The sequence below is a fragment of the Brassica napus genome, chromosome C8, assembly GCF_020379485.1.
Source record: "Brassica napus cultivar Da-Ae chromosome C8, Da-Ae, whole genome shotgun sequence".
NCBI classification, from domain to species: domain Eukaryota; kingdom Viridiplantae; phylum Streptophyta; class Magnoliopsida; order Brassicales; family Brassicaceae; genus Brassica; species Brassica napus.
In genome coordinates this window covers 33,992,145-34,099,420 of record NC_063451.1, presented here as the reverse complement: position 1 = coordinate 34,099,420, position 107,276 = coordinate 33,992,145, and the positions used below count along the sequence as shown (strand labels likewise).

The 107,276-nt window shown below is 33.5% G+C and overlaps 4 protein-coding genes, 1 non-coding gene and 2 pseudogenes across 5 annotated transcripts; 5 read left to right on the top strand and 2 right to left on the bottom strand.

Moving 5' to 3' along the window:
• The first annotated feature begins 9,123 nt into the window (after positions 1-9,123).
• Positions 9,124-14,596, top strand: LOC106379947 (annotated as a pseudogene).
• Positions 14,597-16,558: 1,962 nt separating this feature from the next.
• On the top strand, positions 16,559-19,298 carry LOC106382427 (UPF0481 protein At3g47200-like). The gene is made up of 3 exons (XM_013822447.3): positions 16,559-17,436; positions 17,524-18,056; positions 18,698-19,298. The coding sequence occupies exons 1-3, from the start codon at positions 16,781-16,783 to the stop codon at positions 19,120-19,122; spliced, it is 1,614 nt and encodes a 537-aa protein (XP_013677901.2). The 5' UTR covers positions 16,559-16,780; the 3' UTR covers positions 19,123-19,298.
• Positions 19,299-19,644: 346 nt separating this feature from the next.
• LOC106382428 (small RNA degrading nuclease 1) lies at positions 19,645-22,121 on the bottom strand. Its single transcript, XM_013822449.3, has 12 exons — positions 21,984-22,121; positions 21,723-21,905; positions 21,586-21,643; positions 21,404-21,477; positions 21,175-21,318; positions 20,987-21,103; positions 20,866-20,929; positions 20,681-20,781; positions 20,452-20,583; positions 20,256-20,363; positions 20,071-20,172; positions 19,645-19,984 (listed from the first exon to the last, which is right to left on the bottom strand). Exons 1-12 carry the CDS (start codon positions 22,014-22,016, stop codon positions 19,883-19,885), a joined length of 1,218 nt encoding a protein of 405 aa, XP_013677903.2. The 5' UTR covers positions 22,017-22,121; the 3' UTR covers positions 19,645-19,882.
• Positions 22,122-43,280: 21,159 nt separating this feature from the next.
• LOC106378822 lies at positions 43,281-44,596 on the top strand. The gene is made up of 2 exons (XM_013818888.2): positions 43,281-44,436; positions 44,517-44,596. The coding sequence occupies exons 1-2, from the start codon at positions 43,281-43,283 to the stop codon at positions 44,594-44,596; spliced, it is 1,236 nt and encodes a 411-aa protein (XP_013674342.2).
• Positions 44,597-52,318: 7,722 nt separating this feature from the next.
• LOC106382429 lies at positions 52,319-55,363 on the top strand (annotated as a pseudogene).
• A 32,325-nt stretch (positions 55,364-87,688) lies between these two features.
• Positions 87,689-89,290, top strand: LOC106382430 (cyclin-D3-3). Its single transcript, XM_013822450.3, has 4 exons — positions 87,689-88,296; positions 88,385-88,586; positions 88,674-88,804; positions 88,901-89,290. Exons 1-4 carry the CDS (start codon positions 87,814-87,816, stop codon positions 89,150-89,152), a joined length of 1,068 nt encoding a protein of 355 aa, XP_013677904.1. The 5' UTR covers positions 87,689-87,813; the 3' UTR covers positions 89,153-89,290.
• Positions 89,291-106,283: 16,993 nt separating this feature from the next.
• On the bottom strand, positions 106,284-106,390 carry LOC125592114. The gene has a single exon (XR_007327964.1). It is a non-coding gene; the product is annotated as a small nucleolar RNA R71 (small nucleolar RNA).
• Between the last annotated feature and the right edge of the window lie 886 nt (positions 106,391-107,276).

The window sequence follows — 107,276 nt, the reverse complement described above, 5'->3', positions numbered from 1 at the left end:
TATATATTTTTTTAAAAATAGTCGTTTTATGAAAATATTTTTTTAGAAAATGCAAAATTTTATAAATTTTTATTATTTAGTAAAATTAAAAAAAAATAATTAAATAATTAAATTTTAATCTTGTATAAGAGATAGACTTGTAAATGTTTCGATCATATCACTATAAAACCCTTATAAAAGTTATATATGTATTGTAATTATTCAAATTCAATGCTAGTATTGCAGTCGTGTTACTTTCAATTAATTATGGTTGTGTTTATTTAAAAAAATTATGATATGTTAATCTAAATTCTTTAAATGTAAATAACATATTCATAATTAATTACAGTTGTGTTTATTTAAAATATTTATGATATGTTAATCTAAATTGTTTAAATGTAAATAACATACATACTCATGATTAATCAAGAGTACCACATGGCAACAGAAGTATTGAATTTCATACATTACAACATATATAACTCTTATAAGGACGGTATTATGATATGATCGAAACATTTATGGATATATTTCTTATATAAAATTAAAATTTAGGGAAAATTTCTAAATATGACTCACAACTTGATTTCAAATGCAAAAGTAAATCCAAACTTGAATTAAATGCAAAAGTAACCTAAAAGGCTATTGAAATTACAACCAGCCCCTAGTGAACAAACAAAAAAACCGAATTTTTTTTACGTTTCTAACCCCCGTAAGTTGTCTGTCCAGACGACTTTACAGTAAGTCGTCCAGTCTAGTTCTACTTAGAAATAATTTAAAATTTTTGTAAAAAATATTTTGATAAGTGAAAAATTGAAATCATGTAATTAACATATGTTTTAAGAGATATAAATTAAGATATAACAAAAGTTAATTGTTTTCAACATAGATGAGTGAAAGTAGTGAGTCATGATATTCTTTGGTTTAGGTTTTGCCAACATATGTTGTAGTATTGTATGTATTCTCAGGGTTAGATTTTGGAATGTATAAATGTTTTTTTTGAAAACTTTAAAATCTACCTAAGTGTGTTTATTTCTGTGTATAGTAAACACTATTTAAGTATAACTACGGTTTTATAACGTGGTTAGTTTGTTAATTTAGTCAATTTAGTTTAGGAGTTAAATTTAGGGTCTGGGACGACTTACTAGTAAGTCGTCAGATGTACAGTATTCAACAAACGACTTACTAGTAAGTCGTCCAAACCTGACCGAACCTTTAATTTTACAATGTACTTTTAAACTAAACCGGATTATTTACCGGCCACATATAAGGTGTTTTTATTCACTTTTTCGCGAAATTCAGAAAACCTTAACGCTGTTTCTCTCAAAGGCGATTTTCGTCGATTCTCTCTAATCCATCGTTCTCACCGCCGGTTATCTCTCTGCCGTTGTCACCGTCATTCTCACCACCGTTCTCACAGCCGCTTCCTCTATTTAAGATCAGAGAGAAAACCCTAGCGCGCATTCTCTCAGAGGCGTCTCATTGAACTCCGCCGCCGGTAAGTTATATCTCTTACTGTCGAGTGATTGATTGAGGAAAAGATGATCATAAAACGTTGTCTCTATCAATTTATACACTCGTTCTTTTTTTCACGTCTATTTTTGCAGATATATGACCGCTGTGTCGAAAGCGACTATATCTTCTCCGAATTTTCAGGTCGGCTTTAAAATGTTCTACTGGAAGTCTTGGAAGACTTATAATTAAGTCGTCTAGAAAGTCTTCCAGCTGGAAGACTTTCCAGATGACTTAATTATAAGTCTTTCAGCTGGAAAACTTGCCAGACGACTTAATTATAAGTCTTTGATTGTTTTGAGATGGTTGTCTTTGATTATTTTGCAGGAAAAAAAATGGATATACCAGAACTCCCCCGTAGGATACATATATTAGGGGAAGAGCCCCCCGCAATGCATATCATTTCGTATCATTCTTGTTCGACGTTGCATACTTCTTTAAAGAAAGCTCTTCATGATGACGAATATGAAGAGCTGAAGGAGTCGAAGTTAGGAGTTTTCATCAAGTTCCAAGAGCTGGGATTTGATTGGGCTTCAAGGCTGGTTCACTACATGCTCGGTTTCCAGCTGGACATAAAGAAGAAGTATGAGCTGTGGAGTCTCGTTGGTCCACAACCTGTGAGGTTTTCACTGTTAGAGTTTGAAAACCTCACTGGTCTAAACTGCGAGTACATCGAGGACCTTGAGAGACCTCACTGTGTTGTTACAAAGGAGTTGACTTCTTTCTGGGAGATGTTGGGAGTTCATGTCGAAGCTGGGCCATCTACTCAGGAGATAATAGCAGCATTTGAGAGATGCGAAGGGTGGTCTCGGGATGATCGCAAGCGGCTCGCGTACCTTGCCATCTTCACTGGATACATTGAAGGGAGAAAGTATTCAACGCTTACACGGGTTAGTCTGGCAAGGCTAGTGATGGAGATATAACGGTTTGAGAATTATCCATGGGGGAGAGTCGCGTTTAAGGTGCTGATGGACTCTGTGAAGGGCAGAGATATTTTGGGTTGTTGCACTATTAATGGGTTTGCGCAAGCTCTCCAGGTCTGGGTGTACACAGCTCTGCCGGAATTGGGTGCTAATTATGGTAATCCTCTCCCAAACAATCCGTCTCCACCGATACTGGCTTACAAGGGTCGCAAAGGACGCATACAGTTTAAAGAGGCTATCCTCAGTCAGGTATTTACTTCAATCTGGACAACTTCGCAGAAAACTTATAATTAAGTCGTCTGATAAGTCTTCCAACTGGACGACTTAGTAGAAGACTTATTATTAAGTTGTCTGGAAAGTCTTCCAACTGGATGACTTAGTAGAAGACTTATAACTAAGTCGTCTGGGAAGACTATCCAGACTACTTAATTATAAGTCTTCTACTAAGTCTTCCAGCTGGAAGACTTTCTAGACGACTTAATTATAAGTCGTCTACTAAGTCGTCCAGCTGGAAGACTTTCCAGACGACTTAATTATAAGTCGTCTGTGAAGTCTTTTCTTTCCATCTTTCTTAATCCGTCAAATATCTAAGTTCATATCTTCTATTTACTGCAGACTAGGGTGATCAACTTTGTTCAAAAGGACATTAGTTTAATGTTTCCAAAATGGGAGTTTGATGTTGAGGACACGCCCGCGGAGAACATAATTAAACTCATGTTTGTGAAGAGACCGTGGAAGTGGACCATGGATTGCTGGGAAGTCACCGGTACTTGGGTCAATACAAAGCCGGCGGTTGTGAGTCCAGCGAAGAAAAAGGTAGTGAAGGAAGATAGTCCAAGACCTCAGAAAAAAGCTCGTAAAGAGGCACCTGCAGAGGCTAGTGAAGAGGCACCTGCAGAGGCTAGTGAAGAGGCACCTGCAGAGGCTAGTGAAGAGGTTAATACAGTGGCTCGTTCAGATGTGACTACGACTGTTGGTGGGTTGACCAAAGAGGATATTAAAACCATGTTCAAGGACATAGTTGATGCTATGAGGGAAGAGTTTGGGACGTGCCTTAAAGAGATAAAGTATCTGTCGGAAAGGGTGGAAGCTATGGAAAAGAAGGTTCGTATCACCACAAAACAGAAGGGGACATCATCTTAAAACACTACCTCTCCACCTAAACCGACGCTCGAACCTAGGGTTAGTAACGAATCCTCTCCCAACAAGAGATTGACTAGACAAAATCTTAAGAATAAGAACTGAAAAGTTGCATTTTCTTTGTTTCTTGTATGTCAGAACATGTGTGCTTTGTTTATAGTGTATGGATTTTGTATATTTATTTTGTTTCATGTTTGAAGACACTCATTGGTTATTATTGTTTGAAATGGATCTTTGGTTATTATTGTATAAACCCATCTTGTATATTGCAGAGTGAAAGTGTTAATGGGACGAACGCGGGAAGGAAGAGCTTGCCGGAGGATAAAGGTCCAGATGTGCCCGCATATGCTAGTTGTTCGAAAGATAAAGCTCCAGAACCGAGCCTTGTTCTAGTGGACAAAAATAAACCCACTGTCTCGGATTTACAGAAGGAGGATGCTAGATATCAGGAAAAGAGGGATGCTGCTTTGGCACTTTACCGTGCAAAGAGTGATCGAACAAGGAAACTTGCTGCCTCACAACAATCTCCTTGTACGGCAAACAAAACGGCCAAAGTGATCATTCCAAACAAAAAGCTTTATCCAGGCTATAATCCTTTTGCACCAATTGACAAGAAGAAGTTGAAGGAGCTCGCTGATTGGTTGAAAACTTTTCCGTAAGTGTTTGCTTTTTCCATAATAGTTTGCTTTAGTCTACAAAAACTTATTGCTTTTCAATATTTTGCGTTTGCAGTCATTATAGAACACCTCTCGATAAAAAACCACGTACAAGTAGAACTTGGTGGTATCACATCCTCCGGACCTCTTTAGAGTGGCTGGAGGACTGTGTAAGTCTTCTGCTATGACTTAGATGACTTACTGATAAGTCTTCTTTGTAGACGACTTAATTCGTCTAAGAATTACTTGTAAGTCGTCTGGTAAGTCTTCTACATAGACGACTTACGAGTAATTCGTCTGATATCTTCTGACTTGTACCCTATTTTATATGCATCATATTGATGTTTGGATTAATGTGCTGAGGAAGACGTACGACGCTAACCCACAACATTTCAGGAGCGAGAGAATGTACTTCCTTGATCATCTCTTTGCTCATCAATGGAGATTCAACTACAAGGATTTTAAGGACTCGGTGCCCGATCAGAACGGTTTAGGAAGAAGACTCCCTGGTGGGGCGTGGAATTATTATGCAGGCACTATACCATCATTTTGCCAATCGAACAAGGTTTGGGGGACATATATTGATGATGTCTATGCGCCCGTGAACTACACCGATAGTCATTAGATTGCTATGTGGATATCGATCCTAAAGAGGCACATAGTCGTCTGAGACAACATTTGTTCCAGTATCTCCTCAGAAGAACTCGATGTGGTAATGAAGCTTTTTCTCTACATGGTCCCTTATCTGCTTGTTGAGTGCGCTTCCTCAGACGAACAACGTGCCCAATACAGCCTGAAGCCATTCACATATGAGAGACTGACAAATTGGTTGTCCATGGTGGTTGGGGTATTGATGATAAATGCAATCTTGTAATTACTTGAAGATGATGAGGGTGAGAGAGTAAAAATGTCATTTTCGGAAGAAAAAAATTGATGGCATTTTCGTGAATTATATGAACTTGTGGGGTGAATAGGGCAAAACCAATTTCCAAAAAAAAAAAGAGGTTAGTTTTGTGTATGACTTTGAGTTCTAGGTCAATTTTGCAAAAAAGTCCTAAAATTTAATTATTTAATTAATTTTTGTTAGTTTTACTAAATGATAAAAATTTATAAATTTTACATTTTCTAAAAAAATATTTTTATAAAATGATTATTTTGTTTTTTGAAAAAAATGTACACATGGCATCTTCGTTAGCAAAATTAGCTGACATAGTATATATATAAGCAAAATTAGATGATGTGTTAGCTGATGTAGCGACTGAAGTATGATTTGGCCAAAAAAATAAAAATTAGGTATGTTATTTGAAATTTTTGAAAGTTTAGGTATGTTTTAGCACGACCATATAAGTCGGGTATGAATTGAACATATCACGATATGTTGGGTATAAAATTACTCTTTTTCCTCATTTCCACACATAAATTTTTTACTATTTAGGACCTGACTGGTTTTCCCACTACGATACGCAAACGCAGTTTCTGCGGTTGATAGCGCTTGACAGCGTTTCGAAACAATCATACAAACCGCTACAAATCGCTCCAAACCGCTCCGAATCTTTAAAAATCAAAAGCTGGTTCTAGCTAACGTTTGCGGTTGTGGGTGGAAAAATAAATATAAAATTATTTTCAAAAATATTTTAAAATTAAAATTTTAAAATGGAAATATTATAAATAAAAATATATACATATTTTATATATTAATTAAAATTTACAAACAGTATCATAATTTGTTTTATAAAAACTTTAAACTAACTATTTATTAGAATTTTTAAACATTTTTATACACACATATATAAAGATATACACATATATAAAACGAAATAAAATATTTTTTAAAAAGTTTTGATATAAATCTTCAAAATTGTTTTTATTAAAATTATAATTTTCAACTAATTTAAATTTTTTTATAAATAAAGATAATATTTTTATTAATCATATAATATTGATAATTATTATATTTTATTACAATAGTATGTTTTTATATTTTTATAATGTTATAATATATATAATTTATTATTAAAATGCTGCAATATCTTATAATCAACCAGTCACAAATATTTCGCAAACACAAAAATTTTCAAACGTTGTACTAGTCATACAAAACGCTTAATAATGTTTGAAACCGCAATCACCCGCATCTGCACTCGCGCACCCGCAACCGCTGCGTTTAAACCAGTCGACCCCTTAATTTCTTTATAGATCATCCTTTTGAAACTTACTCGATAAAGCTACTTGCACATTTCACTAACAGCTGCCTAAAGCGATAGAGAAATATTTTTTTATGAAAATGTGTCTACAATAACCAAGGCTAATGTAATAGAACCATATAACAAAAAACATTTGTCACCTAAAATGTATAGATAAAATCTCTTTATTTAGTTATTTACTAGTTTTGAGAGGAAAAAAAAATTGTTTCCATATATTGTTTGGTTTCTTAAAAAACCATGTTTTCATTCTAATATATGTTTTTACTTATCCATGAAACTATTAGCCAGACTAGGTGTTTATAGTTGTTTTATATAAGATCCAATTAAATGAAATTAATCATTAAAATGCGTTAAATCTTTTTTTTATAAAGATGCTCTAGGCCAATGTTTATTTTTTTCTCATGTAAATACGACTCTACATGGATTTTGACAAATAATATATTTGCTTGAATTATTGATAATGTAGTATATAGCTCGAGAAAAAATGTATTTCTGGAGATAGATCATCTGATACCTAGCTAATTGTCGTCAAAATATTCAAGTTTCAGTTTTTCTTTTCATTTGTATAAAATCAAATTTATCTACAAACACCTCTGATAAAATTCCCCATAAAAGTTACAAATCATACCGTCTCTACTCATCGTGTATTTTTTAGGTACCAAATCACATCTCCATTCTTATAGATTTCGAACAGTGCATTTTGATTTTGGAGGATTGTTGATTAAAATACTAGAAATAGTGAAAATTGGTCAATAATTACACATAAAAGCCAATGATATAGTGACACTGACAACTGTTTTATAACAACGATACCTGCTAGACCAGCTGCACCTGTAGCACCTGTGATGCATCCGAATATGAGAGTTAGTGACCTCATTAATCAGGAATCGAAGGAATGGGACGTAGGGCTACTAGAGGATTATGTCCACCCTGATGACATACCACTCATACGTAGTATGGCCATAAGCTCTACTCATCGCCGTGATACTTTCTGCTGGAACTACACGAGGAATGACCAATACACAGTTAAATCTGGATACTGGGTTGCTCAAAATCTGTTGAAGCCAGAAGAGGAAAAGTAAATACTGGAACCAAGTATCACTAAACTTCAAGCCTTTGCTTGGAAGTTGAAAGCGCCAAGGAAGATGTGCCATCTTATATGGCAATTGATAACGGGCCAGGTGGCAGTAACGAAGAATCTAGTAAGTCGGAATATGAGGTGCGATAATTATTTCCCAAGATGTGGAGAAATAGAAGAATCTGTAACTCATGCAATATTTGAATGCCCTCCAGCTCTACAAGTATGGTCCTTATCAGCAACTCCTACAAGCCCATGTATATTTCCAGTGTCAAGCGTCAACACAAACATTTACTATCTATTATGGAGGAAGAACGATATTTTAGAACCAGACCAAGAAAGGGATCCTTATCCCTGGATAATATGGTATATTTGGAAGGTTCGTAATGAAAAAACTTTTTAAGGGAATAGACAGAGACCCCTTGGAACTAGTGCGATACGCAGAAAGTGAATGTCAAGCCTGGTTTGATGTAAACGAGATGATACCACCAGTAGTACATGCCAACAATAATGAGGAAAGCCAAGTTTTAAGTTTGGGTTATATTTTCCTGTTAGATGGATCTTGGACAGCTTCTGATCGCTTTAGTGGATGTGGATGGGTCTGGATGGATAGTGGGGAGAACATACATCTTTTGGGAACACGGAATTTTATTCGATGTGAATCAGCATTGCATTCGGAGGTAGAAGCACTGCGATGGGCGATGGAGAATATGCTTCAACACTCGCCATGCCAGAGTTTTGGAACAGACTGCAAAGAGCTGATTGCAATGATAAAGGAACCCCATGAGTGGCCAAGATTCGCGACAGAATTGGAAAAGATAGAGACGCTGCAGATTTGCTTCACGGACTTCAAAATCACCCATGTGCCACCAGTGCGCAACAAGTTTTCTGATTTTTTAGCTAAGACTGCTAGGACCTTTCGTAGGGAGTTACTTTCATTGGTTGTTCTATTCCGGTCTGGTTACTCAAACCACCTCAAGCTTGAGTAATAGAATGGCCGTTCGACGTTAAAAAAAAAGACAACTGTTTTATAAAGGTCGATAGATAATTCATAAAACTGCAAGAACATAATATGATTTGGAATTTTTTATTATTATTTTGTTTCCTTTTAAAAAACTAAATATGAAGTGACAAACTATTATGATTGGTGAATCTACAGGTTCACATCCTAGGGGGTTGATATATGATGTTTTGACATATTCTAACAATATTTTCCAAAATGTTTTGAGTCTTTATCGATTCCTTTTAGTCTTTTTCGAATCATTATAGTCTTTTTCGAATCATTACATGTCTAGAGTTGTATTGGATGAGAGATGAAAAAGTTGGAGCAAAAGAGGCGGAAAAGAGTGAAATTTAAAAATTTTCACAAAGAGCAGCCTGATGGCTGATCCCCGATCGCGCGGAGCACACGAGTGCATGCTCCAGCGGCAAAATCTTTTAAGAAAACTTCTAATATTTCGCAATTTGCCCTAATAATTCCAATTTTCTCTCCGAGCCGCCAGCAACACTGACATATAATCTCTTCCTCTTTTCTATTATTTTCTACCCTAGTTTTTGAGAAGAAAACTAGACTTTGGAGCTTTGTACCTTGGGATTTGCTAGTTTGTAAAGGGAGAATGCCATCTCTCTCGATTTATAGAAGAACCCCCTGAACCAAATCTCTGCTTATTTTGCAATCATGTCCATGTTTATTTCAGTCTCTATCTCTGTATTTTCTTGCTTCATGGCTGAGTAGTCAGCTTGTTAGGTTTAGGGTGTTAGGGATCATGGATCAATGAGGTAGACACAAATATGATTGTTATTCTTTGATATCTCTATCTATTGATATACTTACTGCTTGTGTTAAACTGGCCATTTAGCATCTTAATATAGGTTTAATCTAATCACCTAAAGTGTTTTAGATTGCTAGAAAAAACATAGATAGACGATTTGTCCTTAGCCAAGAAAATTGATGTTAAGGCAAATCGTGATCCAATTGAATCCGAACTTAATGCTTGTCATCATTCTCTAATTAACCCAAACGACAATTTATGCATTAGGATTGCTTGATAAATTGGTAAACACCACATCAGTAGGTTTATCTGATCTTGTTGTTCAAGTTGTAGATTGACTCGTATTGTCTTCATGAATAGTTGTGTGGCTCATGGTCCTAAATGTCCCAATGAATCATCATAAACCTAGCTCTTTTATAATTTGAAACCAAACCAACTTTGGTATTTGTTTGTTACGATTTTTCAATCTTTACGATTTTTCAATCCTTAAAAACCATCCATTGTTTTAGATTGATATTGATCCCATAGAAATAAAATGTGAACTGGTCCTCTGGAATTGAATCTAAATTACTATACTGTTAGCTTGCGGTAGAATAAGAAAATTTTAGTGTATCTGGGGTGGATCCCAAAAAAACTCATTAGAATATATTATAATTTTTTATGTGATTTTAAATATTTAAATCGTGAGATATGTAAACTTACCGAAGTCTCTTAATTTATAAGAGCGTCTCCACATTTATACAAGGATTGTGAGGTCGCGCCATGTGCCGGTTTCCGATGATTACGAATTATTACTTCTTAGTTTGATAACGGGCTGCGCCTAATATATAACGCAGAACCTCAGCTAATTCTCTGAAATAGTGAGAGAAAAAAAAAATTCGTATAGTAAGTTAGTAACAATCGTTGGGTCTGAGGCCTGATTAATGTTCAGACAAGTGGCGGTAACACTTTTTGTATCAAGGAGGTCAAGTGACCCATATCATTTTGTTTGCGTGATTATATAATTTACATTTCATAGATAACAAGTTATTTATTGATATATATTATAAATTAAATACCACCATATTAATTTTTTTTTGAGCCACTTTAATTTTCTCCTATTTTTCTTTCTTCTGTTTCATCTTCTTTTTAAAATACTATTAAATTTTATAAGATTATGAGAAAACTAAGTAAAGTAAGAAAGTAAACTTTCATCTTTTTAACTCTCGTAACTTTTGTAAATTACCTCTTTGAACTAACAATATACATGAAATTACCCAAAAAACTTTCAAAACTCAAAATTTAAATAAAACAATTTTTTAAGTTTAATTTAATTTCGAAAAAAAGTTGAGATCAATTATATTGCAAAGACTAATCTTACTATTTTATAAATTTTATTTTTCTATAAATAAAAATAAATAGTGATTATCATTAGTTAATCAAAACACAATATTTTTTACATCACGTATCGCTTATTCATTTTTTTTTTATTTTTATTAATTTTTTTTTATGATCAATTATATAATGTAACATAATTCATTAAGGGCAGTAGTGACTTTAAACGCTCCAACTTTTAATGTGAGAACTCGAATGCGAAAAAATAACTTCGCAAATAATAGTACATATTTGGTTTATGTAAATAAAATTGACCCTTATGAATTAAAAGTTTAAATCTTTTTGCACTTCATTGATATTTTTTAATTTAATATTTGATTCTTTCTTTCTTTTGATATTATTATATTTATAAGGTTTTCAGCTTTCATCTATTTCTTGTATATTAAATTTCATTTATCTTTTCCTTATGTTAGAAGTTTAAAAGAATCTACTTTAAAAAATAAATAAGTATAAACCTAAATATATTTTTGTTAAAAACACATTTTAATTTATTTACAAAGAATAATTATAATCCAGGAATTTACAACAAACACATAGCTACTAGCAAAAACTAAAATATTTAAATAAAGGGAAATTCTCTCAAGTAACATTTTTTAAGTTTTTGTCACAAAAATAGGACTCAAGAAAGAAAATGGCCAAAATAGCCCGTATTTATTTTGAAAATTTTAATATTTATCTTTTATTTTTTAAAAATTTGAAACCTTATCTCCAAAACTCCACCCCTTAACTCTAAACCCTTCGTCTAGATTAGTTAACCCTTTAATACAATTTATTTTGGTTTTTTTTTCATTAATGGCTATTTTTGTGACAAAAACTTAAAAATTGTATCCTAGATAATTTCTCTTAAACAAAAGTAAAATTTTATTCTAGAAAGTTATTTAATATTTTTATTTAATTATCTTTAAATTTAATCATTAATTAGTTATTATAAATTAGATTAACATTGATCTTCCGAAAATATATCTGTAGCTCCAGCACTTGTTTAGAGTTAAGACGAATATTATTGTTCCTCATACATCAATATTAACTAGACACTGGTTTACGTGTCTAAACATCATTCCTGTTTGTCATTTTCCGTCATAATAGTGAAATAAGATCTGAAAATTATGAAAACAAGTCAAAGCAGCGTATATATATATAGTCATTTTGATAAAAGTTACACAGTCTTTTTTAATTCTAGTTTTGATGTTTCAGATCTCAGACCATGTTTATCCCTAATAAATCCATTTGGGTTTCTTAGGTGTTTGTTTTCAAAAAAAAAAAAAAAAATTAAAAAACAAACCAATCGCGGACTGCCACGAATCAGTGGAGCCCGCGAACAGTGTAAGAAACTCACTAAAATCGGTTCTTAATTAGTAGTTTTTGTAACCGATCCTTAAGAGTTTTGTGGGGGTCCACACACTAAAAGCATCACTAAAAACCCCGGATAAACATGCTCTCACTAGTTGACTATATATATTTATATTGGAGGCATTTATGATAGTCATGAATAATAGATTTGTATGCTAACAAATAAACAAAAGGTGGCCAGATCACAACTTTAACCAGTACTACATGGTTGCTTTGACATTTGTTAATTACTGTCTCTCTCTTTCGCTCTTTTGATTTCCCTAGCTTCAACCAAGAGAAACAATGGTTGTATATCAGTCCAATTCCGCCAACAAAAGATCCAGAGGGTTCAGAGTCAGGAGCCTCTCTCGTTTCGCTGAAAGAAGGGTTCAAAGCCGAAAGTTGCCGAACCACGAGGACACTTACCCGGAGCCTGGTAAAATCAAAGTGACTGAAGATAAGCCAAGAGAGACACGAGAAGAATGGGTGATCTCTATCAAAGACAAGGTGGATAAAGCATGTGGAGACGTTCCCGCATCTAGCTGGGACAAGCTCTGTATCTACCGAGTTCCACATTACCTGCAAGAAGATGACAAGAAGTCCTACTTTCCTCAAACTGTATCGCTTGGTCCCTACCACCACGGCAAAGAACATCTCCTGCCCATGGAGTGTCACAAGTTGCGTGCGGTCCATATGGTCTTGGAACATACCAAGAAAGATATTGAAACATATATTGATGCCATGAAAAATCTCGAGGAGACAGCTCGTGCTTGCTACCAAGGTCCCATTTGTATGAGTAGTAATGAGTTCACTGAAATGCTTTTTCTTGATGGATGTTTTGTTCTTGAGCTCTTCAGGGGAACTAAAGTAGGATTCACCGAAATCGGGTAAGCGTGGATCAATTTTCTAATATTTTTACCCGGTTATCTCTTAACCAGTTTGATTCCAGATCTGGTGGCTATATAAATCATGTTTCTCTTCTATGATATGAATGTTTTTTTTTTCGGGACAACTTATCATATTAATGTTAATTTCATTTATGAAAGGGTTTGTAGTTAGTTAAAAAAATTACCTAACCGGCTAAGAGATTTTCTTTGAAAAAATAAAAATAATAATTAACCTAAATTGTGGACTATGTTGTTTTTTGTTGACAAGATATGCATCCACTGACCCGGTTTTCGCGATGGGAAGATTGATGCTTTCCATTCAACGTGACATGGTAATGCTAGAAAATCAACTTCCTTTGTTTGTTCTAGACAAGTTGTTAGAGCTACAGCCCGACACAGTGTACCAACCTGGTTTGGTGGCACAACTAGCAGTTAATTTCTTTGCTCAACTAATGCCAACGGGCGAGGAGCTGCCTAAAAGGGACAAGGTAGAATCCGTTGACTCAGTAAGTGACAATGGGGAGTTGCATTGCTTGGATGTTTTTCATCGAAGTCTTTTCAAGTCTACTTGGACACTGGATAAGAAAAGTCTAAAAAAGTCCATATCATCTCGAAAACAACAGTTGATACATTGCGTGACAGAACTAAAGGAAGCAGGAGTCAAGTTCCGGAGAAAGAAAACAGACAAGCTTTGGGATATTGAATTCAAAAAGGGTTATCTAAAGATACCCAAACTACTAATCCATGATAGTGAGTACTTAACCTTTTTTTCTTCTTTCTTAGCTTTGTGTGCCTTCCCTACAAATAAATGTTTTGCAGTTTTCGTTTCTTATCCATTATTTTAGAAATATTACATTTTAGAACTTGCTTCTCGTTTACACGGATTGGTCATTATTAATATATGTGTTCTAGCTTCAGAAAAATGGTATTTAAAAAAAAAATTTCCTGCACTTATATTTGATCAGTGGTGAACTTCCAACTCAAAAATAATTGGCAATGTGTAGAGAGGAACATACCCATTTTATACTATGTTAGATATAAACTTCTCTTCTGATGGGAACATTCTAACATCTCTTTTTCAAGGTTTTCCTTGCATATAAACCATATTTATCAAGTTTATCTATCAAACCCACTCCATAAACCTAATAGAAAAACAATGTCTCATATTTTTGTAGGTACCAAGTCTCTCTTCTCAAATCTTATAGCCTTTGAGCAGTGCCATGCCAACTCGAGCAACGACATAACATCCTACGTAATCTTCATGGATAATCTAATAAACTCTGCTGAAGATGTTAGCTACTTGTCTTGCACCATTGTGGTATCATCGAGCATTGGCTAGGGAGTGATTTTGAAGTTGCAGATTTGTTTAACCGGCTATGCAAAGAAGTTGTCTTTGACCCAAGAGATAGTTATCTATCTAAACTTTCGGGTGAAGTAAACCGTTACTATAGTCGTAAGTGGAATTCTTTGAAGGCTACCTTAAGACACAAGTACTTCAATAACCCATGGGCATATTTCTCTTTCTTTGCTGCACTTGTTCTGTTAATTCTCACATTACTTCAAAGCTTTTTTGCTGTCTATGCTTATTATAAGCCATCTTCTTAACTTGTCATTGTTATTTTCCTTAATTTATAATGTTTGTGTTTTCTTGTTTTTTTAGTTGTTGTATTTTTCAATTAAAAACACTGATTTTAGACTATGTTTTTGGAAGCCATGCCAAAGAAGTAGTTCATATTGTTCAATCACTACAGAGCAACAAAAAGAAACAGTATGATAGTGTACTGGATAGTGTTACGCATGGTTGTGAGAATTACGGAGTTACAAATAATTGTCATTAAAAAAAGAGTAATTATGATGAAAAAATTAATTGAATAATAACAAAAAAAACTAAAGTAACACATCAAGGTCGTGCCATGAGAACAAAACTAAAGAGAACAACCGCAACACCTAACTAGAGACCGGGAAGTGAGAGTAATCAGTTTCCGAGCTACGTACATAATATCAGACCAGACATGGATAAGCTAGCATCCTCAATACCGGATTACAAGAACTTGTTTTGTTTTTATAAGAGTTTGAATATATAGCTAACGAAAGAAACAGATAAAACGTGTCCCGGTCAATAATAGATCTATACGAAAATGGTGAGGTCGTGCCATGTTCCTCACGAGGTGTGTAATGAACATGTTCCGTTATGCTCTCACTATTTCTTTTCATTTATTAACATTTTCCTAACAATAACTTACGTAACATTAGATGTTAGATATCAAACATCTAATGTGAATCGATTCACATCCGTATTGGGATCATTATCCAACTGGTAAATAATCATTATATTGTACATGTCACATTACCTATTACCTTTGACATAGTTATACACAATCATATATACATATATTGATATAGTTAGTTCTCATAGTTTGTTCTCACAAATTAACTTAGTCCTTAGAAATGATGTTTTGGGTTTTATACTTTTTGCGGTTCATTGCATTGGATCAGCTTTTAAAGCAAGTTGTGCGGAATGAACATTATATATAAAAATTATTTTCTGTATTATATGTTTTTACATATTATGAAATAATAAATATATATTAAACAATTAAAAATAAGTAATTACTACATATTTAATTAAATGGTGCAAACATATAAATCAATTTTATTAATCCAAACAATAAATTCTTTTCTATTTGACATGATATATAATTAAATTTAAATGATATTAACATAATATATTTTTAATATTAATGTCTATTAATATATGTTTTCTACTCATATGGTTTTTTTAATCATTTTTTTCTTTTATAACAAAAACTTTAAATTAGTGATAACAAAATTTTCATTGTGAGATTAATAGTTTTAGTAATTTACAATTTAGAAAAAAATAAGTTGTTAATGTTTGTTCAGAGCTATTATCAAAAACAATTGTTCAAAACAAATTTCGAAATTAAAATATTTGTGTATTTTATGTGGTATATAGTTTAATTTAAAGAGATATAAATTATATATCTTTAATCTTAATAATGAATTAAATTAGATTTTTTACTTATATGATTTTATAATCATTTGTATTTTGTCATTAAAAAATTTAAATCATGGATCACAAAATTTGAATGTGAGACTTTCAATAGTTTTAGTAATTTATGGTCATTTTTAAAAATTCAAAATAAAAAATATACAGAAAAATCTAAATTTTTATTATATGGTTAATGTGAATGTTTAATTTATTTTAATAGTTTAATATTAAACAAATATAATAGAAGATGTACTAATTTTATCAAATCTTTATTATTTAAAATCATTAATTGTCATATATATACTTTAGCCACATTAGACAATTCCGTAACTTTTATTTTAGAAAATAATAAATACCATTAATAATAAATTTATGGTTAGTTTAATAAAAAGCTTACTATATAATTAGTGGACAAGCATATTTCTCTAATGATTATAAGAATCATCCTAGTATGACACATGACTACAAAAATAAGTTGTAATGTTTCTCAATTAATATATAGGAGATAAGATTGCAGCTATTTGTAATCAAACCTTCGTTAACTAGTTAATGATATTTACACATTTAACCAAAATAAAAAATATTAAAATAGTTTTGTTTAGGTGGTTTTCAATCATTTGATTATTCATAACTGAGAGAAGCGAACAATTCTCTTCACGCCGGAGGATTCCAGTTAATTGATTTATTCTTACAAATAGTCAAAAGAAAAATATATTCTTTTGTTGTTTTCCAGAATTATTTGTGTGTTTAGATGCATCTAATTGTGGTTGTTGTCGTTACAGATCAATTGGGCCCATGAGTACAATAAGTAACCAATTACAGCTTCAAATCATTTTAACATATAGTTGCTTCTTATATTTAACAACGATAACTTCTCTCTTCCCCTCTCTTCCTTTCTCTCATTCGTCCGAAAAAAATGGTGGCTGTCTTCTACAAAGACATGTTGAGCTGGTACTTGCTCACCCTCAAGATCCGAGAAAAACTCGAAGCCGAGAACCAAGGACAAGAATCCGAACCGATTAATCCAGGCCAAAACCTCCCCGCGTTACCTGAAGTCACAAGATCCGATCAAGATCAAGAACAAAGCAATCATAACCACGACCAAACTCTGTCCCAAGCCAGTAAGATCGAGGTAACAAAAGGAAGTCCAAAAGAGCCACGAGATGATTGGGTGATCTCAATCACAGACAAACTAGAGCAAGCACATAGAGACGACGACACGACGATATGGGGCAAACTCTGCATCTACAGAGTTCCGTATTACTTGCAAGAAAACGACAACAAATCGTATTTCCCTCAGACCGTGTCGCTTGGTCCGTATCACCACGGTAAAAAACGGCTCCGGCCTATGGACCGTCACAAATGGCGTGCCGTCAACAAAATCTTGAAACGTACGAACCAGAACATTAAAATGTATATTGACGCCATGAGAGAGCTTGAAGAGAAGGCTCGAGCTTGCTACGAAGGTCCTTTCGGTTTGAGCAGTAATGAGTTTATTGAAATGCTTGTTCTTGATGGTTGTTTTGTGCTTGAGCTCTTCAGAGGAGCCGTTGAAGGATTCACAGAACTCGGGTAAAATTCCGGTTATCTCAAATAATTGCTAAACCGGTCTCAATCATTTTGATTTTGAAATTATTGTTTTTTTTTGTATTTGTGTAGATATGCACGTAATGATCCGGTTTTTGCAATGAGAGGATCGATGCATTCAATTCAACGTGATATGATAATGCTCGAAAATCAACTTCCCTTGTTTGTACTAAACCGGTTATTAGAGCTACAGCTTGGTACACGCAACCAAACCGGTTTAGTGGCGCAGTTAGCAGTACGGTTTTTTGATCCACTAATGCCAACAGACGAGCCAATGACCAAAACCGACCAGTCAAAACTCGAGAACTATCTGGCAAGAGATAAAGCGTTTGACCCATTCGCCGACATGGGCGAGTTGCACTGTCTTGATGTTTTCCGTCGAAGTCTACTCCGGTCTAGTCCTAAACCGGAACCAAGGTTATCAAGAAAGAGATGGTCTTCTCGGAATACGCGCGTGGCCGACAAGCGCAGACAACAGCTGATACATTGCGTAACGGAACTGAGAGAGGCCGGTATTAAGTTTAGGAGAAGGAAAACCGACCGGTTTTGGGATATTCAATTCAATAACGGTTATCTAGAGATACCAAGGCTACTTATTCATGACGGTACGTTCACGTTTTCCACACTACATATCTCCTTTTACAATCCCTGCCCCATATTCGTTAGGATCATATATAATGTGATTAAAGTAATGTTGTCACGTTCTTCCCTTGTTTATTCATCATATATCAAACGGCTAAAGTTAGCAAGGGGATGTATTCAATTGAGAGTTTTAGGTGATTTGTGTCAAAACGACGAATCCACCGTTATTGAAACATGAATTTTAAAAACTCATTTAAAATCTAGTGTTATTGAAAATATTTTAAGTTGTGGAGTTTTAAAGTTTTCAAGTGATTTTAAAGTGTTTGGGTGGAGTTTCTTAGTTAAAAAAATCAAAACTCAAATCCCATGGTTTTAGGTGATATTCTAGAGTAGTTTAACAAAAATCATTTTATTCTCTGCAATTCCTTAAAATCATCTAAAACCCTCATTAAAAATTAAATCACTTCAAATTTTAGATTGAATACACCCTCCTAACTGTCATAGATTATTCCTTATATATTGACTTATTCAAAATGATGTAAGCAATGTAAAAGAGCTTGATTTGATTACACCAACAAGAAATCTAGATGATGTAACAAATAAAAAAAAATTAAAACAAGAAAAGTTACATGATTCCTTATTTCCTTGCACTTTTGTTTTGTAGGTACCAAATCTCTTTTCTTGAACCTTATAGCTTTTGAACAGTGCCATATTGACTCGAGGAATGACATAACATCCTACATAATCTTCATGGACAATCTAATAGATTCTCACGAAGATGTTAGCTACTTACACTACTGCGGCATTATCGAACATTGGCTAGGAAGTGATTCTGAAGTTGCTAATTTGTTCAACCGGTTATGTGAAGAAGTTGTTTTTGATACCGAAGATAGTTATCTATCTCGTTTATCTGTTGAGGTTAACCGTTATTACAATCAAAAGTGGAATGCTTGGAGGGCGACCTTAAGACACAAGTACTTCAATAATCCATGGGCAATTGTCTCGTTCTGCGCTGCAGTTATTCTACTCGTCCTCACATTATCTCAAAGTTTTTATGCTGCTTATGCTTATTATAAGCCACCTTCCTAACTTTCATTATTTATATAGCTTTCTTTAAAAAGGCATTTTTGTGTTTTTTTTGTGTTTATTTATATGTATTGTTTTTTAAGCTTAAAATAAGAATGTTGATATCGTAACATGGGTTTTGAAAAGCTACGGTATAATTTTTTTGTGATATTTAAAAATTCATAAAATATTTATTGGTGTGTGATTATCTACTAACATAGAAATCATCTAAAAAAAATGTGCAATATGAAACAAAATAACTAATAATAATGCTAGTGAAATTTTTATATTTATAAAACTTAGATCCAATCAAAATATCTACTAAAAATTTAATGTAGATGAACTAAAATATTTAGAGATGTGAATTTGGGTGGGAACAGAATATAGATGATGTTAGTTTTTTTTTATCTAAGCTCTTTCTTAAATTTGTATGGGAAGAAAAATATTAACGTCTCCAACTTTTATATTAAAAATATATTATATTTGGAAATATGATTAATTATTTTAAAATTTAAAATGTTGAAGATCAGGTCTTCACCTTTAAAATTGCCAAACTAATTCTTTAAGTTCACATTCACTTTGCAAAGCAATTGTTAGGAGAATATTCATGTTGATCTTCTCTGATGCAACAGGAACATTGTTAATAGCACTATTGCCATTGTTTTCTATTCCTAAATTGTTAAATAGAGAATCTTAATCAAAATAACAAATATTTTAGCCTACTCCTGCACTGCATAACTTTTTTTCTCCAGGAGAAGTGTCTTTGTACTGACAGAGGAGATCTCTACGCGGAACCATCTTCAACCATTTTACGGACATATATACTAACTCTTGAACCAGAAGTCAGCTTAAATATAACCAGTTTTTGTGGCAAACCAAATGAATCCTGCAGGAAAAAAACATAGCACATAAAGATTTGTTATTGTCAGTCTCAATCAGAGAGTTTACAAGAAGCAGAGATTCTTAAAATACCTGGCCTTGGTCTCCATCAACGTTTTCAAATGCTTGATCTGCTTCTTCTGAGCTACGGAAAATAACAAACGCACAATAGCAACCTCTCGATGTTTTTGCTGGCTGCCAAAATAAGAATAGATCAAAATAAGGTTAGCCGTTAGTGATCCTTGGAGAAAAGTGAAATATAATGGCTTGGTTTTTACCTTAACATCAAGTGTAAACTCTCCAGAAAGAACTTGCTCCAGCTCTTCAGATGTCACATTGTGAGGGATTTTATGTATAAAAAGCTTTGCTTTCTCAACCTCCAACATCTATTGAAAAAAGTTGCAAACATTTGTAGCTAATAAAATTAATGATAAAAGTTAAAAGTTTAGGTAAAAAATCTTATTTTCTACAAACCTCTTTAGATGGTGGGATTGTTGTGTTGGCTCTTTTCTCAATAACAGCAAGTGCAAGTTTCATCGCAGCTGTTGCGTCGTTTACACAATCATGAGAGACTCCTGCCTTTCTGACTTCATAACCCAAAATAGACTGATAAAAAAAAAAAAAAAATTCTAGAAAATGTTAATCTTTTGGTGATATTGTCTCCCAAGACCAGAGAAGAAAACCCATTGATAATAGATTTTACCTTGCAAAGGTTGTTAAGTGAAGCTCTTCTGGGCTTTCTTGCATTGGGATACTTGAATACAAGTGCGGTATCCATTACTTTTGGATGATCTATCTTCAGCACTGTGATCAAAATAACAATAGTATTTGTAGCTACAATCCAGTAAAAACAACACACACTCAGCTGAGGAACTTTTTAAAGCTTACCTTCCAAATCTTTGTTGTGACCAACCAAAATCGCACCATTTGATAGAAAGGGCTGCAAAGTTTCCTGCAACATTTCACAAGATCAACAAAACACTAGTGTAGCTTAATTGCTGCTATGTACCTGAATATCTACGAGGGAGAGGGTAGCTTTTCCGATATCTTCAGCGGTAATCCCTGTAATGTCTGTCCTATAGTCAACCACAGGTTTGTCCGGTTTCACAAATTCGTCAAGAATCACCTGAAACCATGAACCACAGCATTTGATCACCCGAGTCAAGTAAACATGTTCATATCAATCTATAGTAATACCTTTAAATCACGGTCTACAACACCAACTCTGACCAAACCCTCAGTTCCATTGTCGCAAAGAACCATCTCACAGTCAACAGCTACCAGATCGGTTGATTCCATCACCTTGGACGTCTTCACTCCAACATCGGATACAAACCAGTCCTGTTTTAGCAAATCCCAAACTCTTGAAAGAAAACAAGAAAAACTTGTAAGAGCTGCATTGTTGTTCAAGAGAGGAAACAAAAACCTCGGAGTGTGGCTCGAATGAATAGTCTACTGAGTAAGCAGGATGCTCAACAGTCAATCGAACTAGACTCTGTACTGTCAAACATATTCATATCAAACTTGTACACATACATCTCTTTAGAAGATAAAAAAAAAAACATGTCTTTTTAGTTCAGTTTTCCGCCTGCTCTGGAGTGTCATTACCAGGACATTCCTGCTCTAACTTTTCAATTAGAAGAAAATTGGCGTGACATTTCAGAACCTAAGCCAAAACAAAAACATAAGAGATTATTACTTAAAACACACACAAACTTTAGTGGAAAACAGGTTGTGGGTTTAACCTGCAAGTCTTGTTTCTTCTTGAAGGTTGTCAGAAACGCGACAAGTTCGTCATGGGAACGCTTCGAAGGGTCATTTGGAGATCCAATCTTCTTTTTGTCTTTAGCATCTAAAAACTCCTTCCATCCTCCGTTTTCGCCGCACAGGCCTCTACTCTGCACTAGCTTCACCAACTCTTCAAGCACCTAAACAGATTCGATCTCAAGAAAGATAGGAACTCGGTCTGTGAAATCAGAGCAACCAGATGAGGAAAAACGACGAACTTGTTTCTCGGCGGTGGCTAGTTTAAGCTCCATAGTATGAGAGAGAGAGAGAGAGACAGTGTCGTTGAGTGGGCGACTCTGCTAGGAGAGTGAATGTTGGCAACTGTTTGCGAGGAGAAGCACAATCACAGTTTACTTTTAGGTTTTTTTTTTTACTGTCAGTAAAAATTGTTTAAATTAATATTGGATAAATTAACAAAATATTTCAGGTTTAAATAGAGTGAGTCTTAAATGAGATGAGTCTAATTTTATAAATCTTGAATTTCAGGTTTAATAATTTTATATGGTAACTATACATCATTATAAAACATTTGTTCACAAAAAGAAAAGAAAAACATAAAATATAATTTTATAAAACCTTTTCTAAGAAAAATATATTGTTATAAGCATCTAAAAATAGTAACAAACAATACTGGATTTAAACTAACTGATGATAATTCTACCTAGATGGTAACATGCACATATTTATAGATGAAATATTCACAAAACAAAAAAATATTGTTATCATCATTTACAAAATGGTAACAAACATAGGTCAACCCATTTAAATAACTAATCGAAGTTGAATTACAATAATTTAAAATTAATTCATATGCTCAAATATAATTAAAATGATTTACTATACAATTAAAAAGCCAAATATTAGTTAACTCATAGATATAAAAAAGTATAAATTATGAACTATTTTATTTACAACAATAAGTTATTTATGAAAAATGAATTAAAATTTTAAACTAGAAAAATCATGCACTTTTAAAGTGCTGATCAAAACCTATATATATGGAATGTGGAATGAGAGGTTAGTTGACATGTGTCCTCTTTTTTTGTTTTTTTATATTTTAAATCCTTCTTCTTTTAGATTATTTCAATTTGGTTCACTATCTTCTAATTAAGCACTATTTAATCATTCTCACACTAACTATCATCATTTGAAGTTTGATAATCTACGAATAAAGAAATAAGTAAAAAATATAAATATATTTTAAATATTTAATTTATTCACAACTAAAAATAACATAAACTTTCACTATTTAATTATTTTTTACTATTTTCTATTATTTCATTTACAACTATATATTTATCTTAGTATTAAACAAACTAAAGCAGAACACATAATCTAAACATAAAACCTCCATAATTACAGAAAAAATGCTAAAGTAACACTGACTCAATAAAGGTCCAGAGCTCAAAGGCGATCAAGAACGAAAACTAACTTACTCCACTTTATCATAGAGTGTCTTGGCCAAAACAATCAAAAGTCAACTGTAGAAAGATAATCTTGAGATAAAACAATCCCTCGAATACAAAGAAGCATGATCAAGGACCAATGCAAAGAACCAAGAAAACGGGTTAGAAGAAGAATAATCAACAGAAAGCCAAAATCACCACGAAGCAGGAATAGACATTCATAACGAACGATAAGCACAACCACCAGCTAAGAGGTAAAAAACACCTCACAAGCTAAACAAGCACAAACAAGACGCCTATGCCGGTGAAGAACCACAAAGCTCTGGATAGAAGGGACCAAAGCTCCAAGAAACTAATACTGCACACTTATACTAAGGGAAGCAAGGGAAGAAGAGAACAACCTGAATGAGGGAGAACGGAAGCCAACCCTAGAGAAACCAGAGCCCAGACTTGAGATCCGAAACAATCTTCCAAATCTACAGAGCATACTCGGAGAAGAACACTATCCAAACCTGGAGTGGCTAACATGGCGAAAGGGAGAGTCACACAGACGCAAGCAACGATGAAAGCTGCAACGAGATGAGGGAACATAGATGGAAGGGTAGACAAAACAAAATCATCAAATCGTGTAGCCGTCCTCGAGCTATAGAAGTCAGATCACCAAAACCCATATCTTGAAAACCAAGATGAGAAGGGACTATCGATGGTAAGCCAGCGACGAGAAAAACAACTTTAAAAACGACTAAACTCGACCCAACCCAAGGAGATATAGTTCCTAACAAGAGCCGAAATCTAAGGAAAAAGAGGAGAAAAAGGTGAGGAAGAACAAGAGCACATATGTGAGTCTTTTTCGGTGATGGTGAGAATCACATCACACCGGAAAGGTAAACGAAATGCATAGATGGTGACGGCTCAATGTAAAAATATAGAGAGAGAGCACAAAACATCTTTAAAAAGTAATGTTCAAATAATTGGAAAAGTATTAATTTTTACTCTGAAATTATTAACCTTAGAATCAAAAAAATGCCTAAATGTAAAATTATTGAAATTCAATATGCATTACATCACAAACTCACTCCACCACTAATAAGTACTCCCTCCGTTTCACTTTATTTGTCGTTTTAGACTTATGCACACGGATTAAGAAAATGTTTAATTTTGTACATTTTCAAAATAAAAACATCATTACCCATACACCTAACCGTATTTCAACCAATGAAAAAATAAACAGAAGAATCTTATTAATAAATGTTGCATTGAAATCATAAAACGACACTTATTTTGAAACGAAAATTTTCTTCTAGAACGACATTTAAATTGAAACAAAGGGAGAATTATTATACACACAACAACACACTATTAGAAAACAAACACATAATATGTTAGCATATCACCTATTACTACATAACATAATAAAAATACCAAATAATGCTCTTAGCAAATAAAAACGATCACATAATTAGTTAACTATATCATCCGAAAAATAATAATTAACAACAATAAAATAATCTTCGGCGCGACATGCCCCTAGTTGTATATATAAATAAGGAGATGAATTATTTAGGGGACTCTTCTTCCTGTCAGGAGACGGTGATCTAGATTTTGATATCGATCTTGAAAGGGAACGTCTTGGTACTGCAATACAGTTTTGATAAACACAAAGTTCCATTTAATGATATTGCTCGAAATGAGATATATATATATATATAAATATACAAGGTTCAGTGTTAACAAAGGGACCTCAGATCCTTTTCTGGCTCCTGCTTCTACTGACGCAGCGGCTAGGCTGCGACCGCAGAGGCTCCTGCTTCTACTTGGGCTACGTGACTGAGAGCTTTCGTATTTCTTAACCTGTATATAAGAAATACAAAAAAAAACAAATCTAATGGATTACAGTCTAAAGAAGGCAAACATATATTAAGGTAGACCATTAAGACTGTAAGGAGAAAATGGTACCTGGAAGATTGTTCGTAGGTCGCAGATTAGTTACTCATGTGTTTCTCCTATGTGTGCAACATCAACTCTCTTTAGAATGCAACAAGCAAAGATCTTAGTTTTAGTATATTTGCATGTTTTGGAATGGACAAGACTAAAAGCTTTGATTTTGTATAATCTATCTTTTCATGATTTGGAATGTCTTACAGTATCATTTTAATAATTAGAAATGTAGAGTTAAATTGAATGTCAATCTCGTAATAAATAGTCAAAAGGAATGGTTGATGCTCACAAACAAATACCAAAAAAGGAGAGAGAGAGAGAGAGAGAGAGAGAGAGAGAGAGAGAGAGAGAGAGAGAGAGAGAGAGAGAGAGAGAGAGAGAGAGAGAGAGAGAGAGAGAGAGAGAGAGAGAGAGAGAGAGAGAGAGAGAGAGAGAGAGAGAGAGAGCTATAGAAGGCTAACTATCGGTTAAATCATATGGTTATTTTGGAATTACCGAACCAGAGTAACCAACCTTGGAGGGGAAGAAAGTGGTACTGGTCCACACAATAACATTTTGACCGTCCAAAACCAAATCAACCGTCAGATCTCTCTACATGTACTATTTTACACCTCTAAGGTCTATAAATCCATTGCTCATATTTGCCTACTACACACATATATTCGGTTATCTTCAAAAGAAAAAATCGCTGAGTCTCTCTCTCTTAGCCGCGACAAAAAATGGGCTTCAAGAAGAAGTAAGGATGATGATCTAACTTTTTGTTTTGTTTTCTTCTTGCTTGGTAACTATTCGATTGATTTATGTTTCTTGTCTCATGCACGCCAGAGGTGGTGGCAAGAAGAAGCAGAAGGCTCCGATGGAGATGGTTTTTATGTTTCTGGGTGATGTTGCCGATGATAAGAAGAACCCCACTTTTCCCCCTGGACCGCCACATACCTGCAAATATATCTTTTCTTATTATTTTTAACAGACTGCCATTTTTTAGGGGGATTTTTGAGAGATAAAACTTATAATCTTGTTAAGGGAGAAGGATCTCTACATACTCTTGAGAAGATTCCTAAACCCTATATTATTATTCCTGCAATCTATCCTCATGTTTTCTTCACCTTTTTCTATGTGTTCTCTGTGGTTATGGTTGAGTAGTCAACTGTTAGGTTTAGCATGTTAGGGATTATGGATCAATGAGCTAGACACAAATAGGATTATTATTCATGATATCTCTATCTATTGTTAATCTTACTGGTTTTGTTAAACTAGCCATTTATCATCTGAATCTAGGTTACACCTATCCATCAAAAGTGTTTTAGGTTGCTAGAAAAAGCATAGATAGGCAATTTTTCCTTAGCCAACGAAAGCTGATGTTAAGGAAAATCTTGAACCAATTGAATCATACAATAATGTTTGTCATTATTTTCTAATCCAAACGACAGTTTTGGCATTAGGATTACTTGATAATTTGGTAGACACCACGACAGTGGGTTGATCTAATTTTGTTGTTCAAGTTCTAGATTGGCTTGTGGAAGATGTATCGTCTTCCATGAATAGTAATTCAGTTGTGTGGCTCATGTTCTTAAGTATCCTGATGAATCACCCTGAACCGAGCTCTTTTATAATCTGAAACCAAACCAACTATGTTAGTTGCTTTATTTTAATTGTTTTGTTTGCATTCAATCGATTTATCTTAGCTTGATATCAAGCTCATAGAAACAAAGTGTAAAAACACTCTTCTAGAATTGAATCTCAAATACTACATCTATAATGTTAGCTTGCAGTAGAAAATACACAATTTTAGTGTATCAAATAGAAGGGCTAGGAAGAGGTACAAGATGAAAAAGTGGGTTAAGAAGCATTGTGGTGGTGGTGACGGAGGCAGCGATCCTTGTACAGGTGGTGATGGAGGTAACGATCCCGGTACAGGAGGTGCCTGTACCGGAATCGCCGCTTGAGGAGGTTGGAGTTTCATCTCCCTTCTTTTTATATAGTGCTTTCAAATAATGAGAGAAAGAGAGAGAGAGAGTGACATTGATCTGTTCTGACATTGATCTCTGTGGTTTTTTTATCATATGCTTATCTTTAAGTTTTTACTAGATTTTGATCCGTGCTTTGAAAGCACCGGATTTATATTTAATTTAAAAAATAATTGTTAACTTCTTATGTGTTTAAATTTTTAATAGCCTATCTATATTATTAAAAGAGAAGTGCCCATTTCAAAATGTTCTTACTTCATTAATTAAACTCCATTTTTTTTGCTTGTCTTTTTCAGTTGCATTTATAAAATATCCTAAAACGAATAAAACTGCCTAATTTATTACTTGTCTTTTCAGTTACATTAATGAAATATGCTTAAATAAATTTAAACTTCCTATTTTATTGTTTGTCTTTTTTAGTTACCTTAATGAAATATCCTTAAATAAATTTGGACATAATGCCATTTAATCAACCAAAAAAACTCATGAGTTATCCGTACGTGCATAATTTTAATAATGAAGATTTTTAAAAACGTGCATCATTAAAATGTTACCTAAAACATGCAGCACTAATATATAACATGCATCAATAAAACTAGAATTTGACTCACACAATTGTACGGATATTATTTTCAGTTGATTAAATTTAAAAATAATTATTTATTCAAAAAATATTTAAGAATGACTATGTTTTTAAAAATTATATGGTATTATTTGCTCATAACTCATTTGTCATTTGATAAATTGTTAGAAATAAAATTTTAGCATAAAATAACTCAGTTGTCATTTGCTAAATTTATGGTTTTTATTTATATTTTTTATTATTTAATATAATATTTTCATTTTATATTTGAAAGATAAATGAATTTTCTTTCAAACAATATTTTTGTAAATGTATTTTTTAAAAACATAATCAATTAAAATTGTTATTATCATTGAATATCATTATTTTTGACATAATTTGAGTTTTCGTTTACATAAAATCTTATCATATTTTAGGATAATCTATATTATTAAAAGAGAAGTACGCATTAAAAAACACCCCTAAGTTTTCTAACTTATTTACACTTCCATGCCATTGAGAATTAAATTAAACTACATATTTTAATGCTTGTCTTTTCCAGTTAAATTAATGAGTTTTCCTTAATCAAATTTAAACGTAATGTCATTAAATGAACCTACATATTTTAATGCTTGTCTTTTTCAGTTAAATTAATGAGTTTTCCTTAATCAAATTTAAACTTAATGTCATTAAATGAACCTAAAAATAGATCATATTTAACGTAGCTTATTACGGACGAGTACAGCCCAATAATGAACTTGAATATTATTTTTACGAAAACGTGAATCACTTGACGTATGTAATATTTAAAATATATTAACTACAATATAACAAATGCATATAACCTTCCTATACTTTAGTTTGAAATGATCATGCTCAAGTTTTATATAGTCAACTTACATCATGCATCGATCGATGTAAAATATTCAAACCACTTATAGTTTTCGTTTTTCTTATAGGATGTATCAACCAACCAATCATCCTATTGATTTTCTAAGTTTTATAAAAAATCAAATCAATAAATACAAACTCAAAATCCAATATCTTCTATTAATCAAAACATAATATCTTCAATGTCGTATCTTTAATGTACCTATTAAATATAGAAACTGTAACCATAATTACACTAATTATAAGAATAGATTTGATTACAACCAATTGATCTATTACTCCGGTAATTAATTTTCATGCAGAAGAGGAACAATAAATTTAAAATTTGTAAGAATATAAAGATATAGAGATTCCAACCAATTGCCTATATTTGCGTATGATTTTCGCATAATAAGCTTCAAATTGAACATTGAAAAAAATATAGAGATTTTTTAATCTTTTACCGACACAGAACTTAAACAAAATGAAGAGTTAAATGTAATTTTTTTTTGTTACACTTCCCGGAAAAAAACGGTTACAACATGGACTTTCATAATATGGTCTTTTAACATATTAATGTTATGGACATTTAATAATTATCTTGACGAAAAACAGAAACTATAAATAATTTATTATTAATAAAATTATAAAATTATTTACAATTTGATGACTAATTCATCGCCCTTTTTTATATGTTAAATTTTTCATAGAAGTTTAAAAATTATTGTATTTTCTTTAAACATGTATAACTAATTTATAATCTTTTATGCCATATTAAGTCATAATATAATATTTCTTCATATTTTACATTAATAACCATTGCTTTTATATATCGTCTACAATTCTCTAATTACGTATGTTTGTTCTATTTTTTATATGATATCGAATATTCGTCATAAATAGATGGTTTAAGATGCCAAAAAATTATTTACTTGGTGAATATAATACATCAAATATTACAAATACATCATTTAGTTAAATAAATAACCAAAAACCGAAAATTCATATCCGCGCTGGCGCGCGGATCAGGGCCTAGTTCTCTTTTATAATCAGAGTACTGAATAGGATTGGACCTGTCCTGAATATCTTCTTAGGTTCATTTTTGATAACCCAAAAAACTTATACGTAGCCCGACCCGCACCGAAAATCAAATGAGTATGCGAACATTTCCGAGCATATATATATTATTTATAATAGTATTAATATTAATACCTAAAATTAAAATTACATATCAAATATATTAATTATTTTATGTATTAATGGATAGAAATAGATGTTTTGGATACAAATTATTCAAATCAGTTTGTGTCCATGGTTACTTTCGAATAAAATAACGGATTTGAATCGTATCTACTGAGAATTTTGGGTTTCTAGTTATTATGGGTAAATTTGGATAGTTTAGATATAAAATATCCAAACTAAATAGGGTACTATGATTATTTCGATTAAAAATGGAACCTACTCAGGTCCAAACCAAACAAAATCCAATTTGGTTTTTTATAATATCTGAATGTGGTTTTTTTACAAAACCCATGGAATAGATCCTACCCATATACGAAGGGATACTCGAAAATTCATGTACAGCCTAATATTTTTAAAATTGTGTTGATTGTTTATGTTTCAAAAATATTTATAAAATTTGATAAGGGATTTAAAATGTGGTATATTCTAACTCATTAAAATTAATTTTAAATAAATTACAATGTTCATATGATTAACATTTTAAAACTATTCCATTATAATATATTTAATATTCTGTAAATATCCTATAGAATGGAAGAGAAATATTGTAGGTAAATAAGATTATAATATATAAGATACATGAACTTGATACAAATAAAACATTTTTTTTATAATATAGTATAAATCATATCACAAATGTCAAAATCGTGCATATATAAATTATTTAAAAAAGTGTAGATTTAGGAAGGTGTAGATCTATACTATTAAATAAATCCAATTTATAATGTTTATTAGATTTTTTAGATGGGTATTAATTAATATGTTAAATTAAAATTAGAGAATGACATGACAATGAAATTATTTCACAAAATGAAGGGGATAATCCTAATAGGAATTTTGATTTAATAATATAGATCATCTTTAACCACCGGCCAGTGGTGGCCTATCTGGAAGATAAAGTGGTTAAAAGGAAAGGGCAGTTAAGGTTTGATAAGCCCTGGATCGGCCAGGAAAATCTTATGGAATCAATTCCTATAGGTTGGGCATAGGACAATGATGGACATGTGGGGGACATTGTTACAAAAATTAGTAATTGTTGTCATGAGAATGCCAAATGATGGAAAAATAATCCACCGTATGGGAATGGAAAATAAATGATCTTCAAAAAACATCTCGAGGAAGTACAATCAGATAATAATAGATCACAGGAGGAAATTTTAGAGGTATCCCAGAAGTTACAAGATGCCTATAAGGATGAATAGGATTATTGGCATCAAAAAAGTCGCAAAAATGTGGTACACAGTAGGCGATCTCAATATAAACTTTTATCATGCTTTGACGAAACAACGACGAGTTCGAAACATGATTGTAGGATTACATGATGAAACTGGCAATTGGATTACGGAAGATAAGGGAGTAGAAAAAGTGGCGGTGGACTATTTTGATGAATTATTTACTACTACTTCCCCATCAGAGTTTGATAGCTTTCTGGTGGAAATAACACCTGGTATAACGCTACAGATGAATCAACGGCTGCTGTGTATTGCGACGGAAGAGGAGGTTCGACAAGCTCTATTCATGATTCATCCGGAGTAGGCCAGGGCATCCGGGTCCTCGGGTCGGGTTCGGGTCGGGTCTTGTCGGGTCCGGGTCCTTCAGGTCCTAGAAATTCAGACCCATATAAGTACCTATAATTTTTTGGATCGGTTCCGGGTCGGATCTTGTCGGGTCCGGGTCGGTTCGGGTCTATAATTTCAATACCCGTAATTTTCGGGTATATTTCGGATCCGGGTCGGTTTGGGTTTTTAGGACCCGAAAGACCCAAAATGGACCTGAAAACTCTAAAAATACCCGAAGAACCGCAAATATACCCGAAAATACCCGAAAATACCCAAAACTTTATCCAAAATCAGACCCGAAAACCCAAAACATACCCGGATACTCGAATTGTATTTTCTAAAAATCTAAAATTTTACCTGAAATCTACAATTATACCCAAAAACCCGAACCCGAAACTTTAAAAAAATCCAAAATACCAAAAATATATCCAATCACCCAAATATACCTAATATATACAATTATTTGTGGGTATTTCGGGTACCCGAACCGAGACCCGCGAGTCCAAAAAGACAAGACCCAATAGGTACTTTAACATGGACCCGGACCCGAACCTGTATTTTCGGGTCGGTTCTGGTTCAGGTCTTCGGGTTCGGGTAAAATGCCCAGGCCTAATCCGAAGAAGGCTCCAGGGCCGGATGGAATGACGGCTCTCTTCTTTCAACATTCTTGGCATATAATTAAAGGAGATTTGGTGGAAATGGTGAATAATTTCCTGTTTTCAGGAGTAATGGATCCAATGTTAAATATTACTAACATATGTATGATACCAAAAACGGAGAGACCTAGGAGGATGACAGAATTACAGCCAATAAGCCTTTGTAATGTAGGGTCAAGATCATATCTAAGGTTCTGTGTCAACGCTTAAAACTATGCCTACCTTCCCTCATTTCGGAAGATTGATATCGGATAATATTCTTATTTCACAGGAAATGTTTCATGGTTTACGAACTAATAAAGCATGTCAAGGAAAATATATGGTCTTATTAAATGATGGAGTGTATATCGTCGGTTCAGTATCGGGTCTTATTAAATGGTCAACCGCGAGGTCTCATAATTCCACATAGGGGCTTACGCAGGGAGATCCTTTGCCTCTTTATCTATTCATTATGTGTACTGAGGCGTTAATTGCAAACATAAAAAAAGCGGAGAGAGAGAAACAATTAACCGGAATGAAAGTAGCCAGAGCATGTCCATCGATATCTCACTTGCTCTTTGCAGATGATAGTCTTTTTTTTCTGGAAGGCACAAAAGGAGGAATGAGGCGATATCGGGGCAACTCATAAACTTCCAAAATCATTGATTCAATTTGGACACAAGATCGAGGAATCTAGCAGACAAGAATTGATGGATATCTTGGGTATACAGAATTTAGGGGGAATGGGGTCTTACCTAGGACAACCGGAAAATTCGGGCGGTTCGAAAATACAAGTCTTCAGTTTTGTGCAGGAACGTTTAAACAATAGAATAAACAGATGGACTTTCAAATTTTTCTCTAAAGGAGGAAAGGAGGTGATTATCAAATCAATGGTTACGGCTTTGCCAAATCATGTTATGTCTTGCTATCGTCTACCAAAGGCTACAGCAAAGAAACTGAAGAGTGCGGTAGCACAATTCTGGTGGAGTCTAGGGGGAAGCACAAGAGGCATGCACTAGAAATCATGGGACAAAGTATGTGAAAATTAGGATGTAGGGGGTTTAGGGTTAAAAGATATTACAGATTTTAACACGGCGATGCTTGGGAAGCAGTTATGGGGCTTGATAGAAAAGCCAAATACACTTTTTGCACGATTTTTCAAAGGACGGTACTACATTAATGCTTCACCCCTGGAGCCGATCCGTTCAAATTCTCCGTAATATGGATGGCGGAGTATTGTTTCCGCTAGATATGTGGTAAGCAAAGGACAAATTCAAAGGGTGGGATCAGGATCATCCATATCAGTATGGAATGACCCATGGCTCCTAACCACTCGCCCGAGACCAGCAAATAAAAATCAACAAAATAGTAACCCAGACCTTACAGTGGACGCTCTTATAGATCTCGTTTCGCGAACTTGGAATTCGCAGGCAATTTGGGCACTGGTGGATCCCCAGGATGCGAAAATCATAGAAAGCATCCCACTTAGTAAGACCCAGATGGTGGATAGGGATGAATGGTATTTCACAAAGAATGGAAGATATACGGTGAAATCAGGATACAAGCTTGAGAGGGTTTATCCAGATAAGGAAAAACAAAGATGTATTCGGGCCCACAGTTGATCTTTTAAAGGCTCATTGTTGGAAAGTACGGTGCCCGCCAAAGATTAAACATTTCTTATGGCAACTGGTATCAGGGTGTATTGCGGTAAAGAAAAATTTAAGATCACGAGGAATACAAGGAGATATATGTTGTGCTAGATGTGGGGCTCCAGAGGAATCGATAAACCATGTGTTTTTCGAATGCCCTCCAACGATTCAGGTATGAGCCCTATCGAAGATACCATCGAATCCGACTATTTTCTCAACCAGCTTCCTCTTTACAAATATGGATCATCTTTTTTGGCGAGTCCTTCCACAGATGGATGATCATCAGTTTGCATGGATACTATGGTATATATGGAAAGGGATGAATAATAAAGTTTTTAGTAACTTGGATATGGATCCCAGACACACCCTTAAATTAGCAGAAGTTCCAACACTACCGTCAATCCCAGGACGATGGTGATTTGCAGATGGCTCATGGAAGGAACATGACGTTTTATCTGGACAAGGTTGGTATAGTACTTTGGAAGGTTTTGATGGTCTGATGGGCACACGAAATTTCTGGGCTAGTCTTTCTCCTCTTCATGCAGAGGTGGAAGCACTAGTTTGGGCAATGGAGTGTATGCAGAATTTACGTCAAAATTATGTCACATTTGCAACAGATTGCTCTCAATTGGTGAAGATGATTTCGGAACCAGAAGAATGGCCAGCTTTTGCAAGTTATTAGATATCAATCTCCTCAAGGAGAGTTTTCTCAGCTCAGAGATCATTCATGTACCAAGGACGCAAAACACTAAGGCGGATAGCCTCGCACGCAGTGCTAGTAGACACCCGTCTTTCGTCGTTCACCTGGATGCAGAACCTCCAACATGGTTTTCAGAGTCTGTTTGAGTCTGTTAAGTTGATGACAAAAAAAGTATAGATCATCTTTCAAAATATCCTACAGTTTTAAGCTTTATCTGTTCGTTATGGCGTCGTTGTTGTTGTGGGTTTTAAATAATCAATTAGGTGGCTGTCCACTAATTTGTAGATATAAATATTGTATGAAAATATATATTATATACATAATGTCATAATTTTTGAATAATAATTAGAAACATTAAATATAATTTTTAACTTCAAATAGTTTGAAAATCAGTTGTAAAGTTTCTTTAAATTTGATGTAAAAATAACTGATGAATATTTAGCAATAACAAATGCTTGTGGAATTATATATGTAATTATCACATTAAGTTTAGGAACACATATTATGCATCTTCTTATTTTTCTCTTTATCATTTGGTTCTTTTTATTAAATTTTCCTCATTTTTCCTAACTTTTTACATATTTTTGCTAAATATTTATTTCTCTCTCTAAATAGTAATACAAAACATACAATCAATAAACAAAAACAAATCCATCTTAGAATTGTTTTCAATCATAACATTACCTTTCAGTATATTATTAACTTAATTGCAAAAAAAAAAAAATCAAAGTTCTTACATGTTCCGTTAAATATAATCTGTCCAATTTTCAAAGCCTGATTATTTATAATGCATATATAGACATTAATAATTATTATAAATACAATTATATTTTCATATGAATATGAAATCATTTATCGATTTCTATAAATTTTTTCTATTCATTATTTTATGTAGTATATAAAATAATTAAAAATTATGTACATTTTCGTTCACTATATTATTTAGTTGATAAATATAAAATAATTGATAAAATTATATTATTCTTTATGTAATTCCAGCAATTAGTTTCATAAATAATTATTTGTAATATTAATTAGTTCTATATTTATTTTTTATTTTAAATCTAAACTAAAATAAATTAAAATTTATCGACCAAGCAAATCATAACAATTTTCTTAAGACTTCACAAATGATCGACATGTAAGAAAAAATCACTTAAGCGACTTCTCGTTTAATATATAAGAGAATTTTATTTTTATAAATGTTTTATAAATTCATATAAATAATTTAAAATTTTGTAAGCCATGATAGATAATTTTATAAATGTTTTATTATTTTATAAATGACTTATAAGACATAAATGGACATTATAAGACATTAATAATATATTATAATTTTATATAGGAACATAATGTTTTATATAAAAATATGAAATCACTATATCAATTTCTATAAATTATGTTCTATTAATTATTTGATGTAGTATATAAATATAAAAATAATGAATCAAACATTATTATTTATAATATCATTTAGACTATTTGGTAAGTGATATTAATTAGTTCTAGACTTACCCTTTATTTTAGATTTAATTAAAATAATTAATAATTGAATATCATTTAACCAATCAAATTTTAACATTTTTTCTTAAATTGTTTTGGGGGATTTACCAAATATGACTCAAAACTTAATTTTGATTGCAAAAGTATACCGAAACTTGAATCAAATGCAAAAATAACCCAAAAGCTTTGTGAAATTATAGTCAGCCCCTTGTGACCAAACAAAAAAACAGAACTCATTTTTACGAATATATCACCGCTAAGTCTTCTGAGTCTTCTGAGATTCTGTTAATTCTTATCGACGACGTCCACGGAAGTCGTCTGGTATAGTTGATCTTAAAAATAATTTATAAATTTTGTAAAAAATATTTTGATAAGCGAAAAATTAAAATCATGTAATTATAAACAGTTTTAAGTGATATAAATTAAGATATAATAAAATTGAATTGTTTTCAACATAGATGAGTGAAAGTAGTGAATCATGATATTCTTTGGTCTAGGGTTTGACAACATATGTTGTAGTATTGTATGTATTCTTAGTGTTAGATTTTGGAAAGCTTAAATGTTTTTTTGAAAAATTAAACTTTTATCTACATGTGATTATTTCTGTGTATAGTAAACATTTTTTAAGTTTGATTTGATTTTATGAAGTGTTTAGTTAGTTAATTTAGTTTAGGAGTTATGTTTAGGATCTAGACGACTAACATGTAAGTCGTCTGGGAAGTCTTCTAACTCCCGCTAAAAATATTTTAGTTTCCCGCTAAAAATATTGAATTCTTCTGGGCGACTTACAAGTAAGCCAGTCTAGTAAGTCTTCTAATCGAAAATATTTAACCTTATTGGAATTTTTATCTCCATATATAAAAAAATTTACACATTCTCTCTGCTCCTCTCAAATGGCTGTAACAAAAATGGTATGTTCCTCATTCTAAAACTCTCCGACCTCTCTCTAATCTCTTTGAACTTATAAACACCAAACTTTATATCAATTTATTGTTTTTGTCTCATGTCTTTCTCACTAGTTTATCTTGTTTTGCAGGTTTTTCATCACATGGTTTTCATCTTCCACTCATTTAAATGTAAATTTATTAATTTTAGATATGTATTTTTGTGTGTTCTATAAAGATAGATCTACCTAATATTCCACTCATTTTCTCTGTTTTTAAGCCATTTGAACATTTTTGGAGATGCAGGTTTTTCAGATCTGGATTTAGATATGCAGGTTTTTCAGATCTGGACTTCTGGGCTATAAGACTTCAGACGACTTCCAGGAAGTCTTCTGACGGAGTCTTCTCTCATGTCTCCCTTTCATAATAGATCTGAGCGTTTTGGTAAGTTCTTATGTCGATTTTTCTTCATTTGGTAACCTCCTGTTGCATAAAATTCATACTTTTCCCCAAACTAAAACTCTCCAAGCCCACTCTAATCTCTTTGACTTGAAAACACTAAACTTTATATGAATTTTTCATTTTTGTCTCGTATCTTTCTCACTAATTTAACTTTTTGTTGCAGGTTTCAATCAGATGGTTCTCATCTTCCACTTGGATTGGATATGTATTTTGTGTGTTCTATAAAAGTATGTCTATCTAATTTTCCACTCATTTTTTCTGTTTTAAGCCATTTGAACATTTTTTGATATGATATGCATGTTTTGCAGATCTGGGTTTGATATACATGTTTTTCAGATCTGGATCAGACTTTGGAAGACCTATGGAAAGTCTTCTCGGAAGTCTTCTAAAATATAATGCGCTAGAAGACTTCCAGGAAGTCTTCCAGACGACTTCAAAGAAGTCTTCCAGGAAGTCTTCTGACGGGGTCTTCTTCCATATCAAGTTGAGTTTAAGCTTGTCTTTGTAGAAGAATGATCTATAATAGTTTTGTTTGTGGTCTGTTTTGTGATTTGCATGTGTACTCCTTTAGTTGTGACTTTTTTTTTTGTAAATTTAAAGAGATATTAATGAAAAAGTTTAGTAAATATGTTCATTTTCCACGACATTATCTTGCTAAAATTACTTGACATAATTGAAGTTATTGACACAACTTTAATAGCAAAACACAATAATACAAAAAATTAATCAAAATTATTACAACTAAGGGAGAAAAATTCTCAAGAAAACTTAGTCAAATTCACAAAAGATAAAACATTACATAAGTTCAAAGCTAGAACACTTTCATTAGATACATAAGTAAAAAATATATCTTATGATCTGAGAAGACACATTAAACCATGTTACTTGATATTCTTGAAGTTACTTAACATTTTTGAAAATTAAATAAACATATCTTAAAGTTACTTAACAAATTTACAAAAACTAACGTAGAAGACTTCCACGAAAGTCTTCTCAATTAGTTAGAAACTTTACTAAGCATGAATGTTGGTAACCTTATAAATATCACCAATTAAGTTATAAATTTCATTCAGTAGCCCCAAAATTGACTAATATACATGAATTAACAAAAAAAAATTAAAAAGACTTTATAGTTTTAGAGAAAATGAAAGTTTATTAAACATTGACGCAGACGACTTCCACTGAGGTCGTCTGGTAGACTTCTAGGAAGTCGTCCATTTAGGTTAGTTTTGTAGTTAATTTTTAACCTAGACGACTTACATGGAAATCGTCCATCTTTGTTTGTAAAAAAAAAATTGAGACGACTTCCATGTAAGTCGTCTAAGGAAAATGGGCTAGTTTTGCATTTGACCGGATTGTGTCAGAAATTTGACTTTTCCTTGACGACTTACATGTAAGTCGTCCAGTAGAAAATTTAAAAAAAATCAATATTCTGGTATACCTAGACGACTTCCATGTAAGTCGTCTCAGGTTAGTTTTGTAATTGAAAAATAAAACAAAAAAAAAATTATTTTTTTCTAGACGACTTACACGGAAGTCGTCCGTCCGACGACGTACATGGAAGTTGTCCAAGATAAGCAAGGTTTGACCAGAATCTCGGAATAAAATAATGGACGACTTTCGTGGAAGTCGTCTGATGGACGACTTCAGTGTAAGTCGTCTAGACAAAATTTTTTTTTTTTGTTTTATTTTTCAATTGCAAAACTAACCTGAGACGACTTACATGGAAGTCGTATATGTATAACAAAATATTGATTTTTTTAATTTTCTACTGGACTAATTACATGTAAGTCGTCCAGGAAAAGTCAAATTTCTGACACAATCTGGTCAAATGCAAAACTAACATGTTTACCTTAGACGACTTACATGGAAGTCGTCTCGATTTTTTTTTAACAAACAAAGATGGACGACTTCCATGTAAGTCGTATAGAAAAATACATTTAAAAGTCAATTACAAAATTAACCTCTGCATTGACCAGAAGACTTCCGTGTAAGTCGTCTACAGCCAAACGACTTACCCGGAAGTCGTCTGGACAAACAGATCTGGAAAAAAACTAATTTCATAGCTTCAACCATTGAGATAACTTGTTTAGCACACAAAAGTCTTCTCCAAGCACCCAGAATCTCAAACAAAAGTGACCCACCAAGAATCGTAAGCTTCAATGGCTCTATGAACCATAAAAAATTTAGAATCAAAATCTTTGGTTTTTTTGGATGAATATGGAGAGAAAGTAAAGAGATGTTGTTTTTAGTTCGTAAGAATTGAGAAAAAACAAAGTGTAAATCAATTTTTAGCTGCATTAAGAGCTTCAAATTGGTTGTTCATGGTGGTTGATGTATTGATGGCAAGACAATATTGTGAATACTTGAGGAAGATGAGGGTGATAGAGTAAAATATGCATTTTCAAAAAAAAAAAAGTGATGGCATTTTCGTTAATAATCTGAACTTTGGGGTTGAAAGAGGCAAGTCAAAGTTCCAAAAAAAACATGGCTTAGTTTTGTATTTCAGAGATTAGATCCAAGGTAAACAAGGTAAACAAGTGAAGGTCCAGCACAAACAGATTTCAGAGATTAGATCCAAGGGAATACTCGAGCTAGTACACATGGATCTTATGGGACCAATTACTCCGGACAGCATTGCAGGAAAAAAATACATCTTTGTCCTAGTAGATGATTTTTCCAGATATACGTGGGTGGACTTCCTGAGAAATAAGTCTGACGCGTTGGAGAGTTTCCGTATTTTGGCCTTGCAACTTAAACAAGAAAAGGGTGGCATTGTGCAGATCAAGAGTGATCACGGAGGTGAATTTCAGAATGAGGAGTTTGATAAATTCTGTCACAGTCAATGAATCAAGCATCTATATGCAGCTCCTAGAACCCCTCAACAAAATGGGGTAGTTGAAAGGAAGAACAGAACTCTACAGGAGATGGCTAGAGCTATGCTATGTGGAAACAGTGTGCCATCCAGGTTTTAGGCAGAAGCTATAGCCACTGCATGCTATGTCATAAACCGAGTGTATGTCAAACCTAACACAAAGACTACTCCATATGAAGTTTTCAGAGGGAAGACTCCGAACCTCAGTCATATGCATGTTTTCGGTTGCCTGGTCTACATACTCAATGATAAAGACCATCTTGGTAAGTTTGATGCAAAAAGTGATGTAGTTATGTTCCTCGGATATTCAACTAACAGCTCGGCATATAGAGTGTTCAATCAGCTTACCAAATTCATTGGAGACAAAGTAAATGTCGTGTTCGACGACAGTATTGGTTTCTATCAAGCTCGAGTCACTCAGAAGATTGAGTGTGTCACACCACCAGCTGAAGCATCCTCTGACGTAAGGGTCAAAGAAGAGTCAGAAGAAGACGACGAACAGTCTGAGGATCAGCAAGTGGATCTGAATCAAACCAAAGTGCATAAGAATCATTCTTCAGCTGATGTGATTGGTGAAGTGTTTGGTGAAAGAGTCACATCAAAGAAACAGATTGATTTTCAGCAAATGGTCAAGCTTGCATGTTTCACGGCTGAGATGAACGAGCTAGAGTGTTTTGTCTCGTTGATTGAACCAAAGACGCTTCAAGAAGCACTGAACGATGAGTTTTGGACAGAGTCTATGCACCTGGAGCTTGAACAGTTTGATCGATTACAAGTTTGGGAACTGGTACCACGACCTGATGGTGTGAATATCATTGGCACTAAGTGGATTCACAAGAATAAGACCGATGAGAAAGGAAACGTGATCCAAAACAAATCCAGACTTGTGGGACAGGGTTACACACAAATCGAAGGTGTGGATTTTGACGAGACTTTCGCGCTAGTTGCTCGACTAGAGTCAATCAGACTGTTGTTTGGAATGGCTTGCAATCTGAAGATCAAAATTTATCAGATGGATGTGAAAAGTGCATTTCTGAATGGTGTACTACAAGAAGAAGTCTACGTCACACAGCCTAAAGGTTTCGAGGATCCTCACTTTCCAGATCATGTTTACAAACTCAAGAAGGCATTGTATGGACTTAAACAAGCCCCTCGAGCATGGTATGATCGTCTGACAGTGTTCCTTACTCTGGCTGGATCTCAAAGAGGAGGAGTTGATAAAACCCTGTTCATTGGAGAAAATGGGAGAGATATCCTCATCATTCAAGTATATGTCGATGATATAATATTTGGAGGAACATCTCAGTCAATGGTTGATGAGTTCGTAAAGACGATGACTTCTGAATTCGAAATGAGCATGGTGGGAGAACTGAGTTACTTTCTTGGACTACAAGTCAAGCAGTTAGACGATGGAATCACAGTCTCACAAAGCACATATGCAAAAAAACTCATCAAAAGATTCGGGATGCAGACGAGCAAGACAGCCATTACTCCGATGAGCACAACTACAAAGCTGTCGCGAGATGAGGATGGGAAACCTGTTGATGAGAAACTGTATAGAGCTATGATAGGGAGCTTGCTGTATCTTACCGTGAGTCGACCTGACTTGTGTCTAAGTGTCGGGATTTGTGCTCGATACCAGGCTAATCCAAAACAGTCACACATGAATGCAGTAAAATGGGTTATCAAATATGTGAAAGGTACATTGGATTTTGGTCTTCATTACACCTTTGAAACTAACGTGAATCTTGCAGGATTCTGTGATGCTGACTGGGCAGGGTGTCTGGATGATCGTCATAGTACTTCTGGCGGATGTTTCTTTCTTGGAAACAACTTGGTGGCATGGCACAGCAAGAAACAAAATTGCGTCTCTCTCTCAACTGCTGAGGCTGAGTATATTGCTCTCGGAAGCTGTTGCACTCAGTTACTATGGATGCACCAAATGCTCGTTGATTATGGTATCATCTCAGACCCTATGCTTGTTCACTGTGATAATATGAGTGCCATAAACTTGTCTAAAAATCCGGTTCAACATTCACGCACCAAACATGTCGACATTCGACATCACTTTGTGAGAGAGTTAGTTGAGATGAAAATCGTGATTTTGGAGCATGTATCAACTGAAAGGCAACTGGCTGATCTATTCACTAAACCTCTGGACTACAACACGTTCCTAGGTCTTTGAAAGGCCTTAGGAATTGTGAATCTCTGAATAAGTCATGTCAGAAGAGGAGAGCACGGCTGTTGTATATATGTGTTACTGCTTGTCGATATGCCACCACAATCACAAAACTCTGAGTCAACAAGTTCGATTGTGCAGCTTATTTCACCTGCCTCCTCAACAGTACAATCATTTGATTCACTGGTGAAAGACACTCATCTTGGGTCAAGATGCTACAACATTTTCGATCTGAGTATTGATCACTGTCTGGATTGAATGAGGAAACACAGCAGAGACTGAGTGAAGTTAGGGGAAGAAGAATACCCTAGATTACTCAACAAAAAAGTAAATAAAAGGCCCTGAATGATGGACACTCGTAATGGAGCTGGAAGCCACAACTTTCAGACTCTGATTTTGATCACTGTCTGGATAGGGCAGGGTTGATGTCAACTCTGATTAAAAAAAATAAAAAATAAAAAATAAAAGAAAAAAGTTTTCTGTGACAGCTACTCGGCTGAGAAATAGCTACAGATCAAAGTTACAATAACTGTCGAGTTGGAGAGACAGACACACAAGATGTCTACACTGTGTTTCCAGACCATACAAATGGCTGTGCTGGAGAAGTTCAAGTGTGAGTGAGCTGCATGATAGGATCATGTCTGTGACAGCTACTCGGTTGAGAAACAGCTACAGATGTGGGTTGGTCTCACTGATTCTTTATCGAAAATTTCTTGGTGGCTGAGTACAAGTGGGACGCAATCTCTGTCTCTCTCCTCTGGACGCTAAAGACATTCTAGAGTATGTCTTATGGCGAAGTGATTTAGTTACCGTTTCTTTTGTGTGCTGCATCGTTTGCAAGGACATGAGTATCAATCTCACAAACTCTCTCTCTCTCAAAGTTAGTCTTGGGCCTAATGTCTACTACTTGTTTATAATACATTGGGTCTAATGTCTTGGGCCTATTGCTAATGTTTCTAACGGGTTTGGTAAGTATGGTTAGGGTTATTTTTGAGAAGTGTATGATGCAGCTGGCTTCAAGTGTCACACCTCCATCTCCTTCTCTCTCTTTCGCCGGCGCACTCGATCTCTCTCACTAAGCAACATGCAACCAACAAGGAGGACTTCACGGCTCTTGAAACTGAAGAATGTCGAGGCTGCTTCGCCGAACACATATGACCTCTCTTCTGGGTCAGGTTCATCCTCGCGCAAGAGGAGCCGCCGTCGTGTCTCAGCTAGTGACGCTGTGCCTCCACCTGAATCCGTTGAGCCTGAAGTCGAGTCTCTCTCAGATGATGAATCCTCCGACGACCACTCCGACGAAGCCCCGCCGGCAGCTGACACTCCTCCGAAAGTACTGAGATTTGAGGAGAGTCGAAATGTGTATCAAACTAAAGCTCAGTTCTATCCAGAGCTTATGCGGCCTAAAAGGATGCCAATGACTGAACGGTTCTTCTCAATCGAGGCGACTGAGCGTTTCAGAGAGCTCCGAGGGCGGAATTTCATTCCTCAGCAGTCTATCTCCCTCACGGACAAGAATCTCTCTCATGTCAGAAGAATTGTGATCGGGGCAGGCTTGATTCATACCCTCACTGATCTCGATCCTTATCAGCCCAATGTAATCCGTGAATTCATTGCTAATCTTCCGGAAGCTGAGGAACGAGACGATGGTGTAGCGGTGTATGTTAGAGGATCTCTTGTTGATTTCTCTCCGAGTCTGATTAATTTGATGTATTGCATTCCGGGGTTTGAAGAAGATCCTAACTGGATGGATGAACGTCTTGATGAAGTTTGTGGTTTTCTCACTGATGGACGAATAAGACGAGGTGAGAACATGAGTTCGAAGTATCTCACAGCTACGAATCAGGTTCTGTATAAGCTCGTTTGCTCGAATTGGATTCCCACCAGGAACTACACTTCAATGAACCAAAGGCGACTCAGGTTCGTCTACATGCTTCATCATCATGACGGATTTGACTTCGGGAAACTCGTCTATGATCAGATAATAGCAATGGCAGTGAACACTCAGACAGAGAAGACTCGGTGTATCATGTTCCCTAACTTGATTCAGCAGGTTATCCACTTTCAGCGTACTATAACTCCTGACTTGCTTCATGATGAGTTCACTGAAACTCCGAAGCTTGTTGTCAAGGATGTTAAAGCTGGTCGTGGGTCTGGAGCTGACTCAAGTGCTGCCAGCCTTGAAGACGACATCAATCGCACCATTGCGGGGCTTAAAGCCATTCGAGTTCGCCTGAGGAGTAAGGGAGATGCACAGCGTTGTCTTATTTTCTACTCTATGTCTAACGAATGATTTTTCTCTAAATGTGCACCTATGCAGGGGGACACTATGAGCAACATGTTCCTCATCCAGGGTTTGGAAAAAACGATGAGCAGGATGAAGATGAGGAAGACGCGTAGGATGATCATGTCTTACTGCTTAATGTCATTTTAATGCATCTTGTACTATTTAAGACTCAGACTATGTGGTTCGACTTGGTTCGACTGTGCTTTTATCAATTCCATGTGCAACTTATTTGAAAAATGTGTTTTCAGTTGATTATCATTGGTTGAGTAGATTTCTTTGTCTTGGATATGTGTGCTGCGTGGATGTTTACATTGCAGGTTGCATAGGTTGTCACATTCAGATAAAAAGTGGGAGAATGTAAGCTCAAGAAAATGAGCTTGTCGGATTGAGAAACAGAGGATGTGTTATGCACAATATAGGAAGTGTAACTTGCTGTTACAAGTCGGTTATGAGACGATGACGTGTCAATGTCTCATTGGTTCCAAGATGTTACTTTGGCGTGAAGCAAAGAAGATTTGGAAGATTTGGGCTTATCACAATAATTAGGCAACTAGGGTATTGTGTTAAGGGTATTTAACCTGATTACTTTGGGTAGATCGAGGTTAACCGTTTATTGATTGAAAAGCTAGAGCAAAAGGTTTGTTCTTGAGAGCTTAAGAAAGACGAGTACTTGTAGGTGTAGCTCGTGGTTTCTGTTCTGATAGATTAGGAATTGGTCCGTCTCTAGTCGTGTGTGACTGAGAGTAATTTGGATTAAACAGATCTAGGAAGATTGTTTAACAGATTTCTAATATACAAGAAAGCGTTCTTGGTATCTTGTGTTTTAGTTCTTATATCAGGTAGTCCCTGAACTTACACATAGATATATGGTTTGGCCGACTCTCGTTATAGGCAGAAGCGATGGGTAGCTTAAAGCAGAAGAACGTCATATTTGAAGCTTCTTCGATAGAGGTGAGACAGTCCCTCTTGAACCCTTATCACTATATGGACCTCTTACCCATGATCCAACAAATCCTAGTTCTCTTGCACTGCTTTGAAAAATGGTCTGTATGCTATGTCTCTGATCAGAAAAATAGTGTAGCACAAGCCATTGAAAAAAATGTGGTCACAGGGGCTCGTTCACAATCGTATGTTGGGTCTGGTGGCCCTTTGTGGCTTGATCAGCTTATTCAGCAAGAAGCAGGAGATTGAACTCCCTCCTCCTCCATCCTCAGGGGGCTCTAAATTGCTTCCATTCTCTATTTCTCTTCTATTAAGAGTGCTGTGGTACCTACTGGTACTTGTATTTTTCAGCTTTTATTTCTTTGTTTCTCCCTCAACTTTTTCCTCTTTGGACTTTTAAATTAATGAAGAACTTCAGTGTTAAAAAAGAAGAAGATATATAGTTAGGCTTGGCCCATGTTAAAATTTAAATCTATTAAATGGGGGGTATTCAATTCGGATATCGGTTGGATTTTGGTTCAGTTTTTTTAGTTTTCGGTATTTCGGTTTATAAAAAATAGCTACCACATATTTACTTTGGTTTGGCTCGGTTTACATACGGTCAGTTTTCGGTTTATTTAGTTTTATACCAACAAAAACATAAATTTATCTATCTTTTAAAATATTTTATGAATTTTAATTTATATGATTAAATATCGGCTTTGATATAACATAAATATATTTTGGTTTTTAGATAGCCTTATTTATTTATATTTTACTATTTAAAATAATTAGTAAGCATATTAAGCTAATAATCATAATATTTTATAGATTAGAAATAAAAAAAATTAGTAATCCATAATATTATAAATAACTAAACATTAGCACACATATTTGTAAGCAAAAAGGTTAAAAATTATGTTTTATTTAATTTAATAAAAATGAAACATAACTTTTAACTTAAAATAAAATATTAAATTACTAAAATAAACATTTTAAATATGAAAATCATACAATAAAATAAATTATGTATTTATTCCTAACTATCTTATATAATTTACATATAATTATATATTATATTTGAATTGATCAGTTCATTCGGTTTGATCGGTTTATATACCAAACCATATCTATATATCACAGTTTCTTAAAAATGACATTCATTCGGTATATTCGGTATTACCAAATCCAAATAACTTTCTCTATTTCGGCTCGTTTCGATTCTGATTGGTTCGGTTTTACCGGACTGAACACTCCTCCTATGAACCCTGGTATACTTCGAATTATTTTAATTTAGATATTTGTTACTTAAAAATGTAATATATAGAAATAAAATGAAATTACTCAATTTTATGTAAAAAATTATATAAAAACTTTCATTTAACATTCCTAGCTGGTTCCCAAGAGTTCATCATAGTAGTGTCTGAAGCAGGTGGTGGCCTTTCCTCAAACGACCTCCGATGGTCCGACCATTTCTAAAACCACACGGCCTCTCAAAACCTCTAGAAGATTTGTTGCTCATCTCCCACGTATTGCACCTCCAGTCCACATATTAAAAGGAATCTATCATCCCTGCAACTCCTGGTATATCACCAGTCTCCAAGTAATGCTGATGGTCTATAGTAGTCATTTTCAAACATCCCAGCACTGGACCGAGAAGATGTGTATTTATGACTACTTTCCTCCGCAAACGGATACCTTCCGTCCTGCTTATCATGACCTTCAGAAAAATTGAAGACAGAGGAAGATTAGAAGCTCTGCAATCACTATATTGGCCTAAATATAAATATAACATCTGAAACTAAAAAAGTATCTCATCTCAAACTCTGGACTTTTAGTGCTGAACAAAAACATCAGAACTATCATAGCACATCAAGTGATTTTCCTAGGAGACAAAACAAATTCCTTAAGGCCAGTAGTCCAAACAGGTATTTCAAATCAACCATAAAAACAAAAGATGTAATGAACCCACAAAAACTAAGACTAATTGTCATCCAATAATAATAATTTGCATCAGACATTTATCATCACATATAGCATAAGACGGTAAGTCAGCAGATACGATCAGATTCGTCAATAGTTTCTTCACCGATGCGATTAGCTTTATGAGAGAGATGACTTACATATTCAAAGCACACCTAGTTATTTTGTGTAAGTAATGGACATCACTGGTTAATCTGAGGACATAATTAGTTACCTCTTCAAAATAAGCTTAGAGACTGAATGGTTCATTTTCCAAAGGCAATAGATCCAAAACATGGCTGATGAGTGTAGCCACAAGATAAAGATACACCTCCGGGAGTTACTGCTGCTTCTAAGTCCGGAGGTATTATGAGCTCGATAGAATTACTTCTCAACTGGTTTTTGGTAGCTGATACGCTGTAACAAATAATTGATACTAGATTTGGATCCGCGCTTTGAAAGTGCGGGATAACTTTTCGATTAACTGTTTTGGGTTAAAAGCAACAACAATTTTTATGTGGATTTTAACATTCGTCTATAAGTTATATTGTTTGTATAGTACTATAAAATACATCTTTTCAGTCAAAACTGTGTGATTTGTTTTCTTTTTTATAAAAAAATTAACATACAAAAGAAATTTAAAGATGATATGCTTATTTAATTAATATTGATACCCAAGCTATGAATGTACATGATTATTTTTGGTTGAAGAAAATAGTGTAATAATTTATACAATGTATATGTTAAATTATATTTGGGTGCTAAATTCTTGGATTTTGAAAATTTTATTTTTTGCTACACACTAAATTTTTCATTCCTATTTTAAAATATATGAGAAATAATCATCATAGTTGACATTTTTTTTATTTTTTGATGTTTCATGTCCGATAAAAATTTGTGGTCAAACCGATAAACCATGTAACCCGTATATAATATGGTTCATGTTTAATAGAAAATTTATTAATTAAAAACCTGATAAAACTTGGTAAAACTTCAAAACCTGAACCAGACAGCAGTTGACTCGGTGAAATCCCAAGAAAATTTAATAATATTTCTAAATTATTTGAATAAACTTCTTATATACTTTTAATATTTAATAAAATTTAATAAATTGATTAATTTGTTATTTTAAAACTTTTATTAAATTTTTATTATGTCATTCGAAGATACCGAAGAAAATGAAAAGCCTAAAAACTGATAATCTATTGTAAGTTTGTATTTTTATGTATTTTAATTTTAATTTTATTTTTATGATTCTATTGTGTAGTTATTTATTATGTTAACAAATTCCTAATTTAATATTACAGATTTTTCAAATAATTGTTTTTCTTCATAAATAAAATTTAAATAAGAATATAATATTTATTTATATTTTGTAAATAAAGCAAATTTGATATTATATTTAATTTTTAATTGTTAAAGGACATTATATTCATATATAACTATATATTTATTAATATATTGATATGCGGTTCGACCACGATCGATCCAATGACTCGGTAGTCCAAAGAATAATTCACTTTAATATCCAAATCATATATTAAAGTATTAGTGTTATTCTATTTTAGTTGTTTAGCTTTTCAGTCTTAAATTTATGGATATAAGTTAAATGTTATAAATACAATAATGTTATGCTTATGTTTGGTTATAAACCATCATATTTTAAAATAAATAATTTTTTAGTTAAAATGAAAATATATTATATATTTAATATATTGTTTCTTACCACCTAAAGCTTGATAAATCTAACAAGGATTGCAAATAAGACCAAAAAATTGTTTTGACGTTCATTATAGTTTGTATAAATACATAATGATTATACATTGTAAAATCCTCTAGCTAGATATTATTTTAGAAGTGATTTTGCATTGTGTCATCTCATAATCACTTTGAAAGAAAAATGATAACATGTCATAATAAAAATAATGACATGACTTGAAGTTAATTGTGACATGGACATTTACATTTAATGTTGATTTATATTTTTGGTAATTTTTAAAAAAATATGGTAATAAATCATAAATCATCATTAATATAACAATAAATAATATAATACTATAAATATAAATATAATAATATTTTAAAAGTTTCGAAATATTATTTAGTATATTTTTATAATTATATAAGTTTTATTACTAAAACAATTCTTCCAAATTTTATGCAGTTTTTTTATAAAATTGTAGTTTTCTAATCTTAATACCGTTGTTTTTTAATATTTACAAATTATAGAAATATTATTTGTTTTACGTTTTGATAGTTATATCCTAAAAAAATTTCTCTTAATTTTATAGAATTATATTTAATAAATTTTAACAAAAAGAAATAGATTAAAAATCTTTCCAAGAGTAGAATTTTGAATATATATATCTTATTAAATATAAATTTAAATACAATAAATTTAAATTAATTTTTACATATAACTAAATTAAAATTTTAAATTAAATATTGTAAGTATATAATAAAATTTAAAAATTAACAAATTTTATACATTATATAATAAGATTAAAGTTACAACCTAAACTATAAAGTTTTTATTTCATACTATTATATTATTATAAAAGATAAATTTAGTTTTGTATATATAACATAATTATATACACAAAGAAGATATTAAATAATATAACTATGTATATAAAAATAAAGTTGAAATTTTCTTTCTAACAAAAATATATTATATGATGGAAGTTTTGAATTCCATAAAAAAAATTGAATTCCACATATCGTTTATTGTATTATTTATTGATTGCATTACTTATATTATATGATTTGTTAGTGATTACAGTTTTACACTAAAGAAAATTCTATAAATTAATCATTGATCGACATGTTATATATGTATTTAATAAGGACAAATGTAACATGTTGTTCAATTTCTTTTACGTTCCATGTTAATAGGAAATTAGAATCAATTTGTTACCAAATTTTCCATGTTAATAGAAATTATTTTTTTTCCTAATTCAAATAATTTCCATAATATTTGTTTTAAAAAATGGCAGTGGCACATTTGTAAATATTTTCAAAAATCAAGGATACCTCAAAAAAAGATCTTGTGTTTTAATAGTATATTTTAAAAGTTTCGAAATATTATTTAGTATATTTTTATAATTATATAAGTTTTATTACTAAAACAATTCTTCCAAATTTTATGCAGTTTTTTTATAAAATTGTAGTTTTCTAATCTTAATACCGTTGTTTTTTAATATTTACAAATTATAGAAATATTATTTGTTTTACGTTTTGATAGTTATATCCTAAAAAAATTTCTCTTAATTTTATAGAATTATATTTAATAAATTTTAACAAAAAGAAATAGATTAAAAATCTTTCCAAGAGTAGAATTTTGAATATATATATATATATATATCTTATTAAATATAAATTTAAATACAATAAATTTAAATTAATTTTTACATATAACTAAATTAAAATTTTAAATTAAATATTGTAAGTATATAATAAAATTAACAAATTAACAAATTTTATACATTATATAATAAGATTAAAGTTACAACCTAAACTATAAAGTTTTTATTTCATACTATTATATTATTATAAAAGATAAATTTAGTTTTGTATATATAACATAATTATATACACAAAGAAGATATTAAATAATATAACTATGTATATAAAAATAAAGTTGAAATTTTCTTTCTAACAGAAAGATATTATATGATGGAAGTTTTGAATTCCATAAAAAAAATGGAATTCCACATATCGTTTATTGTATTATTTATTGATTGCATTACTTATATTATATGATTTGTTAGTGATTACAGTTTTACACTAAAGAAAATTCTATAAATTAATCATTGATCGACATGTTATATATGTATTTAATAAGGACAAATGTAACATGTTGTTCAATTTCTTTTACGTTCCATGTTAATAGGAAATTAGAATCAATTTGTTACCAAATTTTCCATGTTAATAGAAATTATTTGTTTTCCTAATTCAAATAATTTCCATAATATTTGTTTTAAAAAATGGCAGTGGCACATTTGTAAATATTTTCAAAAATCAAGGATACCTCAAAAAAAGATCTTGTGTTTTAATAGTATATAGATTCTACTTAGTCACATATAATAGTAGGATGTCATGATATTTAGTAATCTAAAATGAAAAATAGCAGTGTGAAATTTACGGAGGGTGTATCTAAATAAGAATTTTAGGTGATTTGTATTAAAATGACAAATTCACTGTTATTCAAACATGAATTTTAAGAACTCATTTAAAATCTATTGTTATTGAACTTAACATTTCGTAGAGTACTCTAAAATCCACTGTTATTGAAAATATTTAAGTTGTGGAATTTTAAAGTTTTCAGGTGATTTTAGAGAATATTTGGGTAGAGTTTTTTAGTTAAAAAAATTAAAATTCAAATCTCATGGTTTTAGGTTATATTCTAGAGTGGTTTAACAAAAATCACCTAAATCTTTGCAACTTATTAAAATCATCTAAAACTCTATTAAAAATCAAATCACCTCAAAATGTTATATTGAATACACCTCCTGCATAGATAACTGAAAAAAAAGATTTAAGTTGAGTTTTTTTTTAAGTTGAGTTTTTGCATAAATTCTTACGGTATTGTCTCAAAGATGGTGTTCCATTTTCTCACATGTATATTTCATTCAATTTTCATTATATAAATTATTGACATATATCAGTCTCTTATATTTAATTTATCCCAAATAAAAAGAAACTAAACATTTTAAAGAAAAAAACAAAATTAACCAGGATTTATCACAATTATCAAAAAAAAATTATGAATTGTTTTCTCAACAAAAGTAATAAAATAATAAAAATAGAAAACAGGGAAAATAAAGAAGAGAAGAGTCTAAATTTAGTGAAAAGTCATTAATAATGATTTTCTTAAAGTCTATTTATAGACCATTTGCATTGGTAATTTCTTCTTCCTACACATTTACATTAATATTGAATTTAGTTGTACACACTATTTTGAATTCTGCGTGCGTAGATTGATATTGTTGACTTGGAGTCTTCGTCGACACAGTTGTCATGTTTGACATTATTGTAGGAGCCAGCCTTTGTGGTTGAAAATCAGTGGTAGTTTCTCAACTCCATCTTTTTTTTTCTTTGTGATAATTGTCACTCACAAAAATTAACTTGTGATTTTTTCTTTCTCAATAATTATTTCTTCTCTCTCGCTGCAGCAATGGGAAGTTGTTTATCGGTCTCCATGCCATGTGATCAAGCTGTGAATCAAGTCTCTCAATGTTTATCCGTCAATGGAAGTTACATCTACAACCTTTCCAAAAATCTTGAAGCTCTGCATAAAGAGATGGAAGTGCTCAAGGCAAAGCGAGATGATGTGCAAGCAAGGGTAAGCAGAGAAGAGTTTACAAGGCGTCGTAAAATGCTTGCTCAAGTCCAGGTATGGCTTAAGAATGTCCTCGACATCGAGGATGAATTTAAAGATCTAGTTAGTACTAGTACCGCTGAAGTTCAAAGGTTGTGTTGTTGTGGATTATGCTCCAAGAATGTGGAAATGAGCTACCGTTATGGCAAAAGAGTAATCCGGATGTGGAAAAGGGTTAAGAGTACCAGTTCACAAGGAGATTTTGATTTGGTGACTGAGGAAGTTCATGTAACTGAGGTTGAAGAGATGCCTATTCAACCCACAATTGTTGGTCATGAAGCATTGCTTGAGAGGGTATGGAACCGTCTCATGGACGATGGAGTTGGGGTTTTGGGTTTGTATGGTATGGGTGGAGTTGGCAAAACCACTCTTCTTGCGCAGATCAACAATATGTTTACTAAGGCAAGGGGCAGCTTTGATATTGTGATATGGGTTGTGGTGTCTAAGAGTTTAGACATCCTTAAGATTCAAGAAGACATAGCAAAAAAAATAGGGCTTTGGAATGAGGAGTGGGATAAAGAGAATGAGAACCGTAGAGCCCTTGACATACACAATGTTCTCAAGAGACGAAAGTTTGTGTTGTTCTTGGATGATATATGGGCGAAAGTGAATTTATCGACGGTTGGAGTCCCTTATCCGGATGTAGTAAATGGATGCAAGGTAGCGTTCACCACTCGCTCTAGAGGTGTCTGTGGACGCATGGAGGTTGATGAACTGATAGAAGTCAGTTGTCTAGGTCCCGACAAATCATGGGAGTTGTTCCAAAAGAAAGTTGGAGAAAGCACATTGAAAATCCATGCAGACATTCATCATCTCGCAAGACAAGTCTCTGGAAAATGTTCTGGCTTACCGTTGGCTCTTAACGTAATTGGGGAAACTATGTCATGCAAAAGTACAGTACAAGAATGGCGTCATGCAATGGATGTGTTGACGTTATCGGCGGCAGACTTTTCAAGCATGAAAGATGAGATTTTTCATATTCTCAAGTATAGCTATGACAGTTTAAATGGAGAGGTGGTGAAATCATGTTTTCTATATTGCTCCCTTTTTCCTGAAGATTATCTTATAGAAAAAGAGAGATTGGTAGATTATTGGATATGTGAAGGATTCATAGATGAAAGTCAAGGTAGAGAAAGGGCAATGAACGAAGTTTATGAGATACTTGGCACCCTTGTCCGCGCATGTTAATTTATTGGTAGAAGGGGAAATGAAGAATATATCATATGTGACTATGCATGATGTGGTTCGTGACATGGCTCTATGGATAGCGTCTGATCTTGGAAAGAATAAGGAGATATTCATTGTGCAAGCTGGTGTTGATTTACGCAATATGCCATATGTCAAGAATTGGAAAGGTGTGAAAAAAATGTCACTGATGCGTAATAATATTGAGAGGATATGTGGCAGCCTCGAATGCGCTCAACTTACAACTTTATTTCTTCAGAAAAACCAACCATTGGTACATGTTTGCAGTGACTTCTTCATGTATGTTCCAATGCTACTTGTGTTGGATCTGTCAGGCAATTTAGGCCTCTCTGAGTTACCACTGATTCATTTGGTATCATTGCGGTATCTTGATTTGTCACGAACAAGCTTGAGGCGATTGCATGTTGGATTACAAGAGATGAAAAAGCTAATCCACTTGAATCTGGAGTCCACACGGAAGCTTGTGAGCATTTCAGGGATATCAAATTTGCCAAGTTTGAGGTCACTTCGACTACAAGGATCCAACAAGACGCTAGATATGAGCTTACTGAAAGAGCTGCAACTTGTGGAACATCTAGAAAATCTAACCATTGAGGTCAGTTCAGGGATGGTTTTGGAGCAACTGTTAAGCTCTCACATGTTGGTGAAATGCATTCAAAAGGTAAGATTCAACAACCTTGGAGAATCAACGAAAGTATTGACTTTGCCAACTATGTGTGTTCTACGTAGGCTCAATGTATCAGGATGCAGAATGGGGGAAATACAGATTGAGAAGACAACTCCAAGTTTCCAAAACCTCTCCCGAATCGATATATGTGTTTGCTATCGTCTTAAAGATTTGACGTGGCTGGTGTTTGCTCCAAACCTTGTTGATCTTAGAGTTAAATACTCAAATCAATTGGAAGAGATTATAAGCAAGGAAAAGGCAGCAAGTGTTACAGGAGGACATGTTCCTTTTCAAAAACTAAGAAGCCTCTACTTATGTCATTCACCTATGTTGAAGAGCATCTGCTGGAGTCCTTCGTCTTTTCCATGTTTAAGCAGAATAAGCATTGCAGGTTGTCCGATGCTGAGAAAGCTTCCACTGGATTCTAATAGTATCGTCAGGTTTGAAGTATTTTTCATAGATTACAGAGAGGAAGGGTGGATCAAAGAGGTTGAATGGGAAGACGAAGCCACTCAACTACGTTTCTTGCCTTTGTGTAAGCTTGGCACCGACCCGACAATGACTCCAAGTAAATATGATAGCCATACTCAATCGATAAACAGTGTAGTTGTTCTAAGGCATCAGCCCAGTTAATCATTATTTTCAAAAATGGTCAGTGGACATACGTTCGTTGTTTTCAACTTTTGTGTAACTTCATAACATATAGTTTTATTTACAAATATTATAAACATACTGTTAACCTCATTTCATTTCACTGATATCAAAATCAGATTACAGAGTTATTACAAAAACTTAAAAGCAAATTATTACATGAGTATAAATAGGCGGCATATATATATATATATATATATATATATATAAACAATCATATTAACGACAATAAACTAAGAAGTAGATTTAACTATGTTTTCACTATGATCAATCTTTTTATATGAAAGTTGTGTGTGGATATATTTTCTCTATACAAACTCCAATTTGCACATCACAGTAGAAAACACAATATTTTAGTTAATATCTTTGAATAGTCAATTACTTGATACCAATAAGTTTGTATAGGGCTCAACAAAATATCCATAAATTTTGGATCGATTCGTTATCCGTTTTTATTCGAACCGAAAAATCTGGATATCCGTAACTTTACTAAGCAAAGCAAATACTAATATGCAATATCCGTAAAAAACGAAGCAAATCACAAATACTAATATTTTTAAGAACGGATATCCGATATGATTCGTTATATGCATATATGCATATATTTAAAGAGATATATATATATATATATAAGTTATATAAATATTATATTTTATAAAATATTTACGGTATTTTTATTTATTAAATTTATTATATTAGTTATTTGAATTTTAAAAAGTAAGTAACTTTCTATTTTTTAATAAAATATTTTTTTATATTATTTAGCGATTTTTTATTTATTTTAATTTTTATTTATTTTTACGGATCGAATTGGATATCCGATCAAAAATCTAAAATTTTCCGAATATCTGGGACACCGTATATCCGGCTGGCTACGAACATAATCAAATCGGATAATTGATTATTCGGACGATCACAAATAGCTTCAAAAATCCGGATATCCGATTAGTGTTCACCCTTGTATCAGCTTCATCCAAACAAAAAAAATGTTTCTTTTATATTGATATTTGATCCCAAATAGACAGTAAAATAAATTGGCCTTCGATTTATTAACCTTCCATTCCAAAACTGCCAGATAACAAAGCCATGGTCACAGAAGCTTCAAGGTAGACTTGCAATTCATTGTTTCTGTCCTAAATCAACTAGAAAGGTAAAGTTTGGTGGGTGTAATTTTAGATGGGTTATTATCAGTAGTAAATAATTAAATGAGATATTTGAAGATAAAAACGTGAAAGTGAAACAATTATCTATCTTATCTTACAATACTAAAAGGGGAATATGAGCACTCTCAGCCTATCCACCTCCAAATTAAATCAACCAATTAGAAGACTCCAATATGCCACGTCTCTCACTCCAACCATAGATCGTTCAACGACGCCTCTTGCACTCGTATCAAAAAATTCATTTCTCGGCAATTTGCTGCTAAGGTGTATTAATGTCGACCCCCACTTTTCATTTAATTATGTTGTTACTCCTCTATTCACGAGAAATCATTCCAATTCCCTTTATTTCTCCTTCGATATAAACCCATTCGAGTCTGTAGATTTTTCCAGCTTCTACCACTGGACAAAATACTTGCCTCCGGTTCTCCATCATTACACTGACGTGACGGATAAGCTCACACGCTTGGATCCGGTGACGTCGTCTGCCACCAAGGGTACACATCCTTAATCTGAGAGACTTCCGTGTGCTTGCATGTTTGATCCAAGATACTTCGTCAGAGACATGACTCTCTCCATCGTATCCACCGCTATAGTTTTCTTCGTTTAATGTTGAGATTTTGGCCATAACACCCAATGTTTACGTGCTCGACAGTTTGAGAGTCTTGTCAAGCCAAAGGTATTGCTTATCATTTTGGTAGTGTTTTATATGAAATATGTTTTATGTCTGGTTGTGAATTTTGAATTGTTCAAAACAGATCCACTATATGCGACTACTGGACCTGGGATATGGAAAGTCACAGGTGCAAGGAAGTATCTCAATGAACAGAACCGAACGTTACTGTGAGAAATAGCCCCATATTTAGCACAATGGTTCTGGTTTGAATATATGCCTATGCAATGTTCTTCTCTCTAACTATTGTTCTGATTATTTTTATTTTCAGAGAAAGCACTTGCTCTTCTCCTATTAATTGTGATGAGAATAGTTACGTCATTACCAAGTTTAATGTCTACTTAAACGCATAATTTCACGGTAAGTCTTCACATAGTTAAATTTACGCATACCATATTAGTTGAACAAAAAATTGGGCATGCACAAGATTACATGGCTTAATTTGACTTACATATTTCATTTACTGTGGAGATTTTGATCCTTTGAGAGTTCAGTAACTAGAACCAGTTTTTTCATTCTCCATTTTCCATTTCATATGCTCAAATGGTTATCATGATCTGAGTTTTGGTCTCCAAAATTCTGTTACTCTGTATTTTCACTGAACCTTTCATCTACTACCGATATTACATACAGTTCAGTTCATTCTTGATTTTTTTTTTTAATTCTTGCAGATTGGTGAATATCCGTGATAAAGATGGTTTTGATTCGTTGATGCCTCATATGAGATAATTTTTAATTTAGAGGTACTTTGGAGGTTGAAGGTCCCCAAGAATTATGGTGTTGATTCCGGTGGCAAGTCTTGGATCCCATGTTACAAAAGAAACTTGATCCGGGATGCTAAGCCTCTGATTAAATAGGAGCCTCTAAAGATACATATACATGATGTTGGTACAAGAAAGAGTACCGAAAGCAGAATAAAACTTTCCATGCTTTTGCCATGGAAGCTGACAAAGCCTTTCATGAGGAGTATAAGGTCAAGAAGAAGAGGCAGCTATTGTCGTATGCAGCATGGGTATGGGAAGAGATATTGTCGTCTGAGATAAATCACGTCCATGAAAGGAAGTGGAGGCTAAAGCAATGGCTAGGGAAATATGAAGAATAGCTTGAGAGGAGAATCTGATTCAAGGGTTTAATATAGCAGACTGGCTGAAGGGGAGTGATAGAGAGAGGGGACTTTGTTGTTATGAAGATGGCTGGTGAAGAAACCGAATTTAATCTTGACCCCGAGGCTGATCAAGACCGGAGCGAATTTTCTTATTGTGAATTGTTCCTTGAATGCCATTATAACAGGTGACAAAGATGTTGACATAGATGCCAAAAACGAGAGGTAAGTACTATTACTAAGCTGAAAAATTAATTATGTTCTCATAACTACTCGCGAGATGTTATAAAAGTTGTAACCACTTTTGCCATTTTATGTGAATGATAGATGTTTGTTGAAGAAGTAATGGAGTTAGTGGAGCTTAAACCTCTTAAAAACTCTATACTTGGCATTCCTCGAGTTAATGGCCGTTTGCCAGAATAGAGGAAAAGGCTTACTATTTCAGTTGAATTAGTAGCTCTTTCTTTAATCTTCATGGACGAGCCTACATCTGGTATGCAAGGGCTGCCGCCATTGTTATTCTTAGGGCATCACATTTTCAAATCCGTCGATGAGGTTTGCCCATGGAATACTCTACTTTTGAGTCCCGAAACCAGAATACATTTGACAAATCATCTTTGGATTAATGCAAGAATGCAACTTCTGCTGATGAAACGAGGAGGGTAAGTTATATATGCTGGAAGTCTAGGGCATCACTCAAAAAAACTCATCAAATATTTGAGGTAGCCTCATGGCCCTCATCCGTCTTTATATATTGGGATTCTCCATTTCCTGGCCTTACTAATTTGTAATACATATTCCATATTTCTTGCAGGCTACTGAAGGGGTTCCGGACGGACACTATCCTGCCACGTGGAAGCTTGATGTCACCACTTTTTCAAGGAAGTCAAAAATGAGCTTTGACTTTGCTCAAACATTCGACAACTTAAGGTGCAGAGAACAAGATCAGTGAAGAACAGAAACAACTTCATGGGAAACGAAGTCGACCAAAGGGAGGATTTGATTACTATGCCGTTCATCCTCGGTATCAGTTCGTTTTGAACTTATAGCTGTCTAACTAATAGTTCACTTCGAGTCTCACTCCTCACTCCTCTCTCCTCAGATCCTTCGTTGCCAACTCCTTCGCTGGCCTCTTTTGGACCATCACATTTGCTTCCATCATCTACCAAAATTATTTCTTGACTTTAATCATAATCGTTGACTAATTCAAGTTAGTGAAAAGTATACTATTATTCGTTTTGAAATAAAAAATATTTAACTAAATATAATATATAGTTTCAACTACCCCCAATATTAATAATATAATAGAGAAATTTCAGATTATGAATCTGTTTGACTATATGTCAGTATTAAAAAGTAAAATAAAGTATCTTTAATACATAAAACTTTGTAAGATCATTTACACGTGCGGAAGCTCAAAACCATCGTATCATATTCTCTCTGCAAATGTGGAAGTTAAAGCAAATCCGACTTCTTATTTTTACATCTACCTAATGGTCATTTCTGTGAAAAATTATATACAAGAAAAAGCAAGATATATTATTGTTTTTAAAAATTATGATATATTATCATTTATTTAGTTAAATGGTTTAATTCTACATCATAATATGCATTTTAATTAAATTTTCTTCAAATATATAAAGAAAAAAATATTTTTTAATATATATATATATATATGTGTGTGTGTGTGTGTATATATATCATAATCCAACCCAACAAATACTTATGATGATATACTATTACACGTTGGAAAACTATTTTCACTTTGGTTCAATTTTTTTTCATAAGTAAAGGTAAATTAATATTTGTATTGATATATTGACTAAGAAAGTTATCGCATATCAAACCTACTGAAGTTTTTTTTATTTTTTTCTTCACTTTTTAAAATATTTTGTAATATTTTATAACACAATTTAGAGAGGGAATTTTTTAAAAAGGTTTTGACAAATTATACTTGGAGAGTAAATAAAATAATATAATAAAATATTTTACTGATCAACAATATTTACATAGCATAAAAATATAAGCAGACAATCTGCGCGTAGCGCGGAATAAGCTCTACTTAAAGTAGAAGTACTTTAATCTTTTGTTTGGCAACATAGATATCAGTTAAAACAATAGTGATGTTTGGAAACATGGATAGCAGTAAGTTAGGAAAAAAAAGGAATGAGATTATGCTATTTAAAAAAGGGAAAATTTCATATAATAAATCAATATTTAAATAAATAAAAAAATATCTTCTTCATTAAGTGGCAAAAGACTCTTATACCCTTGTTCTCTATATATATAATAAATCATTATTTAAATAAATAAAAAATAAATAATAAATAAATAAAAATAAATAAAAATAAATAAAATTTATGTTTTCGTATTATACTTTTTCAAATTCAAACTTTTTTATAATTTTTTTTCAATTTTTTTTAAATTTTTTTTTCAAATTTTCCTTTTTCAAATTGAAAATTATGTTTGAAACTATTTTAAAAAATCATTATATTTTTTAAAGTATTTATTTATATATTTATTAGAATCATATATTTCATATTCCAAAAACCCTACCCCCACCGCTCACGGCTAATGGTCCACCTACGCTTGCTCTCTCGGCCCGTGGGCCCATCCTGTTCCAACGGTCGGTCCGTAAATTTTCTAAGGTTCGAAATCATTGTTTAATGGCCTTTCAATCACCACATGACCTTTCCCCGTGCTTTGGCCTCACTCACACGGTATCGCGAATCACTTGCCGATAGGTCACCCATCCTTTCACTACTCCAGTCCAAGCATGCTTAACTCTGGAGTTCTAAACAGATGTGTGATAGAAAAGGTAAGTCAACTTTGGTGACATAGGTAGCCAAATCAATTCTCTTAAGCCTTTCCACATATCATAACTCGAGATGTTACAATTCACCCCCTCTTAAAGAATGCAACGTCCTCGTTGCGCCCCACGACAGGTCTCAAGACGCCTCTCGGGTTAGAACCGAGACAGCTAACCAGCTCTGATACCACTTATAACGCCCCGACCGCCCACGGCTAATGGGTCATCCATGCCTGCTCTCTCGGCTCGTGGGCTCCATCCCGTTCCAACAGCCAGTCCATAAATTTTCTAAGGCTCAAAATCATTGTTTACTGACCCTCCAATCACCACATGACCTTTTCCCGTGCTTTGGTCTCACTCGCACGGTATCGCGAATCATTTCCCGATAGGTCACCCATCCTTTCACTACTCTAACCCAAGCACACTTAACTCTGGAGTTCTAAACGGATGTGTGACAGAAAATGTAAGTCAACTTTGGTGACATAGGTAGCCAAATCAATTCTCTTCAGCCTTGCCACATATCATAACTCGGGAGGTTACGTATACTTGCACAGTTTCATGATTTTGCTTGTTAAGAAAGTACAGTTTCATCGGTTTCAGAAACCTGCAACTCTTCAGGCTGCCTACTTCGGGGCGATAGATCACCAGCTGCTGAAGCCCTTTAAATTCACCTCACAACTGTCACGCTCCCAAGCTTGCAGACCTCGGAGGAAAATTACACTTGGCGGGTCAACGACACCTCCTTGGACAGTTTCTCGACAAAACACACATGGGAAGTTCTTCGCCAACGTGGTCCCCTGCAACTTTGAGCACCCAACGTATGGTTCAAAGGAGCTACCCAAGACATGCATTCTTAATAGCATCAGTAATGCATGTGTTCTCACATGTGTTGTTAGATTAATTAAATAGAAAAAAACAGAGGAAAGAGGAGAAAGATAGAAAAACAGAAGGAGAAAAATTGTTCAGCTGCTCACGTACGAGATACATAACTACTTTTATGAGAATTTTTTTTCTACATATGTCTTCTCTTAATTGGTTTCTTTTTTATTTGTATTTATAATTTAATTAAAAGTAAAATATAATAATATTTTACATCTACTCTCTTTAGGTACTACACCAATGATGATGGTCTAATGTGGGTGGCTTAGTTTGATAGACTTCCTACTAAAGCTCAGCATGCATCACGGGGCTTGAACACCTCCACTCTATGTTGTCTCGTATGGGATCAGACTCGGCTGGACTAAAGCCCACTAAGCAAAGACTTGGGGAGCCACAATTTATTAAAAATTTAGGGGCATATTGTTTAACAATGTGTTTTTGGTCTAATGGTTCTTACTCCTCCAGGCCCGGGTTCGAATACGCCTTAGACAGTTTTTTGTTCGTCTTTAATAAAGACAAATTGCCAATAACTAAAAGATGTGATAATAACTAAATTATTTGATCGTAAGATTCATTACCTTTTCTAAAAAGATTTATTTTCCTTATATATTATATTAAATAATAAAATACATAAATTACAATAACTACTTGTGTTATTTACCCTAACAATTGATGTTCTATCTCCCTTTCTTTTTGAACCTTCTTGTTTATTCTTCTCTGCAGATCAATCATACTCCACCTTCTCTGAATCTATGTAAGTTTTGCTTTTTCCTTTATTTATTTTGTTTTTGTTGACTTTTGTAAAAAAAATCTGAAATTTGCTTAAACTACAATTCTTATTTTTTCTGTTATCTAAATTGTGTTTTTCTTTTTAATGTTTTTGAATGGTAGTCTGTAGAGAATGCTTCCAGGAAATAGAAGTAGAAATCAATCAAGTGGAGCTAAAAATAATAAGAAAGCCAGACAAGACGAAGTGATAAAATCTCAAGCTAATGATTTGCTTAAGTATGTCACAAGAAAAAGTTCTAAAGCTGATGAAATTTGTAAAACTGAAGAGGACAAAGAAGATGAAGAGCTTGGTTTTGAAGATGTTGATGAGAAGAGTGAAGAAAAAACTGCTAGGGATGATGCAGATTGTATGACTATTGACAAAGACAATTTGGGAATGAGAATAAAAACATAGAATCCCAAGAGAAAGCTGATGATATTAAAAGCTTCCATGAGGATGTTGATATGGATGATCTTGGGAATTGGAAGAAAATTGAACAGAGAATGAGAGATTATTTGGTTGAAAGAGGTCTACCTACAAGACCTTCGGTTGATTATCCTTTTCCAAGAGATGGTATTGGAAGATGCTTCACTTATTCATGTTATTCAAGAAGAATGATAGTAACCAGTTAAACGCGGAAGAAAGTTTTAGGATCAATTATTTCATCAATATAGTGGATCAAGCTATAATGTCACTTGGGGTTAGATTCGAGCAATTTCAGCGGTACAAATAAATGTTTTGGTTTTGTTTGGTTTGAAAAGGCTAAAGTCAGCAAAAGATGATGAGTTCATGATATATTGTGTCAAGCTTGAAGCTTCTCTAGAGCATGATGGGCACTTTGATGTAGATGGAAAATATTTGCTTATGGAACTTCAATGTCTAAGAGGAATGTTGCCAAAGAAAATTACAAAGACGATCAAGATGTTGAAATTTCTAAAAAGAATGGATGGTTGTTATCCAAACATACGGATTGCTTATTGTATATTACTAACCATTCTGATTTCAGTTGCTTCTGCAAAAGAAGTTTTTCAAAGTTGAAGCTCATAAAGAATTATCTACGTTCGACTATGTCCGAGGAGCGTTTGAATGGACTGTCGATGATATCAATAGAGCATGAATTAGTGGAAAAACTTGATTATTTGAAGTTGATAAATGATTTTGCAGGGAAAAAAATAAGAAGAGTTATCTTTCATGAATAATGTATTACTTCTTTTAACATTTTATTCTATGAGAACAATTTAGAGATTAATAATATTTACATTATCGAATTATATATTCATATTTTTTAAGGAAAAAAAATTATAGTTAAGGGCAGCATATTGGGAGTGTGCTTTTGGCACCACAGATGTCCGGACCGGCACTGTATGGGATATATGTTTCAGGTTTCCGAACTTGGAATGCTTTATCGGATTGGAAATCATTCTCGGACTCCTCCTCCTCTCTGAAGCTCCTAAAGCGTCTAGTTTGTCAGGCTGCAGCCTACTGCGTACGGTCAGAGAGGAACAAACTCTTACATTACAACATCTCCACACCACCAGGGACCATCTCCAAGCTGTTAGACACGTTCATAAGGGATGATGTTCTGTCCAAGAGGAATAAACAGAGCAGTGGCCTTATGCAGCACTGGCTAGTAAATGATTAATCTATTGACGTGAAATCTCATTTCTCTTGTAAAAGTCTAGAAAAAATTGGCTCTATAACCATAAGAAAAAAAAAAAAAAAAATTAACAAACTAACCATCCTTCCCCTTCTCTCTCTTCTTTTTTCTTCCTATATCTCTCTAGCCTATGGTTAGCTTTCTAATTTGAATATATTTTCTGGTTATTTCATTATTCCCCCTAAAATCTATGTGCTTTACCTTGTTTTTATTCTTTTTGCCAAGGTAAATCATAGTTAGAGTAAAATCTTTTGTAACAAGTTACAAACTCTTCCCATTTTATGGAATTCAAATTTTGGCAAAAAAAGGTACAGTTTCGTGATATGTGGTGATTATAATTTTATCAAGAAAAATACATCACAACTCGTTTCAACATTATGTATTACTAATCAAATAAAGACCACCAAGTTATTACTAGATCGTCGAAGGCACAAAATACCAAAATGATACCTAAACAAAAATTGAATAAACTGAAACCAAAAATATGAGTGCATTCGGGAAAAAGAAGAAGAAGAAAACAAATGATCCGCAACTGGATAAACTAAAACCAGAAAATGAATGCATTCTGAAGCAAAAAAAAAAAACAATGTATATGTTCTATCAACCTGTAATTACACGCATTTGAACATGGAAGAGAAACTGTATTGTCACGTGTGGTTTATCCATTCCGGGTATTGGGCTGAATAACTGAGGATTGGGCCGAGACATGAATTGTGGAGGCTCAGGTGAAGTTCAGTTATTTGGAGAGTCCAAAAGTTATACTCTGTGTTTTGATCTGAAACTTGCAAGTGGTGAGCTGCGAGTGGTCAAGGAAGCATCCCATGTGATGGGTGTTGTTAGGAGATTTTGTGATCTGACAAAAGAGAGGCGTCATCGAATCTACCTGAAGAGCTGAGTATAAAAGGAGCAAAGATAAGCCAGAGCAAGGTGGAGCATCATTTACGTCATAAAGAGATCTTAGCTTGAGAGGGTGAGTGAAACACGGGATAGTATCTCTGTAACTAAGATCATTTGGTGAGTGGTGTGAGCTTTGGTGAGTGACAGAGAGCTCGATCCATCTTGTATCTTTTCTCCCGAGACGTACCAAGGCTGTGTCGTTTATTTCCTGCAAACAAACACAAACCAAACGTAGCATATGAATATCAACTAAAACATGAACTAGTAAATTGAATCAGAACGTTTAAAACCACTACAAGTGGTATCAGAGCCGTGTTTACGGTTTAAGGAGTTTTCAGATCTGAGGTGATCCGGGTTATCACTCATATATCTAATCAGTTTAAGGAATCTCTTACTGATTAGCTCTGTGTTAGGATCACCAGTAATAGATCTGAACACCTGTGTGGGATTTCTTGTTGGGTTTCTAGATCTACTGGTTTTCTTGGATTTATCTGGTATTCTGGTTGTGAGATCTACGGGTATTTTGTTATTTGCTGTGGGATTATGTGTCTGTGTGATTTCAGGTTCTGATCAAGCTTGGAGTTACTAGTCATGGAGCCTACAAAAGGGAGGTTTGAGGTGGAAAAATTCGATGGAGACGGGGATTTTGCTTTATGGAAGCATAAGGTGTTGGCTCAGTTCGAGATTCTTGGCTTGGATTCGGTTCTCGAACCGGTTGCAGAGGATACTAAAGGGAAGGGTGTGGCTTGAGATGATTATGAGACTAAAGGAGTAACTCGAGATCCTAAATGGCTGGAGAAGGATCGAAGGGTTAGAAACTTACTAAGCATGAGTCTTAGTGACATGGTGCTGCGTAAAGTCATCAAGTTTATGACAGCTCTAGAGATGTAGACCGCACTAGAGTCTACATATCAAATCAAGTCTCTACCTAATAGGTTCTACTTGAAGCAACGGTTCTATAGCTATAAGATGGATGAAGAGAAGAACCTTGATAAGAATCTGGACACATTCACCAAGCTGGTATCTGATATGGCAAGCCTTGATGTAGAGCTCAGTGAGGAGGATCAAGTTGTCATACTTCTAAACAGCTTACCTAGAAGATTTGAACCGTTAGTTCATACGTTGAAATACGGCAGAGATCAAGACACTATATCACTCAAGGATATAACTAGAGCAGTGTACTCTATTGAGCTTGATATGAAAGCCAAAGGTGGAAATGTGTCCTCAGGTTCCAATAGCGAGAGACTGTATTTCCAGTCTAGAGGAAGACCTGAAAAGAAGAATACATCAAAGACTAAGTTCAATAACAGAAGCAAGTCTAGACCAAAGACAAAAAGATCTTGTTGGACTTGCAGAGCTGAAGGTCTGAAAAGGATTGTCCTAAGAGAAGCAGTCAAGGAAATTCTCTGAAGCTGAAGCAAGTATTGGGAAAGCTCTTGACACCGATCATGTAATGCTGACAGCTTCGGGAAAGCTAAGTAGAGAAGGTTGGGTACTAGACTCGGGATGTTCATATCACATGACCTTCAGAAAGGATCTTATGTTTGACACTGAAGAAATCGATGGGGGAAAGATTTTGATGGGAAATGATACTTATTGTGAAGTTACGGTTATTGGAAAGGTAAAGATAGTCAATTATAACAAGTCGACTGTTATATTGACAGAAGTAAGATATTCTGCTACAGCAAGAAGGAATCTGATCTCTTTGGGACAGTTAGAAACTCTTGGATGTTGGTTTCAGTCAAAGGACTACAGATTGAAAGTCTTCAAAGGAGAATCAGAGGTGCTAGCAGCAGACTACAAAGATACCTTGTACTTCCTCGACGGTGGTTGAGTTAGACAATACTACTTTGTGGCATAGTCGTTTGGGTCACATGAGTGTCAGAGGGATGCAATGTCTGGTAAAAGCAGGTTTATTCAAGGTTGCTGATATCAAAGAGAAAGAAGACTGCGAACATTGCATCCTCGGGAAAATTCCACAAGGTATTCTTCAAGAAGGGGAAGCATAATTCAGAAGAACCATGGTCTTATGTTCATTCTGACTTGTGGGGCTCTCCTAATGTTACCCCAAGCATGTCTAAGTGTCAATACTATATCTCTTTTGTGGATGATTTTTTTAGAAAAGTTTGGGTCTACTTTCTGAAGACGAAAGATGAAGCATTTTCAAAGTTTGTGGAGTGGCTGGCTCTAGTCGAAAATCAAAGCGGGAAGAATCTTAAAGCTCTAAGGACCGATAATGGTCTCGAATACTGTAACAAGAGGTTCGATGATTTCTGCAAAGGAAAGGGCATTCTAAGACACAAAACGTGTCCTTATACCCCACAGCAAAATGGGTTGCGGAAAGACTTAATCGTACTATACTTGAGAAGGTTAGAAGTCTGTTGAGTGAAATTGGCTTAGGAGAAGCGTTTTGGGCTGAGGCTTCATCTACGGTGGTGTACATGATTAATAGAACTCCATCCATACTGCTTGAGTTTAAAGTCCCTGAGGAAGTGTGGTCAGGAAGAGCACCCGAGTATGAACATATGAGACGTTTTGGATGTCTTGTTTATTATCATATGGACCAAGGAAAGTTGAAGCCTAGAGCTAAGAGAGGTATATTCATGGGTTATCCGCAAGGAGTTAAAGGTTACATGATATGGAATCTAGAAGAGAAGAAGATAGTGGTGAGTAGGAATGTATCTTTCTACGAGAATGTTGTCTACAAGGATATTAATGACACATCGGTAATTCATGTCCAGTCAGAGAAGAGTAGAAAACAAGCTACTTTTCTTCTTCCCAAAGGTGGAGTTTCTTTGACTGATGATCATGAAGCTGAATCCGAAAGTGAGTCCGGAAAGGAGGAAACTCCTAAGGACTTAAGGAATTATATGCTGGTCCGAGATAGGCAGAAACGTACTATTAAACCTCCTAGTAGGTATGATGGCGGAGATGTGGTTTATCCATTCCGGGTATTGGGCTCAATGACTTAGGATTGGGCCGAGACATGAATTGTGGAGGCCCAAGTGAAGTTCAGTTATTTGGAGAGTCCAAAAGTTATACTCTGAGTTTGATCTGAAACTTGCAAGTGGTGAGTTGCGAGTGGTCAAGGGAACATCCCATGTGCTGGGTTGTTAGGAGATTTTGTGAGCTGGCAAAAGAGAGGCGTCATCGACTCTATCTGAAGAGCTGAGTATAAAAGGAGCAAAGATAAGTCATAGCAAGGTGGAGAATTGTTTACGTCATAGAGGGATCTTAGCTTGAGAGGGTGAGTGAAACACGGGATCGGGGTTTACCTTTTCAGTGAGATTTCATAGTATCTCTGTAACTAAGATCATTTGGTGAGTGACGTGAGATTGGTGAGTGGTGTGAGGTTTGGTGAGTGACAGAAAGCTCGACTCATCTTGTATCTTTGCTCCCGAGACGTACCAAGGCTTAGTTAACAGCCTTGGGAACTCTATTTCTCTGTGTCGTTTATTTCCTGCAAACAAACACAAACCAAACATAGCATATGAATATCGACTAAAACATGAACTAGTAAATCGAATCAGAACGTTTAAAACCACTACATGTATGAACAATCCTTAAGCTATATGTTATGTTATTTTAACCAAACCAATTCAAAAGGTGTGAGAAATGCAATAGACAATGGTAAAAGGAGAAAACATGGTAGTGAAAGTGGAGGATCTACAGGCTAGTGATCTCTGGTTCTCTCTAATTTTGTATTGTTTTTCTGTAGTTTCAAAAGCTATCTTGCTAACTAAAGTGTGAGCCAAAGCTCATGAAACACTAAGCGTATAAATTTATTTAAAAGTTGTAAACATCAAAATTTGGTATGTTATATGTTACGAGCAATTTTTTAAAATATATTTTAGGTGGTCAACTACATAGAACCAGACCTGCTTAATATTGTTTTATCTCTGCTTTTGCAAAATGTATGATCTTCATGATCCATAGCCGATAATTTCTTATTCAGCATTTTACATGGAAATCTTTTTTAAACAAAAAAAAAAGAAGAGAGAAACTAGGCCAAAAGCATACAATTTCGTAACAGAAATGCACAAAACACTACAAAGCAAGGGAATTCATCTAACAGTAAATATGGGACACCTAAAAGCAACTCCAACGCTTAAGTTCTTAATAAGTTTCTAGTGATTAAAGAAAATAAAAATATTAAGAGAGTATGAGAGAGAGTGTGGAAGAGTTATAATTTAAAAACTTTTTGTATACTGTCTAAATCCTCGTATAGCACCTGTCACTTTATTATTGATTCAATTAATATTAGAAAGCTTGAATGTACTTAGGTAATTAAAATGTTAATATAATTTTTTTAAAGAAACTATAGCAGTTTGTTACCGATAATGCTGCTCTAACAATCAAATAAGTTTATTAGAAATTAATTATTAAAACTGTGTACAGTTATAATTTATAGTCATGATACAGAATTATTAAAGAAGTAATAAAAGGGAGTTAGAGTAGGAAGATGGACATCGAAAGTTAGCGTACGGCGTTGGTTTCTGGCAGACAAGGCGCCTTTATTACTTATGATCGAAAAACCTTCTTCGATCTAATCAACTATTACACACATACTCATCCAATCAACTCTCATAAAAATGATAAAATCAAAAGACTCTTCTCACTGGTCTTCCAGCTTGTTACCATTAAATAAAAAGGTTATCGTCCGATTTCTTGGACCATTATTATTATAACCTTGTCTCATGTACTTGTAGATTACAACCTGTATTATTTATTCTTTATGTTTTTACACCATTTATCATAAACACAAATTTATTCTTCATAAAAACGATTATTTTTTTCTTTTTCTTGTATCCGTGAATATTTGGCAAGCCGAGACCAAACCGACTAATTTTTTAGGTGTATGCCTACTGACACCAGACAAACAGACGTGGTTGTTCGCAATGAGAATTAGATAGTTATATCGCCTGATCACACAAACAAACATAACTAAGATGTAGGTTTCAAACTCGGAGTGATTAGAACATAGCTCTAAGTGTTGCCTCCACAAATGACCAATTCATAGTATCAAAGGCTTTGGAGATGTCAAGTTTGATGTGGATCTAGACAACACTGGTGGATTATGATAATCCTTCACCAATTCAGTCACCAGTAATACGTTCTCATGGAGCAACCGACCTTGAATAAAATCACATTGATTTTGCTCTATTTCTTGAGGGAGGACTGCTTTAAGTCTATAGGCCATAATAAGAGAAATTATTTTGTAGATCATATTGCATCACACAATTGGTCTGAAGTCACTCATCCCACAGCACTTGTTGTTTTAGGCGCCAGTGATAGCATAGTGGCATTTATACTCCGAGGCAGAAAGCCATATAAGAAAAAGGATTGCACAGCAATTATAAGATCCTTTCCAACAACTGTCCAAGCGGCTTTATTGAACTCCATAGGAAAATCGCTGGGTCATGGGGCCTTGTTTGCTGGCATTGAGAAGAGGGGTAGCTTTAAGTTTCTCACCTTACACCGAAGCAACCAGTGATGCAGCCTCAACACTAGAACAACGATAATCCAAAACCTCTTCCAAATAAGCTTGGGATAGCTTGTCAATCCCAATATCATGTGCCTGTGGAAAATTCTCATAGTAAGAGACAACTTCTTTCTTAATGTGTACCAACGCAGTAAGAACTCTAGCATGAGCGGTGACTAGCCTTCTTAGTGTATTGGAGTTTCTGCTTTGGCAAGTCTTGTGGTAAAAATTTGTATTGCGATCACCCAGATCCAACCATTGAACGCTCGATTTCTGATAGAAAAATTGTTCCTCGCTGCCTGAGATGTGGTGCCAATGCTCCCAAGCATCTGAAGCCTTCTCAAAAGTAAAGGTGTGCGGATGCAGCATCGCATCAGCTTGTTTGGGACAAAGATTATCATAAGCTTGCTTTTCTCGAGTCAGCAGATTCCCATAAGCTTTCCTATTTAATCGCCTCAAATCTCATTTCAACATCTTCAACTTATCATGAAATCGCTTCAAAGTTGAACGAGAATGGTATAACGGGGGCGTCACATTCCAAACTCGATTGACTACCTCTATAAATTATGGATGATTTGCCACATGAGTAAACAAATTAAATGGCTTAGGATTCACCGACCCAGCTGAACGCAACATAGTGGCCATTCTAGCATGATCCGAAACTCTACCCTCTTCAAACAGCACATGAGACTGTTGGAACTTTGAGATCCAACAATTATTACCCATGACTCTATCCAGCTTTTTACTTATAGGATTGTTGTCCCGACTATTCGTCCACGTGAACAGCGGACCAGACTGAACAAGATCACAAACATTACTATGTCCTGAAATTCTCGAATCACAGCTGTTTCACCTGCTGCCTCCAGATCTAAAGTGCTCTAGAGCTGATAGGGTAACATTAAAGTATTATTATCCAAGGATTGATTCCACTTGCCACCAATCTCGAAATTGTTTCCATATCCCTCCACAATTCTCTTCTCTCAATCATGCAATTGGAAGCATAGACAATTGAACTAACACTACAAGAAAACAGCGGCATACTGAGGGAAAAAATCGTCGGTATGTCGTCGGAATAACGCTATTCCGACGACATACCGACGAAAAAAGTTCTCGGAAATAACTCCTCGGAAATTCATCTTTCCTCGGAAATCCCTCGGAAATTTCCGACGGAATTCCGAGGAAACCCTATTTCCTCGGAATTTCCGAGGAATTTCGTCGGAAATTCCTCGGAATATTCCGAGGAAGATGTCGTCGGAATATTCCGAGGGATAAACTTCCTCAGAATATTTCCAAAATTAAAAAAAAAATTATAAATTTATTTTTTAAAATTGAAATTCGAAAATATAAAATTAAAATTGAAATAGAAAACATATTTAAAATACAAAAAATAATAAAATAGTTTTTATAATTAAAAAAATGTTTTATAAATACAAAATTAGTTTTAATAAATATGAAATCATCTTTTTATAAATACAAAATAGTTTTTATAAATACAAAAAATAATAAAATAGTGTTTATAAATCAAAAAATGTTTTATAAATACAAAATTAGTTTTATAAATATAAATATTTTTATAGATATGAAATCATCTTTTTATAAATACAAAATAGTTTTTATAAATACAAAAAATAATAAAATAGTGTTTATAAATCAAAAAAAATATTTTATAAATACAAAATTAATTTCAAAATATGAAATCATCTTTTATAAATCCAAAAAATGAATTTATATACAAAGGACGGTTTGTATATTTAAAAATAATTTTTATAAATACAAAAATAAAAAAATAGTGTTTATAAATCAAAAAAATGTTTTATAAATAAAAAATTAGTTTTAATAAATATAAATATTTTTATAAATATGAAATCATCTTTTATAAATCCAAAAATCGAATTTATATACAAAAAACGTTTTGTAAAATCGAATTTATATAGAAAAAACGTTTTGTAAATAAAAAAATAATGAACAATTTATAAAAAAAGTTCTAAATCAATTCAACACAACCAAATCACAATTCTAAACCTATTACACAAAAAATCACAATCCTACCCAATCACCCTAACAAAAATCTATCAAAAACCTTCTAAAATCATCAAATCTACTTAAAAACCTAACAAATAGGACTTAAGAGAGTGGGATAGGGTCCTTACATGATTTGTAAGAGAATGGAAAGGATTCGCCGGAGAGATCGTCGCGAGAGAAGGTGGAGAACGCCGGAAGGAGAGAGAGATCGCCGGAGAGGAAGAAGAGAGAAATGGGGAAGAAGATGCGTTTCGAGTTTATAAAACCTTGGGTCCGACGGATATTTTCCGTCGGAATTCCCTCAGTATTTTCAATTTCAATTTTCGCGAAATATTTGGCGGCTTGTTTGCCCGGTTAAATGAAAATATTCCGAGGAAATTCCGACGGCCACTTAAATATCCGTCGGAATTTCCTCGGAATATTTTCATTAATTCGAGGAAAAAGAATATCCTGTGCATGTATTTCTATTAATTTATATTGTTCCTCGGAATTTTCTCGGAATATTCCGAGGAAATACCGAGGAACTAGTGTTTGGGGTTTCAAAACATCAATTTTTTTTGCCGTATTTCATTTCTTATACAATTGTAATGCATACCATTGAGGATTCTTTGTATAGATGAGCATAAACCATGAAATAAAAAATTTCAAAACGAATTGTAAGTATTCCCTTTACCGTTCATTAAAGTGTATAAGTGTTTCTCTTATGTTGTGGGGATTTCGTTCATACAATCGGAAAAGTGTTTATTATAGGGTAAGGAACAAATTTTTGACTTCATAATGAACGTAAGACACTTAATAAGGGTTATATAGGTGTTATTCAAACCGCAAAACATTTTTTCGGTTTAAAAACCCTATTTCCTCGGAATATTCCGAGGAAATTCCGAGGAAACCCTTTTCTTCCTCGGAATTCCGTCGAAATATTCCGAGGAAATTCCGAGGAACTAGTGTTTGGGGTTTCAAAACGTCATTTTTTTTTAAACGGATCGATCGATGGATATATGTCCAAAAATGCATCGATCGATCACTAAGATGGACCAAAGCGTAACAATGTGATCGATCAATGAGATTATCCCATCAATCGATCGAGGATATCAAGTGTTCCTCGGAATTTCCTCAGAATATTCCGAGGAAATTCTGAGGAACTAGTGTTTGGGGTTTCAAAATCTCGAATGTTTTTTTATAAACGGATCGATCGATGGATTTATGTCCAAAAATGCATCGATCGATACTAAGATGGACCAAAGCGTAACAATGTGATCGATCGATGAGATTATCCCATCGATCGATCGAGGATATCAAGTGTTCCTCGGAATTTCCTCGGAATATTCCGAGGAAATTCCGAGGAACTAGTGTTTGGGGTTTCAAAATCTCGAATGTTTTTTTATAAACGGATCGATCGATGGATTTATGTCCAAAAACGTATCGATCGATCACTAAGATGGACCAAAGCGTAACAATGTGATCGATCGATGGGTATATGTCCAAAAACGCATCGATCGATCACTAGTTCGTCGGAATTTCCTCGGAATTTTGTAAAATCCCTATAATATTTCCTCGGAATTCATCGGTTTTTCCCGAGGAACACATTTTTCCTCGGAATTTCCTCGGAATATTCTGACGGATTGATATTTCCTCGGAATTCCGTTGGTATATTCCGAGGAAATTCCGAGGAAACCCAAAATTCTTCGGGAAATTCCGAGGATTTCATTTTCCGTCGGAATGTCTGTCAGAATACCGCTGTTTTCTTGTAGTGTAATGAACATATCCTCTGAACCCTTGAACCGAAGCCAGCAAGTAATCATCTGAGCACTAACCAACACTGGTCCAACCTCTACCTCATCCGACGAGCAAACCCAAATAAGCCCAAGTCTATGGTGACTGTAGTCATGCAGACACTTCCAGCTGGGGAAAGTTGCTGAAAAAATACTCTAAAATTTTACCTCATGCACTTTTGTTTCAACCAAACACCCCAACAATAACTTTGCAGCTCTAACCCAATATCTTACTTTACTAAAAAATACTCTAAAAGTTGCAGTGAAGATTTTTTTTTTTTTGACATCAAGTGAAAAAAAGTAAGATAAATTATATAATTACTAAGATATATATAAAAAGCATAACAAAAATTAGAAATAGTAATATTGTTGAGAAACTGTTAAAACACATACAAATTCACTATTTTTTAAATATCAGTATATCAGACATTCTTTTATTACTAGCAGTTATATCAAAATATAGTCGTATTTAAATTCTGAACCAACTTTATAATAATTTAATTTACATTTTATTTCAGTTACATTTTAAATTTAAAAATTATTACTGCTAAATAATTAAAATTAAATTTCCTAAATAGATATTATTCGTAAAACATACATATAGTATAAATGTATAATTACTTGGCAATTATACGAGTTGTAAATAAATTGTTAATTGACTAATGATACTGTGAATAATTATATTGTATGTTTCGAATTAAAACTTCTGTACATGATATTATTATTTAGATGTAAATCTTCAAAACTAACTATAGATATTTTTAAAGTTATAAGTTCAGAAATCTCAAAATCTTAACAAAAACTACACCACCTGTCAATGAAAATCATAATAAAACCAAATTTTTTTTTTTTTTATTAACTTAAAGATATCACAGATTTCTGAAAGGGTTCAGATTATCCCCAAATGGAGGTGTAATCCATAGATACATTTTTGTTTTGGGTATTCAATCGAACCGAAAATAAAGACATATATATATATATATGTGGATGTCTATAAGCAATATGATTTAGTTTTACGCATCAAATGGATAAACCTAATACATATTGATGTCCAAAACATGTCTTCTTAGGCCAACTCTAATGGGACACTAAAACATCAAATTTTGTGTAATTTCATCTCCAATGGAACACTAAAAGTTACACCATCCCACCAAATTTGGTGTAGAGTGAATAGTGTTATACCAAATTTAGTATAACACTATTCATCACACCAAATATTATAACAATATATTTCATTACTTTATATTTAGTCATAGATACATTAGTTTTATTAATTAGGTTTAACTTATAGTTCAAATGAATATATCATATATATTATTATTTTTTATTTTATTTTCATACTATTAAAACCTTAAAATAATATTTTATTCATATTTTTAACTAATAATATAATTAAATGAGTTATCAGTTACATATTGTGACAAAATAAAAATGCTTTCCATTTTAAATGTATAAAATTTCCATTTCACTACTTTTAAATAAAATAAATAAAGTATACAAATTAATTAAAATACAAATAACATATATAAATAAATAAAAAGATAACATTACTAAATTTTAATAAATAAATATAAACTTATATGTGATCAATATAATTAATTATAAATACTTAATGTATTACGTTATCAAAATTTAAAAGTTTGTAATATTAAATAATAAAAATATTATTTTGGTGCAGAATTTGGTGTAATGGTTGGAGATGGAAAATAAAGTTTGATACTAAAGCACCAAATTTGGTGTTTTGGTTGGAAATGCTTCACTTGTCCACAAAGTCCCAAACTACAAATTGAATTATTATTTTTAGGTTGGTAACATGTAGAGTGTTCTAATTAAGAGAATATAAGAAAATTATTTTTTCCTCAATGGTAAGAAATGTGGTAGTGAGAAGTCACTATTAGACTTTGTACAAATCGCAGACGCTGCTTGTTACCAATGGCTTTGCTTCCTCCCGTGATTTACTTTCTCCCATTTCCTTATTTATTTGTCTTTTGCTTTTTTTTTTAAAAAATTCTTTTACCACACATTACTTTCTTTCGCTATCGATAAAGATCATGAATATATGTGTTAACAATAAAATAAAAATCTTGATTTTTTAACGGCGTATAGGGCGGTAGGAAAGCAAAACAACTAGGACAATGAAAAATATCCATCATCGACTCGTTCTGATTCGAATCAAACTAAAAAATCTTGATATCCACAAATTTACAAAGCAAAACAAACAATAATATACAATATCCACACAAAACCGAAAATTACAAAATACTAATATTTTTAGAGACAAATATGTGATTTGATCCGTTATATACATATACATAAATATATTTATAGAATTATATATGGAACTTATAAAAGTATTATATATATGTAAATTTTACAATATTTTCATTTATTAAATTAACTATTTGAGTTATTAAAGTTTTGCAAAGTAAACATCTTTTATATATTTTAAATATATTATTTTTTATATTTTCGGATTTTTATAATAATTATTATTTTTACTTTTATTGGTTGAATCAGATATCCAGCTAAATAATTTTTCAGATATTTTGACTCCTAATATCCATATAGATGTAAATCGGATCAAATCGGATAATTAATTGTTCGGATGAAATAGATCGGATCAGGAATACATGTAAAAACTGATTTGTTGTGCCCATCCATAATCATAACAGTCTCATTCACAATGTTTTAGCTTAAAAATGTTTGTGATTAGCGTAATACTTTTCTAAACGAATGATTTGAGTTTAGTTAGTTGAATTTCTTGGTTCACTACTAGTATTTAGGTTCAGATTAGTAAAGTTATGTAGTTAATTAAGTTGTGAAATGATTTAAAATATGTATGATAAAAACTATGAAATGAAGTATTTAGACTATTGAATAATTTCTCCAAACATACAAAATAATATTTCGCTATATTTTATATAGCAGTTGACATATCATTAAATTAAAATATATTTATAGTTGAGCTAATTATTATAAGAAAACTAGATTAAATATTATTATAAGAGATTTAATTTCTCATTACAGTTGTTAATGTTATAATTCTATCTGTGTTATGAACCAGATTGGGGATGGCTCATGACCAAGAGATTATGATTTCTAATCATTACATTTATATATGACGGTGTAATCTTCCATATAAGGAACCTATATGTTATGAATAAAGATAGACTTTTCCTACTTTTATAACATGTTATCAGCACGAAACTCTAAACCCTAACATAATACTCAAATCGAAAAACACTAAAACCCTAACCCTAGCCGGTGATCCGACGAACCCTTAACCCCAATCGCGTCTCTTGTTCCCGCATCTGTTCCAGCTCGCGTCCCAAATCAGCTTCAGCCCAAAGGCATTCCTGATCCTAGCTCAGACGTTTGCGACCCGAGAGCAGCTCCAGCACGCGACCTCTTCCTCGTTCGCGACAGCATCAGACAGCTCGCGTCAGATGATCAAAGCGTTCCCGATCAAGCAACAAAGGACGTCCGCGACCCGATAGAAGCAACTCGATCCATTCCAGCTCTCGTCCCGTTCGTGTCCAGCTCGCAGCTCAACTCCTTTGGTGGTCCGATTCAACAACCATCTAAGGTTAAAAGGTAATTCAAAACCTAAGAACCCATAATCGAACATGGATTGATTGATAAAGAATGAAACCCTAAAACCCTAATCTTTATGAATCAAAACCATAGGGTAATAGATCAAAAATCCTAATTGAGTAAATCGAAGCTCTAAAAGTTCGATACCCCAAACCCTAAATCATGTTCCTACATGATAAAAACCCCAAATCGGTTTTTACAAGTTAAAATCGATAAACCCTAACCCTATATCTATAAACCCTAAATAATATAAGTATCAGAATTAATTATACTATAATTATCAAATCACATATTAAAACCCTAATCGAATATTTTGAAATCAAAACTGTTTTCGGTTTTGATCGTTGAGGTTTTAAATCTGATTGAATCTGATGCTATGTTGCTAGAATTGTTTGACCGTTAAATTAATAGATTTATTTTCTCATCCTGCTTGGTTAATTGTTCACCTGATTTAAAATTGTTTAAACCGACCAGCTTGTTAAAACATTGATTGAATCCGATAGGTTGCTAGCTTGCTTTGCTTATATAATCCGATAGGTTGATAGATTGATTGAGATTTACTTGTTTAAAATCCGAATGATCTGATTGCATGATTCTTGAGGTTTAATATCATCTGCTAGGATTGATAGTTTTGTAATCTAATATGTTTTAAATAGAAACCCTAAATAATCCGTATGATATGTTATATTGATCTGATTTGGATGTCTTTGAGAATTGAGAATCTGTATGCTAGGTTGATAGATTCATGTTAAAATATAATGTCTTGCGGTTTAAGATTGTATGCTAAGTTCGATTAAATTGATTGATCTGATTATATGTTTTTGAGGTTGATATATTCGGATACGAGATAAATTATTTACACATGGTTTATGCTAAATATCAATCAGCCTTGAAATTGATTCATTGAAATTCATGCTTGAAATCTATATTCTAATATTGCTAAAATCAGCCTTGAAACTGATTCATTGAAATTCATGCTTGAAATCTATATTCTAGTATTGCTAAAATCAACCTTGAAACTGATTCATTGAAATTCATGCTTGAAATCTATATTTTAGTATTGCTAAAATCAGCCTTGAAACTGGTTGAGTGATTAATAAATCTTTTTACTAGTCTTGCTAAAATCCATTGATTGATAAACCCTAATTGCATGATTAACTGAATCCGTTTTTGCTAGTCTTGATAAACCATAATATTATGAGCACATAGAAATAGTATTGCTGAAACTTGCTAGAAATTGACTGATTTATTAAATGCCTTTAAGATTGATAGTCTCATTGTCCTCACAAGATTGAAATCCGAATTGATTGTTTTTAAGAGTAAGGCCGCATGAAAATTATGCCTAAATATTGAGTGATATATGATTTGAGATGTCGAAAATCAACCTTGATTTTGCTGCCCTAAATCTCTCTGAAGATAATTATTTACGGTGGGCATTTGATACAAAGATTATCCTAAAGTCAAAAAGACTTGGTGAATGTATCATAGAAGGCAATAATGCCAATGAGAAAGATTGATACATGGCAATATTAATTATTAGCCATCATCTTATTAAGAGTCTCAAAGATCAGTATCTGACTATAGAGAATCCTCTAGACCTTTGGACAGAGTTAAAAATCGAGATATGATCACCAAAGAACGGTGTTATTACCAAAGGCTCTATTTGATTGGAGGAATCCCAGAATCCTGGACTATAAGTCCGTGGATGAGTCTATTTCTAGCTGGGCAAAATAATGGATTACTGATGAGAAACAGTGAATTGAAACCTCCTAGATTAACCCCATTACCCGATACCAATAAGGCCGCAGAAGAAAAAAAAAGTAACCACATCCAGAATGATAGACCACACGGTCATGGCCGTGGAGGGTGGAAAGGACGTGGCCATGACCACTATAACACATTTGGCCGTGGAAATCACTATGGCAGAGGCCGTGTGTATCAACCCAATTTGAGCCATGGTCAAGGCAGTGGCCGTGGTATATCCTTTAAACCACAAAGCTCGACCAAATCAGTGTGTCATAGATGTGGAATGGGGAACCATTGGGATAAGATATGAAGGACTCCCAAACATTTTTGTGACCTCTATCAAAGAGAGTCTGAAAGGGAAGAATCCTGAAACCCACTTGGTCTATAAAGATGGTGAAAATAATTTCGAACATGATCAAGATGATCTTATGGAATATGAGACTTATGATTGCCTAAAAGAATCAAGTTGATAATCTGATTTCGACATCAAACCTATGTGATTGCTTTGCTTGTATGATTTCTCTGGTTTTTATCTCATTGAATTTATTTCTATTACATTGTCTGCTTAGATTAAATGAATGAATTATTTTTCTATATGAGTACACTGAAAAACGCCAATATAAGTACTAAATCAGGTATCGCCAGTCTGAAAGAAAACTATGGCTAGGCTAATATATTATGCCTAAGGGTATGCATCTAGAAATCAATGATGCCTTATATTCACCCCGCTCTAAGAGCAAGAGCAGCCTATTGAGTTTTAAAGATATAAGAATGAATAGTTTTCATATTGAAACAATGGGCGAAGGAAACAAAGAGTTCCTTCAGATACATGTATAAAATCGCCCAAGGCCATAATAAGTCCTAAAGACTATACCTGCATTCTCTACTGACCTAGACTATGCATAGATCAGTATGATAGAGGCTAAAAGCCTGCGAAAATATACACTTTATGACACGACTGGATTGGCCATCCTGGTCCAAACATGATGCAAAAATTGATATTCAAAAGGCACACATTAAAAGATAAGAAGAGTTATCCCAAAGAATCTCACGTGTGTAGCATGTACACAAGGGAAACTCATTAGGCCATCACCAGTAAAACGGCTATGAGCCCCTTTTTCATAAATAAAGACTATATGTCTAGATAATACTGGTGAATACATGTCCCAAGCGTTTAAATGATTATGGTATGTCCATGGGGGTAAGTGTGGACAATTCTGTGATACATGTCCATACCAAAAACGGCTTGGCCGAAATCTTTTAAAACGCAAATAGTTGATTGATAGACCATAACTTATGAGGTCAAAACTCCCATTCACATCTTGGGCCACACGAAATTTACATGCACCTAAGTTAATACGCATCAGGCAATTTAGTGAGCATAGATATCCCTTATCACAATTATTAACGGGTCAAGAGCCAGACATACCCCATCATAAGACATTTGGATGTGCTGTCTATGTACTAATTGCTCCACCACAGAGAACTAAGATGAGACCTCAAAAGGAGGATGAGGATATATGTTTGATATGATTCTCCCACAATAATAAAGTACTTTGAGCCAACTATGGGTGATTATATTTGAGGCCAGGTACACGGATTATTTTAAGACCAGGAGGAGAAAAACTAATAAAGCTGGTAAAAGAATGGTAAAAGAAATAGAATGGAATCAACCATCAATGTCTTGGCAAGATCCTCGGACTAAAGAATGTGAAATAGACGTCCAAAGATTATACATTTACAAAGCTAGCTAATCAAATGTCAGACACATTTGCTGATCCGAAAAAGAATGACTAAGTCATATATAAACCAGCTTGTAAGGCACTAACGAATTTGATGTCCAAGAAGAGACACAGTCAAGTTGCTATAGAGTCTAGACAACGTATGAAACGTGGTAGACCAAATAGGTTCCAAAAGATAAGAATTCTCGGAAACAAAAGAAAGGTGCAGAGAATGATAATCAAAATCCAAATTCGAGGTTACTAAGGAAACCATCTCAGACATGGAGATAAGGCCGGCCGGCTCTAAGGTACATGTACCAAACAATGTAGCTTGAGACGCCAAGCTGCAAAGTATTAAAGGTCCTAATAATAATGAATCTCAATCGATTATATCATGTCTGGAACATAATGGAACCAATAAGGAATGTCGACATAAGATGATTTATTTGCATACAAGGTAGCACTTGAATTTATGAATATAAGCGAGGATCATGAACCACGTCAATATAAGAGTGCGCACTCGTAGAACAGATTGGATTGAATGGAAACGTGGGGTTAAATAGTTTAAGGAAGAAAAGCGTATTTGGCCATATGATTAAGACGACATATGATGTTAAAACCAGTGGATATAAATGGGTCTTGTGAAGAATAGAAATTGTGAGATATAAAGCTGATGTTGCACAAGGATTCTCACAAAGACCAGTAATAGATTATGAGGAGACATACTCCCATGTGGTGGATGCAACTACTTTTAGATTTTTCATAAGTCTGGCTATATAAGAGAGAAAATTATACTTGCAACAAGTTGATGTAGTGACTGCATATTTATATGGTCCACTGGATAATGAAAGTACTAGAGGGTATTGAGCTGAAAGTACAGCAAGTTCTCGAGAACAATATTGATAATCATCAAAGTATATGATTTGAATATCCTAGGAACCTGTCGATACAATTTCTCAAATAGTTGAATATCTCAAGAAAGAGTTTGAGATGAAAGATCTTGGAAAACAAAGTTTTGATTGGGATTACAGCTTGAGTACATTAACAATGAAATCCTTGTGCATCAAATAGTATATACAGAAAATGGTACTCAAGAGATTTAATATGGACCAGTCTCACCTATTATCTACTACATGGGCGTGAGATCACTTGTTTTGGACACTGATCCATTCAGTCCAAAGGTGGACGATAAAGAAGTCCATTTAGTCGTGAGATGGACGATGCATAAGTCTTGTTTTAGACACTGATATGATTGGTCCATAAGAAGGACGATGAAGAAGCCTTTGATTTTGGTTTATTTCATACTAACCAGCCCAAAGAGGGGTTATTTGGTTTTGTTGATTTGTTTTCAGACAGGTTATGTTTTACACATGGTGGTACACGCATATAACATCAACATCATCCAAGATTTCGTGTGTGTGTATTTGAGGTCGATGACTCAATATGTTCGATCAGATTGTGGCATGGCCGATGGTAAAGAAGAACCAACTATCATGTTCGAGGACGAAGCATATTCTGCCCAAGATCTTCATCACCCACGGATTGCAAAAAATTGGAGAGGTCCAAGGGACCTTCAGTAATGTCCAAATCAGGGGGAGTAATGTGTGTTGTACTCTTTTTTCTTCACCATGGTTTTGTCCCAATTGGGTTTTCCTGATAAGATTTTAATGAGGCAACATTAAAGCACATTACAAGCTCTAAATGGTTATGGCATCCAAGTGAGAGTGTTATGAACCAGATTGTGGATGACTAATAACCAAGAGATTATGATTTGTAATCTTTCCATTTATCTATGACGGTGTAATCTCCTATATAAGGAACCTATATGTTATGAATAAATATAGATTTTTCTATTACTTTTATAACAATTTACACTATTATTTACAAAGTGATATTTTGGTTCTGAGCTCTCACGTTAAAAGTTAGAGCGGTTAAAGTCAACGATGCTCTTAATAAACTTTTATATATAATTTATTTTATAATGAAAAATGAAATTTATATTAGTAATATTATATTAAAAAAAAAATAATTCTTATATATTGTGTTGTTTTCTTGAAATAATATTTTCTAATATAAGAGTTAAATATTAAGATGTAAAATCATTTATAATTAATATATTAATCAAACAAATTATTTGTATAAATATATATTTAAAAATATTTATAATATGTGAGTGTTTTTCAAGACAATAATAAGCACATATATTTTAATAATAATTGTCAAATGTGAATAATTTGTTGTTTGATTTAAATTTTTGAAAACATAAATAATAACTTTATCAAATAAATAATAACTTTATCAAGATTATTTTTCAATAAATAAGCATAAACTAATAAGTATTCGTAAAACAATTATACCCGCACACCTAGTTATATTATAAAATCAAATTACAATTAATCTCATCGATAATTTAAATATATGCGATTAAAACTTATTATCAATTTTAAATTATAAATATTCTGTACAACATCTTTCTTATTTAATTAAAGCTAACTTATATTTTTATAAGTAAAAATATGTATCTGATTGGTAAAGTATTTTTAGAATTACGTTTGCTTCATCATTCTCAAGCTTACTAATTAAAGTCTCGGTATTATTAATGTTTAAGCATGCATTATTTTAATTTAATATACAGTAAATATGTATTAAAACATCTCCAAACTATAACATTAGGATAGTGTCAAGATCACACTACTTCGGTATAGTTTCAACACTGAAATTTTTTTAATCTCCAATCGCAACACTACACTTCACACTGAAACGAATTTTATGTTATTATGTTACTAAATTACAACTTTTGTTGTTATTTAACATTTAAAAAACAAATAATTACTATTCTGTAATTATATTGCATAAAAACACATTACAATTAATATATTTTAAAATAAAATATTTGCAATTTCAACATATAATAATATTTAAATAATAAAATTTTAAAATAAAATTATATATAATAATTTATTATAAATATTCAATCTACTGTTTAATATATATTAATTTTTATTTATCATTTATTTTATTATTAATTTTATTCATAAAAATAAGTAAATAGTGTTTAGTATGATGGATTAGTATCTTACCAAATTCAATGTGAAACTATAGTATTGTACTAAAATAATACTCCATCTGTTCGTGAAAGTAGGATTTTCTAGATTTATTTTTTGTTCTAAAATGATAGATTTTCTAAAATTTTAAAATACTTTTATTAGTTAATGTTGAAAAGTTGTATACTTTTAAGAAACATTAATTGAAAATATTTGAATTGGTTGATATTTATTGGAAAATGTATAGCAAAATAAATAATAAATTCAATTGTAAAAAAATAATTTTTTCCTTAATATGCGTGAATACTCTAGAAAATCTTTTATTTTGGGAACAGAGGGAGTATAATTTTAGGGTCTGACTGGTGACCATCTGGAAAACAAGAGGAACGAACAGAAAAAGAATATACGGGAATAAAATAGCAGGAATGAAAAAGAATGACTGTTCCTTCTCAAATTTAACAAGGAATAATTTTGTCCTTTAATTCTCTACAAAAAAAGGAACGAAAATGAATGAAAAGGAATTATTATTCCTTGTGAATGGTGATTTTTTATAGGAACGTTAGGAAATTCTTCATCATTCTTTGGTCACCATTCATACCCTTAGTGTCGGGTTATACAAAACTGTTTTGTACGAAAATCACACTAAAATAGAGTTCACTTGTTATTGCTGGAAATGATCTTAACCAATTACAGAGTTTTCTGGTAAACCTAATCACTTTTGTTTAAATGAGTTTTTCAGTTTGTTTTTTTTTTAGTTGCATTTATGTATTGAACGTTAAAGTTTGGTACATCTTTTTTTAATAGCATAACCGATACATTTTACGTTTCAAGGCTTTCTTGGCATCAGTCCTTTTTTTTATCAGCGTGGTGGTTCAAGTCTTTAGACAATCTCCCTCGCATCTTTATAATAGAGATTTCTAAAATAGAGACAAAAATAAAAATGATGTTTTTATTCTAATGTGTTTCTCTATAATAGATGAATGCTATATTTGCCTCTATAAATAGAGGAATACTATTTTTTTTTCTAAATGTGGAGGAAAAAATAACATTCCTCTATTTATAGAGGTAAATATAGCATTTATCTATTATAGAGGAACACATTGGAGCAAAAACACTATCTCTATTTTTCCCTCTATTTTAGAGATCTCTATTATAGAGATGGGTTGGAGATGCTCTTAGAACATGATTATTGGGAGGTTCTTAGGGGAATATAAAAACCCGTCTTTTAACTTTTAACTAAAAAAATTAAGAACCAATTCTTAAAACTCTTATTTAAAAACCGGTTCTTAGCTTTTTTAATTAAAAGTTAAAAGACGGATTCTTATATTCCGCTAAGAACTTCGTCCTAAAAATTCTCCAATAATCATGTTCTTGGTATTAGACTATTAGCATATAAAGCAGTGAGAATTCAAACTGAGTTCATCCCGATCAAGATATTATATTTTAAGAGGACCTTTAGAGTTTAGAGGATACACAAAGAAAATCATAAAACAAGTTTAATGCACTAAACAATAATATAAAAGCGCGAGCGTTTTGCAGTATTTAAATATTGTTTGTATTTTACTTTTCAAAGGTTTATGTCAGCTCGTTGACCATATAAATCTTCCTATTTGTCCACGTCGATTTTTCTCTGACATATGTGACCCCACGAACATTTTATACGATTACTTCTATTTTCACTTTTTTTTTTCTTTTTATCAAAGTTCTATTTTCATCTCTATAATACCATTTAGTAAAATCACACTAATCTATCTCTATTTGTGTCTCTAAAATTTATATTACTATCTTTCTTCTGTTACAAAAGAATTAATATTGCTCTATATTTTATTCTATATTTAAAAATACATATTTAAAGAAATACATTAAAGCAAAGATCATTTATATTCTAGAGTTTTTCTATTTTAGAGGTTAAAAACATAAATACACTAGAGATGGTTTAATAAGAGCAGAATAAAAAAAAATCTAAATACTCATTAGTTTGTAATTAATGTTTGCATCAATTTTACTTGATAGACTGATTTAAACGTAAATGTTGTAATTACAAAAACTATGTCTGCAAATTTATTTTTATTTAGAAAAATATCCTCAAATGTTACTAAATTTTTTCCAGATAAATAAATATATTTATACATTTAAATTGAGCTTAATGATTAAAGTTTAGAGTTTAGTTTATAGAAGATGATATTAGGATTAAGATTTAGGATGTAATTTAATAAATGATATTTTATATATTTTCATTTTGAATTTTATTTTATAATAAAACTGAAAAAATGCTATTTGTGAGATTTTTCTTATACTTATACTTATAGTTAGAAATTATAAGAATATTAGAACTATTTTTATTTTATGTTTTCTATTTTATGCTATAAACTGTTTAATATTTTTGCACATTATTGAAAATAACTAAATATGTTGCTTTACTTCCAGTAAATGTATTAATTTTCATGTATTTGATAACTAAGGTAGTAAGAGAATATAGACAAAATAAAAATCTGATAATTTGTGCATAAAATACTATAAAATGATATTTAAAATGAAATAAATTTTCAAATTTTAAAACGATAATTAATATGAATAGAAAATCGTACGAGTTAAAAAACATAAATTACCTAAAGGTACCAAACATAGTTAATGGTCAACAATTTTTATGCACCAATGAAAATTTCAGCATCACCTCACGAGCGCGTAAGTTCCACTTTCCAAGGGAGAGCAACTATGATCGCATCGTACCGACAGGGAGTAAGAACGTGTAATACAAACTAGACAAGAGCGTGAGTATAAAGATTTTTGTAATAACACGTATCGCCAGCTAAGTAGCTACCTCTCTTTTAAAATAAATCATTATCATCTAATTAATCTGAATATAATTTAAATTATTAAGAAAAAACAGGGGAAGTTATTTCCATTTTTGAGGATAAAACAAAATAAAGTACGGTTTCATCAATTTTCTCGCGGGCCAAACATCCGAATAAAAAAAGACAAGAAAAAGGGAGAGATAATATAAAATTAAATTAAATTAAACAAATAACAAAAAGAAAAAAGGGAAAATTAAATTAAATAGAAAAACAGGACAGGCGTGAGATAAAACCCTACATACTCTGTTAGAGCATTTGTCTTTCACTCCTTGTCTCTCCCCCCTTCCCTCACAGAATAGACAAAGGAGGGAGCTGTAATGGCAGAATAAAACTCCGATCTCATCCTTCTCCAACGAGGAATATGGCTTTAGAAGAAGAGGAAGAGATTCAAAACGCACCGTTTTGTATGCTTTTCTGTGAGGAAGACAGTTCTGGGTTCGATGAGGAAGACGAAGATTCCTGCGACGACAAATCTGACGAAAAGTTTCCATTTTTCCATCTGGGTTTTCTCGATCGGTGTATGTCCTGGGAGGAAGACGAGTTATCGAGTCTGATCTCCAAGGAAAACGAGTTCAGACCGTCTCTTACCGAAGAGGGTGTCTTAGACGACGAGTATCTGGCTTTGTGTCGTGAAAAGGCTGTTGATTGGATTCTCAGGGTGAAATCTCATTACGGGTTTAGTTCCTTGACGGCTCTTCTCGCTGTTAACTACTTCGATAGGTTCATCACAAGCAGGAAGTTTCAGACAGAGTTTCCGTGGATGTCTCAGCTTACGGCTTTGGCTTGTTTGTCTTTAGCTGCAAAAGTTGAAGAGGTCCGAGTTCCTCTGCTCGTAGATCTCCAAGTAAGTTCACTCCTTTCCTCAGATTTCATCTCGTCTTTGTGTATGTAATGTCGCTTGACTGTTCTTCTGTGTGTGTGTTTTGTTAAAGGTGGAAGAGGCAAGCTATGTCTTTGAGGCTAAAACCATACAGCGAATGGAGCTTTTGATTCTCTCTACTCTTCATTGGAGGGTGCATCCCGTGACTCCAATCTCGTATCTTGATCATATTATCCGTCGATTCAGCTTTAAATCTCACCAGCAATTGGAGTTTTTGAGTAGATGTGAATCTCTGTTGCTCTCCATTGTTCCTGGTAATGCTTACCCTCTCTCTATACACGAGTTTCATCAGATCTCTTGGATTCTTGTTGATGCCCAATTTTACTGTTCTTGGTTTTCAGATTCGAGGTTTCTAAGTTATAGCTCGTCTGAGTTAGCAGCTGCAATAATGGTCTCTGTCTTTAGAGGTTTCAAGACGTGTGACGAATCTGAATACGAATCTCAGCTCATGACACTACTCAGAGTTGATTCGGTATGTGGTTTTGTTACTCGTTTGGAACAATAAATGCCAATGTAGCTTTGTTATTAGGATCAATAACTGATTCCATCATTATTTTAACTTGGACAGGAGAAAGTACATAAATGCTATGAGTTGGTGTTTGACCACATTCCAAGCACGAAGAGGATGCAACAACCCCCTAGTCCAACCGGTGTATTCGATGCATCATTCAGCTTTGATAGCTCTAACGAGTCATGGGTTGTGTCTGCATCACCGTCTCCAGAGCCTCTATTCAAGAGGAGAAGAGTGCAAGAGCAGCAGATGAAGTTGTCTTCAGTAAACAGAGTCTTTCTCGATGTGTTCTCTAGTAGTCCTCGCTAATAATTTCATCAAACGATCAAAATTATCTGTCAGATTTAGAAACATCATGCGTTTTGCTTGGTTCTTGTGTTAATGGACGGTTTCAAATGGTGTCCTATTCAGTATTTGATAATTAAAAAAACAGATACCTTTTGTTTTTGTTATGATCTGCATACTTGTTTCATGATTGGATGATGATCTAATTTCCACCTACCATCATCCTTTGCAATTGTCATAGAAAGATTACAATCAAAGACTAGAAACCTGTCTTTTCATTGTGAGGATCTTTTAGAAGGACCAAAATTTGCCATTACACTGTTCGTCCTTGTCTGAAAAATCTCATGACATCATTGGTTATTTACTTAGTACATGTTTGAGAAAATTTGTCCATTCAATTGAAGAGAGGACTAAAGAGTTGGTTGGGCAAATAATAGTTTTGAATAATCAAATAAATTGTTATCTTCATAAGCATTGTTGGCGTCCATATAACTTATTTGTTGCTCCCATTTTCACAGGGTTTGATTTGAAAGGATATGAAGTGAGATCAAACAATTGGGTTGGTCTTAGTACTTGTTTCTTTTCAGTTGTGGTGAAAAGCAAAACTTTGTGGAGAGATATGAAGACAACATACGTACACATATCATATATGTGCCCCATTGCTATGTCATGTCATAACATTAAATAAAAATACCTTTCATGAAGAGTCTTGTTACAGAGGACCAAATAGCATTGAAGAGGTTCAAAAAAAAAACAGGAAAATATAAGGTTTTTGGTTGAAAAGGAGTGAATGTACCAAAACCAATCAAATCCAAAAACCAAACTACTCTCACAAGGATTATATCTCCTGTGATATTTTCAGAGACCTTGTATGTTTCTTGGAAGTACTCCACTGCATTGTAGAAAATTTAATATTAGTAAAACTTTCAAGAAAGAAGAAAAAGCCATTAAATTCTTCAGAAACTAATCATAAAATTTTTAGGCCCCCTTGACCAAAAAAATATGTTAAGTGAAGCATGCAGCTAAGAAGAGTTTTATAACGTTCCGAAGATAAATCAGGTGTATAAAATATTAGATGTTAACCGCAAAACACAATTAAGCCATCTCCAACCCAACCTCAAATTCTTAAATTTTGAGTTTTTTGTCATTCCAACCCAACCTCAAATCTTCAAATTTTGAAGTTTTGAATAGTGACACTTCAAATTTGAAGTTTCATTATTCAAAACATCAAAACTACTATTCATTTTCTTTCTAGTCCTTACAATAATTTTTTTTTTCACAAATACATCTACTAACTCTATTTAGTATAATTTAAATACACCAAAATAAAATAAAATAGAATAAATATTACATACTATTAAAATAAAATTCACACAAATAGAAGTATACATTAAGTAAAGGTCGCACAAAATAAAATACATTAAACAAACTTAAGATAAATTAAAAAAAAATTATATAAACATTTAAATATACATATCTTACAAGTGGTACCAAAATACCGGAATTTATCGGCTAACCGGTATGTGTATGTTTTTATTACATATGTAACTTATATTATTCTTATTATATAATATTATAATGTTGTGTATTATATAATATATTAAAAATATATTTTATATGTATTTGTGAAGTTTTATCATTATTAGTAACTTTTGTTAATGTCAAAGAATATAATGTAAATAAATAAACTTTAAAGAATTTTTGTTAAAGTTTCATGGTTGGAGTAATCAACCTTTAAATTTTTATTTTGTGGTTTTGCTCTTTTTAAAATAAGGTATTGGGGTGGAGATGGTCCGAGGCTTCGTTACAGAACCAAAGCTGTCATCACTAATGATTATGACTTTACGAGTCCCTGGAAAATTCAACATTGGGTCTCCCTGTTCATTAGGTCTGGGACGGATCAGATATCTGAGCAATTTTAAGGTATCTGGATCCAGATCTTTATCCGGCGGATCCATAATTTTACTATCCTTATCTGGATCCAGAGTTCTCGGATATCCGGGTGTCGGATATCCTTATAAAAATTGTAATATCCGGCGGATATCCGGATCTGGATTTGGATCTTTAAAATAAATAAATAAATAATATTAATATATATAAAAATATTAAAAATAATTTAAAAATAAAAAAATATATAATATTTTTAATTATTTCTATGTTTAATATTACAAAATTTATATATACTATTATAAAAATGAAAATACATTTAATAAAGTTAGTTTTATATATAGATATTACTATTTTTGAAATAGTTATTAATAAAACTTACGGATCCAGATATCCAGACTAAAAAATCAAGATATCCGGATCTGGCTTAGACGGATCCAATATTTTACTATCCGGATCCGGATTCGGCTCCTCAGGATATCCGAATTTTTGGATTGGATCCGGATCGAATCTCGGATCGAATCCGGATCTCGGATAAAAGTCTCAGGCCTACTATTCATTACCAGTAGTCTTTTGAGAAAATATGCTATACCCAGTGGTCAAAAAAGCGGTCAACACTACACATGTAGATGACTCAACGCATAGTATTTGATACAACTAAATATTAGGAACAGCCCTAAAGGATTACAGAATAAAATAAGAGTTATTTTCACAGTAAGGAAGTTTACGAGTTTTATTAACACTCAGAAACAGTCTGTACTACGAACAAAATAAAATAGACTAAACATATATAACATAATAAATAACGTATCTTTTTTGTTTTGAATATATCTAGTTTGGGGTCCGGATGCCTAATCATCTCCTATAGCAAAGTCCAAACCATAAATCTCTTGAATAGAGAAGATTCTTTCTTGAGATGAATTAAACTTATGACACCTCAGATCTCTAGTATATATATTTTTTTTATTATTAGTTGTAAATTATGAATTTATTGTAAGATATCATAATTTACAAAATAATAAATTCAATTATTTATTGTTTTAAGATTATAATTGTTATAAGATTTTATAACATAATAGATAAGTCATCATAATATGTAAATACTAAATTTATGTTTTGTTATTATATTGCTATGATTTGTAGGCGAAGAGAATTTTATGGTTTGTAGGTCGTAGTGCTTAAATGTGGGCCTTTCAGTCTAAGTAAGAATTTGGTCTGGGTTTAGTTTGGTTTATTTGGGTTTAAAAAAACTTTAACCAAAGTCAATCCAAATTAGTTTGGTTTGTGTTTGGTTCGGTTCGGTTTAGTTCGGTTTTACTTCAGTTTGGTTTGTGTTTGGTTCGATTTTTGTTCAGTTTCGTTTGTGTTTGGTTCGGTTTACTTTGGGTTTGTTTGTGTTTGTTCAGTTCAATTGAATTGATTTTTGAATTTTTTTCTAGTCCATTTAGAAAAATATAATTTATAAAAACATAAAAAATCATTATTTGACACTAAATCATTATTTTATTCATATTTAAGAATAAAACTAAACATTACAGTAAACATATTGGAGATTTAATCCAATAAGTTTATATTAGTATCTTCAAACCTAATATAAATATCAGAAGTAATTTTTTGGTTTTGATATTAATGTATGAGATTCATATTCTTTTATTTTATTTTTAGTTGTGTTTATTCTATTCATTTTGAAGTAAAATGTATATTTTTTAAGTTTAGTTGTTTAGGTTAAATTGTTAAATATATTAATTCTTAATATTATTATTTTAATTGATGTAATTAAAACCAAACTAAATTATTTGGGTTGATAAAATCTTAAACCAAATGGTTTAGACATATAGTTTTGTTTGGTTTGAGTCGGTTGGGTTTTGTTCGGTTTGTTTTTTTTTTTGGCCCACTCCTTGAACACTGTTGAAAAGTAAAACGTTTTGTATGACACTCACTAAATCTATAAGGAAATTCAATAATTGATTTTTTTTAATTACCGAATCAAAATGCTATAGCTATCAGTGGCAAAGCTAGGTAGATGAGAATAAGTACATACACAGATACGCCCACAATATTTTTGAAAATAGTATATTTCTTAACAAATTTAATGTATGCACTTATTCTAATATGCAACTTTACACCTGTTCTAATATTTGTGCACCCATTTAAAAAAAAAAATATTTGGATTAGCCGCTGATAGCCCTAAGCAACATAGGAAGTTCTACAATGAATAGATTCCCTGCGATAATTCAACAAAAATAGTATCCGTTATCATTATTTAGTGATTTTGACACATATTTTCTCTCATTATTCAGTGATTTTGACACATATTTTCTCTACAATCAGTTTCACGAAATAAATGTGACATGACATATTGGAAATGATGACATGTCTTATAGTTAATGTGAGATGTACAATTACATTTAATAGTTATTCATATATTTAGTAAACTTTTTAGAATATGATAGTAAATTATACATCACCATTAAAGTAAATCACTAAATCTATTCAAATACGACATTAAATAGTATAATAACAAAAATATAATAATATTTTCAAATTTTGAAATGTTATTTATTTCTATTTTTAATTATACAATTTTACTACTATAATTTTTTATTTTTTTTAAAATAATATTTTTAAATAAATATTTATAAAATTTAATCGTAATATTATCAGTTTCTTTTATATCTACAAATTTTAGAAATGCTGTTTAGTTATAATTTTTGATAATTATACAATTTTATATCCATTATTTTATTAATTTTATAAAAATTCATTTAATATATTTTTTTATCTAAAAGAAGTAGATAAAAAAACATTGTCTAAGATTATAATTTTAAATATATTTATATCTATCTTAAGATATAAATTAAAATATTTTTTTTATCTTTATTTTATGTCTAATTAAATCAAAATTTATATTAAAATATTAGTAAGAAAATAATAAAATTTTATTTGTAAATATAATTTAAATTTCAAAATTTAATTACTGCACCTAGTTAGTAGTATTTGACCTTTGGTTTTTAGAGATTTTAAGATGACGTGATTTACCATCACATCTTGGGCCAAAAGTTAGCGAAAGTAGGTGGAGTTGGCCCTATTCCGTCCAATATCGTTTTTTATACGCTTACTGGACTCTGACCGGCGGTTAAACCAGACAGGTCTAGATACGCACGTGAACATTAGTAGGACACACATGCGTGTCTCAAAAGCAAGCTCAACACATTTTTGTTGTTTTGTACGGAAATTCTTTAGTTGGCGAATAAGCAGCTAAATTCAAAATGGTGTCGTCTCAACCGGTCAAAACATGAACTGCCCAGGGATATTTTGGGCTTCTTATGGTAACCGATCCGCTTCGTAATTAGCAGAGGCCTTTCGATTTATGTTATTAAAAACTAAAGTTACTTTTATTTGGTATCTTTTTTTTTTTTTTCCAAATTGAATTAAATTAAAAAGGCCAAAGCCTTTTAGCCTTACAAAGGATTCGAAGGCCCAGATCGAAAAAACCAAAACAATAATGGCCTAAGGCCCATACCATCATCACCAACACTGACCTAAGCCCAAAATACGTGACGCCATCCGACGGATTCGCCTGAATCAACACGGTGTCATATCAGAGCTAAGCGCTGCACAAACCTTCACCAACGGAGATCCTTCCACAGAGAGCATCAATCGGACACACCGAGAACTCATCCGGATCACCCAATCACCCACTCGGGAATGAATCCCGAGCCTACAGACTTTGCTTTCTTTTCTTGTAATCGTCATCGCCATTGAAGAGCTTCAACATCTCACGAGATCTCATCCAATCCGACCCAAACAAAAAAACAAAAAAACTGAAGACAATAGACTACACCCAAACCACCTATAAGAAAACACAGTTACTAAAAACCCAAAACTAGTACGGGTACCAAACCGACAGCACAGAGCTTTGAGAGCCTCCACCATTCGGAAACAAAAGCCGGCGACGGCAGAGCTGTGTGAGCCTCCCCATCCGAGCGACACAACCGGCGGCGACAGAGCTGAGTAAGCCTCCATCTCCCGGAGAAAGGCCGGCGGCGATGGAGCTGTAGGAGCCTCCACCTCCCGGATTCGAACCTTGGTCTGACGGACTGACTTTCCTCGCCGAAGTCCTCCCCGCGACCGCGTCTTTACTCCAGAACCGAGCCACAACGAAGAATAGGGACTGAAATAGAGCTCAGACAAGGCGGAAGGTGAGAGGAGACGAAGGAGAAGCAGACATGAACATTTTAAACGAAAGAAAATGGGCTCCGGCGACGGCACGTACGCTCACGCGCCGGCCGTACGCCGGACCCAAGCAGATCTACTTTCTCTCTCTTTCTCAGTGTAGAACTATTCAAGTGCTTACCTCGTGTGTGGGTATCTTTTCTTTTGGTATTTTTTTGTGGTCTTTTTTGGATTTTTTTTTTCAAAAACCAAAATAAAAGAGAAAAAAAACTCTCTCATCTCGTGAAGACATCGTCATCAACTCCCTAGCTCCGGCAACCATCGGAACAGTCACCGGAGGCATAACTTCCTTTCATCCATATGGTTTTCCCTTTCCCCTCTCCTTCCTTGCTTTATCCAAAGTCGATATGGCAAATTTCTGAGCTGTCGAGACCACTTCCAACGTTTTGTCAACAATGTTGGAGCTGGGTCCCGGCTTCGTGTGGAGTAATGGCGAGACCTAAGGAGGACAGCATACGTGAGGGTTGGCTTTTAGAATCGAGGTTTTTCAAATTTGATGCTTTTAGAATCGAGGTTTTTCAAATTTGATTTTCCCCTTTTGTGATCTATGACGGAGCCCTCTCGACGACGGTGCATGAAAACGGTGAGACGTCTCCTCGACCCGGATCTATATGTCCCTGCAAAGGTGAGACGGCTGAAGGAGTGGCGCAACGGACGACAGAAAGAAGCTGTCTTTCTTCGATGCTCAGAGATGACGCACGGTGAGGGTCATGAGCTATTAACCAAAAGGTCCGTCTATCCGTCTGGTAAGGCATCTTCTTAGTTGAGAATGTGACTGGGCTTCTATCTAGGAGTAAGTGGACGCAAAGCGCGTCACATCCGTATCCAAAGGTTGTATGGATTGAGTAGCGGTTCTTCCTGTCGGTTCATGAAGGCGCATAGTTTTGGTTCTTGGACGGTAACGTTTGGCGTGCGTGTGCAGCAGCTATAAGTCGTGGTGCAGAAGGTGGAGGTCATCGCAAAATTCAATTATTAGAGAGTTGTAATACTGTTCGGACATGATTTGTCCAGAGAGCTATGATACTTTTTCATCTTCGATCCTGTTGTAGGCACAGGGGGGGGTAACCCACGAATTGTTAACTGGTGGAAGCAAGCGGAAACCTGAAAACAAATATAATAGATTTTTTATGAATTTTTATAAGTTTTTATGATGCAAAAAAAAAAAAATATGAATATGAATCAGAATGATAATATGAATAAGAACAAATAGAAAATGGATAGATTGATGGAGATGAGATCTTTGTTGCTGGATGTGTATCACTCTCAACAAGAATCGATGGATGGAAGATGAATGAAGATTGAACCGGTCTTGCTGGATGTATATCACTCTCAAGATTGGATAGTGGGTGGAAATGGATTGATGGACGCCACAAAGATCTATGGGAGGGGATCGTTGATAAGTCAGGTTGCTCCAAAGTTGCTTTTCACACATTCAAAAGACTTAGAACAATAGTTTTGACAAAACTAGAAAAAAAAACTGATTTTCATTCATAAAAGTTCAAGGGTAATATACAAAGACAAACTAATTGAGATTATATAGGCTCGACTTTAGGACTCTCTAGCAGTCTAAAAATGATAAAAGGAAACTAATAAAGTAGAAATATAAAGTCGAATAATAAACTTGGAAGCAAAGGAATTGATGGCTCCGTGAAAACTAGCCGTTGGAGGCTTAATGATGAGAATCTTGGCCAAATGAATGTAGATGGTGTTCTCCTTGTATCTGGACGGTTTTAGGGGGTAAGTGAGCTTCCTGGGAATTTCTTATGTTCTGGAAGGTGCTGATGTCATGCATAGACTGAAGGAAAAAGAGCTGTTGGAGTTTTAATGCTTGAGACTCCAAATAAGGCAAGTTGAAGTAAATGAAAATCCGCCTGATCCTCTGGGTGCTGGTGCATCTAAGGACGTCTTGGATGTCTTCTGGATGGATGATATGATCGCATGGCTTCCAAAGAAAGGTTTGGTTCGAGCCAAATTGAAGGGGTAGGCAACTTTCCATAATTGATGTCGGTTTGGCCGGTTTTGGAAAAGTGATTGGATCTTGGTTTTCCCTTGACCAATTCTTCTGAAGTCGGGCTTTCTGGAAATCTAAGAAATTCATATTGAAGTCCATGAATATTTCTGGAGAAGGCCGCTTCATGGCTGGGTTGAAATCCACTTCTAATGGCTGATACTCGGAACTGGACGGGATGGGAAACCTTCAGTTTGTAAAATCCATAACTTATTCATCCTTGAAGATTTTCTTGTAATTCCAAGCCTCAGTGATGAATTGTTTAGTTAGCCTTCTGTGAAAATTGGTTTCATGCCAAAAGTCCTTCTGGTCGCTTGTATCTCCTAGGTGGCCGGTTTAGCACGTTACCGGATTTTGATGGTTTATTAAGGGCAATGAATGTAAGAGCATGTTTATCACCTTTTCATTCAGAGATGGTGGTGTTAATTTGGGCAATGAAATGCATGAAGAATTTAAGACACTTTCAGGTTACGTTTGCAACAGATTATTTCTCAATTGGTGAAGATGGTTTCGGAACCAGAAGAATGACTAGCATTTGAAAGCTACCTGGAAGATATTAAGCTTTTGAGAAGAAGTTTTTTCAACTCAGAAATTGTTCATGTACCTAGGACGGAGAACCTAAGGACAGATAGCTTAGCATGCAGTGCTCGGAAACAACCGTCTTTCGTCGTACACATGGATGCAGTGTTACCGATATAGTTTTTAGAGTCAACATGAGTCTGTGAATGTTGTTGCTGTAAAAAAAAAATAATAACTATTAGTACATCACTTAAAACGCAATTAGTTTTGCAAAAGTTATTTTATGAATTTAATTACTGCAATTTATTTGAAGAGTAGAATTGAAAATGTATTTGCTTTCTACAGAAATATAAAAAACAAAATGTAGTGCAAGTCTTTTAGATAACTAAAATATCATATGGGTCCATTCCGTATGTATCAACACTTACTGATTAATGTATAAACTTAAATTATACTAGTGGTTTACGGGCGCTACGCGCCGGATTTTTACAATAATTTAAATATATATTTTAAATATTAAAATTTATTTTAGTGAATTTATCAAAATTTATTATCATTTTATAAACTATTTTTCAAAATTATAACTTATTTTTATTTTAGTTTTAATTCCTACGTCATTTATTATGAGGTTTACAGAAATGAAATAGTTAGTAAAATTTAAATATATGCATGAAAGTCGTATTAATCTTCACATAAAATATTTTACAACCTCAGGTATTAGTTTCTGTTGTTTTGCTATGACTTTGTAATAATAGATCTTATATTCTGGAAGTGGTCAATCAAAACAAAAATATTTTTTCAAATCACCAATACTTTAAAATTGTATATTATAAATTTTTTATATTTTAAAAGGATGTATTAACCCTTTTTATTATAAAGCATCTAAAATTTTAAAACCAATGTGAAACATATTTAATAGATGAATTATCCTATTTTGACTATTATATAATTATATATAAAACTTTCTGATTTTAATTATATAAATATGAAAACCAAATTAATTCCATATTTGAGTATTTGTTGTTTCATTAAGATACTTAATTTAAATCAATGGAAAACTTGATTCCCATAAATTACTTAATTTATACTTAACGAATGATTTCATAAAAATATATTTTTAAATTAAAATGATATATTAAACTATTGAAAAAACTAATAAACTCATGAATGACATTAATAGTGTGTATTGGATTATCTTATGTGATATCCTAAGTAAAATTTGAACTTCTATTCAAAATAAATTAATTTGGATTGACAAACATATTAATAAATTTAAATTTCATTTAGTTTGATCAATATTTTTTGGCTGTAAAATATAAATCTATTGAAATGGTTAAGCTTATATTAATATTTACAACCTAATTATATAAATTTTTATGCATTGATATTTTATTTTAATATAATGTAATTTTAATATATCTATTGATGGCCAAACAATTTGGAATATTTTCAAGTCCTGTGTATCTGTTATTTATATAAAAAAAATATTACACTGAACATATTTTTAATTAATTTTATACTAAACCTAAGTATAATTCTGATATATTTAATGTGATTTGAAACTGTAGGGGTCATATATATATTGAAAATAATGGGGTCTTATATGATGGATTTTTCGGTATCAGCCACGGAAGTTTCATCAGACGTCTAATTCCCGCTACGGAATCGGAATCGGAACGTCATGGAGGTTTATGGAATTTCCCTTCTAAAACACTTCTAAAATATTCTTTTTAAAAGCACGTTAGAAGCCTAACATTCCGTTTTAGAATCATGCTTCCGTTTAAAAAAAAAACACATATGTCATAAGTAAATAAAAAAAATCATGTTTTTTTGTTTTTATGTAAAATCTAAAATTTAATAGTAATATACAAATATTAAATCTAATACTATATATTATGTCAATTATTTATGAAATAATTAATATAATAGTTTCTTATAAACTTAATTTATGTGTATTTTCACTGTTTTAATATAAAATTATTATAAATTATTATAAATGAATAAATGGTTTATTTTTAATTTGAATCATATAATTTTTAGTCACCCATATATATATTATGTCAATTCTTTATAAAATAATTAATATAATAGTTTCTTATAAACTTAATTTGTGTATTTTCACAGTTTTAATATAAAATTATTATAAATTATTATAAATGAATAAATGCTTTATTTTTAATTTAAATCATATAATTTTTAGTCACCCAGAAAAAGTTAACTGTTGAATGTGCGCCTGCGCCCGTCTCAAGACTTGTTCTCCATGGATAGAGAATTGGCTCCATAATGATTTAATGAAGGCAATAGTATCTCTCGAAGCTTTCATCATTTGGAAAAGTGGCCTATGTTTTTTTTTTGTTACTTGAAAAAGTCAAAGCATTCACTCAATTTTATATTTAATAGGTGTCTTCCTTACTTATATCTTCTTAGTAAGATGAAAATTGTATTAATATCTTCTTAGTAAGATGGAATTTGTAGTTATATCGAACACCTCAGAAACGATTAGAGTTGTCTCTGTTTTCTTTCTATTTATAAATGGTTTGATGCTTTATAAATAGCTTCCGTGAGAGACTGAGTAGATGACTTTTTTTGTTTGTTTCAGTTTGAATAATAAAAGGATTTAATAACACCAAAAGAGTAAAGTTCTCTACATAACTAAACAAATATACTTGATGTCAAGAACTCATGCATATAAGGTGATGGCCAAAAACGAACACAAACAAAGAGGCAGCAGAACAAACTTTGTGATGTTTTATTAAAACAACACGGCATGTTGTTTTCCAGAGTAGATCATCTTACAAAAATTATGCAACCTAAAGGTCTCTTCGGTCCACCAGCAGTGTTGATTTCTTACTTTCCTCCCACATTTGTCCAATGGCCGCGTTACTCTCTTCGGTCCACCAGCAGTGTTGCTTTCTTACTTTCCTCCCACATTTTTCCAAAGGCCGCGTTTGTAACCTACACTCTCATAGATAGGTATTAATTTAATTCATGCACATGTTCAATACTTCTATAACAATGGACCAAAGTAAGTTACACCTTGGAGATAGTATATATATTACTAACAGAAGGGGAGAACATATGACATATCAAACACAGACTTGTCCATATCCTTCAAGAGGATCGCATGAGACTGAAAATATTAGACACACCAAAAAAAGGAAAGATGGTTATTGCATGTTTTTGTTAGGCTGCTGATTCATTTAATATCAAAGGTGTAAGTTAGAGACGGCACAATGTAATATATACCTCAGAAGGGCCTCCCATGAATACAATAGAAGACTCAATGAGACGATGGTAACCTTCCTTAGGAGCAATCAAGTGAGGATGGCAACCATTAGCTTTAGTGACCAGCTAGGGGATGTTTAAATCAAATCTGGATTCATAGCACCCCAACGTTTCTTTCTATATCCTTGACAAACATCCTCACAAAGATTGCAGAAGTCATGCTCTTCCAGCAAGGGAAAAAACACATGTCACATGAAAGCTAGAAGAGTAAGATTGAAAATACACCATCTAATATAACATTAAGGACATTCCATAAGAAATTACATGGTTTAAGGAAGAGAATAAGAAAAGGACACACTCATGGTTCAACAGAAGAGTGTGTCCAACACGTTGAAATTCTATGTAAGGTCCCGTAAACATTTGCTTTAGAATATAAACTGACACAATGACGTTTACCTTGTTCTCGAGTCCACTAAACCCGAGACTGAGAGTACTTCACTTTTCCTGTTAAGGTTCGAAGCAATAACATAAGCAAGGTCAAAAACACAACACTTTAAGGAAAGTAGATCTAAAACACTCTTAAGATAAATGGTCATTCTCTATTCAATATTCATAGAGTGTTCATCAAATATTAAGATAAACTGAAAGTTTAGAGATTTGGGTAATGGAAAAAAAACCTCCGGTGATCGTAGACTTTACGGCGGAGAGCGCTAAAACTTTCTAAGAAATCAGTCAACAGAGGAGACCGATTAAGTTCTGCTCTAATATAATCATCTGGTACCACGGAGCACCCAGTCTGCAACAACCCTAATTACAAAAAGAAAACATCATGAGAAGTGAAAGCCGAAGAAGTTTTCAAAGAAAAAGTGGGAGATCAAACTATTGGTTTGGGGCGTAACGATGCCATCGTTATGACGCATTACAATTCTCTCGAAGTCTGGATGGTGCTCGAAGATAAGGTAACATTAACTGCAGAGGTTTCCAGGGAACCGATTTCTCCAGGCGTCCTGAATTCTAATCGGCAAGATGAGTGTCCAAATTCGCCGTGGTAGAAGTTGATGCTTGACATAGTTTGACTTTTTGGATTTCATAGTAGTGAGGATGTTCATCGCTTGCAAGGAACCCATTTATAGAAGGAGCTCCGAACGGTTACGTCTGAGGATGATGAGGAAGTTTAAATGCGAGAGAGTGGGAGGAGTGGTGGAACGACATTAAAGCTTGGATTAATGGAGATGATAGCCAAAAATGGGAGATGTTACATAGGCTTTTCTCGGAGGTAGCTCTGGGCATTCGGGTATTCGGTTCGGTTTCGGGTAGGAACCATTCGGTTCCGGGTATATCAGATAAATCATTCTTATACCCAATAGGTACTTATGAGATTTCGGTTCGGTTTCGGTTCGGTTTTGGTCGGTTTCGTTTCGGTTTCGGGTACCCATTTAATAAATGAATCAAATATACATATACAAAATATATGAGTTAATATGTTAATCTAAGTGGTCTAGTGGTTACACACTTGCATATTTGTCAATCCAACTAGAGTTTGAACCAATAAAGTGCTAGTTTTATAAGTATTTATTGAATTTTAATATAAAAATACCATATATATGTATAATATAAGAGAATACATAAAAGATAACATGGTATGGTGATAACAATGTTCTCACTCTTCATGTTCGAGTGGGGTTGATGACATTTTACCTTATATTAGAAAGTGGATACTTGTTTTTTCGGATATTCGGGTACCCGTTCGTTCCGGTTCGGTTCTGGTTATTCGGATATACAAATTTAGGAACCATTCAGATATTTGAGAGTTTCGGTTCGGTTTCGGTTTCGGGTAATTTGATTCGGTTCCGGTTCGGTTTTTCTGTTTCGATTTTTTTGCCCAGGGCTACTCGGAGGAATGGAGATCCAAAGAGACACGTCGCTTGAACTCGAATCAGAACCTCTGTATGCGTGAGCGAACGAAACCCTAATAAGCAATGGGCCTGGTTTGTAAAGTTAATTAGCGCCCAACAAATACAACGACATATACGGAAAGTTAAAATATGAGGATAGGTGGCACAATTTGCCCCATGTTAAATGCTGATGTGGACGTCTGAGAAGACAGATATTGTCAACTTTATTTATAAAGATATATAATGATCTCCTTAAACAAATAAAACAAGTAACTCTACCTGGATACACAAAAATCAATTAAACAAAAAAGGAAACCGAGCAAAGAAAAAAGTAGTGGGGGCAAGTAGGATATTTGATATGGGGGAAAAAATATTTTACTCTATAATATGTACTGAATTAAAAAAATATTAATGGGGGGCAACTGCCGCCCTCTCACCTTATGTGCCTCCGCCACTAGTGGAAGCAAGCGGAAACCTGAAAACAAAGATAATAGATTTTTATGAGTTTTTATAAGTTTTTATGATGCAAACAGAAACAAATATGAATATGAATCAGAATGATATTATGAATAAGAACAAATAGAAAATTTATATATTGATGGAGATGGGATCTTTGTTGTTGGATGTGTATCACTCTCAACAAGAATCGATGGATGGAAGATGAATGAAGATGGAACCGGTCTTGCTTGATGTATATCACTCTCAAGATCGGTTAGTGGGTGGAAATGGATTGATGGACGCCACAAAGATCTATGGAAGCGGATCGTTGATAAGTCAGGTTGCTCCAGAGTTGCTTTTCATACACTCAAAAGACTTAGAACAATAGTTTTGACAAAACTAGAAAAAAAAACTGATTTTCATTCATAAAATTTCAAGGGTAATTTACAAAGACAAACTAATTGAGCTTATATAGGCTCAACCTTAGTACTCTCTAACAGTCTAAAAATGATAAAAGGAAACTAATAAAGTCAAGCAAAGGAATTGATGGCTCCATGAAAACTAGCCGTTGGAGGCTTAATAATGAGAATCTTGGCCAAATGAATGTAGATAGTGTTCTCCTTGTATCTGGACGGTTTGAGGGGTAAGTGAGCTTCCTGGGATTCTTTTTTATTGTCTGGAAGGTGCTGATTGATATCTTGCATATTTCTAATGTTTTATCCATTCACCCATGTGCATTTTGATCATATAGATTAGGATTTAGCCATGTTTAGGTTGCATTTTGCATACATGAGTCCTTATCAGGTATTGGAGTACCACATGGAGTTCTTGGAGACATTTGGGTGCAATTGGAGTCCAAAAGAAGTGTTTAAAGTGATCATTGGGCGAGCACCTTACCGGAGCGACCAGTCCGGAGCGACACCGTCAAGTCGCTGTGATCTCCCTATCAGAGCGACCTTACCAGAGCGACAGGGAAGAGTCGCTCGCGTTTTGATCACCCGGAGATGCGAGAACGTGTCCGGAGCGACCTCTCGCAGCGACACAGCGAGGTCGCTCCCGAAGCATGGAGCGACGAGCGGAGGTCGCTCGCGTTTTCATGTCCGGAGCGACCTCTCACAGCGACACAGCGAGGTCGCTCCCGAAGCATGGAGCGACTATTCGGAGCGACGAGCGGAGGTCGCTCGCGTTTTCATCACTCGGAAATGCGAGAACGAGTCCGGAGCGACCTCTCGCAGCGACACAGCGAGGTCGTTCCCGAAGCATGGAGCGACTACTCGGAGCGACGAGCGGAGGTTGCTCCGCGTCTTATTTCTGCTCGAACTTATGATTTCTCAAGGGCCTTTTGGTCATTTCATGATGCACGTTTTTATTTTCTAAACCTATGTTTTAATACTCTGTAAGCCACCAGGAGGCATATGATCTTTTGTTCTTAAGAAAAACCACCAAAAACCTTTGGAAAGTCATCTCTTGAATCAATTGATCAGTTTTGTTATTGAAATTCTGTGTTCTTATATCTACTTTTTTTTGTGCTTCTCTACATGATTAATCTGAAATCCAACATGGGTTTAAGAGAAATCATGGAGATTAGTGAGTAATCCCCCTTTGAATTCATGGGTTAGGGAGATTAAGAGTGATTAGGTTAGAGCTAGGATGTTTTAGTGTAGATCATTCATATTTCCTTGCTAGCAGAGTGAACCTAATGCATCTTCTGAGTTGGCCACTCAGTTGTTGATCCTTAGGCATTTCTCACCCGAAAGGTGTTCGAGGAAATGCCCGAGACAACTCTTCCTAGCTTTTAGCATACTTTGCCAAAGACATTTGTTGTTAGAGGTGCTAAGATAGCCATTGGACTTGCTAGTTATGATTACTTTCATATTATTCAACCAAAGACATTTGATGCTTGAATTGTGTTAGTAAATGAACATTCATCTAGACATAGAGTTTGTTTAGGATTGCGTCTAAGCTTAAGGTTGATAGTTTGATTGATTGTTTGCCATCCTTAGTTCGAAACTTGATCACCCGAGGTCTAATCCCTATATCCATGAGTTCTCTTTTCCCATAGTTAAGAAAGTATCATTTAGTTATTCCTTTTAGTTAGTTATAGTTTAAAAACCCTTTTAAAAACCATTGGTTGCACTTAGATTAAGTGATTACTTGCATTCTCGGTGCTTTCATATCTCTCAGAACTGGTTCGACAATCACTATACTACAACATTTGTCTTAGGAGCCTTGAAAACTCCTAACATCAAATTGGCGCCGTTGCCAAATTCTGAGTAGATTTAAACATTGAGATTTAGTCAATTGCTTGAGACTAAGTCATTTTTATTTTCTTTTGTTACTGACTCTTTTTCACCTCCTCTTATTCTACAGGTGTATGAACTTGCGGAGCAACGGTCCATCAAACCTAGTTCCACGAGCTGCAGACATCAGAGCTTTAGAGAGAGAGTGTGCTAGAAAGAAAAGAGAAGAAGAGCAACAGGCTCAACTGCAAAGACTGAACACTAATATGGGAGACATTCATCAGCATGATGCAGGCATCAATGGCGCTAATAACAATGCTCCAGCTAACCAACAGCGAGCAGCTCGACCCATTGGCACTTACGATCGCCCCAACATTCATGGTCATAGATTGGGAATCCGAGCACCCGCTGTGGCAGCCAACAACTTTGAGATCAAATCAGGACTCCTCAACGTGATCGAGAACAACAAGTATCGTGGCTTGGCTCTAGAGGATCCATTTGATCACTTGGACAGGTTCGACAGCTACTGTGGGTTGTCAAAAACCAACGGTGTGTCCGAAGATGCCTTAAAGCTCAAGCTATTCCCTTTCTCTTTGGGAGATAAGGCACGTCAGTGTGAGAAGTCTCTACCCAGCGACTCTATAACCACTTGGGATGATTGCAAGAGAGCATTCTTGGAGAAGTTCTTCTCTACTTCAAGAACTGCTAAGCTAAGAAATGAGATTTCCAGCTTTCAAAAGAAGGGCTTGGAAGGATTCAGTGAAGCCTGGGAGAGATTCAAGGGCTACCAAGCTCAATGCCCACACCATGGTTTCTCTAAGGAGTGTTTGCTGAGCACATTCTACCGTGGTGCTCTTCCTAAGTACAGGGCCAGACTGGATACAGCTAGCAACGGGTTCTTCTTGGGGAGAACTGAGGAGGATGCAGAGGAGCTGGTTGACAACATGGTTAAAAGTGATGCAGTCTACAGTGGAGACCACGACAGAGGTAGTAGAACAGATGATAAGCAGACGAGGAAGGAGTTGAAGGCTCTACAAGATAAGATAGACATCCTCTTGCTGACAAAGCTACCCAAGAGCAGCTGCACTTTGTTGGCAACCCAAGCCAAGAGACACCAGTTGTTGTCCATGAAGTTGAGGGTTTGGAAGGTCAGGAAGAGCTGTGTTTCACACTACAAGAAAACATGAATTTACCGACTGCATGTTGCGACTGATCGTGCAGTTGCAAAATATTGCGACCGGATTGCGACTGTTTTGAGACTGATGTGTGACTAAAATACGTTAGTCGTAAATCAGTCGCTAATATGCGACTAAACAAATCAGTCGCAAATCAGTCGTTAATTAGAGACTATTTCGCGACCATTTAATGTTGTCGGCAACTGTCGTCGCAAAACAGTCGTAAAATAAGGACTGATTTGCGACTACATACTCCATATAGGGTATATAATACGTAGTCGCAAAACAGTCGTTAATTTTGCGACTGTTTTACGACTATAGATGTCGATCACAGTAGGTAGTCGCAAAAGTAGCGACTGTTTTGCGACTCCATACCTATACCCTAAACTCTTATCTTAACATCTATACCCTAAACCCCAAATTTAAACCTGCATATAACATTATAAAATCTAATCTTTTCAATCTTATCATTTAAATTAAATTTAAACTTTAAATACTTTTTAAATGATATAATCAAAATATAAA

Coding starts and splice junctions, on each gene's coding strand:
- LOC106382427 (XM_013822447.3), top strand. CDS start 16,781: ATGGTGGCTGTCTTCTACAAAGACATGTTGAGCTGGTACTTGCTCACC. Junction 17,437..17,523: donor GAAGGATTCACAGAACTCGG/GTAAAATTCCGG, acceptor GTATTTGTGTAG/ATATGCACGTAATGATCCGG. Junction 18,057..18,697: donor AAGGCTACTTATTCATGACG/GTACGTTCACGT, acceptor TTTGTTTTGTAG/GTACCAAATCTCTTTTCTTG.
- LOC106382428 (XM_013822449.3), bottom strand. CDS start 22,016: ATGGAGCTTAAACTAGCCACCGCCGAGAAACAA. Junction 21,644..21,722: donor AGAAGAAACAAGACTTGCAG/GTTAAACCCACA, acceptor GTTTTGGCTTAG/GTTCTGAAATGTCACGCCAA. Junction 20,782..20,865: donor TCACAACAAAGATTTGGAAG/GTAAGCTTTAAA, acceptor TTTTGATCACAG/TGCTGAAGATAGATCATCCA.
- LOC106378822 (XM_013818888.2), top strand. CDS start 43,281: ATGCAACCAACAAGGAGGACTTCACGGCTCTTGAAACTGAAGAATGTC. Junction 44,437..44,516: donor CATTCGAGTTCGCCTGAGGA/GTAAGGGAGATG, acceptor GCACCTATGCAG/GGGGACACTATGAGCAACAT.
- LOC106382430 (XM_013822450.3), top strand. CDS start 87,814: ATGGCTTTAGAAGAAGAGGAAGAGATTCAAAACGCACCGTTTTGTATG. Junction 88,297..88,384: donor CTCTGCTCGTAGATCTCCAA/GTAAGTTCACTC, acceptor GTTTTGTTAAAG/GTGGAAGAGGCAAGCTATGT. Junction 88,805..88,900: donor CACTACTCAGAGTTGATTCG/GTATGTGGTTTT, acceptor TAACTTGGACAG/GAGAAAGTACATAAATGCTA.